This window comes from Neodiprion lecontei, chromosome 6 (genome assembly GCF_021901455.1).
Source record: "Neodiprion lecontei isolate iyNeoLeco1 chromosome 6, iyNeoLeco1.1, whole genome shotgun sequence".
NCBI lineage: Eukaryota > Metazoa > Arthropoda > Insecta > Hymenoptera > Diprionidae > Neodiprion > Neodiprion lecontei.
The window spans coordinates 26808122-26949883 of record NC_060265.1 but is presented as its reverse complement, the minus strand read 5'-3'; the positions used below and the strand labels follow the sequence as shown (position 1 = coordinate 26949883).

At 39.8% G+C, this 141762-nt stretch overlaps 11 protein-coding genes and 2 long non-coding RNA genes across 26 annotated transcripts; 7 read left to right on the top strand and 6 right to left on the bottom strand.

Annotated features, from left to right (window-relative positions):
- Nucleotides 1-12393: 12393 nt before the first annotated feature.
- On the bottom strand, nt 12394-25920 carry LOC107218893 (cytoplasmic aconitate hydratase). Of its 3 annotated transcripts, none has more exons than XM_015656927.2 (16): nt 25767-25920; nt 24715-24807; nt 24451-24617; nt 23450-23595; nt 23061-23130; nt 22565-22888; nt 22236-22407; nt 21923-22140; nt 15373-15532; nt 15051-15271; nt 14666-14822; nt 14225-14460; nt 14004-14140; nt 13750-13897; nt 13160-13326; nt 12394-12977 (listed from the first exon to the last, which is right to left on the bottom strand). In XM_015656927.2, the coding sequence occupies exons 1-16, from the start codon at nt 25771-25773 to the stop codon at nt 12725-12727; spliced, it is 2676 nt and encodes an 891-aa protein (XP_015512413.1). In that variant the 5' UTR covers nt 25774-25920; the 3' UTR covers nt 12394-12724. The 3 variants fall into 3 exon arrangements, with proteins under 3 accessions (XP_015512413.1, XP_046599312.1, XP_046599313.1); XM_046743356.1 differs by lacking the exon at nt 25767-25920 and adding an exon at nt 25697-25721; XM_046743357.1 differs by lacking the exon at nt 25767-25920 and having other exon boundaries at nt 24715-24817.
- A 541-nt stretch (nt 25921-26461) lies between these two features.
- On the bottom strand, nt 26462-30694 carry LOC107218902. Of its 2 annotated transcripts, XM_015656941.2 has the most exons (8): nt 30352-30694; nt 29862-30159; nt 29147-29300; nt 28867-29009; nt 28453-28652; nt 27836-28226; nt 27503-27754; nt 26462-27394 (listed from the first exon to the last, which is right to left on the bottom strand). In XM_015656941.2, exons 1-8 carry the CDS (start codon nt 30439-30441, stop codon nt 26907-26909), a joined length of 2016 nt encoding a protein of 671 aa, XP_015512427.2. In that variant the 5' UTR covers nt 30442-30694; the 3' UTR covers nt 26462-26906. The 2 variants fall into 2 exon arrangements, with proteins under 2 accessions (XP_015512427.2, XP_015512428.2); XM_015656942.2 differs by lacking the exons at nt 29862-30159; nt 30352-30694 and adding an exon at nt 29554-29580.
- A 177-nt stretch (nt 30695-30871) lies between these two features.
- On the top strand, nt 30872-39411 carry LOC107218895 (poly [ADP-ribose] polymerase tankyrase). 2 transcript variants are annotated; one of them, XM_046742869.1, is made up of 12 exons: nt 30872-31362; nt 32583-32785; nt 32878-33218; nt 33292-33545; nt 33720-34053; nt 34310-34431; nt 34652-34880; nt 34997-35382; nt 35465-35857; nt 35936-36474; nt 36554-36900; nt 37015-39411. In XM_046742869.1, the coding sequence occupies exons 1-12, from the start codon at nt 31170-31172 to the stop codon at nt 37253-37255; spliced, it is 3582 nt and encodes a 1193-aa protein (XP_046598825.1). In that variant the 5' UTR covers nt 30872-31169; the 3' UTR covers nt 37256-39411. The 2 variants fall into 2 exon arrangements, with proteins under 2 accessions (XP_046598825.1, XP_046598824.1); XM_046742868.1 differs by having other exon boundaries at nt 34301-34431.
- Nucleotides 39412-50063: 10652 nt separating this feature from the next.
- Nucleotides 50064-72400, top strand: LOC107218894 (protein phosphatase 1 regulatory subunit 3C). Of its 3 annotated transcripts, none has more exons than XM_015656929.2 (5): nt 50064-50217; nt 64325-64576; nt 66011-66505; nt 67840-68621; nt 71030-72400. In XM_015656929.2, exons 2-4 carry the CDS (start codon nt 64331-64333, stop codon nt 68071-68073), a joined length of 975 nt encoding a protein of 324 aa, XP_015512415.1. In that variant the 5' UTR covers nt 50064-50217; nt 64325-64330; the 3' UTR covers nt 68074-68621; nt 71030-72400. The 3 variants fall into 3 exon arrangements, with proteins under 3 accessions (XP_015512415.1, XP_015512416.1, XP_015512414.1); XM_015656930.2 differs by lacking the exon at nt 50064-50217 and adding an exon at nt 53125-53526 and having other exon boundaries at nt 64325-64564; XM_015656928.2 differs by lacking the exon at nt 50064-50217 and adding an exon at nt 53125-53526.
- Nucleotides 72401-85379: 12979 nt separating this feature from the next.
- LOC107218885 (serine protease snake) lies at nt 85380-88820 on the bottom strand. 3 transcript variants are annotated; one of them, XM_015656916.2, is made up of 6 exons: nt 87052-87194; nt 86806-86960; nt 86559-86665; nt 86179-86432; nt 85776-85945; nt 85380-85709 (listed from the first exon to the last, which is right to left on the bottom strand). In XM_015656916.2, exons 1-6 carry the CDS (start codon nt 87143-87145, stop codon nt 85542-85544), a joined length of 948 nt encoding a protein of 315 aa, XP_015512402.2. In that variant the 5' UTR covers nt 87146-87194; the 3' UTR covers nt 85380-85541. The 3 variants fall into 3 exon arrangements, with proteins under 3 accessions (XP_015512402.2, XP_015512401.2, XP_046600438.1); XM_015656915.2 differs by having other exon boundaries at nt 85380-85945; XM_046744482.1 differs by lacking the exons at nt 86806-86960; nt 87052-87194 and adding an exon at nt 88717-88820 and having other exon boundaries at nt 85380-85945.
- Nucleotides 88485-89710, top strand: LOC107218878. Its single transcript, XR_006905132.1, has 4 exons — nt 88485-88594; nt 88774-88983; nt 89080-89513; nt 89587-89710. It is a non-coding gene; the product is annotated as an uncharacterized LOC107218878 (long non-coding RNA).
- Nucleotides 89711-91954: 2244 nt separating this feature from the next.
- Nucleotides 91955-99556, top strand: LOC107218880 (venom protease-like). Its single transcript, XM_015656910.2, has 7 exons — nt 91955-92039; nt 92407-92637; nt 92740-93007; nt 93252-93511; nt 93610-93776; nt 93876-95695; nt 99399-99556. The coding sequence occupies exons 1-6, from the start codon at nt 91976-91978 to the stop codon at nt 94047-94049; spliced, it is 1164 nt and encodes a 387-aa protein (XP_015512396.2). The 5' UTR covers nt 91955-91975; the 3' UTR covers nt 94050-95695; nt 99399-99556.
- A 195-nt stretch (nt 99557-99751) lies between these two features.
- LOC107218899 (venom protease) lies at nt 99752-103460 on the top strand. Its single transcript, XM_015656937.2, has 6 exons — nt 99752-99896; nt 100920-101150; nt 101253-101520; nt 101765-102024; nt 102123-102289; nt 102389-103460. Exons 1-6 carry the CDS (start codon nt 99833-99835, stop codon nt 102560-102562), a joined length of 1164 nt encoding a protein of 387 aa, XP_015512423.2. The 5' UTR covers nt 99752-99832; the 3' UTR covers nt 102563-103460.
- On the bottom strand, nt 102960-110734 carry LOC107218903. 3 transcript variants are annotated; one of them, XM_015656944.2, is made up of 10 exons: nt 110406-110734; nt 108045-108255; nt 106837-107197; nt 106448-106744; nt 106113-106336; nt 105796-106032; nt 105181-105676; nt 105032-105118; nt 104753-104929; nt 102960-104679 (listed from the first exon to the last, which is right to left on the bottom strand). In XM_015656944.2, exons 1-10 carry the CDS (start codon nt 110421-110423, stop codon nt 104493-104495), a joined length of 2295 nt encoding a protein of 764 aa, XP_015512430.2. In that variant the 5' UTR covers nt 110424-110734; the 3' UTR covers nt 102960-104492. The 3 variants fall into 3 exon arrangements, with proteins under 3 accessions (XP_015512430.2, XP_046600434.1, XP_046600435.1); XM_046744478.1 differs by having other exon boundaries at nt 108045-108219; XM_046744479.1 differs by lacking the exon at nt 110406-110734 and having other exon boundaries at nt 106837-107192; nt 108045-108167.
- Nucleotides 110735-111790: 1056 nt separating this feature from the next.
- On the top strand, nt 111791-114366 carry LOC107218898. Of its 2 annotated transcripts, XM_015656936.2 has the most exons (4): nt 111791-112068; nt 112633-112879; nt 112957-113371; nt 113440-114366. In XM_015656936.2, exons 1-4 carry the CDS (start codon nt 111986-111988, stop codon nt 113472-113474), a joined length of 780 nt encoding a protein of 259 aa, XP_015512422.1. In that variant the 5' UTR covers nt 111791-111985; the 3' UTR covers nt 113475-114366. The 2 variants fall into 2 exon arrangements, with proteins under 2 accessions (XP_015512422.1, XP_015512421.1); XM_015656935.2 differs by having other exon boundaries at nt 112957-114366.
- LOC107218877 (interleukin enhancer-binding factor 2) lies at nt 114299-116814 on the bottom strand. 3 transcript variants are annotated; one of them, XM_046744480.1, is made up of 6 exons: nt 116678-116795; nt 116548-116571; nt 115830-116136; nt 115407-115713; nt 114977-115234; nt 114299-114900 (listed from the first exon to the last, which is right to left on the bottom strand). In XM_046744480.1, coding segments are annotated over exons 2-6 (1161 nt in total). In that variant the 5' UTR covers nt 116550-116571; nt 116678-116795; the 3' UTR covers nt 114299-114613. The 3 variants fall into 3 exon arrangements, with proteins under 3 accessions (XP_046600436.1, XP_015512392.1, XP_046600437.1); XM_015656906.2 differs by lacking the exon at nt 116548-116571 and having other exon boundaries at nt 116678-116814; XM_046744481.1 differs by lacking the exons at nt 116548-116571; nt 116678-116795 and adding an exon at nt 116420-116436.
- Nucleotides 116815-116826: 12 nt separating this feature from the next.
- LOC107218881 (proteasome subunit alpha type-2) lies at nt 116827-119033 on the top strand. Its single transcript, XM_015656911.2, has 3 exons — nt 116827-116962; nt 117377-117709; nt 118551-119033. The coding sequence occupies exons 1-3, from the start codon at nt 116922-116924 to the stop codon at nt 118879-118881; spliced, it is 705 nt and encodes a 234-aa protein (XP_015512397.1). The 5' UTR covers nt 116827-116921; the 3' UTR covers nt 118882-119033.
- Nucleotides 119034-127277: 8244 nt separating this feature from the next.
- Nucleotides 127278-129292, bottom strand: LOC124294941. Its single transcript, XR_006904832.1, has 5 exons — nt 129160-129292; nt 128842-129075; nt 127990-128265; nt 127764-127896; nt 127278-127381 (listed from the first exon to the last, which is right to left on the bottom strand). It is a non-coding gene; the product is annotated as an uncharacterized LOC124294941 (long non-coding RNA).
- Between the last annotated feature and the right edge of the window lie 12470 nt (nt 129293-141762).

The window sequence follows — 141762 nt, the reverse complement described above, 5'->3', positions numbered from 1 at the left end:
CACTATTCCGACGTAATTTTGCGAGAGAAATCGATTGGGCGCAGTCCCAATACGCTGCGATCAACGCATCGAAAGTTACAGCCAAAAAACGAAAACCTGATTTATCGTCATTTTTCAGCAGGTGCTTTTTCCTTCGTCATTTCTCTCCTGTTGGTCCCACGCTCTTTTTGCTGCGTTTTCTGAGTTCCTGGTGGTCCAATTAGTCGGGAAAAGGTCATACAAATCAATTCTGAGACGAAAAATTTTTTGGTGAAAAAAAAAGGAAGGTTAACCCCTTTGTATTTTTGGCGAAAATTTTCGCGATTTTGAAAAGTGCTGGAATCAAGTCTTTCTGGCACTATTCCGACGTAATTTTGCGAGAGAAATCGATTGGGCGCAGTCCCAATACGCTGCGATCAACGCATCGAAAGTTACAGCCAAAAAACGAAAACCTGATTTTTCGACATTTTTCAGCAGGTGCTTTTTCCTTCGTCATTTCGCTTCTGTTGATCCCACGGTCTTTTTGCTGCATTTTCTGAGTTCCTGGTGGTCCAATTAGTCGGAAAAAAGGTCATACAAATCAAATCTGAGACGTAAAATTTTTTGGTGAAAAAAAAAGGAAGGTTAACCCCTTTGTATTTTTGGCGAAAATTTTCGCGATTTTGAAAAGTGCTGGAATCAAGTCTTTCTGGCACTATTCCGACGTAATTTTGCGAGAGAAGTCGATTGGGCGCAGTCCCAATACGCTGCGATCAACGCATCGAAAGTTACAGCCAAAAAACGAAAACCTGATTTTTCGACATTTTTCAGCAGGTGCTTTTTCCTTCGTCATTTCGCTTCTGTTGATCCCACGCTCTTTTCGCTGCGTTTTCTGAGTTCCTTGGGGTCCAATTGGTCGGGAAAGAGTCATACTAATCAATTCTGAGACGAAAAATTTTTTGGTGAAAAAAAAAGGAAGGTTAACCCCTTTGTATTTTTGGCGAAAATTTTCGCGATTTTGAAAAGTGCTGGAATCAAGTCTTTCTGGCACTATTCCGACGTAATTTTGCGAGAGAAATCGATTGGGCGCAGTCCCAATACGCTGCGATCAACGCATCGAAAGTTACAGCCAAAAAACGAAAACCTGATTTTTCGTCATTTTTCAGCAGGTGCTTTTTCCTTCGTCATTTCTCTCCTGTTGGTCCCACGCTCTTTTTGCTGCGTTTTCTGAGTTCCTGGTGGTCCAATTAGTCGGGAAAAGGTCATACAAATCAAATCTGAGACGAAAAATTTTTTGGTGAAAAAAAAAGGAAGGTTAACCCCTTTGTATTTTTGGCGAAAATTTTCGCGATTTTGAAAAGTGCTGGAATCAAGTCTTTCTGGCACTATTCCGACGTAATTTTGCGAGAGAAATCGATTGGGCGCAGTCTCAATACGCTGCGATCAACGCATCGAATGTTACAGCCAAAAAACGAAAACCTGATTTTTCGACATTTTTCAGCAGGTGCTTTTTCCTTCGTCATTTCGCTTCTGTTGATCCCACGCTCTTTTCGCTGCGTTTTTTGAGTTCCTTGGGGTCCAATTGGTCGGGAAAGAGTCATATGAATCAATTCTGAGACGTAAAATTTTTTGGTGAAAAAAAAAGGAAGGTTTGTATTTTTGGCGAAAATTTTCGCGATTTTGAAAAGTGCTGGAATCAAGTCTTTCTGGCACTATTCCGACGTAATTTTGCGAGAGAAATCGATTGGGCGCAGTCCCAATACGCTGCGATCAACGCATCGAAAGTTACAGCCAAAAAACGAAAACCTGATTTTTCGACATTTTTCAGCAGGTGCTTTTTCCTTCGTCATTTCGCTTCTGTTGATCCCACGCTCTTTTTGCTGCGTTTTCTGAGTTCCTGGTGGTCCAATTAGTCGGGAAAAGGTCATACAAATCAAATCTGAGACGTAAAATTTTTTGGTGAAAAAAAAAGGAAGGTTAACCCCTTTGTATTTTTGGCGAAAATTTTCGCGATTTTGAAAAGTGCTGGAATCAAGTCTTTCTGGCACTATTCCGACGTAATTTTGCGGGAGAAATCGATTGGGCGCAGTCCCAATACGCTGCGATCAACGCATCGAAAGTTACAGCCAAAAAACGAAAACCTGATTTTTCGACATTTTTCAGCAGGTGCTTTTTCCTTCGTCATTTCTCTCCTGTTGGTCCCACGCTCTTTTTGCTGCGTTTTCTGAGTTCCTGGTGGTCCAATTAGTCGGGAAAAGGTCATACAAATCAAATCTGAGACGAAAAATTTTTTGGTGAAAAAAAAAGGAAGGTTAACCCCTTTGTATTTTTGGCGAAAATTTTCGCGATTTTGAAAAGTGCTGGAATCAAGTCTTTCTGGCACTATTCCGACGTAATTTTGCGAGAGAAATCGATTGGGCGCAGTCCCAATACGCTGCGATCAACGCATCGAATGTTACAGCCAAAAAACGAAAACCTGATTTTTCGACATTTTTCAGCAGGTGCTTTTTCCTTCGTCATTTCGCTTCTGTTGATCCCACGCTCTTTTCGCTGCGTTTTTTGAGTTCCTTGGGGTCCAATTGGTCGGGAAAGAGTCATATGAATCAATTCTGAGACGAAAAATTTTTTGGTGAAAAAAAAAGGAAGGTTAACCCCTTTGTATTTTTGGCGAAAATTTTCGCGATTTTGAAAAGTGCTGGAATCAAGTCTTTCTGGCACTATTCCGACGTAATTTTGCGGGAGAAATCGATTGGGCGCAGTCCCAATACGCTGCGATCAACGCATCGAAAGTTACAGCCAAAAAACGAAAACCTGATTTTTCGACATTTTTCAGCAGGTGCTTTTTCCTTCGTCATTTCGCTTCTGTTGATCCCACGCTCTTTTTGCTGCGTTTTCTGAGTTCCTGGTGGTCCAATTAGTCGGGAAAAGGTCATACAAATCAATTCTGAGACGAAAAATTTTTTGGTGAAAAAAAAAGGAAGGTTAACCCCTTTGTATTTTTGGCGAAAATTTTCGCGATTTTGAAAAGTGCTGGAATCAAGTCTTTCTGGCACTATTCCGACGTAATTTTGCGAGAGAAATCGATTGGGCGCAGTCCCAATACGCTGCGATCAACGCATCGAAAGTTACAGCCAAAAAACGAAAACCTGATTTTTCGACATTTTTCAGCAGGTGCTTTTTCCTTCGTCATTTCGCTTCTGTTGATCCCACGCTCTTTTTGCTGCGTTTTCTGAGTTCCTGGTGGTCCAATTAGTCGGGAAAAGGTCATACAAATCAAATCTGAGACGAAAAGTTTTTTGGTGAAAAAAAAAGGAAGGTTAACCCCTTTGTATTTTTGGCGAAAATTTTCGCGATTTTGAAAAGTGCTGGAATCAAGTCTTTCTGGCACTATTCCGACGTAATTTTGCGAGAGAAATCGATTGGGCGCAGTCCCAATACGCTGCGATCAACGCATCGAAAGTTACAGCCAAAAAATGAAAACCTGATATTTCGTCATTTTTCAGCAGGTGCTTTTTCCTTCGTCATTTCTCTCCTGTTGGTCCCACGCTCTTTTTGCTGCGTTTTCTGAGTTCCTGGTGGTCCAATTAGTCGGGAAAAGGTCATACAAATCAAATCTGAGACGAAAAATTTTTTGGTGAAAAAAAAAGGAAGGTTAACCCCCTTTGTATTTTTGGCGAAAATTTTCGCGATTTTGAAAAGTGCTGGAATCAAGTCTTTCTGGCACTATTCCGACGTAATTTTGCGGGAGAAATCGATTGGGCGCAGTCCCAATACGCTGCGATCAACGCATCGAAAGTTACAGCCAAAAAACGAAAACCTGATTTTTCGACATTTTTCAGCAGGTGCTTTTTCCTTCGTCATTTCGCTTCTGTTGATCCCACGCTCTTTTTGCTGCGTTTTCTGAGTTCCTTGGGGTCCAATTGGTCGGGAAAGAGTCATACTAATCAATTCTGAGACGAAAAATTTTTTGGTGAAAAAAAAAGGAAGGTTAACCCCTTTGTATTTTTGGCGAAAATTTTCGCGATTTTGAAAAGTGCTGGAATCAAGTCTTTCTGGCACTATTCCGACGTAATTTTGCGAGAGAAATCGATTGGGCGCAGTCCCAATACGCTGCGATCAACGCATCGAAAGTTACAGCCAAAAAAGGAAAACCTGATTTTTCGACATTTTTCAGCAGGTGCATTTTCCTTCGTCATTTCTCTCCTGTTGGTCCCACGCTCTTTTTGCTGCGTTTTCTGAGTTCGTGGTGGTCCAATTAGTCGGGAAAAGGTCATACAAATCAAATCTGAGACGTAAAATTTTTTGGTGAAAAAAAAAGGAAGGTTAACCCCTTTGTATTTTTGGCGAAAATTTTCGCGATTTTGAAAAGTGCTGGAATCAAGTCTTTCTGGCACTATTCCGACGTAATTTTGCGGGAGAAATCGATTGGGCGCAGTCCCAATACGCTGCGATCAACGCATCGAAAGTTACAGCCAAAAAACGAAAACCTGATTTTTCGACATTTTTCAGCAGGTGCTTTTTCCTTCGTCATTTCGCTTCTGTTGATCCCACGCTCTTTTTGCTGCGTTTTCTGAGTTCCTGGTGGTCCAATTAGTCGGGAAAAGGTCATACAAATCAAATCTGAGACGAAAAATTTTTTGGTGAAAAAAAAAGGAAGGTTAACCCCTTTGTATTTTTGGCGAAAATTTTCGCGATTTTGAAAAGTGCTGGAATCAAGTCTTTCTGGCACTATTCCGACGTAATTTTGCGAGAGAAATCGATTGGGCGCAGTCCCAATACGCTGCGATCAACGCATCGAAAGTTACAGCCAAAAAATGAAAACCTGATATTTCGTCATTTTTCAGCAGGTGCTTTTTCCTTCGTCATTTCTCTCCTGTTGGTCCCACGCTCTTTTTGCTGCGTTTTCTGAGTTCCTGGTGGTCCAATTAGTCGGGAAAAGGTCATACAAATCAAATCTGAGACGAAAAATTTTTTGGTGAAAAAAAAAGGAAGGTTAACCCCTTTGTATTTTTGGCGAAAATTTTCGCGATTTTGAAAAGTGCTGGAATCAAGTCTTTCTGGCACTATTCCGACGTAATTTTGCGAGAGAAATCGATTGGGCGCAGTCCCAATACGCTGCGATCAACGCATCGAAAGTTACAGCCAAAAAACGAAAACCTGATTTATCGTCATTTTTCAGCAGGTGCTTTTTCCTTCGTCATTTCTCTCCTGTTGGTCCCACGCTCTTTTTGCTGCGTTTTCTGAGTTCCTGGTGGTCCAATTAGTCGGGAAAAGGTCATACAAATCAATTCTGAGACGAAAAATTTTTTGGTGAAAAAAAAAGGAAGGTTAACCCCTTTGTATTTTTGGCGAAAATTTTCGCGATTTGGAAAAGTGCTGGAATCAAGTCTTTCTGGCACTATTCCGACGTAATTTTGCGAGAGAAGTCGATTGGGCGCAGTCCCAATACGCTGCGATCAACGCATCGAAAGTTACAGCCAAAAAACGAAAACCTGATTTTTCGACATTTTTCAGCAGGTGCTTCTTCCTTCGTCATTTCGCTTCTGTTGATCCCACGCTCTTTTCGCTGCGTTTTCTGAGTTCCTTGGGGTCCAATTGGTCGGGAAAGAGTCATACTAATCAATTCTGAGACGAAAAATTTTTTGGTGAAAAAAAAAGGAAGGTTAACCCCTTTGTATTTTTGGCGAAAATTTTCGCGATTTTGAAAAGTGCTGGAATCAAGTCTTTCTGGCACTATTCCGACGTAATTTTGCGAGAGAAATCGATTGGGCGCAGTCCCAATACGCTGCGATCAACGCATCGAAAGTTACAGCCAAAAAACGAAAACCTGATTTTTCGACATTTTTCAGCAGGTGCATTTTCCTTCGTCATTTCTCTCCTGTTGGTCCCACGCTCTTTTTGCTGCGTTTTCTGAGTTCGTGGTGGTCCAATTAGTCGGGAAAAGGTCATACAAATCAAATCTGAGACGTAAAATTTTTTGGTGAAAAAAAAAGGAAGGTTAACCCCTTTGTATTTTTGGCGAAAATTTTCGCGATTTTGAAAAGTGCTGGAATCAAGTCTTTCTGGCACTATTCCGACGTAATTTTGCGGGAGAAATCGATTGGGCGCAGTCCCAATACGCTGCGATCAACGCATCGAAAGTTACAGCCAAAAAACGAAAACCTGATTTATCGTCATTTTTCAGCAGGTGCTTTTTCCTTCGTCATTTCTCTCCTGTTGGTCCCACGCTCTTTTTGCTGCGTTTTCTGAGTTCCTGGTGGTCCAATTAGTCGGGAAAAGGTCATACAAATCAATTCTGAGACGAAAAATTTTTTGGTGAAAAAAAAAGGAAGGTTAACCCCTTTGTATTTTTGGCGAAAATTTTCGCGATTTTGAAAAGTGCTGGAATCAAGTCTTTCTGGCACTATTCCGACGTAATTTTGCGAGAGAAGTCGATTGGGCGCAGTCCCAATACGCTGCGATCAACGCATCGAAAGTTACAGCCAAAAAACGAAAACCTGATTTTTCGACATTTTTCAGCAGGTGCTTTTTCCTTCGTCATTTCGCTTCTGTTGATCCCACGCTCTTTTCGCTGCGTTTTCTGAGTTCCTTGGGGTCCAATTGGTCGGGAAAGAGTCATACTAATCAATTCTGAGACGAAAAATTTTTTGGTGAAAAAAAAAGGAAGGTTAACCCCTTTGTATTTTTGGCGAAAATTTTCGCGATTTTGAAAAGTGCTGGAATCAAGTCTTTCTGGCACTATTCCGACGTAATTTTGCGAGAGAAATCGATTGGGCGCAGTCCCAATACGCTGCGATCAACGCATCGAAAGTTACAGCCAAAAAACGAAAACCTGATTTTTCGTCATTTTTCAGCAGGTGCTTTTTCCTTCGTCATTTCTCTCCTGTTGGTCCCACGCTCTTTTTGCTGCGTTTTCTGAGTTCCTGGTGGTCCAATTAGTCGGGAAAAGGTCATACAAATCAAATCTGAGACGAAAAATTTTTTGGTGAAAAAAAAAGGAAGGTTAACCCCTTTGTATTTTTGGCGAAAATTTTCGCGATTTTGAAAAGTGCTGGAATCAAGTCTTTCTGGCACTATTCCGACGTAATTTTGCGAGAGAAATCGATTGGGCGCAGTCTCAATACGCTGCGATCAACGCATCGAATGTTACAGCCAAAAAACGAAAACCTGATTTTTCGACATTTTTCAGCAGGTGCTTTTTCCTTCGTCATTTCTCTCCTGTTGGTCCCACGCTCTTTTTGCTGCGTTTTCTGAGTTCCTGGTGGTCCAATTAGTCGGGAAAAGGTCATACAAATCAAATCTGAGACGAAAAATTTTTTGGTGAAAAAAAAAGGAAGGTTAACCCCTTTGTATTTTTGGCGAAAATTTTCGCGATTTTGAAAAGTGCTGGAATCAAGTCTTTCTGGCACTATTCCGACGTAATTTTGCGAGAGAAATCGATTGGGCGCAGTCCCAATACGCTGCGATCAACGCATCGAAAGTTACAGCCAAAAAACGAAAACCTGATTTTTCGACATTTTTCAGCAGGTGCTTTTTCCTTCGTCATTTCGCTTCTGTTGATCCCACGCTCTTTTTGCTGCGTTTTCTGAGTTCCTGGTGGTCCAATTAGTCGGGAAAAGGTCATACAAATCAAATCTGAGACGTAAAATTTTTTGGTGAAAAAAAAAGGAAGGTTAACCCCTTTGTATTTTTGGCGAAAATTTTCGCGATTTTGAAAAGTGCTGGAATCAAGTCTTTCTGGCACTATTCCGACGTAATTTTGCGGGAGAAATCGATTGGGCGCAGTCCCAATACGCTGCGATCAACGCATCGAAAGTTACAGCCAAAAAACGAAAACCTGATTTTTCGACATTTTTCAGCAGGTGCTTTTTCCTTCGTCATTTCGCTTCTGTTGATCCCACGCTCTTTTTGCTGCGTTTTCTGAGTTCCTGGTGGTCCAATTAGTCGGGAAAAGGTCATACAAATCAAATCTGAGACGAAAAATTTTTTGGTGAAAAAAAAAGGAAGGTTAACCCCTTTGTATTTTTGGCGAAAATTTTCGCGATTTTGAAAAGTGCTGGAATCAAGTCTTTCTGGCACTATTCCGACGTAATTTTGCGAGAGAAGTCGATTGGGCGCAGTCCCAATACGCTGCGATCAACGCATCGAAAGTTACAGCCAAAAAACGAAAACCTGATTTTTCGACATTTCTCAGCAGGTGCTTTTTCCTTCGTCATTTCGCTTCTGTTGATCCCACGCTCTTTTTGCTGCGTTTTCTGAGTTCCTTGGGGTCCAATTGGTCGGGAAAGAGTCATACTAATCAATTCTGAGACGAAAAATTTTTTGGTGAAAAAAAAAGGAAGGTTAACCCCTTTGTATTTTTGGCGAAAATTTTCGCGATTTTGAAAAGTGCTGGAATCAAGTCTTTCTGGCACTATTCCGACGTAATTTTGCGAGAGAAATCGATTGGGCGCAGTCCCAATACGCTGCGATCAACGCATCGAAAGTTACAGCCAAAAAACGAAAACCTGATTTTTCGTCATTTTTCAGCAGGTGCTTTTTCCTTCGTCATTTCTCTCCTGTTGGTCCCACGCTCTTTTTGCTGCGTTTTCTGAGTTCCTGGTGGTCCAATTAGTCGGGAAAAGGTCATACAAATCAAATCTGAGACGAAAAATTTTTTGGTGAAAAAAAAAGGAAGGTTAACCCCTTTGTATTTTTGGCGAAAATTTTCGCGATTTTGAAAAGTGCTGGAATCAAGTCTTTCTGGCACTATTCCGACGTAATTTTGCGAGAGAAATCGATTGGGCGCAGTCCCAATACGCTGCGATCAACGCATCGAAAGTTACAGCCAAAAAACGAAAACCTGATTTTTCGTCATTTTTCAGCAGGTGCTTTTTCCTTCGTCATTTCTCTCCTGTTGGTCCCACGCTCTTTTTGCTGCGTTTTTTGAGTTCCTTGGGGTCCAATTGGTCGGGAAAGAGTCATATGAATCAATTCTGAGACGAAAAATTTTTTGGTGAAAAAAAAAGGAAGGTTAACCCCTTTGTATTTTTGGCGAAAATTTTCGAGATTTTGAAAAGTGCTGGAATTAATTCTTTCATGGCCTATTCCGACGCGATTTTGCGAGAAAAATCGATTGGGCGCAGTCCCAATACGCTGCGATCAACGCATCGAAAGTTACAGCCAAAAAACGAAAACCCGAATTTTCGACATTTTTCAGCAGGTGCTTTTTCCTTCGTCATTTCGCTTCTGTTGATCCCACGCTCTTTTCGCTGCGTTTTCTGAGTTCCTTGGGGTCCAATTGGTCGGGAAAGAGTCATACTAATCAATTCTGAGACGAAAAATTTTTTGGTGAAAAAAAAAGGAAGGTTAACCCCTTTGTATTTTTGGCGAAAATTTTCGCGATTTTGAAAAGTGCTGGAATCAAGTCTTTCTGGCACTATTCCGACGTAATTTTGCGAGAGAAATCGATTGGGCGCAGTCCCAATACGCTGCGATCAACGCATCGAAAGTTACAGCCAAAAAACGAAAACCTGATTTTTCGTCATTTTTCAGCAGGTGCTTTTTCCTTCGTCATTTCTCTCCTGTTGGTCCCACGCTCTTTTTGCTGCGTTTTCTGAGTTCCTGGTGGTCCAATTAGTCGGGAAAAGGTCATACAAATCAAATCTGAGACGAAAAATTTTTTGGTGAAAAAAAAAGGAAGGTTAACCCCTTTGTATTTTTGGCGAAAATTTTCGCGATTTTGAAAAGTGCTGGAATCAAGTCTTTCTGGCACTATTCCGACGTAATTTTGCGAGAGAAATCGATTGGGCGCAGTCCCAATACGCTGCGATCAACGCATCGAAAGTTACAGCCAAAAAACGCAAACCTGATTTTTCGTCATTTTTCAGCAGGTGCTTTTTCCTTCGTCATTTCGCTTCTGTTGATCCCACGCTCTTTTCGCTGCGTTTTTTGAGTTCCTTGGGGTCCAATTGGTCGAGAAAGAGTCATATGAATCAATTCTGAGACGAAAAATTTTTTGGTGAAAAAAAAAGGAAGGTTAACCCCTTTGTATTTTTGGCGAAAATTTTCGCGATTTTGAAAAGTGCTGGAATCAAGTCTTTCTGGCACTATTCCGACGTGATTTTGCGAGAGAAATCGATTGGGCGCAGTCCCAATACGCTGCGATCAACGCATCGAAAGTGACAGCCAAAAAACGAAAACCTGATTTTTCGTCATTTTTCAGCAGGTGCTTTTTCCTTCGTCATTTCTCTCCTGTTGGTCCCACGCCCTTTTTGCTGCGTTTTCTGAGTTCCTGGTGGTCCAATTAGTCGGGAAAAGGTCATACAAATCAAATCTGAGACGAAAAATTTTTTGGTGAAAAAAAAAGGAAGGTTAACCCCTTTGTATTTTTGGCGAAAATTTTCGCGATTTTGAAAAGTGCTGGAATCAAGTCTTTCTGGCACTATTCCGACGTAATTTTGCGAGAGAAGTCGATTGGGCGCAGTCCCAATACGCTGCGATCAACGCATCGAAAGTTACAGCTAAAAAACGAAAACCTGATTTTTCGACATTTTTCAGCAGGTGCCTTTTTCCTCGCATCTTCTCTCCCGTTGATCCCACGCTCCTTTCGCTGCGTTTTCTGAGTTCCTTGGGGTCCAATTGGTCGGGAAAGAGTCATACGAATCAATTCTGAGACGAAAAATTTTTTGGTGAAAAAAAAAGGAAGGTTAACCCCTTTGTATTTTTGGGGGAAATTTTCGAGATTTTGAAAAGTGCTGGAATTAATTCTTTCATGGCCTATTCCGACGCGATTTTGCGAGAAAAATCGATTGGGCGCAGTCCCAATACGCTGCGATCAACGCATCGAAAGTTACAGCCAAAAAACGAAAACCCGAATTTTCGACATTTTTCAGCAGGTGCTTTTTCCTTCGTCATTTCGCTTCTGTTGATCCCACGCTCTTTTCGCTGCGTTTTCTGAGTTCCTTGGGGTCCAATTAGTCGGGAAAAGGTCATACAAATCAAATCTGAGACGAAAAATTTTTTGGTGAAAAAAAAGGAAGGTTAACCCCTTTGTATTTTTGGCGAAAATTTTCGCGATTTTGAAAAGTGCTGGAATCAAGTCTTTCTGGCACTATTCCGACGTAATTTTGCGAGAGAAATCGATTGGGCGCAGTCCCAATACGCTGCGATCAACGCATCGAAAGTTACAGCCAAAAAACGAAAACCTGATTTTTCGACATTTTTCAGCAGGTGCTTTTTCCTTCGTCATTTCGCTTCTGTTGATCCCACGCTCTTTTTGCTGCGTTTTCTGAGTTCCTGGTGGTCCAATTAGTCGGGAAAAGGTCATACAAATCGAATCCGAGACCAAAAATTTTCGGCCACAAAAATGAAAAAAAAGTAAGGCTAACCTCTTCGCATTTTTGGCGAAAATTTTCGGGATTTTGAAAAGCGCTGAAATTAATTCTTCCATGGCCTATTCCGACGCGATTTTGCGAGAGAAATCGTTTGGGCGCAGTCCCAATACGCTGCGATCAACGCATCGAAAGTTACAGCCAAAAAACGAAATCCTCAATTTTCGACATTTTTCAGCAGGTGCTTTTTCCTTCGCAATGTCACCCCTGTTGGTCCCACGCTCTTTTTGCTGCGTTTTCTGAGTTCCTGGCGGTCCAATTAGTCGATAAAAGGTCATACAAATCGATTCCGAGACCAAAAATTTTCGGCCCCAAAAATGAAAAAAAAGTAAGGCTAACCCCTTTGCATTTTTAGCAAAAATTTTCGGGATTTTGAAAAGTGCTGGAATAAGCACTCTAATGCTCTATTCTGTCCTAAGTTTGCGAGAGGAAACGATTGGGCGTATTTCCAATACGCTGCGATCAACGCATCAAAAGTTACATCCAAAAAACGAGAACCCGAGTTTCCGACATTGTTCAGCTGGTGCATTTTCCATCATAATTTCTCTCCTGTTGATCCCACACTCTTTTCGCTGCGTTTTCTGAGTTCTCGGGGCTCCAATTAGTCGGGAAAGGGACATACAAATCGAATCTGAGACCAAAAATTTTCTGGCAAACAAAATACCCTATAATACACTCAAGTCGCTGTGATCAACTGATTAGAGGTTACAGCTGAGAAACGTAGAAATGTTTCAACATTATTATTCGACAAGTGTTCAAGAGTTTGGCTACAAACAATAGACTCAATCTAGTTAGAACTTGTTTGAAATGGAAGCGAAATCAACGCTAACTTTGAGGCCATTGCTGGATATTCTAAGCAGCAAGAATCCGAAATCTTACTTACATACGTCATTGAGACAAAGCCGATCGAGACAGAAGAAGTCAAACCAAGGTGATTACTTCAGATTGCTCAGCTGTGAACTTTCTGTCACACCAGCGAAATGATTCAGCTAATGAATAAGAACCACATGGAATCCATACCTAAATTATCAGTCTTGAATTTTCATACAAATGAAAGATCTGATAAATTTCTCAATTTATTTTATTCACAAGTCCAACAGTAAAGATGTGTCAACATAATTCATTATTTTTATACAAACCAAATTGTTCGATTCACATGTCATGTTACGTTTCGTTTTATAAGTTCATACACTTCAACATTCGTAAATAAGAAAAATTTCAGTATTTAGCCGATTAAGCCACTTGTATTATACATTGTATATTGACCCAATTAATACCTTAATTCCTTACACACTTTTAATGCATGTATGCATGTTTCAATTCTTAAGTAAATATTATTCAGTAAATCATGGAATTAACATATTTCGATAAGATCCGATTACGCAATATCCACGTCAAACCATCGTTCTAATCATGTAGTTGAGTATTCCACCATGTTTGAAGTATGTCAAATCCACCTCGGTATCAAATCGTACGATAACGTCAAAGCGTTTCCCATCATCTGTAGTTACGGTTATTGTTTGCCCAGGACGACAATCCGTGGGAATAATTATGTCATATAACTCAAGTCCCGTTAATCCCAGGGAGTCCGCAGTCTGGCCAGGTAAATATTGCAGCGGAATTATACCCATCCCAACAAGATTGGACCTGCGAAAGTTGAATATTTTTACTAAGAAAGTCTACGTATATTTTAGAAGTTCTTAATCCTTTTTACTGGTGTACTACAGAAGTTTTCTTTATTTTTTGTAGAAGCTTTAAAAAAATTTTGAACGATTTTTCGTTTCGTGTCTTCAAGCAACAAGTTTTACGCGTCTGGTTGGCCAACGTACCTATGTATTCTCTCGTACGACTCTGCTATAACAGCTCGTATACCTTGGAGGAAAGGACCCTTGGCTGCCCAGTCCCTAGAGGAACCAGATCCATACTCCTTACCAACTAACGCTATAAGTGGTACACCGTCATTGACGTATTTTTCAGCCGCATCAAAAATGTCCATCTGTGAAATAAAAAATAAGAGGTGTAATCAATTGCCGCTAGAGTAAAACTTCGATTATCCGAACTTGGGGTTAAAAAATTAATTGATGGCGCGAAATATACATTGTTGCGCGTTTTTCATCTTCCATCGTTATCCTACTCATAGCGCCGCTTCTACCAATAAAATAAGCATTCGATGTTTAAAAGAGATTTAATAATTATTTAGATGTCTAATATAAACTGTTTGTCGATTAAAATTTACGTCATATGTATTGCTTTTCAGTTATTCGAACTTTCGATTATCCGAACTATGTTTGGACGCAATTAATTCGGATAATCGAGGTTCTGCTGTATGTTATTAAATTGCATAATGAATTCATCATTGTACACCATTGTAACAATTAGAATAATAAATAAACGTTACAAATACTAGACCATCACTCACCTCTTCATTAGTCGGAATGTATATAGTGCGAGGTCCAGCTTTGCCAATAAATTTATTAACTAAACGAATATTCGCAAATGTTCCACGTGCCATGACAGCGTCGTTACCACGTCGTGAACCATAAGAATTGAATTCTTTAGGTTTTAATCTGAAATAAAAAAAGATGGTGAACATCCGTCATGTTTGTATAAAGAATTGACGTCAGTAATTTTTGGTAAAACACGATTTTAGTGCCGATAGAAAGTAAAATGTACCCTCGCTTAGCAAGATATCTTGCTGCCGGTGAATTCCTTGCGATGCTTCCAGCTGGGCTGATGTGATCTGTTGTTACCGAGTCCCCAAGATTAAGTAGTACGCGAGCTCTTCGAATGGGCCTTGCAGGCGGAAGTTCCTACAAATAACAAACCGCCAAGAAAAAAATGACTGAAGCACTGATTTATGAGAAAATTTTGATTAATTTAATAATAATCCTCACTTTTGTTAGTCCCTCGAAGTACGGTGGATGTTTTATGTATGTTGATTCCGCATCCCAGGGATACAGTTTGCCTTCGGGTGCTTGAAGACTGGACCAGCTTCCGCTGCCCTTTTCGATTTTGCTATAAACCTCCGTGAACATTGCTGGAATCACGTGTTTCTGTTCAACGGTTTGAATCTCTGCTCGCGTTGGCCATATGTCTCGCAAGAATATTTCTTTCCCATCCGCTCTGCGTCCTGTGTACAGAAAAATAGTTGTTGACTTTTTGGCCTGATAATATTAACGAAAAGGTAGAAAGAAAGATGCTTTCAAAGGAGAGACGAACAACGAAATAATTATCCTTCAACGTTTAATCATTAAACATGCTCTGAATCACTTCTGCTTATTTCATTATAAATTTCAAATATTCGATAGCTGTTTGATTTAATAATCAATACTCACCAAGAGGCTCTGTGTCAAAGTCGATAATAACTGTCCCCGCAATTGCATAAGCAATTACTAACAGAGGCGAGGCCAAATAATTTGCTCTAGTATTTGGATGAATCCTGCCTTCGAAATTACGATTTCCAGATAGAACACCGCAACAGACAAGTTCGTTCTGAAAGGAAATAAAATTATCAACAAATAAAACTTCTACTTTACACTAAAATTGCAATATTTTTCAGTACGTAAAAATATACAAAGAGCGAATAATAAAAAATCCCCAATCGAACACTATTTCGTTTTCATGTTCGATAACGTAATTTTGTTCGACGCATAATATTGATTGATTAAACGGAAGAACGTGTAAATGAAAATCATGAAAAAAATCGAGTAACTCAATTACCTTCTCAATAGCGTCTACCATGGAGTCCGGAAGCGGGCCGCTGTTTCCGATACAAGTCATACATCCATAGCCGACTACATCAAACCCTAATTGCATCAGACTTGGAATCACGCCACTTTCTTTGAGATAATAAGTAACAACGCCAGAGCCGGGAGACAACGAGGTTTTTATGTACGGAGCTACGGTAAGGCCGGCTTCGACGGCTTTTTTGGCAAGAAGACCTGAAGAATGAAACGGACAAGATTGGATTAATCAGCCTATCGAGCTGATTTATTTATTTATATTATTTTCATCATGATTATAATATAGGCATATTACTTACCAGCGCCAAGCATGACGCTCGGATTACTCGTGTTTGTGCAGCTGGTGATGGCCGCGATTACGACCGACCCATGATTCAGTGTGTAATCTTTACCTTCGAATTGAAATTTACCCTCTGTCTTCAATTTCTCAGGCTTCAAACCGAAACCTTTGAACCCGATCTGAAAAGGACAAAACACAAACAAATTCAATAAACGGTTCAAGAAACCACGACTTTATCGTGTTGTACGTAATCTTTAGAATTTTCACGCAGTAAATCCTGACTGCATTATTTTAAATTTCTATTTTAAATTTCCATTTTAAAAAAATTTTTTTTTTTTCTTTGAATTACCAGCCACTGTGGAAGTCATGAAAATCCATGACAGGAGCAATGAGTTCACAGGAAATGATGACAAAACATTATTTATGTGTTATAAATTGCTAATGTTTAAATTTAGCGATGGAAAGTTGCGAACTGATTATTTACATGGAAGAATTTCGACTCGACAGAGCTGCAGAAAAAGTGGTTGACCTCATGAAATGACTGGATCATTGCACTGAAAAGCAAAATTTGCTGAATCGTACAAGTTCGCATGGTCAGCCTGATGTGCGTTGTGCGCAAACGTTGAAATAGACCATTCTTGAGCAAAGAGCCGAGGTGAACGTCCTGATGCAAAGCGCGAATTTAATGCAACAAATTCAGAATTCGATTCAACGTTATAGCATGTTCATATATTTAGAAATACTTCACACATGCATACCCTTACAGTAGAATATACATTGCGTCTTTTCTTCCTCCGATACAATGACTGAAAAATTTCAATCATCGTGAAGATAAGTCAATTTTCGGACGTACGTTGTGATTATATATTTTTAAAACTGTTCGATTCAAGGAAAAAAAAATCATCACATCGCTATCCAGCTAGGTGATCAAAATATTTGTTAACAATGGTTCTCAAAGTTAAAAATCTCACTAATTGCTAATATAATTGTTAAGGTTTAAAGAAAGGTGTTTAACGACTATACCTCACAGCTCATAAAATTAAGAAAATACAATATAATAATCAAGAAAAGACACAAAAGAAAATGTGACAGAGGAGTATAATAGCCTGGATGCATAAGTACGTGGATATATCTATATTTCTATAATGCCAGCAGGATATGAGCTAATTATTAGTTTCGTAGAAACGATTGCGGTCGAGCGACTAATGACTGAAGGAGAGACGTGCGGCGACGTCCAGAAATCAGCTTGAAAAATTTTCGATGCGATTAGCATATTATGTATCTGCTAATCACTATGTACATATATATGTATATATATATATATAGCGATATTACAAATATATATATATATATATATATATATATATATATAGGTATGCATGCATATTCCGCCGGAGAAGTGCATAACGTTATATTAAACGGAACTATTTTCGTCCATTCGAATTTTAGAACTAATGAAGTAATCGATATGATCTTCAAAGTCTTTAATCACCGTGCTAATTACATCAACTTCGCGCTTCAAAAATTTGCATTTATATTTCGTTGCGAAAACCGAAATTCAGTTTACAAGCGTAAGACGAGTTGTAAAATTCCTCGCAAGTATGTACACAGGGTAATACCGTACTTCCCGGAAGGTGCATGGAATTTTCGAATGCCTTGCAATTTCTAAGGTCCTTTCTATACTTAGGGTCTAATCGTAAGTAGACGATCAGCAATCCTCGTCGCCCATACTGTACTCAATTGTCTCGAAATTTCAGACGGTCTTACTTAAAGCCTTTATGGATGTACAGCACTCGTATACCTGTGTACAAAATTCGTCCTGTGGAAAATTCTAGGGTTTAAGAAGAAATAACAGTTACATTTGAGAACTGCCAAAAGATTTTTCGAAGACATTTGTCATACGTAAACCCTGTATTGTCTTTAAATATTACGTAATAATTTTTAGAAAGTCTGCGTGTCGAAAATTTTATTTTTTTCAAAAAATACGTAATCATGCCATGACTGAATCTGCATTTTCTTACAGTTTTTGAAAATTGCGTCAATCGATAGCAGATATACTGCAGAGTCCCTTAAATTTCAAAGTACTTATAGGCAGATACGACGAAAGAGAAAGAAATAACGAGAGAATGGCTGAACGTGCATATCCGTACAGTATGTGAGTATAACAATAGAAATTGCATAGGCAATGCAAAATAAGAAGGATGTCATATCAGCAATTTGCCAAGGCGCGTGTGAGAGCTCACGTATGATTCTCAGTTAATTATGCAGTTATTACTGCAGTTCTCGTTTGTCCGCGATCCCGAAGCATCGTGTCGGATTTTTACACTTAATAATCAACGACGAATTTTGTGAAGCGATAAATTTATCTTAAACATCGCGTATTTTCTCGTTTCTGCCGTTAGCCGCGTGTAGAATTTCAACAGTCTATGGTTATTTCAATTTTTGCAGGTAAGTGCTTTTGAAAATGAGGAAAGCGCACCATCAATTTACGACGCCCTTGCTCAAACTCCCAACTTACAGTTACGATGTAGGTATATAGCAGTACGGCTGCACTTTCTAGGAAAATATTTTTCAATGCCCCGGGCAAGAAGTTATATATTACCGAAAAACGTTTGACGCGGCGTGTAAATTGGATTTTCAACGCATTTAAAATCGCAGTATGAATACCCAGAAGCGGACAGTTCGCACAATTTTTCAAACATCCTCGAAATTTTCATTGCAAATCATTTGAAGGTACAAATTTATTGCAAAACCGAAAATCACCGATTGTGATACGCTCGAATTCCACCGTTTAACCATCTGCAGGCTTTCGACTTTCGACCTTGGTTTTCCCGGGTACGTAGAACAACACATTGTTCCTACAAGAATATTTACAACAAAGACGAGCGCATTTTACAAGTTTCACATTCCGGGGTTGCAAACCCGACAGCTGCTCCGGACCATCGGAAATTTACCAGACCTGCAGTACAGTTTTACGTACATTTTTTTCGGGGAATTTTCGAGACCCTCGTTTTTAGAAATCATGTTAGAAATATTAATTATACGATACAGGCAAAGCGTTGATTTTACAACCGGATTGTCGCGACCGTCCGGCCCCAAATATTTTCGTTAAATTTTACAGCTATTCCAAACAAACAGCAAGCATTGTGTCTGGGATTGCTGGTACAAATTATTCTACCTTTATGATTCGGGTAATATACTTCGATGTTTGCAAATCCAGTGACTAATGTTATTTTCGGAATTATTTCAAAGCAAGGATGATTCACCAAGGGCAATTGTTTCATCAAATGTTTGTCCCTTTTCATGACTCAAATTTACTGTTATATTCATTATTGGAAAATTTTTGTTCAAATCTTACGTTCGACGTGTGTGATTAATCGTGACGGGAAGTCGGTTAGAACTTGAGATAAAAACAACAGAAGCGGATACGTACGATATAAATTGGTTTAAAACCGGCATCAAACTTATCGCTTTTCTGCCAAGATCTTGAAGCGACGAGCCATACTAACCGCCTGCTGGGGGAGGGTACACGTCGAACGGTTCAAATATACATTTCCGGACGAAGAAAAGAAGTTCTTGCCGATTTCCAACCGCAGCTGTAATACCAAATTTACTGAACACGCAGAGGCAACGGTATTAAGGGGGTGGCTTATCGTTGGTAGATTTCGATGTTGACGTGGATATCTTCAAACATCAAAGTTCACATATTTCAATATTGGAATGTTGTTATTCGGAATTGCGTAAGGAATAAGGCCGTTCAGCCATTTTTTGCATTTGAGATACGTCAACGTCGAATTCGACCAGGTCACCCACTTAACGGATTTTCACCACCACAGCGTAACGAAACACGCATATTAAGGCGATGTGTTGTAAGAACAATTGAAAAATTACAAAATTCAAATGCCCGAGGCGACACAATTCCTGACGGCGATCGCATAATGAGTCCGTCCATTACCAGTTACTTTTAGTAAATCGAACGCGCTTTTGTATTATGAGTATAATATAACGAGTTCAAGATGTACGAAATGGAAACGTAAAGCTATAACGTGTCGTTCAACGCATAGGAAATATGTAAGCGATAGTTTTTTCGTTTCTTGTTCTTCTGAAAAAAGAAAATTTCTGATAGGACCGAGATAAAAGTTTCCAGCGTACACGGCATGACATTGTATTTAAGAATTGGATTTTATCTTGTTTTTCAATTATTTACGAACGATATTATCTCGCTACTCCAACGTTTTCTTTCCTCAATCGGCAGAATATATTTAGTGATACCGATAACACACAAGGCATACTTGCACGAAGCAGCGATAATCGCAGCTGAAGACGAACCGCGGATGAGTTAATGTTTAAACTCTTCGTCGGACGAAACAATCGCCGCTGTGTATACGTTTTTATTTTGTATAACGTTTTATGGTCATTGGTTGTAGGTATAACGTGTGTACATACATCCATCGATTTCTATTCAATCATTTTTTAACAAACATTAACAGCGTCGTATTGCGAGCTCTTACTATCGCTCGATTATATCAGATGAATGATGCACGTACTGACAAATCACCGCGAGGTTTTCTTCTAAACTATCAATAAATATATTGGCCTGTTTTTCTGATGCAGAAAACAAGCATGCATGCTTCGTTAATTATTACACATGATACGTGCGACGATTAAAAGACTTTTACGCTACTCAATACGAATTGAATTTACACTAGTTTAATTAATTAATAGGGAAATGTGAATAATCGTAATTGATTCGTGTTACGAGTATGAAAAAATTGAGGTGATTCGAGAATTGAAATAATTTAATCCCGATATAACTTTCACGCGACTTTTACATAAAAATTTATTTTTCGTGTACAAAATTAAAGCAGAGTACAGACAAATCATTTCTTGTACACTTTGCGAAGCCCGCTTAAGGGAAGGAGAAAATATGGCAAGGAGACTCGTGGTTGGCCGCAGCGTATACCTGGGTATACCTGGGCCAATGGTGTTGCCGATTTTTCAATATTTCTCGGAAAAGTTGCGACCGGGGGTGGTGACCGACGGTCAGTTTGGTGGTGGGGGGAGGGTGGACGTGTATAAATAAGGCCCGCCGGCCAAGCAAGGCTATTAGTTGCAAGTTCCTTGTTGCACTGTGAACTTCTAATCTCCTCGGCGTAAAATTTAACTTTGGTTTGCTGGCGCAGTGTTTCGGTTGCTTTAGGCATAAGGATTGGGCTGTGAATCTTCAATATTGAAATACCCACGAATTTTTCCATTATTCAAACACACATCGTCCTGCTACTAGAGGTAAGAAGACTACGATTTGACGAATATTTGCAAATTTTTCAACATCTCTAACGAGTTACTTTAGAATAATTCATTTTGAATATTTCCTCGATTTTCATTTCGTCCGATTCTAAACTTCGGCTAATATCGAGTACAGTAAAAATTTTGTCATTGTTTTAATTCGTACGATTACGCACAGCTTGAACGGCTGATGTCGGATGAATTCTCATCCGGTAGTGGATATAGTTGAAACCTCACCGGGTAGGATTCATCCTATGGCAGTCCATAATCAACAATATTTATTCATAAGTCGAAGAATCAGGATTAATGGTAAAGAATATTGCGCGGTTCAATTATTATGAATAATTTAAATAATCGTATCTCGCTGCTGGAGGCGCAGTATCGATCTAGTGACACGGATTGTTGAGCTCGTGACTAGATCAAAATACTCGTCTCCATCGACTAGAGAACGCATCGTCATCGGAATCTAATAAGGCAGCACTTAGGGAATCAACGGCAGAAGGCAAGAAATGATCGTCCCGTATATTTTTCTTTGGTGATCTAACTGTATGGTGAATGAAAGGATCATAAAGCTAGATCAGCAAGGCAAAACGTATGTGACATAACACCAAGAGATTGCAACGAACGAGCGAGAAACTGAAAATTAACACGTACGCGGAGTGATCAGGCTGAAGCACAATTCGCCGTCTGTAAGTAATTCGATCTTATACGGAAAATGACAATGTGACTAATAATGCTTGATCACGGAAATGCACGAAAATTTTATTACCATAGGATATTGTGATTCGAAGGGACTCTTGCGGTGATTTGTGTTGATAAAATTATCATATCACAGTAGTAGTTACCTGCGCATCCTCTGTCCAACAATCATCATCTCTACTTGTATGATAACAATAACAGAGAACTTTTGTTTCTGTATTAATCGCCCATTTATAAAATTTTCCACACCCGCTTTCTTTTTCTAGCTTTCAATTCAGTTAACAAAGTACGATATGGGACGAACATAACTCCGTTTGACGATATTTTTGATTCGTCACTGGGTTATGTTTGTCCCACGTAAGTGCTGCTTCATCATCGACGGCGCCTGAATTTCAGATACTCGAAATCTGCGACATATCTACTCGTTGTTCCCGTTTACCGAGTTCTACTGGTCACAAAATGTTTACATCATTTTTCCGAAGATTTGTACTTTGCTTTGTCGTTATTTGCTCGAGTTATCAACATGGCAAAAATTTATGCGTCACTCATTCCAGTTACACGCAATCCCTTAATCGCTATCTTACCTTAGCAGATAGACAGCTCAGAAAATCGTTTTTCATGTCGGAAACGGAAACGCGATCGTGCGGCCTTTTCGGTCCGCTTACGCTCGAGACGACTGTGGCTAAATCGAGAGTCACTACTTCCGAAAAGACTGGATCCTGGCTGGGATCGTTGTAATTTCTCAGCATCTTCACCGTCCTTAGATATTCTTCTATGTAAGTAACGTGTTTCTCCGAACGACCTGTAGGGTGCGGGGTATATTGAAGAATTAATCGTTAAATAACAATAGGGTTCTAACAGAACCAACACAACGATAAATTGAAAAATGTAGCTCACTTGTCTGTCTGAGATATGATAAACTTTGTTGATCGACGGCGAAAAATCCAACCGTGGCTCCATACTCTGGACACATGTTCGATATCGTAGCTCTGTCGGCAATGCTTAATTCCGCTACCCCGGGACCAAAGAATTCAACGAATTTCCCGACGACTCCAAGTTGACGTAAGTTCTAGTAGCCATAAATAGTCAGCAAAGTAAATATGGTTTTGACCGTAAATCACGTAACTTTGAAATTTGAGGATTAGAGTCAGAGAGAAATTCCGGTTACTGAGATTAGATAATGCTAAGAAGGAAAGCGCAGGCAAAATTTTACGTTCTAAACTTACCTTGGTAATTGTAAGTACAAGGTCTGTAGATGTGACATATTGGTTCAAGATCCCTTCGAGTTTATAGCCAACAACTTTTGGGAGGAGCATGGATATTGCTTGGCCAAGCATAACAGCCTCTGCTTCAATGCCGCCAACACCCCAACCCAGAACTCCAAGGCCGTTGATCATTGTTGTGTGAGAATCTGTTCCAACAACGCTGTCTGGGTAGAGAACACCGTCGTTGTTGAAAACAACTCTTGCCAAGTATTCAAGATTCACTTGATGTACAATTCCACTTCCAGGTGGAACTATCAGCATGTTCTTAAAAGCCTTCGCACCCCACTGGATTTTGGAAATTAAAAACTATTGTTAACAGTGCCAGATGATGTGGAGACTTTAAATTATTGACTACTTATAGGTACTGAGATTTAGATAATATTCAAAATCTGCAATTATCATTTATTTATTTTTTTTACTTGAATGAACCTGAAATTCATGGGTCTGTACAACTTACTTTTAAGAACATGAATCTCTCTTTGTTTCTCTCAAACTCGAGTTCTTCATTCTTCTTCAAAGAGTCATCACTGGAAATGAGAAATTTGTATATTCAAATTTGGATGGATAACTACAATTTTAATTAACACTAAATAAAAATTTTATTTTGGATATGTGAAAAAATAAATTAATCAATTCGTAACGAATACCAATTATTTTAATTATTCACAAATAAATAAAAAATTCTCTTGTTGATAAGCATACTGCATTTAAAAATTTTTGTATTACATTGAATAGAAAAATGCTGGTTCGTCTATAATTTTTAATGATAATTTTTTGTCATCAAGCCATCATTAACTTCTCAACTTTGTTTAAACCCAAAATCGTTAATTTTACAGTAACATTTACCCTCTGGTGAAATCAACTTGTACGGAATGGTCAATAACAAGATCTGACGGACAGATTGGATTTATTTTATCAGGATCACCTCCAAGGCTTTTCACCGCATCTCTCATTGCAGCAAAATCGACCACTGCCGGTACTCCAGTAAAATCCTGAAAAATTTTTAATTAAAAACCCTTGAAAATTGCAAATATTATTTCCTATTTTAAACACTGGTCAATATTAAAGCTGTCAGACTAAAGCTAGTTACCCATATTTAATTTCGTATGGTATCTTCTGTACCTCACTCCACTTAAAACTTAATCTTGTACAAACAAGTTTTGGTAATAGATTTCTGAACAGATAACATTCCTGAATCTGATATTAAGTACTTTTGTACTGTGCATATTATCGAGTTACAACTAAGGTGTAAAACTACAATAATTCACATACCCAGAAGAAAATGTATTAACTTATAAAATCAATTTCCTTGAATGAGAAATTAGATTTCAATAAAATTCCATTTTTATATAATAAATGTGATTTGTGCGACTGAACGCAAATTTCAATCAGATAAATATATTTAGCCTATGAAAATAGAGTATTTATAACTAGTTAAGCGATTAAAGATTGTAAGAACGAATTTTTAGCAATTGATGTAGCTATCATGGGAAATTACTCGAAAGATTTTACATGGTTCAAGAATTGAGCGGCAACTATGAAGCTGAAACAATATGACCTTTGGCCTGTGATAAAGCATTCACATTTTTTATCAGTAAACTTAGCCACGTTTTTCTGATTTATTACGTAATGATGCAATGATATTTTTCTCAAAGATAAGTGTTGAGGATGTATGTTTGTAGACGTGTTACTTAACCAATAATAATATACACAATAATACAAAGTATCAGAGAGTTTTAATTCATTTCTTGAATAAACTTTTATACCCAAAAACTGACACAACTATTTTAGAGTCTTTGAATTCATATTTGTGTAGTTAATGATTAAAGAAAAATGTACTTCATTACCTGTAGAATAACCCTGGCTGGTTTGAAGGCGACCTCGACCCCCTCTGGAACTTTTTGGTTTGTCTCCCATTTCAGAATTTTTTCTACGTCTGTCTTTTTTACTTGAAATTCATCACAGTTCCTAACTGCACTTTCCAGTAGAACCCTTATGGAAAAGGGTAACTTATCTGTTGATAATATTGAATGAAAATTATTACAAAAATTGTGATATTGCATGTTAAAAGGAAGTTTTATATTAAATATGATAACAAACAAAGGCCGTACCATATTTATCACCAAAGCTGGCGACATCATAATATTGGCAATCTATTCCTCCAATCTCAATCGTCTTCAATAAACGTTTGTACGGATTTTCCCCTAGAATCATAAATACATGAGTATAATGTTGACATACTTGTGGATTATGTAACAATTAAGTATTCATGACGCAGACTCGGTGTCTAGTTGTATTTGAATGTTGCGAAGGTACGATTCTTAAATACAATCTTATTCAACGATTCAGGCTTGACTTTTGGTCGAATGCAATTGACGATACATCTTGAATATTCGATGTAGTGAATTCACAAACCTTCAAGTATCTTACAAAAAAAAGTAATTTCAGAAAGTATTGAATTGAAGATTAAGAAGAGAAAATTACAGATTCAGTTGGAAAATAGAGATAATGTGATTCATTCCATATGTAGAAAGTAAGTTATTTACTAACGACAACACCATAGCTTGATGACGACTTAGGTACGTGACGTTTCTGCGATCTTAAAAACTCAACAGGTCGACGCTTCGCAAGTAAATGGAAATCTTTTGATAACTGGGTGAAAAATTGTATACACCTCAGCATAATACAGGAAAGAATTTCATTAACATTTTATTGACACATGTGACGCGGAAAAAGAATTTTCTGCAATATGTCGATGATGTGGCAATCGACAAACGACTAACATACCAGCCATGCAGCTCAAAGTTATTAACAAATGAAAGAGGCTAATTTATTTCGTTTAACTGTAATAACGATTAACATGAGCAACATGAGTGAAGATAAAGTACACCGAAATACGATAAACTATCCATTGTTGCAATGAAAGAAAATAGGAGTGGAGAGAAATATTTTTTCTTGATCACCATCAGCGATATCCATGAATATTAATTTTTATGCTCGTCGTTTCGTAAGAGATAAAAATGTTTCAACGTGAGCGAATATTTTCCCAAGGTTACTAGGCGTGTAGCAAATATTATACACCCGTGCCGTCACCTGTCAGCATATTTCTATGAAAATTAGGCCAACTGCAAAGCGGTAAACAAATTATCGTACTGCAACTCACCAGCCATGACTGGCAATCGAAAAGTCACGTTCACCAGGACTGCAGAGCGCAACACGACGGCAACCTGACGGCTGGACGTTGCGCTGGGACCGCCTAGCGTCGAACTGGCGACGTCGCGACGCTATCGTGAATCTTGATGTGTGTCATATCTACGCACCATTCGCGCGCACACCGCGAAGATAAATTACTACCGATGGAGGGATGATGACATTCCTAATTTTGAATATTCGAAAGCGTCGATTTCGATTTAAATGAGAATAAGGGTGAATCGTTATTGAAAATTTATTTATTTCTTGCATCTGTGGTTTCTCACATTCGAATATTTGTCAGCCGCAATGTTTTTAGTCGTTGACTTGAGATTAGAATGAGAAATTTGCAGAAAGTAGGAGAATTTCAAACGATGGTATAAGTAAATTAAACATGGCTGCCGTTGACGTGTGTAAGATATTATTTTTGTTTTACGATCGTCTTTAATATCTACACATGTATCATTTATTCAGCGCTATTTCATACTGAATAATATTTTATCAAGAATAGTTTACTCAGAGTTTTACCTCTGGCGAAAGCTTATAAATTGATTGTTAAAACTGGACGTTCTCGACGCACGTGTTCAGTGTGCATGTAGTAAATACATTTGTCTGCGGATCAGTCTTAACTATTGGCTATTACAAAGCACATACAACATCTAATGTGTGTAATTGATTACAAAACCAGTATATTTTACGACGCAATACAGGATATGCGGTTAACGTTATTACAATATCTGATCAGTAACAACCTTCAGTGGTAATTAATGTTTCGTTAGTAAAGATATTTGCCTTTTTGCATTTTATTGGTAAAGTTTATTTTATTTACAGTAACATGGTACTTTATTTTCGTTATAAATAATGGCAAGGTGTAAATGTATAAAAAATATTTTCGCGAATAATAAAATTATCGAAAAGCAGACATTTTCTTCACTGTATTTTTTTTTTTTTTTTTTAAATTAATAACTATTTCGCATAATTGCACTGTTTATTAACAATATTTCGGTTTTACACTAAATAATATTTCTCAGAGTGCTATCTATCTCGTTCATCTTATCCGAAATTTATAAATTACGATATTGTTCAAAATAATCATTCACTTGTTCATTATTTTTCATTTACTTTCATTACTCTGTTCACTTGTTTCTAGATGAGATGTAACCCTAGAGTTTTCCAAAACTTGTTTGTATCGTTCCACCAAATCACTTATCGATCTTCTCTTACGTTGCTTGGAACTTTCGGAGGTCGATGTACAATTGCTAGTTACCTCTACCTCATTGTCCTTCAACATTGGTTTTATAACTCTGTTTGACGACACTGGCGAACCCATATTGTTTTCTACTTTTTTTTCCGCAATGCCTCCTAGTTTTTCTTCTTGTACTAACTCTACTACTTGAGGTTTATTTTGCTTAAATGGCGAAAGATTATTTGGATTTGTCATAACTGAGACTGCGCTGATAATATCTTTGCTTAAATTAAATATACTCTTGGCTGTAAAGTCCAGACTGATTTCTGACAAACTGTTAGTTGCACTAATGGTATTCATTAGAGCAGTTGAATTAGCTTTCGGACTAGACGGAATAGACAGTATGCTGGAGTTGGCTGGAATTAATAAAAGTGGTTATAATTGGGTAAAAGTCACTTCTCTTTAAGGTTAAAGACTCAAGCGTTTCAACCTATTATCATCAATTGCAACAATTTTATACCAACCTCTACCGACATTCATTTTGTGATGTCCAGAAAATAATCTAGAATATTTGTCAGATTTTTTTGTCATCATTGAATTGATTCGAGTCACCGACTTGAATCTTCGGTTTTGCGGGGTCGATCGTTCGCTTACTATTGACGATAAAGTATTGTCAAGATTAATTCTCGATACTAAAAAATTAGCTGTTGACTTAGAAGACTGGGGTGTGACAGCTTCTTTACGTTGATGACGAGAAAACAAAGCTTTATGAGCTCCTGAAAAGTATAGACAATACAATTGTAGGTATAGTTGCAGACAATTTGTTGGTTTCAAATAATGATGACCTCATTAATTACCTTCTACAGGTGTTAACGCCAATCTATTTAGAACATCCACTTTTTCCGAATCTGCATTTGTATCGATACAGATTGTAGGAGAAGGCATAAAAAGAACACTGTCCAGTGCTCCGAATCTATGACTGTCTGGTACATATTTCATATTCCTGGTTCTCAAAGTGTTCTGAACTTCTGCTAGGAGATTTGTGATTCGATCAAGTAAGACTAGAAACAAGCTGCACATAGATTTTGCATCTTCGGTGCTTGCTTCTACTTGTAATTGACATTGGGATAGGTCTTGCAGCTTGTGAATTTGCAGCTGCAACCTCAACTGGCTCAACATCACTAGCACTATTCTGAACAAGTTTTGCAACACTAATTTCTCCTCTGTATACATACGAGAGAAGAGAACCTGTGAATGGAAGAATTTAACGTAAAAATCATATGTGCTCATTCGATTCTGACTGACTTTTGTACTTCCATCAGGTCCGAAGTAAGTTTTAGTTGCTTTTGATTGTACAAAAATAATACACAATGACGTGCGTTACTGAAAATCTAGGCATGTACTTAGAGCACTATTACGTTTCAACTTTTAATTAAATCCTTCAGTGCACTCATTAATACTTGATAATTCTGACCTGTGATTCTGGTGGAAGCATTGAATGCAAATCATTGTTTGCATCTATTTTTGGAAGCCTCGATACATCAAGAATGCTGTTATCATTAAGTATGCTTGTTGTTAGTTCAGCGACTTCTGTACTCAGATCCTCAACAGTTTTTAAAATCCCTGTCATTTCTTGTAAGTCGCTGATTTGTTTCGCTTGAGTTTCTTTCCACACTAAAAATAAGTGACATTCGTTAGAATAATGAATGTATAAAAAATTGACGTAGCAAGAGGTACATGCCGGAGAGTATAAAGTACATTTCCTTGTAAGTATGCCACAAGTATGCCACCTTCGTTTAGTTATAAAGAGCAAAAATGCAGAAACCACATAAAAAAAAAGGAAATAAATGACAACAGTTGAGTTTCACAAATTTAGGAAGGGTCTTACTTTTCATAATTTCAATATCCTGAATATCTGTCAACCTTTTTTTCACAGCTGGGGCTACTATTGCATTTGCAGCAAGTTCAGATATTGCTTGTCTTTTTTCGAATGTCTCATTCTGAAAGTCGTTTATATCATTGACCTGATCCCTGAAAATTTGTTGATTACATGTCAAGATCCAATACTAACAATTATGCAGACTATGATAAACTTGTACCGTCATTCACTAAAAACAACTTGTTTGAATCTAATTATTGAAACTGGGATTGAATGCAAACAGATTTACTCGACAAAGCTTCTAGCCCTTCGCTCAGTCTTAGAAAATCGGCTGTTCATCTCCTCAATGTTTTTATGTATATCTGAAGTGGTATTGATTAACAGCTTCTTAGTTACTTCGTCTGTAATCCCGGATTGTGGTGCCATGAGTACATTGCTATCCGCTGCAAATAAAAGAGTTACACATTAAAATTTTTTTACCAACATTTACCTGGGATTTATCATCTAGCCGTTGGTTCCCTTTAAAGGGTGCAAATTGTGAGCATAGCTTTTTACATGCCAAGCTTCTCAATATAACGTGAGTAAATATTGTAACTGTTAGAATGGTTGGGAAAAATGAGGCTCCAATAATTCTATTGGTATATTTATTATATAGAAATACGTTAAGAGTTAATATTTGAATATTCGGGACAACACCAGACATTCGTGGCGCTTTGCCTGTGATCTTCTTTTCGACTCTATTCAACTCTGTGTACAGAAAAACAACACTCTTGCTTCTCACACACTCACTCGGTATTAGAATACATACGTGTAGGTCAGATTCGGTTTCCTCAATGTCAGTATACAATACAGTGTAGATATATGTGTGTACAATATAAATGTATAGTACATACATCAACAGTACCGGCAACTGAATTCAACGGAGTAAATGGGATAGGAATCAAATTTAACATAACAAGGCCAAGTAAGTAAATTAAAAGAATTGAAATCAAAATATAACTTACATTCACGTTTGATATATACATAAAGGACAACCTGTGAGAGCTTCCACATGACGTTGATAAACTTTGTACCTCCAGCGTGCAACAAATACGTGCCCAATATTGAGGGAAGGCCAGCCTCGGGATGCTCGGTTGCAACGATGCCTATAAAATCTTTAACATCGCTTCTGTACTTGCTCTCACTCTTCTTACAAACTATTGGCCACTCCACCAATTTTCTAAACCGTTCCGAATCATATATCGTAAGGAGATAGTGAGATACGTGAATGAAGCCTGTAGTGTTCGGCTTGTCAAACATTCCCTGGAAAATAAAATTAACTAGATAGAAGTAACAGGTTAGTAAATTTTCACTAAATCAGCAGTTCACAGTAAGAACAATGTATCAGCTGAATTTTTTTGATAGTATCGAGACGGTAGACGGACAACAAACTAGAGAGGTTATATTCACAAAAACTGAAGGCTACATCACTTGGCAACAAATCAATTTCCATACCTCTCGAAAATGCCGTCTAAAAGCTTCGTTCGGGGACACAAGTTGCGTAAGAAGAGAGACATTTTTGTGGAAAGATACGCTGACTGCCATCGGTACTCCCTGTTGCCTAATATCAGTAATTATTGTATTTACACTTTACGTCAGAAACGCTATAAATCACAACTTAGCAACGAATTCATTCTAGTGTTCATTTCATTATGTTAATTAGGTGCAGAATTATTGATTAAATCGATTAAATCTAGTGATATTATCTGTATAATTAGTATCGGACGTGAGCCGCTTAAGATGCGTCATATGCGATCAAGCGCCGGGACTGATGGGGACTGACCATCTTTCTCTTTTTCAAAACGCTACGCTCGGCAAATCGAAAACGGCGATTGGTCCGCATTGCTAGCAACCGTTGACGGCAAGTCGGTGACGAATAACTTTCAATTCTGCGGGGCGTCGTGAGGTGTCGGCGAGGGGCGCGGGTGGGGGGGGGGGGCAGGGAGGGAGAGAGGGATTTGACATCAAACCGCGTGTATTCTTATTCATCGTAAGAAATTTCGAATATCAGTGTGACTTAAAAGACTCGCTGATATGCGATGCAAACAAGAAAGAAGAAAATAAGGGTAAATAAATTTGGTTCAAGGAAAAATTGAGCGGTCGAAATTACACCAGGGGCTCAAGAAACTCGCGTTGCGACCCTGCCAAACTCTTGTTGCTATGGTACAGCTGGCGCATTGGTCCTCGACTGCGATGACATACGTATACACGTATACATTGGTATACGGAGGTGTGTGCCTCAGACGACAGTAGCATGAAAATGGTGGTGTAAAATGACTGGACGACGGGCAGTGTTGACGAACTCTGAGCCCTTGCCAGGAAATGGGGGTGCTGATCCATTTCGCGAACTTTTCGAAGCGTGTAAAACCGGGGACTTGGTAAGGGTGAAACAAATCGTAACCCCGCAAACGGTTAACGCGCGTGATACCGCCGGACGAAAATCTACCCCCCTGCACTTCGCAGCTGGTGAGCGAATTTATATTTACATTTATCCTCTCGCGTTACCTTACAGCTGAACAATTCAATATCGGGACACCCTTTTACTCCTACGGAGTAAGGATAGTTCGTTATCTCGAACCAATTATTCTGTAAACTGTGCTGCATGTGTTATTTCCCCTTTTTAAAGTTATCATCAATTTTTTTGGTTAGGGTTTGCGCAACGAAAAACAAAAATTACGTGTGTATGTGTATCTATGTGCGTATATCTTACCCGTGTTTTGCCATCTCCTGTCATTATACAGGTTTTCCTGGTTTTGAGTGAGCTGAATGCAAACAGCAAATTAACATTGAGAAACGTATCTTTAGCCATTACCTGCTCATTTTAATTTCGAAACAAAATCCTCCATGTACTCCAAAACAGTTAAATAGCACGAATTGAATGACCCTGTTACTCGGCCATTTCTCCATTTATAATGATCCCTTCATTTTTATACCTTGCAATCATAGTCCGTGTTTAGTTTTATTATATAAAAAAAAATGCTTAAACGTGAAAAATTTTTAAAGTATTGTCAAATTGTGTAGTTGTTAAAACTAGACTATATAGCAATACTTATATTAGATCATAGGTCTCGTTAAAATGAGCTGTGAAATAACATTTTATTATTATCGTATCCAAGAGAAAGTGAAAGTATAATGTAGAAATTTTTAGAGCACCAAATTATTACTTGTTGTTATTCTGCTGCGCATATTTAATGTTCTTAATATGTAACAACCTGGAAAATATTAGTTTGCAACCTGCTTTGCGTGGATAGAAAGGTCGTGCTCCTGCTTACAAGGCAGAACCGAGTTCTAACTGTACTTATACTTGGTTGGCCACCTTCTTTCAATAGGTAAATAATGACATCTTCTTTGTCGTTATTTCACCTGAGGTTTTGCATTCAGACTGGAAACCTGAGTAAACTAGAAAGCCTGGATAAAAATTATCTCATACAAACTGTACAAACTGTAAAAATAAAGTTGAGGAAAGGGGAAGAAGCGAGCTTTCCAAAAATAAACTGTGTCTCAAGAAAGTGAGGAGAAAAAAAGGAGAAAAAAATTAATGTCTGCCTATTTACCAGATATGTGCGCATAACTTATAATCTGTTTGCTCGTTCTTTAAGAATCATTCAATAAAAATGGTGTATTAGTTTATCATCTTAACATGCTAATTTTCAAATTACAATTAACTGTAACGTTCCTGCCAATAGGATATGGTAGGAGAGACGTGGTGGAATTTTTACTTTCGGCTGGAGCCTCTATACAAGCCCGCGACGACGGAGGCCTCCATCCTCTCCACAACGCGTGTTCATTTGGTCATTTTGACGTTGTGCGATTGCTTTTGGAAGCAGGAGCTAATCCTAATACCAGAGATAACTGGAATTACACGCCATTGCACGAGGCTGCTATCAAGGTAGAATTGTACATGAGAAATGTCAGTCGGCAAGTTTTTTTTATCATCATTTAATGTTCTTATTATGAAACACTCGGTCTGTCATATTACAGGGTAAAATAGATGTCTGTATTGCTCTCCTCCAACATGGAGCTGACGCCAATATTCGAAACACCGAAGGAAAAATAGCACTCGAATTAGCTGACCCAGCAACAAAGCCTGTTCTTACGGGAGAATATAGGAAAGATGAACTGCTAGAGGCAGCTAGATCAGGCAATGAGGAGAGATTATTGCAATTATTGAATCCGTTGAATGTTAATTGCCACGCTAGTGACGGAAGACGATCCACTCCGCTGCACTTAGCTGCCGGTTACAACAGATCGCGGGTTGTACAAATATTGTTACAAAACGGAGCAGATGTCCATGCCAAGGACAAAGGGTATGCAGGATTTGGGTAACAATTCGGTTTGGGAAATTTTAGACTGTTAATTATGGACGTAACAATAACTGATGGACATTCTCTACAGGGGGTTGGTGCCACTGCATAACGCTTGTTCCTATGGTCACTTTGAAGTGACGGAAGCCCTTCTGAAACACGGAGCTGCTGTTAACGCAAGTGATCTCTGGGCCTTCACCCCGCTTCACGAAGCTGCCAGTAAATCTAGAGCTGAAGTGTGCTCGCTGCTGCTGAGCGAAGGCGCAGATCCGACTCAGCTCAATTGCCACAGTAAAAGTGCCATTGACGTGGCACCTACGCTGGAATTACAAGAAAGACTGGCATGTGAGTATAAATCTTATAAAACTCTCGTTTGTATGGGTGAAAATGGTAGATCCATAAAACATAATTTCTTACTCTCTCCAGTCGAGTACTGAAAACAGGCTTATTATTTTCAGCAAACCATTAATAGAACTCTAGAACAGAACAAAAGTCGCTCAATCTCCTCTTATATTTCAGATGAGTTCAAAGGACACTGTCTTCTAGATGCCTGCAGACAGGCAGATGCAACGAAATTGAAAAAGTATCTGTCTCAGGATGTTGTTAATTTTAAGCATCCCTACACTGGCGATACTCCTCTGCATAGCGCAGTGGCATCACCCTATCCGAAACGGAAACAAGTTATAGAAACTTTGATAAGAAAAAACGCAGCTCTGAATGAAAAAAATAAAGACTTTCTTACACCTCTTCATATAGCTACCGATCATTCCCACTACGACGCAATGGATGTCTTACTACGACACAATGCCAAAGTTAACGCCTTAGATGGACTAGGACAGACGGCTTTGCACAGGTAATTTTGTACTGTTATTCAAATTACTCCTGTCATTTTGAGTTACTTAGTAGGCCTTCGAAGATGATCAAATTTCGAAAAATGCTTACGGAAATAATGTTGAATAATATATGTATGATAATCTTTTGCATGCATATCTATGAAAAATTGTAATTTTATGTTTATCCTGTTGAATCGATATTTGGTGCACTGCAAAGGCCTAGTAATTAATGCAATATAAAATAAGAATATTAATAAATGTATTTAGGTGCGCCAGAGAGGACAACGTTCAGGCATGTAGGATACTTCTTTCCTATAACGTTGATCCTTCGATAGTCTCGTTGCAAGGATATACGGCAAGTCAAGTTGCTACGGAGAATGTCATAAAAATATTACAAGGTTAGTGTGATTAAACATCTAAGGATATTGCGCAAGAGGAAATTAGGCAACTGCAAAAAAAAAATTGCTTCTAACTCGAATCGGAAAAAACGTATTACGGATAATAAATTCGAAGGAAATTGAGTATTGAAATAGTATCTGCTAATTAAAAAATAATGCAACGTTAATCCTTTCTCAATTTATTCAATCAATTTTACTTGAGATGAAATTTATCTGGTAGATCCGCCCGGTGGAACGGAGGACATTGAAGCACAGCTTCTTGAAGCAAGCAAGGCTGGGGATTTGACCGCAGTGGAAAGAATTCTTCAAGCTAGCCCACATGCAGTCAACTGCCGAGATTTAGATGGGAGACATTCTACACCTCTGCATTTCGCTGCAGGGTACAACAGGGTCCCTGTTGTGGAATATCTCTTAGCACACGCTGCTGATGTTCACGCTAAGGATAAAGGGTAAGTATTAAATAGTACAAGATATGTTCCATACAATTCTTCAGGATTTGGATGATGGTCTTGAATTCTGTTCCGGAATTTATTGAACTAAGCCATTTTTTACGTAATATCTCCAGTGGTTTGGTTCCTCTGCACAATGCCTGTTCTTATGGACATTACGAAGTGACGGAATTACTCGTGAAACATGGGGCTTCTGTAAACGTGGCGGATCTCTGGAAATTTACCCCCCTACACGAAGCAGCAGCTAAAGGTAAATGCGAGATAGTACGTCTGCTGCTCAGACATGGTGCAGATGCAACAAAAAAGAACAGAGATGGAGCTACGCCCCTGGATTTAGTGAGAGAAGGCGATCAAGATGTTGCTGATTTATTACGAGGAAACAGCGCGCTTTTAGAAGCTGCCAAGAAAGGGAACTTGGCCAGGGTACAAAGGCTTGTTACTCAAGATAATATCAATTGCAGAGACGCTCAGGGCAGAAATAGCACGCCTTTACACCTAGCCGGTAATAATAATTGCGACTCGAATCGTAACTTCTATCGTAGATGAAGCATAATTTGTAACCAACTATTACATTTCTCTTCCAGCTGGTTACAATAACTTGGAAGTGGCTGAATTCCTCTTGGAACGCGGAGCAGATGTCAATGCACAGGATAAGGGTGGTCTCATACCGCTGCATAATGCCTCGAGTTACGGTCACTTGGACATAGCTGCACTACTGATAAAATATAACACAGTAGTGAACGCCACAGACAAATGGGGCTTCACTCCGTTACACGAGGCTGCACAGAAAGGTAGAACGCAACTTTGCGCTCTACTATTAGCACACGGCGCCGATCCTTTCTTAAAGAATCAAGAAGGACAGAGTCCTGTCGATTTAGCGAGTGCCGACGATGTCAAGTGCTTATTGCAAGATGCAATGGCGTCGCAACAGGTCGTACCCTTGGTACCCCCTAGTCGACCTCCTAGTATAATTGCTGGTAAGAATTATTCGGAGCGTCTCATGGAAATTTTTTTCCGCCTTTAACGTTTCCGTATTTCATGAATGTTATTCTCAGTTCCAGTCACTCCTCCACCGTCGCTCACTCAGGAAACTGTGATAATGCCATCCGGTGCGGCAATGACACTCTGCGTACCCTTGGCGCGACCGACTTCTTGCCTAAGTCCGATGCCGTCGATTGAGTCGTGCTCAGAGAGAGAAGTGAAAGAAATTTGCGAGGATCGTAACAGCAACGGGATCACGTCCGTTTCTGGATTCCTGCAAAGTCTGAGTCTCGAACATCTGCTCGAATTGTTTGAAAGAGAACAAATCACACTGGATATATTGGCAGAAATGGGACACGAAGACTTGAAGCAAGTAGGCGTCTCGGCTTATGGCTACAGGCACAAACTAATCAAGGGAATGGATAAACTGCTGACTTCTAGTGCCGGCGGCTCCATTTGGCAGCCATCCATAAACCCTGGAACCTTACTGGTGGACTTATTAACTGAGGACAAAGAGTTTTTGGCTGTTGAAGAGGAAATGCAGAGTACCATACGCGAACACAGGGACAACGGTCATTCGGGAGGTGTATTTTCTCGATACAACATCGTCAGAGTGAGTCAATTGCAATCTCGGATCTGAAGAAATTTTCTCAATAGAATATTCTTCCTCTAATACACTTCCCTGCTTTCAGATACAAAAAGTCCAAAATCGTAAACTCTGGGAGCGTTACGCTCACCGTAGACAAGAAGTTGCTGAGGAAGTTGGGGCAGCGCCCGCTTCCCCCAGTGCTACTCCCAGAGCTACGCCTAGTCCTGCTGCGCCACAAGCAAATGAAAGAATGTTGTTTCATGGGAGTCCTTTCATCAACGCAATCGTTCAAAAAGGATTTGACGAACGGCACGCTTACATCGGCGGGATGTTTGGCGCAGGGATTTACTTTGCCGAACACAGTAGTAAAAGTAATCAATATGTTTATGGGATTTGTGGCGGTACTGGATGCCCTGCACATAAGGATAGGAGTTGCTACATATGCCACAGGTGGGTAGCTTTTGGATTCTCTGTTGACTCGCCAACGTGAATTCTATTTTTCCCGTCTAAATACCATTTGTACCAACAAATTCTCACGTGCTTGCAATTTTTTCTCCATTACAGACATCTTCTTCTATGCCGAGTTACGTTGGGTAAATCGTTCCTACAATTTTCAGCCATGAAAATGGCCCACGCTCCCCCTGGGCATCACAGCGTGGTAGGAAGACCCTCGCAAGGTGGTCTTGTCTTCCCGGAATATGTAGTATATAGAGGTGAACAGGCTTATCCCGAGTACCTGATAACTTATCAGATTGTCAGGCCTCAACAGGAGGCGGGTGGCGGGGAAGGTAGTGAGGAACGGTGATCAGAAGAGGTGAGCCCTGCAGCCAGACTTTGTCGCCTCTGTTGCTGTCAGAGGCCTAGAACATGCGGTGTGTTGTCTTAGGTTGTGTCCGAACTTTTATTTTATCGACATTACATTTTTTTCATTATAGTTTATATTATACCCTATATTATAAGGATTGATTGATTAATTGATGGGAAAGAATCTGGTGTCAATGAATTAACAGCGAAGCTTAATCATTTTACATTCTTGTTTGTAATGGGTTTAGAATTTATTGGTTCTCAGTACACGTTACATCAGTAATTTTCACAAGAAGAGAAAGGGAAGTGAGAAAAAAAATAGACATGCAACAGTATTACGAACGTTTCGTTTTTTCATTCGTTTTTCTATACAAACCTGTGGTTTTTGCTCTTTCTGTTAACGTAGTATTTATTTGTATTATTATTATTGTTTAGTATTGATTGGTCTTGATCGATCGGTGGATTGAATATTCTCACTTCAAAGGAGACTTGACTAATTTTTATTATTACATTATTTTAGAACAATTTTTTACGACAGAATGTATGCATTTAAAGTTATTGAATCAATTTTTACTTTATTTTTGTAGAAATTTATTTGGATTATCAATCATTTTATAGGTCGTCATCCATGGCTGCGTAAATAGGTATATTATTCGTTCATACATATATGTGCATGAAATAAAATGTAGGCATGATCTATTCCGGGACACACACCTTACCGAATGCGTGTGTAAATGTGAAGAGAAGTAAATGAATTTTATACATTTTTCAGGGATAGACGCTATTCTTGGAGTAATGAAAAATGTAGCCACAAATTAAACTGATCTCAATAGATCTTTGAATTTTAGTTAGATCCGGTATAAATCAATTGATTCGTATAGTCTATATACCTTGAGTTATACTGTCACAAAGACATTAAAATAATTGAAATAAATGAAGTATAGTGATTGTACGTTTTGAGACGCTTACATATGACGATTAATTCACCCAAGATAAATCTAAGTTTATTCGTGGTAAAGCGGTATCATGGTAACAATGAAATCTTTTTTTTTTTTCTAACGAAAATATGAAGGAATTTGAAAAAAAAATAAAAAAAACGAATATTCAAAACATGAGTAACGTAATTACATTTGTTGAATTTAAATGACCGGGATAGCCTGGAGTTTAGATAACTCTTACAAGCACGTAATTTCGTCGTTATTATATTCCATCGTTACTTTCACATAGTACCGTACATCTTTATAAATAACCTGAATTATGAAAAGTGAGGTTTGCCAGGAGATATAATCTTTGTATCAAGCTATAGTCATCGGTACTTAAAATTCAATTCATTCAAACTGCCAGACATGATGAACACGATTTGTCCATTTTCACAGAATTCGTGTCATTCATTTATATTTTTTTTTTTCAAGACAGATACGAATCTTCATCATTACTGAATTAAGTTTTTGAGACAATTAACTCAGGGCTGTGAATATTATTTTTATTTCGGGTAAAATATAAACATCGAATATGATACCGTGCGACATAAGAAAAGGTGGGTGAAAAATTTGAAGATTCGATAGACTGAAAGAAAAAATTAATATCTACCCATGCTGGGTATTAATTTTTAACGCAACGAGATAATGAATGATTAATTATTACACAGTTGTTATTACTATAAATTAGCGTTCATTCCGAATTGAACATTGACCTTTCGACAAAGTAGGTAATTGTATTTCGCTACTGCATCGCGTCGGAACGATGGACCTTCACTGTAAGAATTAAGTTTTATTTTCATCAACCAAGTAAATTTCCACTGCAGAAACTGCGATTCTTGATTTGTTCCAGAACTTTACCAATAAGTCAATTGACTTTGGAAGGGAAAAACAACTTCCGAAGTCCGACGCGGAGCATGTCTCGTAGTATTTTTCAAAAATTATCTCGTCTGTGAAACAAATATTTGCCTTGCATTTTATGTATTCGGAATTGAATGATAATAATATTTGCGACGACTTCTATTCGTTTCTCAAGCCGTCTAAATGAAAATAAAAATAAAAGAAGAGAGCTTGTCTAACTACTCGCATTGCCTCTAAAAATATTGGAATTTTAATTATTTTGTACAGGGAAAAAAAAAAAAAAAAACAGAAAATAATAGTCCGTTCGATCAGACAAATACTCGATTTCAACGCGTGTGCCGGATATTCCGGTGAAAAAAAAATTACTTTTAGTTTTAATCATCCTCTTTGGAATTATATATTAATTTAATTTTATTATGAGGTGTGGGGTCAACCGAATTTTTCACGATTAGCTCTCTTCCCAATTTGCATTCAAGATAAGACGCGACCACAAAGGTCATCAAAGCGCCTCATTTCTTGGCAGTCTGAAATATTACGTTACTCGGACTCAATTTATTACGCGATAATCGTTATGCTTACGTTCGGTATAAATTTTCAATTCTTCTTGAATGGATATATTTTTCTTCCTTCCTCTATTGATACCTAGGACCGAATTCGTTGTGGCATCATAAAATTTGCTGTCGTACCATTTGAAGAGAAATTAATCAGTGTTAATTTCTCTTTGCAAAACTCTCTTATAAACGTTATTTAAAATTAATCGCATTTTACTTCGGCTGTTATATGATAATTTTTTTGCCACCTTTCGACTGACAGAACAAAGTTTCCTGGCAAATCTGACAAGTTTAACTGTGCAATCCGGTTTGCTCAATAGGAACGATCATATATTTACTTGCTACGAAACATGAAAGAAAATATTCCTAGGCTGGTCGGTTGTAATTGGAAAAAAAAAAAAAAAAAAAATTGAAAAAAAATGTATGCACAGACCAGGATAGGGAGTATTTTTTGAGCGTCAATTCCAATTCCACTATATTAGCTAAATATACAAAGGTGACGGTGGTTTTTATTTATGGGTATTTAGCTTGATTAAATATCTAATAAATAATTTTACGTGGGTGGAATAAATGAGTGAGTAAATGGATTAAAAAAAAAAAACTTATAGTATGTAATAATATAGGTGCAGCACGATTATTTTTAATAATTAAATATAGGCTATAAATCAGGACGAATATTTGGCTTGTATACATTTTTTCCCCGACATGTGGAAAAAAAAATTTAGGAATCGAAAAGAAGCTCTACGTGCGTCATTCTAGAACTCGTGCGTTTAAAATATACATCCGATACTTGCAGGTGTAGATATACAAGTAAATCTTGACGTCATGTTCCTTCGATCTCTACGAATGATTTCGAATTCTAAAAATATACAACACATGAAAATCTCCTTGTTACTTAGCTTCTGCAATATTCTGTTTCGTACGCGGCAGAGGGCGAATGATTGATTAGTGGAGTTCAATAAAACGGGGAGAAATAAATGAACGAATAACAAGATAACGTTTTCACCGTTAAGAAATTAATTACAGATAAATTCGGTATATCGAATCAATGGATGTATTTGTCACTCTTAAGTAACATTATCAAAAGGCACCTAGATCTTTTTTTCCAATATAAACAGATGCGTGGTCTTTGGAAGAATGTATCAAAGCCGAAAATGCCCTTGTATAATTGATGATTATGTGTGTTAATAACGTGCGTGGTGTCGCGTGCGCCAAGTATCTAAGTCATTTTACGCGACTGTGAAAATAAAATGAACGAATAATAATTAGCTCGAGGAGAAAAGAGGAGGAGAAGAAAATTGCGAAAATACGGAAGGAAAAAAATTATTGAAACGAAATGTAACTAAAATATTTACAGAAAATTATAAGCCCATGCGAGATTTTGAGAGTTAGCGTTATAGTGAATAATGACAATACCGATATTCCTGCATTTTTACAAGTTTTTAGCGTATACCTCGTACACGTCATGAGTTGATCAAATTGAATTGAATTATTACTATGAATGCGGCTGCCGAAACGGTCGAACGTAATTTAAATATTGTATTTACCAACCGATGTATTTCCATTAACTTATATTACATACTCTAATGTTATTATACATATATAACACATCATGAATATACATAGTAAAAATAAAATTAAAAAAACATGAAATATAAATAATAATCCCCAGTTATTATACATCTATTTTTCATTTATTGTTATATTCTAACCACGATTCTGACGGTAAAATCGAAATGTTGCGTTCTGCGATCTTCGACTGTTCTGCCGAACAAGATATAAATAAATAAATGACGAAAGAAAAACGAAAAGAATACTACAACCTCGAGTATGACTTTGTACTCCGACGAAATATCTTATTCATCGGAAATCAAAAGAACGATTAAAAAATTGGTACTGGTAACAAAATTTGCAACGTGATAAACCATCTTGTGCTAATTAGTATGTGAGCTGATATACTAAAGGGGGAACGGTTAAATGTCAAACAACTTTTACGAACGCCTTGTGATATCTTTCGCAGGGTAATAAAAGTGCAAAACGAATTTCGGTACACTATACGTCCCGTAATGTCGATAACGATTGTATAAATTGCGCGATCAAATCGCGTCCACAATGAAAAAATAAATCAACGATATAAAATTACGCAATTAAAATCGGACGATCGACGGCGCGTCATTTATTCATTACCATTATTAAATTGATCAGCTTTAAAATTCTATGAGAAAAACGGAACTTTCGAATAACCTACTCGATGCTCTTGCCCCGCTTAGGAGTTCAAACTATTAGGAAACGTACACACAATGTGGAACGTGTGCTGAACACGCGGTTATTGTCCCACACCCTGTTTATGGATCCGCGACGATGCGGGAAAGCTGGCGATGAACTTGATTCATTGCGAATCCTTAACTATATCCCTTACATCTTATACGCCGTTCACAGAGGACGGTTACAGCCAATCGTTAATTAAATTTTACGACGGGAACATACGCGTACAAGGTGGTAGTTTCAGCCGATATATCTTTCAGCCCCTGAGGTAGGTGCACTCGTGCTCGGTACTTGGACGATCCGGACTTTATACCTGCAGCTATATTCTCCGTTGTAAAGCGCAGCTTCTACGCCTAGAACTTTGCTCTTCGCGGTTAATGAGTTTTGCCCGGTAATTCTACCACCGTAAATACATCGTGTCTTACACCTACTCGGACCGCAATTCAACTCAAGTTATTACGCCCGCAAGCCCGCAAGTTTTTCTCTCCTCGGAGGTACTAATTACTCTCGACGAGTGGCTGCGGTCCTTGCATCGATTCTTATAAGGATATGACCGGATCGTTTGGCTCCCGCTGTTTGAGATGGCAAAAAATCTCAGACAGATCGGACCCTCGAGACTCCAGTGATATGTGCGTGCATGCACATGTATTTCTCTTATTGTTAGCACGATTCAAGTCTAATTGTTCTTGTATCGCATAATATTATATTGTATGCTTGCCTTTGTACTTACATCCAATTATATTCTTTCCTCGATATCTTATCTCTCTGCAACATACAGATGAATGTTACACGCCGGTCGTTCTCTCGTTCAAACTAGTTATTCGTGCCTGTAAATGAGGTTCAATTTATTTTAACATATATTTCACTCCTTCACAGTCCATGTCGTTAAGATTTATCTCCTATGGAATTAGACATATTTTTCCTGCCCTCATACTCACTGCGATAATGATTTATCGATGTACGAATTACAACGAACGATCGACGATACGTTCAAGAAACGATCTTCGAGCATGTGAGGTTCCTGAGTTTTTTAGAAGCATTACCGGCGATATCGCGCGTCGGTCGTTTTGATCCCTAGAAACGTTGCCTCTCCGATTTCTTAACATGACGCGTGTGTGCCTGTCTAAGTAAATTTGCAATCTGAGTTACAGGTAGGAGTTCCTCTCGAGATTTCCACTCACCGAGTGACGAGCCGTTATTAAAGTGTTTGCCGTGCTGGCTCTGGAGTTCTCTTAGCCACGATCGAATGGCCCGAATAAATTTGCACATATTCATGGTGTACTGCAGGTACGAAAAATTCTCATAGCCAGAGGCAACGAGTCGGTGCACTGATTTGTTTGCGTAATTCAACAAACATTATAACCAGACGCGCGAAATTCTGTTTGATCATCCGAGCAAGACTGCCGGTTTCGGAATAGTACAGGAGTACCTGAGTACATAGATAAATTCGGCATTCACGTGTGATATTTAAATTTCGTTAACCCATTTCTAAATTCTCGGACTTTCTTTTCCTCTCGATCACAATTCGTATAGAACGTATACACATCGATCAACCCACTAACTACCTCCACGCTCGAGATTACAACGAAATAACTCGCCATATGTGGTAGTTAATCAGTTGAGTGTTCAGTCGGTGGTTAATCAATTAATCCTAACCACGTCGACGTAGAGAAAGACAAGCAAAAGAATATCCAGCAGGTATCTAACATCTAACAGCGTTTCAAATAATCTAACACCCGAGTCAAAGTCGTTGGTTCTACACGCTGCAGTATTCGTTACAAAGGACTTATCAGAGCGTATCAGTGTCGCCTTACGTAGAATCTTACGGCTTTTCAACGCCGCGAACAAGTTCAAAACTAGTTTTTCAATATGTCCTCTGGGAAAGGAAGAAGTCTTTGTTACGCCTCGAGGATTACCACGCAAGCCTGGAAGCACTCTGCAGTATTCTGTTTGTTGGTGTCAAGACAATTGGATGCAAACAAAATTGTCACGAAGAAGAAGACGAAGAAAAAGATCAGATTCGTCTCGATTACAATGACGATTATACGCAGAGGAGAGGCACACCCTGCATCACACGCCGCACCAGGAAGAAGTTTAATTTCACGGGCAATTGCGTGATCGTTATCGCGTCTAGACTTTTCGCCCCCTCTGATTTACGTGATGTACGATAGAATTTTTCATCCAGTCAATAACCGCACGTATAGGTTTTGAGTGGGAGAAATAACGAAAATAAGTAAATAAATAAATAAATAAAATACTGTCAAGATAAACTCGCAATCCGAGAGGTTATTTACTTAGAGATAAGGTGACAAATGATTCTAAGATTCCGACGATTTCACGGGATTTCCAACAATTTTACTCGATTCCATATGCGATTACAAACGGTTTCATAGGTTTTTAATTCCCAAGATTTCGAGCACCTGTCACTGCGATTTCAAAGGGATTTTGAGCATTTTCAGGTGATTTTAAACCGATTTCTTTGGAATCGCTTAACGCAGAGTTGTTTTTCATTTGCATAATCGAATAGCTCCTCGAGGCAATGGCTTCTTCAAACGTATGTCCTGTCCTCGGGTGTACTGCGGCGACCTTCTCGTGATTGTCTAGAAATATTGCGGAACTAGGCCATGGTTTTTATTGTGAGGCCTGCACGACTTGAGATTTTTTAATTTCAAAGGCGAGACGCGATCTCTGTCGAGGTTCGCAGTGCAGACCTCAGAAGCATCGTTTTCTGTCGTTTTGGAAGATCGCCAAACGGTTATTTATCTACGTTCGCGCCTGTCAAGAATGATCGGTCCTATACGTACAGCTTTTTCAAGCTTCTACAGTCTCCTCGCATTCCCAGCGACTGCATTCGATCAGGTATTTGCGCGTTGGGAAACCACGTTTCGACAGACGTTGTCCGCAGACATGTAAAGATATAAATGCCGCTCTGAGAGATTCGTATTTCACTGAAAGCGTAGTTTTTTTTCTTGTAGTTTTTACCACGTTTACCTCAAACGCAACAAAATAAACGCCTCGGAGCTTGCGCGAGGTTTCGGTTTCGACAAATTCGCTTGGAACGATCAGCTGATCGGTGTGTTCGACGCCATATTGCCGTCGTCGTTCACGATTCCGCGATAAAATCTAACGGTAAGCGGTTGCTGAATAACCTAATTTTCCATGAGAAGTGTTTATTTTCGCACAATACATTTATAAGCGTTACACATGACAGATAAATAGACAAATAAACACACGGACAAAATAATATTGCTCCGTGTCTGATGCGAATGGAGTATATATGGTGTGTGCACTGGACGGTATGTAAACATAATTATCGCGTTGAACTAGACTAATGATGATCTCGGTAGTTGCGATTATAAATCGCTTCGTATTTTCGACTTGAAAAATACGAGATGTGTGGGGCTTGAGAACGAAAAATGGAATTAAAAATTAACGGTTATCTAGTGTCAATTGTGCCCGATTATCATTCGTATTCCAATTATAATACCCGCAGAAGCATTGTGATTTATGTAATTTGGTTGTGCGTTATTTATCTACTCGTATTCAAATAATACGATCAATTATAATTACACCGGGTGTCACAATCGGCCTGCAATCGTGTCTGTCTGACCTTTACAAATTTATTCCGTCTTATTCCTAGCTATAATACCTAAGGTCGCACGAAGAACGGGAACAGAAAAGACGTAGATACTTCTTCTTAGTAGATAACTGAATGCGAATCTAACGAATGTCGGACTTGCGGTTCGTAGGTATATATGGACGTGTAATTGAAGAGGAGGATTAAAAAGGTTGTGAGTGCAATATTTTTATGTATGTGCCAAGTTTAATGTTTTCCGAACAGAACATTACCCGAAAAAATGGAACCTACAGCCTTTTTAAATTCTTTGCTTAAAGTTTCACGACGTCGTTATTATGCGCGAAACTGATATCCGCTTACATACGTACTTTGCACCTACTCGGTTCGAATTCGTAAGTTGGGAAGACGAACGAATATGCGAAATTTAAGACGATATTGAAAGACGATACGAAAAATTGATATCCGTCCAACGTTATGTAAATCAAATCAAAAAGTGTCAATAATTTGGACTAATTTGATTAATTTATCGCGGTTTAATTAACGTTCGGTATTGCCGCACATATGATGATTCGAAAACAATTTCGACGTTCAATTTCTGTTTTATCGACAGTTATATATTTTCTCTAGATTATCGTACGTACGTATATTTTCCACAATCTCCGAGCGCGGAGCGGAGCTGTTACGAATTTTTACCTTCGTTACACGTTCGCTCGATTATAACAGTGCACGATTAAAGCGAACGAAAATTTTGACACTCTCGATAATCACGAAGCGGTAGGTGAAAAAATTGAACATTATTATGACTGCAGATGCGCTGAAAATGCAATTGTGGAAAATGCAGCGACAGCAGCAGCAGCAGCAAGGAGATCGCATTAATTGGCCTCGTAACATAATATGTTGTGTGGAAGGCGTGAATCAAGCATACGTAGCAACATTCGCGATAATATAAAATTTATATATCCCACTTATCGTCGACTAGTGCATAAAGTCACGTTACTCGTCGGGCGGCACTGATTTTCAGACTCGCGAGGCTTCTGCAGCCTTATCGAATCCATTCAAGGCTCGCACAGAGTTTATCCATCTTCCGTCTGCCGTATGAGCTGCATTATAATGTTCAGCCCCCTTTTGCCAGACGGTACGAGAATAAGATACAAACAGTCGTCAACTCTCGCTCTGCGCGATCGCGGAGAGGCCTGATTCTGAGTTAAGCTCGACTTGAAGCTTCCGCTGTGCAGAATTGGACTATATTCACCCGGATGCCTGGAGCGACGTTACAATTCGTTACCTTGCATTTTTCTTATTTCCTTTTTACGCACGGCACGCGTAGCTACGTAACGATCGTTGCTAACAATCGACAGGAGATAATTAGGGGGACTTTGATTATCACCATCCCAATGTCAACGAATGTCAGTATATTGCAGATTTCGCAACGATGCTACGTTATACGTACTTCGATTGTACGTGTAACCAGTCAGGGTATATTACGTGTACAACGTACATGTACCCAATGAAACAGTGCGAAAGAGAAAGATGGTGGAGAATTAGCGAGGATCCGATTTGCGACTTTGGAACGGTAATCAAAATTTCCTTACGATAAATGTAAATTTCATTATACACTGGTTCTGATTATTCAAGAAGATTAATCCAGCCTGTTCTTCGTCATTTTTTCCTTATTGTTTTTCAATTACTGCCTTGTTACTCTTACTTTGAGAGCTCATTTTTAATTCTTACTTTATCCTCTTGACCCCAGATTAACGTTTTATAGTAATGAATAAAATAAACGCCAGCGATTGCCGTTCGAGCGAATTAATGAAATAATATTGCCGATGAAACCGTGGCGGTGGAAAGAAGCGATCACGACTCGGAGAAGGGAGTAAAAGAATCGAAGAACAAATTCTGCAATCGGACCTCTTTTAAAACGTGGCTTGCAATCATCGGTGCACGGGTTTAACCCTGGTGGATAATATCGGCATCGCTGCAACAACACTGTTCTTCACGGAAAAAACCCTCAACTTGGATGTAAATTCCATACCCTCGACTTTTTGTTTTTATGGGAATTATCACGGGCAGTATTATTACGAGCATTATCTACGAGTTAAGGCGGTACGACTTTACACTTGGGTTGAGGGTTTTTTCCGTCGAGATTACGAGACAAAAATAAGGTCGCGTTTTTCTATTTTACAGCAAAATTAGGAAGAAAGATAAAAACTCGCGAACTTTTCTAGCTTAGCAAAAAAATCGACTTTTTATTTACGACGATGCGATTTAATATCCCATTTAACTTTTTACTTTTTTTTTTTTTTTGCTTCGCAGCTTACCAGTAATTTTTTTTTTTCAATTAGGAACTTTTAATAATAATAAATACTTTCTGTACGAGTCGTTGCTGCGTCATTCTTCAGCTTACCCCTTGTACTTCGGATTTCCCATCCACTCCGACATCGGCAACGTCGCGAATGTTATCTGAGCAAATATCCAAAGAGTAAACACCGAGTGTATTTTTACTCAGGTGCAACGTGATTCGTCCAGATAATTGTGCACATTTGTGTACTTGGAACTGGCTTTCAAAATATTTATAAATATCTAGTTTGTTCCTTCGTTACAGTCTGATGAGTCATTCGTTCAATTCATTTTCAAGAACTATTTGCCTGGCCATAAACTTATATCGCATATTCTATTATAAAACATACATTTGACGTATCTATAAACTTATTTGGATCCGTACGAAGTTACACTTAAATGATGATTAAATTGCCCAGTAAAAAGAGCCAACTTATATTCGCGATGGCAGATCTGTTACTGCATCTACAGGCTACAACGTATAAAAGTTTAAGAAAATGGCTCGCGCTTGTGCGAAAGCTGCGCACCTGTCGCAGTTTTTGGCCCGTCTATCCCTTATCTGCAGTCAGTCGGCTATGCGTCTATTATACCTGAGTGAACTTGGTTCATAGTTGAAAAGCAGCAGGTGGTTTCAGTTATTCATATCGCTCGATAAGGGAGCAACAGGTGCCACAATGGAGTTATCGGAAATAACGATATAATCCGAGGGCCCTCGATTACGGTGACGAAGCGGAGAAATTCCCTTGGAAAATTCAACGTTGCATGATATTTTACGAATATAAGTTAGACGCAGCAAAAATCGCATTATTTGTTGCGCGATGAATACGTAAGACGGGTCAAAAACACAGCCTTCATACGAATTGTGAACTATTTTTGCACATCAAATTGAGTGAGCCGATAAATGAGAAAATAATATCGTTTCAGGGTGTAATTTATTACAGGGAAATATCGACTTGTATACATATTTGTATAGAACAATTTACACCGGGATTCACTCGCGCATATTTGTAGATAAAACTGTGTCGTAGATATTCGTGTCGAATAATAAGCTGCAAATGGTAATAGCTGTTATTTGTATCCCATTACGCTATCGAATTGAACGGTATAAATACTGCCGGTTGACTAAACTTCGTTGAAGACGTTGTACTTTTTGTAACTTGTACGTATTCCATAAACAAGTTGAACATCGTATTTATTTACAATTTTCTTCAAGAACGGATTCAATAAAAGTACGCGAATAAATCGATGTTCGATCGGTAAGAAATTGCGATTGCGGCGTAAATTCGTTGCGCTACGATTGATTGATTGTAATTGTTATTAAATATATATGAAGCAATGGGAGGATAAAAATTTGTCAACTATAATACGTCATTATTAACACATCCAGGGCAGAGATAATACTCTCGAATATTTATTACAATAACTTTTTCTCACAGTCCGGGCTTCTTTTATTTAAATACACGCGACGATCCGCGGCTGCGACTGATTAACGGGCAATTATTAACGGTCATAGTGCGAATTACACACAATTATTGTTTATAATTGGTGCTGTAAAATAGTTGTACGCGGTGCAAGACGAGTTTTAAACTTTGAACAATATTTTTCATCGTTTGATACGGAGTCAGACTGCAGCCACGTTTCCTGGTCATAATACAGCTAGGACGGGATGCTGTTAAATAAGGCTTGGCTCAGGTTCAAGGGGCGAGATCTGCAAACCATCGGCGCCACGGTTCTGACCGAAGAAATCTGGCCTCTTATCCCGTACGCAGGGAATTCATACGCGCACAGATATATATATATATATATATATATACATACATATGTAAAATTGCAACTGCACGAGTAAATATTTACAATAAAATTGTAAAAATGTTTGTGGAATTATACCGGAGATTCTCACAACTCGTTCGATTCAACAGAAATATAATATGCGGGATTTTTACTATTTATACATGAAAAATTGCGCGTAAAAATGCGCGAAGTGTTATACGTATATCTTACAAAACACTTCGTTGTAGTAAAACAACGTGCCGCAGTTTAATCTTACTGTAAAATTTGCACTCCGGGGTCGCGAGCGTGTTAATCATACTTGTAAACAAATGTAATTTTCCTAGATATTCCTCGAGATGATTATGTATGTATTTTTTCGTCAGTTGCTGCACGTGGTTTGGATTCGAAAAAAATCCTATCCGGATTGACCAGCTTTTGCGAACTTAGCAGACGCCACAAGAATCGCGATAATTAACGTATTAATTACGCTCTCCGCAGACCGGCCGGCGATTCGCTTGACTTGTTAATTCGGTTCCAGTGCTAACAGTAACTAATTATTACTTATTATTACTTATACGAGTGCAACGACTAGTCGAACTGACGAGGTTAAATTATTCTCAAAAGGGTGAGTAGTAGAGTTTTTCCGTACGTCGAAAATCGACGAAAGTGATTCGCCCACGCGTTAATATTTCGTTAAAATTTCAAACAAAGCTAACAAATGAACAAACATTGATAACCCTTGCATGTGTTGTGTACATGTTGACGGAACCTTACCAGGAATTTTTTAATCGTATAATTATGCACGTTGATTATGTTCATAATTGAATTTACCCGGAGCTATAAAATTATCCAAATTTTCAATATTTTGTTTCTCCGCTCACGATTACGAATTTATTATTTTTCATCCTCATCACCCTGTACAGTAAATTCACCGGGATAAAAATGATAGCCTACATTCGAATCGACCTAATTTTTTCCAATGGTCAAGTTCATACTGTAAATGTTATATATACCTATATTATACAAATAACACGCGACAACTTCATTCGGAACAAACAACCCCGCTATAGACAACGGGTCTGGCATTCCTGTACAAATATATTGTTTACTTGCGACTGGTTCGAGTATTTTCACGTAATCGAACGATATTATATTATCTATTATTTTCTTCGGTAAACCGAAGTGACGGATGAATGAAAAGCAGAGAAAATACTGAATCGGAAAATTCATTCGACTCGTTAAGAAAATTGAAGAAGATCGAGTTCTCGTTTCTACGTTGTTTTACATATAAGCAAATGATTTTGAAACTGTATTTTTATAGATTAATTGCTCATTAAGGAATATTTTCCAATTCCCGTTATCCCTTTTTCACATACTCCTTTTCTTCAACACAGAACATCTTGTAAGGATCGTTTAAGATTAAAAAATCAATTTTTAAGACGCTGTCAGGCTCGACAAAAAAATTCACTATACCTACAAAAAATAAACAATAAACAAGCAAACCGGATAGATGAGAATATAAATAAAGAAAACATTACTCGATGAGAATAAATTGTCTGTATTAAAAGATTGTCGTCTAAAAATAGAAGCCACAAGGGGAGGCTGCAGTTGGTTAAGTTGGTCCATTATGCATATGCATGATTCCAAGTTAAGAAGCTGTCCGTGTCCCGTACCGCGTGTCCATCTTCACCTCGCCTGAAGATGCCTGCACCGCTGGGCAAACACGCGACGATTTAGAATTATGCGGGTAGACAGAAACGCGGTGAAACTCGTGAGCAAGAGCGACTTGAACAGGCCGTGCGGCATCTCGATCGAAGGACTCTAAAGTCGACGCATCTGCAACGTCCCTGTACCGAAATATCGAAGAGGAGAATTAAGTGTCATTTTATTGTTATTTATTTATTTTTTTTTTTTTTTTTTTTTTTTTATTTTTTTTTTTTTTCAAACATGCATCATTTTTGGTTCTCCTTTTCAATTGCATAACCGAGACGATGCAACGGTTGCACTTATATTACGCATACAGCAATCGCTGAACCGTCAGATTTATAGATCATCGAGCGTTATTCTTTCTATCTATAGACCATGTGCGGTGTTTGCAAACTACGAATATATGTAGGTATACAGGTATTTATGCGTATCTGTTGTACACACAATTCAACGTGGCATAATTGTACGGCTTCTTGACTATCACGATTATACGTAAATATATATATATATATATATATATATATATATATATATATATATATATATATATATATATATATACGCAGCGGATCGTGTTGCACGCGTATGCAGCAAGGCATACAGATATATGTATGTACGTACGTCCGATGCGTGCGTGCATCGTATACCTACATATGGTATGTATTTACACTCGAAGCATTCACGTGCATGGTATACAGACAGTTTTCGGGTCAAGGGTATTTCCTTTCGTCAAGTATTTGTAGAGCGTTCTAAACGCGAGATAATGCGTTTACATGCAGTATAGATCTCTATGTATGCATATATTACGCTCTGCCTTCGACGGAGATTGAACGAGGATTGGTCAGAAACCGGCTTAACGATAACGTGGCTTCCATATGTACGGACAGCTTATACGTGCGCAAATGCATTGGGAGTTACTAACATTTTTCGAGAAAATCAAATACACGTCGGTCTGATTAACAAAGTTCCGAGTCGACAAGGTGGACTTGATTTAAATTATCTTTGCGAAGCAGCGCCTGATACTTTGTATATATATACCTATCTACGATATGAGAAGAAGAAATTTTCGTTAACGATTGATTTTTTTTTTCTATTTTTCATCTTCAATCAATCTATTACTAAAGGGAATTTATTTTTATTCAACGAATGCTCGTAACATGTTTTTTCTTCTTTTCCGTTTTCTTTGAACGTTTATCAATAATACCGATAATTGAAATCGAGCAAAATATTATCTCGCTTCTCGTGTCAACCGAGTAATTATACCATAGAGTGAGACTTGTTAGTGATTTTGTCGGTACCGTAGAACCGTGCGATCAATCAGCAGCGGTGAAAAAGCTAACGATAAGACGGACCTTCCGAAACTCGGAGATTTCGTACTTATAATAAATTGTCGAAATATCGTATATTTCGAAAAATATTCACTACAACGCGACGGAGTCTTCACAATTTTTCCGCTTCGACAAAGTTTGCGTGGGAATCGAACGAATGCATCAAATACCGCGCCAGTTTATATAATAGGAGAATATAAGGCTGCACGGTAAGGCCAGGGTCTAGTCGATTCGAGGGTCGACCGAGAACTTGAATAATAGAAAAATATTGGATCCCTAATCCGAGCAACCCTCCGGCCCGTCGACAGGATGAATCTTTATTCTTTCGGTGGGAAGAATTTCTCCGGCGCGGCGTTTGGCCGCGATTGGAGGAATACTTGAGGTCACGCTGCCATTCGGGGGTCCGATTGGCCATCGAGTGCCGTGCACGTGAATACCACGAGTGGTCGGAACGCATGCGTGGCTCAAGTCGATCCGAGACAAGCCGGAGGAGCGGTATGAAAAAAACACAGTTGGCGCGGCCGGCTCGAAGGATGAGGTCTGCGGTACCTCGCGCGTTTTTTTTAAATACAAATTCGTACTTAACCGCGTTGCCGAAGTCGCGTAACAACACTGTTTCGTGAGGCACAAGTCAAATACAGGAATAACGGTTGAGGAGATAAATGTATAACATTATAATTAATCGTTCAATTTTATACATAGTTTATACATGCTGCAGAGATTAATGATAGACAGCGTGATACGCTGCCCCTAATAACGAAAATAAAAGTGTCAATGAAATGTAAATAAAATCGTTCGTTCATCTATAATATTTATCCGTAAACTATATACGTATACAAACAGTGTGGAAACTCTAGAGAAGATTCTTTCACCCGTCGGAATTCTTTCCTTTATAAACGGTGAGTAACTGACAAATCGAACACGAATTTGAAACCACTATATTTCACACGGTGTGCGTGTGATGCGTAACTTGTTGATATTTATTGCGCGAGAATGAGTTTAAATAACGCAGCTAACTTCAGACCGCGAACGTTGAGAAGGTCGTGTTTTTCACAAGAGAGTCCGCGACTCTACGTAATTCGCCCGCCCCTCGGATTATTATTTCCCATTCGATCTCTCGGAGAAACACCTCGACACTTGCGTATTGATACTTATTTCCGAAGATCGCGTTGGTGGTTTTAAAATGCGAAAACAACTCGCGTTACGAGTTCAGTCTTTTCTTCAGCAAATACAATTACAGAGCAATTAACGGTCGTATGAATTGGAAACTGATCTGTTTACCCTTGTCAAGTGGTTGGAAATCGATAGTGTGAAACGAAATTATGCTTGTGGCCTCTGTTTCCAATTCTTGTTTGTCGGATGACTCGCTAAGTATCCCGTGGCGTAGAGAAACAACGATGATCCAAACTTACCCCTGTAAAATGTGGCGCGATCGGCGGGCGAAGGTTTATTGGCTTTATTACCTACAAGAGAGTTTTTCCAACCAAGATGTAGCGTGGTACAACCGATAAATCCGACAATGTTTACCAACAAAGTTCAGGGTTCATCCAAGAGTTTTCCTTACGCTCGTCGTAACCTCGCGAGTTGGGTTTTGACATCTGTCCTCGATCTTGACACGCGCCGCGAGTAAATTCGTTGATGTCGCCTGACATTCAGAAATACTATACAAGAATAGGATACACGAGGTTACGTTGACGCGACGAAATTTACCGAAAGGTTATCAAGACTTTGGGGAAATTCTGATCATACGGAAGATAGTAACGTTATCTTATCGACTCACCGTGCCAGGAAGAAAGTGTCGTTTTGCGATTTTTGAATCGCTCGGAAATTCGGTAAACCGTAATGAAACAAAACACACTCATATTTCGAAATCTTGGTTCCTTGAAAAAACTAGTGATTATTTTTTCCCCCAAATGGTTCGTTAATGCGATAACGTTGCCAATTTCAAACTCTCAAATTCGAAAGCTGCGACGATTCAAGATGGACGCCAATCTAGCTATCCGTGTAACGCGTGATTGTCGAACGCTTCGGATGTGTAGAATAACTAATTGCAACCGTAAAATGGGAAAAAGGGTGTAGAATAAAAAGAAAACTGAAGTAGCGGTGGAAGTTTCGTATTCCGAAGGTCCGTAGCCGTAGCTACGTGGAACTACTTCGTATTCTAGTTACACGCGTAAGCGACAATTGCGTTAAAGAGAAACGTGAGAAGTTTGCGTCGCGAGGTTGGCAACAGCGGGACATCGGGTACTGTTTCTATTAAAGAAAACTGGTCTTTTCTTATATTTCATGCGAGAGCCTGCAGTTGAAGAATATTATATTATACCTGCAAGCCGAATGTAGCAACTGAGGGATGTTGAAGGGTGTCGGACGCAGACGTCAATTTATGACTAACGTAACAAGTAACAAGTTTCCCGTGTCTCCGAGTCAAGGAAGAACAATTATATCCACTTGTGATACAATAATCTGTACAGGAAAATATTATCATAGGAATTGAATGCGTATGAAACAATTGTATTGTAATGTGTTAATAAAAACGAGCCAATGTTTTTCGAATCAGTTGAAATGCTTCTCTTTACAATTATTCGTTTCCTTGGTAATATACGTATACAAACTGCAGTCAGCCAAGATTTTACTATAATTACAAACTGACTTTGAGAACAGTGATAATTAACCGTTAATTGACACTTAAAATTAGTGCGCTAATCGATAAATAATTCATCGTTTATACGTAGGGACGATACAGCTATTCGTTCAAGGCGATAAAATCATTTTTTTTAGGTCGTAAAACATCCGATAAGCTAAACTTTAACTTGTCGAAATTTGTACATTTACAAATCGACATTTCGTTAATATCTACGTTACAATAATTCCACGGGCAAATTGATCGTGTATAATTTATATTTCTTATTCCCGTTAGATGCTATAAACGAACAATATGGTATACCATTCATTGTTTTTACAAAAGTTCATTACAACGAATGCAACGGCAAACTGCATCGACGCGTTCAATATTTTTTCAAAAATAATTTGCCGCGAGTCTTCCGGTAATCGGCTTTCAGTAATTTCCTTTTCCCTCTCACGTGTCCGTAAATTAAACGCTATTATACGCACAACGCACTCACAATCAGCATTTTACAAGCGCGGAAGGTGAGATTTTACGCACTTCAGAGGTACTTAATGCAGAAGTCGCGAGAGTTGATTCGACGGTGCAGCAGGTAATAAAACAGCCGCCGCAATATTTCTCTTCTTCGAGTAATTAACAGTCGCCCGATAATTCGGAAACGAAAGGGAGACGTGCGCGCGTTAAACAATAAGTTAAACACACGAGCGCCGCAACGACGACTTCTCTGCAAATATAAAATTTACAACCATACGTACATACCGTTACAATTTTCCAGGCTTTATTTAACGCTACGAAATGTCTACGTTCGAACATGTGCGAGAAGTCTGGGCAAAACTTACGTTTAAAGTTATGTAGATATCGCGATAAAATTCCCACGTAATGTAATAGGTTCTAAAGGGCGTGATACTTAAACTACGAATCACGCGTGTATGTAAGAGATATAATATAATTTGGCTACTTACGAATCGCACTAATTCTATACACACATTATATACAATGCCAAGCTGTAGTGTAGCGGCTATTTATACGAACTGCATTTATGACACACATGCCGCGCATATAGACATTGTTATCTGAAAAGTATAATTCTAGATTAGGAAAATGGTAGGTCAATATCACGATCGTTGCTGCATACATATCTAGCGCTCGGAATTGGAGGCATGCATCTGTCTGTAGCAGCACATCCTCGATCACCGACTTTTATTTTACCAGATGCGGGGCGTTTGGATCGTACGACTTTTGAAAAGCGTTTATCACGCGAATATGAAATGTATGGAGGGCGACGAACTCTCTGTCGTCTTCGTTATGATATATATATATATACACACACTGTATACTTTCAAGGCATACTATATCATGTATATGTAATACAGTCGGCGGAAAATACTCCGTATAAATTGTTAAAATATATACGACCTCTGTCCCTCGTATATTCTCCACATGCACAGCGTACCTACGATTGTATAATCTTCATGCGCACGTATTACAGATACTTTATGCCAAAATAATCCCGACGGCATATAAATACGTCCAGACTCAACACGTTGGCAATTTATTTCGCAGTTTTGAAAGGCTGTCTCTCTCTCTCTCTCACTCTCTCTCTCTCTATATATATATATATATATATATATATATATATATATATACGCCTATGGCCGAATGCCTGCGGTTTGCTCGGTTGTAACCAACTGGATGACTGACTCTTGGCTACCGCGTGATAACCTCGTGGTCAAGCGCCAGTTTCGTCTGTCGAACAAGCCTGGCGCCGCGTGTATAATCGAGGAAAGTTCGAAGCACGAGACGGTGACGTGCCGAATTTGCTAATCGAACCTGGTACTTAATTACCTTATCGACATTTCGCTCACCTGAGCTGCAGGAATTCGATATTTGTATGCCGAAGAAACTCTTTTAATTTTTTTCTTCACTTTTTACTAATAGTTTTATTTTTTCCTTCAACATACTTTACAGAGTAACGGCATTGGGACATAAAGTCACGATTTTATAACAATATTCCAGCTGATTAAGCAACAGTAGACGTGGAGCTTAATTCGTCTATAAATCGAACACAGATTTGTTAAAAAAAAAAAATCAAATCTACCGTCGTGCGAAAATTCATAGATATAGCGTATTGGTCGCACTATTATGACTGAAATATTGATTGTTAATTGATTGTGAGGTATGATTTTTATTTAATTACTTATATTCTTTACCAATAAAGTGTACGTACACACATCGCATGCATACGTATAGGTATAAACTAAGTATCTAAAATCGCGAATGGGTGACGAATGCGAATTATTTCATACTTGGGAAATTCCTGAACCTTCTTGATCTATGCTACTAGCAAGTACCGCATATGTACATACTTATCTCGGCCTACCAAGAAATCGTTCGGATTTAAACTGAATGAAAATTTCCTGTGCGTGATTTCTCGCAACTTGAGCGGAATAACAGTGTATAACAACGTGGAGACCAGTTTTGAAACTTCCTGCTGATTTTCTATTTCTCTTCCAGTTTTTCCCTCTGCATTGACCTGCGAACGATTTTTCGTTCCATTCAAAACGAATTTTCACGAATAACCGATATCAATTGCAATAAACGTAACTATTTTTTGTCAAATTGCAGAATTTTGCCGTATATCTGAAGCTATAAAACTTTACCGTATACCATGTTATTGGTATATCTAACAACGAGTCAATCGCGTGAATGAAAATGAAAGATGATGTGGTCGGACGGTAATGATAATCATGCGACGATCACTTATCACCGGTGCAACGTATAACGTGTCAAAGTTTCTACCTTATTTTCTGCATAAACATATCGAATGCTGCGATTAAAATTATACATCTATACAACGTACGTTAGACACATGCATAAACGACATGCCTACACGCGAATTTCACTTTCCTTCGCGCGTTATATATATATACGACATTTATCCATCGCATTTCACGATAATAATTATAATGTCGATTCATTAACGCGGAAGAAGCTGAACCCTCTAATCACATTCGTGAGTCTACACCAACTTTCTAAGTAAAAAAGGTGGGAACAAGTTGCCTCATTTTTCACGGTCGCCTTTAATAATTGGAGGTCGCTCGAGTTATTATGTATCGCTGTTCTATATTTAGAAATATTTCTCTGTCTCTCTCTCTTTCTCTCTCTCTCTTTCTCTTTCCATAAACATATACCTATAAATAGATATAACATGTTTCCATGCGATGAGGAAATTACGAAAGGCCTGGGTGTCCTGCTATATTTGCCCCCGGGTGCAATTGCGATGTTAAAATCAACATCCGCGGGTCCCGCATCCATATTTGTTATAGATCGAGTGACGAGTTATGATTTCTAGTCGATTGAGACACTTTTAAACATTTTTCTTCAGAGTTCCTCTTCGACGAAGCTTCTTATAATACGTGAAAGCATTCATTTCTGATATGGGAAACGATAAAAGAAATTAAAAAAAAAATTTTTTCACCACACCCTAATGTATAGCATGTATACCAAATAGGTACTAGCTCTTTTTTTCGAATCTCAATATTCGCGTACTTTATCAACGGCTTGGTCCTTAGATACATGTACGCGTATCATGTGTGTACCATAATTATTATTATTATTATCATGACTTACGTTGTAGGTATTATTAACTCTACTAAACCGCGATACTGCACAATTTTTCCAAGCATAAAGATTCTTTTTATCCTTTCTGCTTCAACACTAGAAATATGTCGCGTGACGTATGTACGATGTGTACGGTAAGTACACGTGTAGGTATACAGTACAACCATAATCCTTGCCAAAGCTTGAAGAGTTTTGAATTCGAAACGCAGTTATAACTCATAGGTTGAATTTCTTTTTACCTACTTATCGTGCCTACATAATTTTAGCATTTAGATGTTATATGAAGAAGCGAAGGAAAAGGTTTTTTTTTTCTTTTTCTTATTTTATTTCAAAGATCACGGCAGACAGGTTTCTAAAAGTTTTCATGCACGTTTCTGTAATCCATACAGGAATGTAAAATGCTTTAAACTTGTCACACGTGCCTTTATATGTATGTGTAATGTACCCAACTGTGCTGAATTTTTATGCTAAATTACGATTATTCGCATGCAAATCGATATCGCTATATACATATGTATGTGTATATACGTATATACGTTTGCCAATGAATTAAATAACGATGCGAGATTCGGACGAATGTGTAATTGTGCAAAGTATTAAACAGTTCACCTCACGTCCGGTGCGGTTAAAATTATCTCCAATTATTATTATCATTATCATAAGTTTCTACGTTTGCTTTTCCATTTTTTTTTTTCTTTCTCTCACTCCGCTCGTTGCTCAGAATTTATGCAAGTATTAAGAGATCGTTGATCACGTAACACGGCTACCGATTCAGAGCCGCATCAATGATGGTATTTATACATGAATAATTGTTACACATATAATTATGGAGCCAGTATAAAAAAATTTGTATAAAAATAACCGCGCGATGATTCAATCGCGATAATTTAGTCATTTTCAAATTTAAAATCTCCTCCGCCAAATACACGCGTGTTATATTTAAACATCACGTAGGTATGCGTGTGGCAAAAAAGTCGCCTATCCCTCAACCGATTTATCTTAAAATTGCGAGAAAAGATTCTCGCTTTCGAAACTTATGGAGAGATTTATCTTTTTTTACATCGGTCTGTATCTATATACTCGTGCAGATTTTCTCTTGCGAATATCGTCGTGTTACGAATCACGTACGTAAACCACACGGTATATTCCATGCGTGCAGATGAGGTGATAAAATTCTCATCGGAATTATCACCGCGATAACGTGACGGGAGAATTGATCGAGGCTCGAGGCGATTCTCGCATATATTAATATAAGTATATCTATTAACAAGTGCAGAACGAGGTTAGATCTATAATTGAAGCGAACACAACGAATTCATTTTCAAGGCTTCGATGGCATCTGTTGAAGGATTTGGAACTGACCTCACGCATCCTTGTCCTCCTAACCGTTCGTCAAATTGCGATGATATCGTCATGTGTGAAAATTAGTATGCCGTGTGGTTACACACTTGTATTATTCCGATACCTTCTACCATATATCTCTCAAGTTCGAGAGTGTAAATTTGTTGCTTATATACGAGGTCGAAATATAAACCAAGGAGACGGAACATTAGGGCCAGCTGTTTTTAGACGTCGGTATTAATACTGAATTTTACAGCAGTTTTATATTGATTTGGTTTTTTTTTTCAAGCTTTACTCTTGGATTTTTTTAAAAATTAATAATAAATTAATTTTCCTTCTTGATAATTTTAACTTTGAACGTCGTTTCGGACGTTCGGAGAGTTAAGGAAAAGCTTCGCTCGTCACGTAAGCCGGGGATTCGTATCGCACATGTACGAGTATGTGTCTGCCTACACAGAGACAGTTGCGTGACACGCATGTTGTGCGTTTCGTTAGCGATACGAGAATAAGGATGATAAGTTTGCAGGAATTTTCGACGTCTCGAGACGAGTTCACCGACTGATTACAACCGTCACATATACATATACACGGCGTACGTGAAGAATTTTTGGCATGCTGGACTACATATCGGCTGGTACGAAGTCCAGAGACAATTTACCAAAATTATACAAATTCAACGTTTATTCTTTTTCTCTTCAGTATCCGAGCAAGAATATTCATTATTTACGCTCTAAACACGACAAAATTTACTAATTAGATACATATTATATATTGTTTATAATTCACTGTAATCATTTGACATACTTTCTAGGAAACTGTGACGGGGGATAATTACAAAATTTAAATATCAACTTTGATATCGCGCTTTGGATTATAATACATATATATATATATATATATATATATATATATATTCGATAAGAGAACAAAATTTCACAAGTTTATAAACCGTGTACACAAATTATTGCAATAAATTATTGAAACTAAAGTGTGATAACGTGTTGCGTACCTTGATATTTATTCAGAGGGATAATCTATGCGAGTTCTCCGATTTCGTGATGTGAGAAAAAATTCGTGATAACGAGATAACCTATTTCTATTCAGGCACACCGCACGTGTGTGAGAAATGACATAGTGTGTAAAATACCAGACACTCAAATCGGATATCGATACGTGTAATGTATAAGCCTTATCGAAAATTTCCACCTATCGTATATTATGTATTAATGTTCGATGCGTAAAAAATTCTCTCGTTGGAGTCAAGGATTTTAAGGTCTGGTATAAAGAGTCAGGGATAGCTAATTTAATATTTTCACGCGAAAATCTCAAGTACAATATCGGATTAAATATAAGAGTTCATTGAAAAATATAATATAAGATAATAAAATATAAGAATTGCATTAAAAAAAAAAAAAAACAATCTACCGCATTTCGATCAATGATACATATTATTTAGGTATAAAATTATAGAGAATAAGAATTTCATTTTTCAATTCTTAACATCACCTCTTTCATCGTTCTCAGAAAATACAATTTTTGTCGCAGCTGTTGAGCTTATACTATATACATACAATATATGCATATGTTATATATGTCACGTGACACGCGCAAATCAACGTGCCTACATACCGGGCACCGTATATGAACATACTATTCGCGAAAAACGCGAGTATGCCACATCGCGGAGTAAAAGAAGCATTTAACAATAAGTGGAACGAGCCGTCGAAGGCAGAGTTGCCGAAGCCGTGAACTTTTTTTTTATTTTACCGATCGTTTATCGATGTTCAGACAGAAACAAGATACCGATGTTGAGCAGGAGTCAACGCGTAATCGTGAGTGTTGACCTGTAATTAATCCGACCATACGCGGTTCGTTTCTACAATTAATTGAAATAGTCAAGTATCTTGTCTTGTAATTTTCCATTGATGAAAATTCGGGCCAGCTTCGATTGCTCGATATAGAACAGACGATAATAAAAAGAATGAGGCCAAGGGCGTCACATTATCTGTGCGTATATATGTGTTGTACAGGTTGAGATACTGCAGGTTCGATGATTATTCATAATATAGTCGTAAAAAAAAAAAAAAAAAAAAATTGCGGTCGCCTTAATCTTTGTTTTTTATTTCTGTACAATGCAATAAGAGACGCTTGCTTTCTGGTCATGAGCTGATCGACGATGATTGATCGATATCGTTATACCAAAATATCGAAAGAAAAATCTGTGTAAAAAATGCGAACAATATAAAGTTTGGAAATCTCTCAAGTTCTGAGCGGAAATTTTTGACACCGTCTTATATCTTTCGCACATGATCTCACTAGAGTAATAAACTATCGGTAATCAATCGCCTAGGTCTGCCATACAATCACACTTTCTAATATCTACAGTCAACGGCCTGGCGCTATCGCAAGTCTAGCAATTGGATTACGCATCTTTGTAATCGAAAAAAAAATAATATTAATAATGTCCAGACGGAATATGGATGATGATGGATTAAAGCGACGTTAATGCGAAAACAGAGATAAATTATACGTAATAAGTCTCACGCGTCAATGTGTATTAGACAATATCTTCTCTTATAAATTTTTATTGTTAAAAAGTTCCGAAGAATCGCAAAAGATTAAATAATTTTCTTCCAATATCCGTAAATCGATTATTGTCTTAATTGACGCGTAGGTAATACAAATACATCACGAAACGTTAATCCCGATATTCGATATTGAATTGAGTTCAATTACAATTAGCTTTGGTATCCTTGTAGGTATATATTCTTTACGCTTTATCGATAAGCGATGGGTAATAATCAATATGTTATTTTCACTCTCGTATAAGCGATCGTTGATCATACAAATTTTAGCTAGATAGTAAGTATCGATTTTTACTTTGTACTCACGTATAATAATCTTTTATCAATGAGAGAAATGTTTTTATCTTCCGAATCTCCGCCGTTACAGTTGGGGTGGAATACCACAACTTTCGCGTTTTTCGCGAGCGCGTTGCGAAAAGACGCTTCATTGCACAACTCGAAGGCGGTGGGCGATTGATCGTGGGAGTTGTAGCGTGTAGCAGATCTAGAAATGTGGGGGTTATCGTATATTTTCACCACCACCGCCACCGCCACCCTGGTCCCCAGTATCTCGTCGACGATCGAAAGAGAGCATGCGACAAAGGTCGTCGCTCCGTCTTTAATAATCTATATTTCATGTGCAAAAGCTGTCTACAAAGCTAATTCGGGTGATAAATTAAATGGTAAATTGACCAATATTTGCGGACATCAAGTGTACGTGTGAATTGTTCGTGATGTATCAGTGTCGAAAAGAGAAATAGAAACGTTGAATGAAAATACGATAAATTATTGAAAGAAAATTTTTTTTTTTTAACAAACTTGTGCCGTACATACCTACTGTGTACAGGATTTTTAACAGAGAAGATATCATTTTACCGCGTATCGTCGAGGTAATGTTTTAGTTTACGCTGATTTGTCGAAGCGTAAAATTAAAAAAAAAAAAAAAAATGGAAAGAGTGAAAAAAAAAATTATTGTTTTTTTTTGGTCGATTCGGCCAATTTATAAAACTACGAAATAAACTAAATAATTGCATTGCAATAGTTGTGAAATTTTATCTATTCTTGCGATGAGGGGGGGAAAAAACTTGCTTCGGGAGCACCCGTTATAAAATAATGAAAAAAAAAAAAAAATGATCGAGCGAAAGGAGAGTCGAATTTTGGTTGAAACATTGTAAAACAGCGAAATAACGGGTCGATCAGTGATCAGGGATATCTTGAATAACGATCCGCAACGCCTTCCGAAGAAAGAAAAAGGAAAACCGTTTGTTTGTTTTTTTTTTCCCCCTTTTCTTTCGAATTCTTTCAAATCTTCTTATCCGCTCACGCCACATGCGATATAACAAGACGGTGGATGCGAAGAGCCGGCTTATCTAGTCTCGGGGGTATCGCGGCTTGAGTCACGCGTAAATAAACTGGCGCCTTGCGGTATTTATTTTATTACAACACTTTGACGGCACACGCATACACAGGGAAATACCCGTAACGAGATCCAAAGATATCCAAGTCGCAACGTCGTTTATTAAATAACTTTCAATCCTCTTTTCGCAGATCTCGATGTGCTCGATTGCCATGCCCGCCGAGGTGATCCTGGGGCACAGTCCCCCGGTTTACAGCACGCTGCTTTATCGACCCCTGGTGGTGTCGCCCCAGGTAACGACGAGGACAGTGCCACCCAGGATACGCCCCTGCCTCTCGACCGGATCCCTACCCGTAGACAATATTCGCAACAACAACAAACAGAAGAAACGTGTCGTTTTCGCCGATGATCGTGGCCGGCCCCTTACCCAGGTAAAATATTTTGTAAGTGTCTGGTTTACTTTTGCTTTCTTTGGAAAGGGAGAAATTGATGGACGAAATAAAACAGGAAAAACTGATAACCCTGTATAGTCCGTAAGAATTCGTAAGGACGCTTTAACGATTGTGGTGCATAGTTTTTATCGAAATCTACACACCTGTACAATTGTTTGAATTAGTTGCAAATATTTCGCAAATATTCGTATTACTTGCAATCAATGTTTTGTTCTTTTTTTTTTTCGGCAATTGTTAAATATACTGTTTTGCTCCGATTTGTAAGAATTTCCAAATCGGAAATTGCAATAATCGAGAATTTGGTTGAGTGTTTTCTAGTGTAAAAAAAAAAAAAAACAAAAAAAAAAAAACAAAACAAAACGATCCAATCGTACAAGCTTATGCTTAGTTTTTCTTTTTCTCTGAAGTCGAAAGATCAATTCGAACCCACGCGAAACGGAGATTTATATTTACTAGTTACTATGTCAACGTATGTTGACAAATAATTAATCTTCATCGTCCTAAATCTCTATTGCATCATTCGCAATACTGTCGTAAAGCGATATTATCTGTCAGTTTTAATATATGCCTTACGCAATTAACATACAAATGTATTACTAATTACCGCTGAATTTTGACGCTAATTTTTTTCAAACTCGTATAATATTTGGAGGTCGACTACTCGATGATATTTGAATTTTGTATCGAAGTATGCGGTAACGAAAAATACAGGATGCCCAATGGTCGTTAAAAATTTTCATTGTACATTACTGAAATTTCTATGCCTGCGCTAAGATCGTCAGAATTTATTGTAGCAAAGAATCTAACGATACGACGTACTGGAAATTTTGCTCCTTGAAATTTCGCGACAGCGTCGTTTTTCATCGTGCAGCTGAAATTATCCTAATACACCAACAGCACGCATCAGCGGCAAAATACAGCAGCTTGGAATGCAGCTATGCAAATAAGACCTGAACGCGGTACAAAGATTTATCGCGAGAGTTGACCGGAGATTATTTTGCAATTCCTTTCACCGTGCGGCTTGAACCGCAGTCACTTATCCGCAGCATGTTGCAGATTAAACGAATTCTCCAAACTGCATCAAATCAGATTTAAATGGAATTTATATACTCTGCGTATCTGTGTAACATAATCGATACTTCGATAAACTTTCAGGATCGTTCAATTTCGAGGAGTAAGTGAAAGAGAATAGAATAAAACTTGATTACCAAGGGACAGTGTCACAAATAGACTATACGAAAAATTAAAAAGAAAAAAAAAACCAAAAAGCAAGACAATTCCAAATAATATTAGAATAAATACTTCAGGATTAATACGACAGTATGGGATATTCGAAAGAAACAAGAAAATAAATCATCGGCGCACAAGCGAGAACTTGTAGAAGAAAAAGCCAATCGTAAAGCCGAACATCCCTTGTTGTTTTAGGTCCGAGTGATGTCGGAACCCAGCAACGTGCCGCCTCTTTGGAGCAGCGCCTACCTCGCCGGAGTTACACGAGGTGTTAAGGTGGAGGCGACGCCGACGCCGTGGTCGCCGACGTTCCCCCAACCGGCGAGCGACTACCTGGCCTTCCGGCGTAAGCTGGACCAGGAGGCTGTCAGCCTGGAGAACGTGATAGTGCGAGAGGCGGAAGAGTGTCTGGTCGGTACGGTGAAGGTGAAGAACCTGGCCTACGACAAGGAAGTGATAGTCAGGGCGAGCAGCGACGACTGGACCTCCCACGAGGACGCCCACTGCAGCTACGTCTCGCAACCGGGCGCGGCGCAGGCCGCCCTCGTCCTCTACGACACCTTCCGTTTCCGGTTGACCCTACCGCCGCGCTCCGACAAGATTGAATTTTGCGTGTGCTATCGCGTTGCCGGCGACGAGTACTGGGACAACAACGAGGGGAAGAATTACGTCGTTAGAAAAAAGGCCGAGGTGAATATTGACAGGACGATGATGATGAGCATGTGAAGCATGTGAGATTGGAAATTGAATCACGCGCTCTCCGCACCTCCGCAAAACCGAGACCTACGTCCTTCCCGCTTAACCTCTGTTGGGTTTTCTTGTCTTTTTCTTTTTTTTTTTTTCTTTTCTAATCTTTTTTGCACTTTTCACACCCTCCCTGATCTCCCTCCATCTGTCATTTGCCTCTGGTTGATTATGTGTGAAATGTGTATAGGTTTGTGTCGTAGACTGTAGGCTATCCGGATCCAAGGTACGAAATGGCGTCGCCTACTAACAGGTGGCATACTGCACAGTCGTATTTGAAAATAAAAGAGTATTTTAGCCGCCAATTTTATATTCAATATTAATTCGATGTCAGAATATAAGTGACAAAGAGTCTTACACAAGGTTTTCCGTTCTCTTGATTGACCGAAAACGAAAACGGCTGATCAGTTAGCGCGACGCCATTATTACTATAGTACCGCATACACAGCATTGGATCCAGATAATATTTAGATACTTTAGTTGAATAGGAATAACATATTTTAGCATATTTTTTCCCCTTTTCTTTCACTCTGACAGTATATCCCGGGAAAAGATTTTTTTTTTCTCCACGACACGTGTGCTTTTAAATGCATTATACAACGGATGAAAAAGCATGACACGTACGATAAACATGTTTAAAAAAAATTGAGATTTAGACTTGATGGATGATTATGCAGACTCGTAACGCATACACGGATAGAAAGGAACTTCTTAATCCAACAAATTAGATTTGTATCAAATTCTATGTCTTCAATAAAACTATTTAGATTTAGTTAGTTTGACAAAACGATTTAACAATAAGTTGTCCAAAGCTCTCCGCACGACAAAAGTATTCCGTCGAATCAAATAAATATCGTGTTTCCCCGAAATTGACTACAGCATTCAGTTGAGTCAAACGAATATCACTTGACTTGACTAATTCTTTCCCTCCGTTTATACGTACATCGGTATACAGTAACACGCTGTATTACGATACAGAATTAATTTATTATTATAATTTTATTTTAAGTTGCACAAAATTCGTCGATTACAACCGTATAATAGATATTTGGACAAAGTTATACACTACATATAAATGTAGGTATGGTCGAAAGTGGAGGTTAAAAAAAAAAAAGATTTTTTTTTAAATTTAAAAAGAAAAAAAATTGCGTCAGAAAAGAAAAGGAAAAAAAGTAGTAGGGTTGATTAACGAAAGTGAGAGAGGGGAAGAAAAAAAAAAAAAAAATGATGCGAGAACCGTTTAACGGAACGAGAACGTCGTTTCGTGTGGATATTTGCAGCCGCTGCAGCAATCGACGAAGGCGTCCATGATCTGCAACGGCGGTGTGACGTCGATTAGCCAGACGACGTCGTCCTCGCTGAACACAAGAAGTGACCCGATACCGATCAGCAACGGGATAACGAACACGAGTCGGGAGGATTTGCGACTGAGGGACGCTACGAGGGCGAGCATGAGAGCCTGGAGCGAATTCGCATCGTGGAATCACCTCGTGAACGATTCGCCCTACTGGTGATGCCGACCCGTTCATCGACCTCGACTCGCTGTTCAGCCGAAACGATGAAACTTCATTCCCAATCACGCAACATCGAACAAACAATCAAAAATACAAGTCTAAGAGATAACGAAAAGAAAAAAAAAACAACAAAAAGAAAGAAATAAATAAATAAAATAAATAAGAAAATCGAGAAGAAATAAAAAAAAAAAAAAAAAAAAAACCAACAAACGCGACTCGGCATTGCAGATGTGCAGAGCGAATACGATGCGTGTTAAGAAGTCACGTGAAGAAAAATCGCGATCAGTGTGCACCGATTTCCCCAGCTGAGACGACTTGAGTATCCCGATCGACGGAAATCGAGAAATTAATTATCGATGCGACGAGGGCATGAACGACGTCTACCATGCATCGATCACCAAACGATCTTCGGTTAAAAAAGTATCCGGTCATATCCCTGATGGACGAATTTCTCGTGATGAAAAACTCATCGGGACTTGAACGATTACGTTCACGTTTAATACCAGGTCGCTATCGCGCAGGAAAAAGGGGCAGTTAATATTCTTATGGTGAGTTGCTTTTGTAAATTATACATTCTTAATCCGATTGCAATTTCTACTCCAGCAGGATATTTCATTGCGTAGGTTTGAAATTTTTTCTTCTCATTCGGTATAATCTCGGCACGTGTATAACGTAACGATTTTTTTTATTTTTTTTTTTTTTTTTTGCAAATACGGGAGGAACCAACGATACGTGTCAATTTGTCTCTCGGAATAAACGATTTTTGATGTGAAACATCTATAGCCGCACGTAAAACAGATTTCAGGCGTGGCGACCCAAGCCGTGGCGACGCGTCGCCGCGCGTGTTTTGTTTTTGTTTACTACAGTACACATAACCTGTGTTTAACTTGAAAACAAATTATTCTGATAATAAAATGTCTGACAGTAATAATTTAGAGAGTGAAAGTGATCAGCCTCCTGCAAAAAAAGCAAAATCACCCGATGACACACTATCAAGTCATCAGTAAGTTAATTATATTTTTATAATTAAAGTGTGCATTTATCTGTGCATTAAGCACGCGTATATTTGGTGTGTTTTAACGCCAGTAAATGTAAAATTATACTGATTTTTATTTTAATGGATTATTAATTTTAATTAATTTTAATTTTTTTGAATTGATTATTAATTATAATTAATTTTAACTTTACAAAATAATGTCGATGTTTCACATCTGCCAGGCGTCCCGTGATGGCTCATTTTTTTTTTGTTTATAGAGAAATTCGAGAGCATGGAAATATTATCCCAAAAGTAATTAAACTATATTACAGAAGAACGACGCGTTGGCAATTCTTTCTTTTCTTCGATCCACCGTCACTTTCAACCCTCGTCGATATCCTTCGATTTTTTCTTACAACCATTAGAAAAATTTACGCAAGACTTTTGAGCCAAGAGACGAGAATTCGTATATGGAGTAAAATACATTCGCAATTTGGATTTTTCTCATTTTTTCACCTAAATTTGGATCGTTCACCGAGTGTGATTGCCTCGGCTTGACGCGGCACAGCCTCAAGAGACGACGAGGCACGCGTGTTCGCTGCGAAACTTTCACTCTATAAATAGCCGTCTATATCGAGATGTCTAAAGGCTGAATGTACACGCGGCAGTTAGAAGTTACGCCGGTATCGTTGCTATTGATACAGTAAATTTGACAGCGTTCAGTTTCCCCCCCCGTTCTTCACACTTCGTTACATTTATGTTACGCGCGTGAAACCAAATTCCAAATTGTGTAAGTATACGAGAGAACGCGACGAGCAACGTTATCGTTTTCGAAACATCGGCTATTTTTACGTATATAGATTTTTTTATTATTATAATAACTATTTTTCAATCGATCGCCAATGATTCTCAAATTCATTTCTCGTTATGTAGATAATTGTAACGATTCTTATTTCATTTCCCTCCGTGCATTTAATAGTTTTTCATCAATCTCTCACATTACTCGCCAGATTTAAGAACGTTTAATCCATTTATCGCCAGTTCAGACGACTTTCTTTTCGATCTTGTCATTTCGAATCACTTTTTTTTTTTTTTATGTGAAATTTGAGCGTGCTTAAATTGATTTCCGGTAACCCTATACGACCACCTCCACAAAATTTCGCAAATGATTTTCAGTGATTTCCGATTGCCTTGTCAACGATCTAAAACAATAGTTCGCCACGTCAATCTCCGATAACCTTTAAATTGCTTCTGAACCCATAACATCTGAGCAATTTTAATCTCGATTTCCAGTAATTTTCCGTCATTATTTCACCCCGCATGTACAGAAAAAATAGAAATGTTACAAATAATCGCCGACGTTTGACTCGAGTTTATCGTACATTATAAACCGGTCATGCACTACGAGTCGCGTCAGCGGAATAATTATCTCCCGATATTCTTTAATCGTTCATCAACGACGACGAGCCGTCGAAGCCGCGGTTCTCCTTGAACGCCTTTAACGCATACCTACATTTCACGCGAGCGAGTATCTGCGGAATCGGAACGCTGGCTGCCACGCATTATATACTTACTTGCGATGCAGCAGCCGATTCGCAACACGTCTGCAGTTGCAGGGAATCCGAAAGCCGGTTTACCAAGGCGTGGCAGAGAACCGCACCATAAAATCCCTCGGGTCGTCTAGACGCGTGGGTCTCGACGCCGAGACGCCCCGGTTCTTCGATTTTTCTCAACCGGAAACTCCGCCCCTTCATCGAGAGCTCTTTTCACATCGTTCTCTATCTTTGATTTCAGACAAGTTTCATATATTCGTTACAGTTACTGTCGAAAATTTCAGCAAAACCAGTATCTTTGTACAAAAACGGATTCAATTTTATTGCAATTATTTGTCCGTGCATATTTCTTTTTTTTTTGTTAACAAATTTCGTCTTTTTCATTCTCTAAAGGAAATTTTTTTTTTCCCGCTTGTTTCTGTTTCAGGTTTTAACGAGCAACGTGAATTCGCTGTGCCAAACAAATTAAAAGGTCGCCCGTTCGCGTCCAAATTCTAAGTTTATCCTAACTTTACGCAACTATTTTAGTTAGTTTCTATCCTATAAATACTGCAAATATTACACATGTAGCCATGCCTTCATTGTACATACAAACACACAATTCGTCAAACATTGTACCACAAACATATTTTCCTATTCGTTGATATTCTTTTAAACCTTAATTAATATCGTTATTATCTATATGTCTATTTCTCTCTCTCTCTCTCTCTCTCTCTCTCTCTCTCTCTCTCAAGCTTTCCCTTGCTCTCTCTTCACGAATCAATCATTGTTAACTGTTTTTTTTTTCTTTTTTTACTTATTAGCGATGATCAGTTCGGTGTAAAGTTCACTATTAGCTGTATGCAGTACGTATTTTACGACTTGGGAAGGAAAGAAAAACAAAACAAAAAAAAAAAAAAGACAATAAATGGGGAAAACGAAAAATCATCGTATGCGAAACTCGACTTCTATCTGTATACCTATACCGATATACTATGAACTATTTCGGGCTGCGGGGTTTTAGTTTTCTATGAAAAAAAAAAATTGGAAAAAAACAATGATATACGTATATTTATAACGCGTACACAGTTGCACGCCGTTTCTTTTTTACGGCTTAGATGGACGTAGAGAATTTGCGAAGGAAGGGCGGGAGGAGTAATGATTTTACAATGAGAATGAATTATCGAGGCACGTATACCATACAAATATATGCGCACACACACATACGCAGATAATTTTATACATAAATTTAAAACTTTGAAATTAAGCCAAATTATTATCTGCATGTTGCGTTGATTCGATCGCGTCAATTTACTACATATTTTAACATATATTTATTTTGTTATCCTACATGTGTACTTGTGTTTTGTCTTTATACATTTACGTTGTTATATATTTATGTAGTATATACATTTGAAAGACAAGAAACTTTCAAAAATTTCTTAACGTTTTACTTATTACACTTTTATCAACATACGTGTTTGTGTGTGCGCGCATAATATTGCGAAAGCATCTGCGTGCAAAGAACTAAATGTGCCTTATAGGATGTAGCGCGAAATTTACAGCATATGTATATATATATATGTAAAACGGTGCTACGAGATTCTGATTTTTATTTAAACGTATTTTCATTTTCCAATGTCACAGCAATAACGTCAATATTCGTTCGAACATTGCGATATATTCTACGTATATTGTTTTGTATTTTCAATCGTGATATATGATGTTTGACATGTGAATATGAATTTTTTACGCAACGCGGTGATTCCAATTTTATTATATTGTGATGATGAATACGATATACTTGTAAATTATATAACAAAAAAAAAAAAAACAAACGACTCTATGAGCAAAAAGATGTATTAAATATCCATCGCAAAAAAAAGTGAAAGAAAAAAAAAAATGTGGAAATTTTAAAAATTGATGAACCTTCCTGTAATTAATTGTTGATGTGTTTTTATATACGTATATTTGTATTTTACTTGGTAAAACGATGAGGGAAACTGAGAGATTTTGATAAAAAGATATACATACGGATAGGATGTCGATCGTTGTTTAAAAAAAAAATGTTATATCTCCTCGTGGTAAATGTACTCAATCACACAAAGTCTTGCACACTGCAGATGAAATATCTTTCGCTTAACGGGGTACCCAAAAATTCGTGGAATTCATGCCATTACTTTGTTTCTGCGTTTGAGATAAGTGGGCATCGATTTTTGGAGGTATATATTCGCACGTCAAAATCGACTAGGGTTTATCATCCAACAAATGTATCGCATGTAAATCTTAAAATATGCATCTGCGGTTGGATTTCATACAAATGTCATTTGCTCCGAGTTAAATTCGACCAGGCACTCGACACTTTCAAGCCTTGCGCCGTGCGTAAATGCGCCATACACACATTCGCACTTGCGCACTCGCGCATACGTGCACAAATGTACTTATACCACATACATTTGTACCTACGTGAAAATTTTGTCAAACTTTCGTAAGCAGCGCTTAACTCGATTATATAACGAATATTATTTTTCAAAATTATATTATAATGAAAATCGGTTGAAAAGCTTTATCACACGTTTGTACGTGTGTGTATAAAAATAATATCGGTACCGTCCTGGCGCTGCTTAAGAAAGCTCTATCTGTAGAACATGTGTAGATATAAATATATACAATGTGTATATATCAATATCTATAAAGATGAAAAGTTTCTCCGCCACGTATGTATAATAGGATATAAAACATGATGTATAATGTGTGAACATAGCGAAAACAGATTATTCGTAGCGTTAATGGTAATTTTATCCGTTATGTTTTTATGTTTTTTTTTTTTTTTTGTTTTTCGTTTTTCTCCTTTTTTGTACGTCGAAAAATATTTTACAACCATTAATCTACGCGTATTCTCAAATCATCGATCATTAATCGTTTACTTCGTTACACACATGTGTACATATATATATATATTAATAATTATTAACTTCACTTTTTCATTTCGTCACCGCGATATATTTAGCATGTTATCAACGGCCATATACGTATACATATTTTATAAACGAGTGCTGAGCGAGTGTGCGAGAGAAAGAGGGGGAGAGAGCCCTTGTTATACCTGTGAAATGTGTATATCTGAATAATGTAATAGGAGTGAATATATATAACATACACGTGATACGGCCGCCCGGCCGCGGCATGAAAGTGTCGAAGGATAGATGCGGTATTCGAATTGTTCATCTTTTCATTCGTACTCTTTAACTTTTTTCTAACAAGAAAATTATGCAGATTTGTACATATAGAATTATTTGCATACAGTGCCAGGCTATCTCACTCATTTGATTACTATGCGGCCCCACCCATATATGTAATTTGTTCGCATATCCGATAAGAAATATTCACTTCATCCCTAATGTCGCAAGTTGAGGAAAAATTGGAAATCCGAAGCAGTTCGTCATATTTTTCGAAAAGGTTTTCTACTTTCTTTGAAGAAAAAAAAATATCACCTAACAGGAGTGAAAATATGTTTATAATTTTAATATCGCATCTGCTTAAAAATGCACAATTTTTTGTAATTTCTCGTTGTTATCATTATTATTATTATTATTATTATCATTATCATTATTATTATTGTGTTATCATTATTATTAGTATTTTATGAATAATTAAGCAAAGGTTAGTTTATGGGAAACGAATGGCAAATATTGTGAGTACTCTTGTCCTAGAGAGCCTAAAGACTGATCATATTATTATGTATATCTTTGAATAGTTAACTTACCTATCACCATATTATTTTTATTCTTTTTATTTTTAATCGTAAATAGATTTGTCATTATTATTATTATTATTATTATTATTGTTGTTGTTATTGTTGTTGTCACTATTAAATTGTTATTAGCAAGGCTATATACAATTAAAACTATTGAATCCTTGAATCACCTGTGACCTTATATCAATATTATATTACACACACACATATATATATATATATTTTTTATTTCAAATTGAATTAAAAATTGTAAATATTTCATACACGTATTACGTAACCCTCTGAGCCCTTTCTTCTCTCTCACCCATCCTATTGTCCTTTATTTTTAATTTTTTTCTGCAACTGTTTAATATTCAAAGTTGAGATACACGCATAAATATTTAACCACTTATAAATACAGTTGCTAGAGCCATTGTAATTTGCATCGAAGGAAATGTATAATCAATTATCCCCTGCACTCGTCCTCTATTATACAAATTACGATACATGATATTACTCGTAATTTAAAATGCAATTTAAAGGCACACGGATGCAACAGCGGCATGCCAATATGAGTTACACAGATTCACGTGAATATTTAATTTTTATCATTATGATTATTACTGCCATATTATTCATTACGTTTATACGTTATACAACTATTATTTTACGGTTATATAATTGTACGTATATGTGTCAATCAACGATATTTTAGGTTTCCTGCCTAGGCATATTACGTGTAGACAGTTCAATATACATATATATATATATATATGTATATATTAAAGTGAGGTGAAGAAAATAATAATAAGTACCATAAGGAATAATCACCGCTGTAGAAAATTTACTCTACTTTGCAATAAAATATATTATACACATATGAAAATATTCAATTTGTGTTCTTCAGTTTCTTTCTATTTCTATTTTTTTTTTTTTTTTTTTTTTGTACTGACCCATTTACCTTTAGAACGTATGCTTCGAAAATCGCCTTCAAATTAAACTAAATTCTGGCAATGGTGCCAATGACCTCAGCTATGAGATATAACACGATTTACGTATAATATTATATGTAACAGCTTTTATCTTAATTACATATTGCACACAGGGACAGAAACATCTGCGTCAGTTTTTTTCATGTTTTTTTTTCTTCTTTTAAATTGATGAGAAATATTATCGCAAGAAAAAAAAACTCTCTAATTGCCCGCGGTGTAACCAGTTGACAAATATTTAGCTATCTTTAGTGTTGATATTTGACCAATAGGTGTAACTCTGTACACATAGTTACGACATGTATACAATATCTTCGTAAAACTGCTGGATATCGGACGAAAAAAAAAATACTGTCAACGAGTGAAGATGACGATTATTTCGTGTACGCACGTATGAGCACAAATTTTTTCAAAATATTTCAGTACAAACCTGTAGATGATTAGTAATAATACGAACAACCATGTGTTATACAACAGTTACGTCAAATGTTTCAATCGCGTGAAATATGTTACAAGTTGACAAGGAATTGCTATCACTTACAGTTCTTTGGGATCGTAGATTCTTAGTTACAGCGAAAAATTATTGGTCGAGGAAGCTTCCAAAGTTAGACAATCGGAGAGGCTTCAGGTGAGTTGAAAAAAAAAAAAAGAAAAAAAAACGTGAATTTGCAATAGCATTACGTTGCGGAAGGCTTTTGGCCAAACTCGCTGTTAATTTTCCAATCGATAAGACAGGACTGGAGGGAATGGGAAGACGCGCCACGTGTTCGAATAAACAGTTACTACGAGGAGTTAAAGAGCGCGGGGGTGAAGAGGTAAGTCCATTGAATCCCGGAAAAAGATATTACGGTTTTCCATGAATGGAACGATCGCCGCGCTCAGAAAGCCGTCTGGAATCAATTGAGCGCTCGGCACGAGGCGTGTGTAATTATATATCTGTAGGTGTGTGTATATCTATGTACGTATGTATATCTATACATGTACGAATTCGTGTCTATGTATGCCCAGTTTTATCGTGTAAGCTGGTTTCACGTTTCGTTGACGTTTACTTACGGCTATTAAAACGAAATTTCGTCATTTCCTCTCCTAATTATTGCGTATACATCCGAATTTTTTGACAAAGTAATCATCGACCGATTTCCACGTGATTTGGCAGAAAATTGAGGAACTTTCACAGAATTTTGTACACGTAATTGTTGGGTTAGCCGCTCGGCGGTATAAATAATTATATTGTGCGAAGCCCGCGCTTTTTTGCGGCATAAATTACAGCGATTGTCGTGAGAATTACTTATCGCTGTGTTAAATTTACATTCACCAATTTTTTTTTTTTTTTCTCAACTCGTCAAATGCCAATATCGCTGTAAATTTTGCTGCAAAAAGTATCCTGTCCATATAATTACCGACACGCGCGTAAATCAAACAGATTACTTTTTTCCATGTGTACATAATTAAACTTTTCGCACGTAAGTTTGTTTTATTTTAAAAATATTTTACCGCACAAGTTCCTTCGTCCGCAGATTCAATTCGAAAATCATCGTCTCTTTGAATCTTCAAAGATTACGGTGACTTCTGCAGTATTGAGACTTGGACACGTTTGTAATGCGTATAACGTTTTTTTTTTTTCTTGCGATACATTTTTCTAAAATTAAACTCCGCCACCGATTTAGACGCCGTTACGACCGACAGAATTATCTAACGCCTCCGTGGCTCCAATTAATCGGTATATCACCAACATATGGCGGGCTGTTAGGTAACGAGAAAATGCCGGTTATATGCTTTCGCGAAATTATTTTGGCTTGCAGCGAGTCCGCAAGCCACGCGAAGACCGCAGGAAGGAAATTTCAGAGGGTTTGACAGCGGTTCAAAAATCCCAAACAGCTTATAGATCGCATTATACGTTCAATTCCAGAAGAATGTTGTTGAGTTGTTTGATAAAATTTTCATTGACGTTTGATTTTGTTTGAACAATTAATTGGATCCTACGCATCGTGGAAATACTTCATACACGATATATTATCATGTTTTCTCCGATAGTGAACATCATTTAGATTTTTATTAATTTAACAGTAAAATGAGCAACTTCAGCTTTAATATCTCGATAATCAATGCGCTATGTTTTTTTTTTTTTTTATTCTCCAAAAATTGGTGTGAATAGTAAACGAATAATCGAGCTGCAATTAGGATTTTCCTCTGATAACTTCGCATCTATTGCAAAGTTCAATAAGCGGGGATGAAACACCTTGAAGAGTAATCCGTCTCTGTCCTGGTTTTAAAACAGTGTTCTTGCCCTCATTGCTGCATCAGAGCTAATCAAAAATTCAGTAAAATAAACATATATGCAAGCGGCAAGATCTTTGCTCGGCAGTACGGCGCTAATGCTGTTGTATTGCGTTAAGTTGTTAGCGCGTTTATCTCGCGGTGAGATTTTTTTTTCGCACACTCTCGATTTTTTTTTTCGCACGTTTCACCACGACTAAAGGTGAAATGGCTTACGCCCGCAGTCGACGCGGTTTTAAAAAAAATGACAAAAACGCCAATCGTGGCAAACAATCGTTGCGGAAAATTTCGAAGGCCCGGTTCGCGATCAGCCAGGTGCGAATATCTTTTGAGGAAATTTAACAATGTTTGCGTATGGCATACGTAAATCTGGAGACGTAAGGAGCTCGACTCAGGCCACTTAATATTCAAGTACGCGAGCTACATACTTTGAATATCATTCATACGCATTCGCGTGGGCATCAACCGCGTCAAACTCTCTATATTAATAAATTTCTTCAATGTCACGTCTGCCTGGGGCCATGGACCGGCTCTACGAGACTTTGGTTTTCCACCAAGCTCGAGCAAGACGCGAAAAACTCTACATCGCAGGTAATAAGAAAATTTGAATTTTCCTGAAATATCGAGAGAAAAAATGGTTCTGAATTCATTCAGAGGTTTTTGTTAACCGAAAATCCCTGCTTGATCGACCGCGAGATTAATTAGCTATATTTAGCAGCTGGCAACGTTGGGACGGTAATCAAAATGGCCGCCTTCGACACGCTTCGAATTTTATTTCGAATTTGACGTCACCGCTGATTCCCGTGAGATTTCAGACTTTGTTTTAAACGAAATAAAACGACGGCAAGAATAGTTTAGCCACAGTTTGAACTTCGTTGGAAGCTTTAGAACCGAGAATTATCGACTCGAGAAATTCCCGCGTTGGGAAGCCATTAGCCATGATTTTCATTCGACTTAAGATTCGAACAAAACTACTCTGCGTCCTGTATCATCCAATAAAACTAAAACTAGTTTCCTTTGACAGGAAGCGATGCTCCATCAATCCCTGAACTTAAGCATGCATATATATATGGAAGAAGATCGACAGTATAAACGATGAGCGGGCTAACGACGTTGATAAAATCATCGATAAAGAGAGAGAAAAAAACGTCGGATTCCGCCTTCCAGCAAACGCGCGGTGTGAATATAAGTCGACGCTATACATGTAGAAGAAAAATGTGGCAATATACATGTAAAGGGTTAATTAAAAGTTATTTATAACCCGGCTCTCGTTGAGCGTCGAGTTTTCCACGCTCGAAATATCGGTTATATATACATTTATCACTCTTCCATCTGGATCCTCGACTCCGGGTTACTTGCACGTACGTGTAACCGGCACTCACACTATCGCGTATAGATGATATATTCATCGGTAACGAATGAATGAATTTTTTCAGTCTTGTCGGTTATAAATCACGCAGAGCGACCCTCGGGCGTATATTATACGTGAATGTCAGAACCGAGGTTCTGCGGCACCCGCGGGGCTAAATATCATTTTTTTCAAGGAGTCTTCCAGACTCTCAGCTCCAAGGACATGGACTCTCGGATTAAATCTTCGTCAATTTTCGATCGGGTAAGACTTGTATCGTTCGTTGATTATTGATTATAATCGTTTCGTGTTGCAAATGAATTTACGTATAATCGACGCCTCGCGCGATTTGACGATCGCAAAATTTTATTCAAAAAAACTCGTTGCTACCGCGGTAAAACCTGCAGGTCAGCCTGATTATCAGCTGCAGGTGAATATTAATAATATTATTTCCAATCGGTAATTCGAAATTTTATCGCTCCACCGATCATTGCTCGACTGACTCTGCAGCACCGCCTCTATAGCCGAGGCTCAAATACGTCGGTACAAGTCGTAAAGTTGTAATAATTAACACTCATGTTTATTCATAAACTGCGAACACGAAGCTCTACGGTATCTAAATATTTCATGCGAAGTAGCACGTACTTGTAATATTCTGCTTAGATTAGCGGCCAAAGAAATCGAAAATCCGAACCAATAATACATCATACCTGTTATTACACAAACAAGTTTACGGATGAATTCGTGATCCACTGACTTGGATTATATCCCGATGCATATAAAAAACTGTGCATGATTTTTATTAATAATTCAGGAAAAGTTTCATCCGACTGGAATGTTATTTGTATGAAAAAAAAAATGGAGAAAAAATTGTCAGCCGATGACATTCAAACTGGGATTGAGATGAGACGAGATTATTCGGTACCAACGTAAGTGAGAAGATTGCAGACCCGAAATCTGTGCTTAACCCTGTTTTTATTACATCAATATTTATAAAATTATATATGCGCAATATCCGTCGATAAACTTTACCAATTAATCAATGAATTCGTTCGAGTATCAAAATTTCGAGTTTAACGATTATCGACAACTCGGACCGACGAACGCAACAAGTAATATATGTAACAACATGACAAATCATTTTCCTAATTAGTTGTGAATAAAATTCTTGTCACGCTGTCACATCCAATCGGAAATAAACCAAGTCGTTGAGCGTTTGATACCCGAAACGTGTTCCGGTATAAAAAAAAAAAAAAAAAAAATGTGACAAAAACTGCGAACACCTTGAATAATCCAATATTTTCGATATCGTGTAGAATTACAAAACAAGAGAATCATGATTAGTTATACATATTCGTACAAATGTTATAAATAATAACGTACGCATGTTGGACACGGGAAAAAATTTGTAATAACGTTAATGTATACAGCGATTCCGAAAAACAATTTTCCCTGCAAAACATATTCCCGTCGCATATTAATTTTACGATGCGTGACTTTGAATTTGCAAAATTGTTTTCACTCAAGCGGGCGCGCTGACCCAGAAATAAAAATTAACTTTACGTATTTTATCGGGTTTACTTCATTCCGAGAAGTATTAAAGCGTGGGTTATAAAACAAGCTAATTTTGATTTTCGCACACTTCGGTGTTTGCTTGGATATTTTGCGCGGTGGCCCAAATAATTCGCGCGTTAGCTTTGTTCGCGAATTTTACCATACGTACAATTATATATCTACACATCGTGCACGCGTCGAGTCTAGTCGACGTTCGCTTGGTCGGCTCTCAAGAAGCTCGAGCTTTTTTTTTTTTTTTTTTGGCAAGTATTTAGCCGCGAGCCATTGATGTAAAAATGGTCCGACCGAAGAGCCGACCGATGCAAAAACTCAAGTGGCACTTCTACCTCTCGTGCTCGTTCATACAGCCGTAGAAAATTCGCAAAGCCAATTGCAAACGAATATAATACCGAGGCACGTACGAATTTGCACGGAGTAAATCGCAGAGCGGTTATTGGCAAACTGCACGCGGTGTTATAAATTTGGCAGGGTGAAACTATTTTCACTTTCCCTTGTGAATGCAACAGCGTATATCTGTGCGCAAAAATATTTAACCACGACGCAAAATAATACCTACACGTAATTAAACGTCACCCGTCGCCGTAAGACTCGCGTCAAATATTCTAACGAACGCGTTTTGCCATTATATCGCGAATTTATCGAATTACACGTTGTGAAAATTGTGGGCGTCGACGGGATTCGCCCGAAATTTTATCGCGAGCAAAGCGATAACATGCAACGTTCAGAGAAATTGCGGACAAGGACTATTCGCGAAAAATCGATTTCCGCGAGAGCTAATATTAGACGAATCAACTGCGCCTGATCTCCTTGCGGAATGTTCAACTCGTTTGTTGTAAGCACCTACAGGTATAATCTCGAGTGAATTTTTTGCACCGCACCTCGCGGTCTCTTCTTCTGTCTGGGCTCGCAGAGCCAGCATAGATCCATTATATACATATGAAAACTGTATACCGGCATAAAAGATACTCGCGGTGATTGAGTAATGAGGAAATTAATTGTTGGCAATTTCGAGCCGCGGTATGAAATTTTTTGGCAACGTAATCGAATCGCGGCCGCAACTTGTGATCGACGAGTAATAAATTCTACAACTATATAATCACCCGATGCTTGCTTCTGCCGCAGAATCGATTAGCGGAGAAAATAAGAAGATTTTTATTGATAAAAAAAAAAAAAAAATAAATAAGCAAATGGAAATTTCTAACCGCAGAATTATGCAGCTAGCGGTTTTCCGCCCGCGTCCTGAAGCTGATCGAAATCTGCTTTAAAAAATGAACGTGCAGCTAAGCCGTCTATTCGCCGGTGTTTCTATCTGATATTTACTCCCGGCTGCTAGAGAAGTCGGTAGTGATAAACTTGAAGGTGTTCCCGACCTACTCTACTACTTTGCGCGATATCGTAGGTAGGACGTTAAAACTAACGGGTCGTACGTGTGGACGGGAGAAATTTCAAGAGTAAAATCGTACACGTATGTGCGCCAAGGCTGATAAACACGTACGTGTGAACCGCACATCAAATATTACCTGATAACTTCGCTCTGGAGCGCATCGCTTATTACTGTGCGATAAAAAATTTCGACACGCACAGAGTGAGTGAAATTCACCGTTTTACACGTAAATTAATACAGGCATTTGCTTGTTTTCCCCGATTTGCTTAATTCGCTGAATATCTCTTTTGTCAATTCAAATTGTCTCTAACAACCGAGTAAGTATCGTTTAAGGATAGTTATTTGTCTAATTAAGGCTTTTTAAATTCCCAAAATATTCACAATTACTGCGAATAACATTTTCTCGATTCGCAGGTCAACATTTACGCACAAATTTGTTAAACTTTAATCAAATTTCTAGTCTCACCGTGATCGTATCTAGGAGGTAAAACAACGTGTAACGCTGTGCAGAAATTCGACATGTTTTTTTTTTTCTCACGAGCCCGAATGGCTCCGGAGAGGATTGATGAAACCACCCAGATAGAATGCAACTCGTGTATAATATCGCGTACATGTACGTTATATCCCGAGGTTGAAACCCCGCGAGCTTCGGCGCTCTTCAGAGCCGTCTGCAATCTTGGCGAATAAATAAAGGTGGAGAGAAAAAGCTGCACGCTTTATGGTGTCCGACTGCAGTGGCTCTCAGCTCTCTTAGAGACTTATCAAGACTTCGAGACTCGAGCTATGCAATCCTGAAGAATAATCAGCTTCGGTTCCAGGACGGAAACGCGAGCTCAAATTTAACGGCGCAGTCATTAATTGTTATCATCGAAATACGGTTCGCGAAATTAATACTTCTCTTTTTCTTTCTTTACAATTAGCTTTTCTTTTTCCTTCCGAGCGTTAATCGTGATACTTGATGCGTTTATCGTTCATTTTTTCACTTTCTCTTCTCATCAATTACACGCTGCATTTCTGCATGTTAAATGCAACTAGCCGCGTTTTATAATTATAATGACGTTTATTATCGGAACGCGTGTTGAAGCCGTGACCGTGAAATAATAAATTCATCGAGTGGAGACGAATTTTAGACAGTAATATCATTATTCCACGTCTATACTTGTACCCGTTGCAAATGCGGCAGAGAGAGTTACGGAAATAGATAGAGAGAGGGAGTGTGGATAATCTCTAGGAGCTTTTTGTACGACAATTGTAGAAAGACGTGGGTTTGACTACCCTGCAGAAACAACATTGCGATACATCTTATCCGCCCTGAGTTCTCGTAATATTAAATTTGAAACGAATCGTCGAGCTGGATTCCGGCCAAACCAAGTGCACGTCTTTCGTCTGACAATCTATTTTCAACGACGACGTTAATATATATAAAGTAAAGTGCGACGGGTTCGTATAACTCGCTACGGCGACTTGAGCGAGACGAGTCGCAAGGTTAGAGATAATTAGACGTTTGAAATTTTCATATTTATACTCTAACGTCTAATTGTAACCGTGATAAAGGTCTCTGATTGTATAGCGAAATAGTCATACTTCAATTCCTTAAAGTTAATCTGTCCACCAGAATACGAATTCGAAATTCATATCAATTAATTTAATGAGAGGCTTATTGATGCGACGAATAGTACCAATTAAGGCGGGATCATTATTTATTCCGTAATTTCGGAGTGCAGTGACCTAATTACTAATTCACACGTCTCGTGTAATTAATGAGACCAATCGTGTATATGACAAATCATCCGACTCTGAAACAGAGAGTGAGAAAGAGAGAGAGAGAGAAAGAGAGGATAAAAAAGAACGATCGAAGATAATAATATTAGAGAAAAAAAAATAAATAAATAAATAAATACCGGCAGACTAGACGACTTCCGGATAAAAATAAAATAGCTAACGTATATTATAATGATTCTGTTATCAGGCGTTCCGCAATTTCAGACTAGAGAATTCATTGCAACGTTTCGATCGACTCTGAACTTTGCGTAAGGTTGCGAACATTTATCGAAAAAAAAAAGTGGCGAAAGAATAATGTAATATTTAAGATGAAATTGAAGAAGTAAAGAGAAAAAAGAAAAAGAAAAACCCCGATGAAAAATAGCGTAAGCAAAAATATCGCGGGATCACGAGAGCTAAAAGCCTGTGACACATGATAAAACGAATGCCAGGCCGTGATATTTGTACATAATCATCGCCTATCACGTACACAGTATGTAACATATTTATCTTATAGGTTGCGAACTATATGACATAGAATCGTATTCTCATTGGATGAATTTCTGCACATGTTTTCATTCCAATTAGGTTCCTACTTTAATTTCAGCGATGAATATAAATTCGTATAGGTGCTTCAGTCGCAAATTCGTCCGATCGTACGTATTGGCAAAGCTTATTATTACATGTGATACGGTACACGTATAACTTACGTATTACGTTGCATTACGCTTCGTCAAAACATTTCACGAAATGGCCTCACCGTTACAGGTCGTTCATGTTACGTATTTAAATATGCTCATATACACTCGTGGGAACGTTACGAATATATATTTTACGATTTCTCGTTTTATTTTTTTCGTCACATTAAACAGGCAATTCGAATCTGGAGTGAAAAAAATAAAAATCAACTTGTTCTGCCATCATGTATTGTACGAAATGTCGTAAAATGTTATTGCAATAACTAATGGAAATTATTCTTGGAATAAATTTTCAAGAGCGAGTCACAGTTAGTTGTATATATTCGAGGAATAACTTTTGCGACGATTCCGATATGTTCCAGGGAAGTTTCACTCGTGATTGTTTTTGTAGACTGTAATAAACGCAAATATTATAATTTATATTCTCCGTACATCATTGAGAAAAAATAATAATCGATGAGTCGCGGGTTTCAATTACAATAGTTTGCGTTTAAAACAGAAAATCATTTAAACGCGGTAAATGATTCGAATTGCGAAAGAAAAATTACAACAATTACAACACGAAAAAACCTTTGGAATAATTTTCTGAGAAAAGGTGTTCAATTTTTCCGCAAATTGAATATCTATTTTTTTTTCATAATTTCACGCAGAGTTTCATAAATGATTTGACATAATTAAACGACAAAAACGAATTTCCATTCTCAGGATGGGATTTTACTCGCGATTAGTTGGTGAGATAAACTTATTCTCAGCCCGATGCTGCCATCTGCGAAACAGTTGGGATATTATTTAAGCTGTGTAGCCAACAGTTGGCGGGAGTAAATGAAAGGTATTCATCCGCAAGTTCATCGATAATTGCATTGCTCCTAACCGCCGCTGTGAAAACAGTCTCCATCTTTTGGAACGGACTGCGATTAATATTTTTTTATTAGTAAATCGATAATATAGATTTTTCTCAACCGACGATAATTAACGTAGGTTCATTGCCAGAGGTAATCGCTTTATTGTAAATAATAATAATGAGGGGGAAAAAAAAAGAAAAACAGTCAAATATATTTGACGAGCAAAAGAAATCTCCGAAAAACAAGATTTACAAGTATTTCTTTTTGTCTTCTCTTCGAGGTTGAAAATTTCGAAGAAAACCAAAATTATAAACAATTAAAGAGTGAGAATAACAATAAAAAGTCGGACTTATTCAAGGCCAAACGTTGCTTTCGATCCAGTCAATGTAGGAAGCAACTCTGCTGTATATGGCTGGTGAATTTTTGAACCCACAAAATTTTCCGAAACTTGTTACACCCACAATGCTGTACATGCAATAGGGATTGTTTAGGACCCTTTGAAGGGGCCCGCCGCTGTCACCCTGTAAAGATATCGGAAGTCGATAAGGAAACGCGGAAAACGATTTCATTTCGAATCCTCCAATCACCTGACAGGTGTCTTTACCACCGCCCAATTCACCGGCGCAGATTAAGCTCGGTATCAAACCATCGGGCAGTTGTCTTCCGCCAATATCCACCTTGAAAGTTTTCCTGCAATCGTTTTCCGGCACGTAAGTCAGCTGCACCTTCATGAGATCGTCGCTGCCATTTTCGCGCTCTGAAACAAGAGAGATCGGCGGTTCAATTAGTCGATTTCACCGCAATCGTCATGCACAATCAAGAGGTCCTTCGATTTAAGCACGCAGAACCGGTCGAAACTAATTTCCTGGACAACCGGATCGCCGATTCTGCAGACTTGACACCGAGGTACAAGAAACGACGGCTGTTCGAAACCTGGCAAAAGATTTACCGCAATTTTATTACTTTTTATTTGATTTGACACTGAAATACCGAAAGCTTGCTTTCCGAAGCCAGTTGCTATTCCTTTTGTGCCGGGAATATCGTTCTCCGTGTGAAGACAAGCCGGACGAATTTCTGCGTTCAGGTCAAACGGGTCATTGACTTTGATCAAACCTACGTCGTGGTAGCGGGCAGGCAGCTGATATTTCGGATGCTTGATCCTTTCCGCGATGTTTCTCTCCTGCATCCCGTCCTCTGGATTTTTCTGATTCGTTAATCCGGCTCTCACCTTCGTAGCCGGTCCTCTGAAATCAATCCGATCATTTTATGATTCGTCGAGACGAACCGGAAAATCAGAACGCATGAATTCAAACCGTATATACTGATTATTATTAAGCGATAAATTATTGTCAAGTTTGATTCACGCTTACGTGTTGGGAGATTCCAAGCAGTGGGCAGCAGTCAAGACGAAGCTTTCGGAGATCAGAGATCCTCCGCACTGCCACGAGATGGTGGAATTACCGAAACCGATCAGCGCCTGTAAACGACGTGCGATAGGGTTATTTTAAAATGATTCGAGTGCCTAATATTTTTTTTTTTTTGCTTTCAGATCGCGATAATTCGATTTTTCATTCCCACTTATCCGATATACCTGTAAAGAAACCTGTCGTTACAAACCATGTGTGGAAATTCTTTTCTAACAGCTTTTGATCCACCTATGATAAGCGGAACCTCGACGATACCGCAACGCGAGACCGAACTTTTACCGGCATTTATTCGCAGAACTGGAACTTCTTCATCCGCGTAGACAAAACTTGCGTATTCCTTACACTCTGCAGAGACAATGTATAATCGTAGAACGTAAGGAGTAATCGAAAATTCCATAATAATTTGTGTAAACTTGTTTAAAAACCGTCAACTCACTCTCCCGACTCTTATCACCGACTCCGAAAACCTGACTGTATCGTACGACGAGAAGCGGTATGAGAAAAGCGGTTCTCTTCAAGAATAACCGCATCTTGAAACGAAATGATTCCGACTAGTTCAGCGAGTTCGGTTGTACGTAGAGGCGAACCGATTCGTCAAAGTGTGATAAACCCCGAACGCGATTACGTCAACTGTGCTTATAAACTTTTATCAGCGGTCGCTGTACAGCGTATAATAATCCGCACTTGGTGCAGGTACGCATGTAGTAGTATAGCAGCAGGGATTCCAGCACACCGAAATTTTTCTAAGTCCCCGAAGGAGAAAAAAAAAAAAAAAAAAAAATGTTGGTTTAAAAAATTATTCAGACTCTTAGTCCATGCAAGGTCCGAGCGACTGCCCGCAGCTTCGGTGAGCTTCAAACATCAAGAGCAACGCAGGTACTCGTTACGAGGTAAAACATGTTTGCTATTAGCAAAATAAATCGAGGTTATTAATAAGGCACTTATGATGATAAGTAAGAGAAATACAACAAATATCTCAATACGATGCGAACGCACGTAATAGCTGTAGACGATGTACGCAGGCTTATCCGGTCTGGGAAAATCAGATTCTCCCAAAGCAACATGGGCGAGTTCACACGGCACGGCGTTTACATCGGAGACTTGGCCGCCTCTATGAGCGAGAAAGGCTGGCAAGGAGATTCGGTGATTGCGGTTCACCCAGCCCGATACGATTACTTCGTTATGTTGGACCACAGGCGAATCGGTGCCGCATTGATAAGTCGGAGTAAAACGTTGTCGGTTCCGATCGATGTGTACGAGGAAGATGAGGAACTCGACGAGGCTTTACATCCGTACCAGAGATTCAAGACGCGAAACGCCGGCGATGCCATGCGTAAGAGAATCGCGAGGCAAACGCCACAGCCAAGAGGATCTGGCGTTGGCTTCCGTTATCACGAAGTCAGCGTCAGGACGAAGCGGGAAGACCTGCCAAATAGATGTGAAACCGAACGTGCCTTACTAGATTTCGGATTCAAAGTTTCGGGCACCATGCACTGAAGTGCAAAGTTCTCCCGAAGTTTGTCCAAGGAATAGTACATGCGCAAAGTTTGACCACTATAATTATTTTGAATAAAACTGCCTTATTAATAACCTCGATTTATTTTGCTAATAGCAAACATGTTTTACCTCGTAACGAGTACCTGCGTTGCGCTTGATGTTTGAAGCTCACCGAAGCTGCGGGCAGTCGCTCGGACCTTGCATGGAGTAAGAGTCTGAATAATTTTTTAAACCAACATTTTTTTTTTTTTTCTCCTTCGGGGACTTAGAAAAATTTCGGTGTGCTGGAATCCCTGCTGCTATACTACTGATGCCTCGAACTATGAATCCGAAATCTCGTTACACACGTTCGGTTTTATTTCCATTTGGCAGGTCTTTCCTCGTTCTCCTGACGCTGACTTCGTCATAACGGAAGCCGACGCCAGGTTCTCTTGGCTGCGATTGGAAAAATTTGGGTTGGCTAGAAGTCCTGCAGCATCATGGTGAATGCATAACATTTATCCCAAGTTTGTCACCCCCCTTTTATCCTGGTGATGGCCGTCCGGGCCCGGCCGAAACGTTGTATTGAATAAACAAAGTTTAACCATATCCTACGAAACCTTACCTCATTCATAGTTGAAGGGATTCGGATAAAAGTTCCTTACTCTGGACAATGTTTCAGGCGAGGCATGCAAGTCGACGAATGGTGAGGCCGGGATTTGCGCTTTATTGAAGAACTGCCAGGTCGTGTTCCAGGAATTGGAGAACGGCAACGAGCCCGATTCGCTCTGCGGATATGCCGGTTATGAGCTAATCGTTTGCTGTCCAACTTCGGGTCCACGAGTAACCCGAAACCCGATCGACGATGAACCAGGTGCAATAGCAAGACAGAGTGAGTCTTCTGCGCCTGAAAATTATCTCGAATTTTGCGAGCGTGAATTATAGCTGTGCCATTGGTTCACATATTGAATTTCATTTACTTTTATAGAATGCGCTGAATAGGCTGGGTACGTTTACGTCTAGAGGTTGCCAGTGATTACCTCAGGCACAGAACAGAAAGTTAACGTTTCCCAGTACGCGTTCAGGTCCCAGAAGTTCGTTCTGGGAGGAACAAGGGCCGAGCATATGGAGTTTCCCCACATGGTAGCGGTTGGCTACGATTTGCCAAACGGTGAAGTCGGCTGGTACCACAGCGGCGCTCTGATATCCGAGAACTTCGTCCTGACGGCAGCCCACTGCATCGTTTCATTGTATTGGCAAGCCTTGCCACCGCATCGTTGTTCTGGGATTTCACTGCAGGACTGCGAGTAAAACCATGCAAGAAAAGTTGCTGGTCAATCAAACTGCAAACGTGGTCGACGCGGTGTAACAAGGTTATCGCGAATCGCTGTTGAATCACTTGGAATTCCATCATCGACACTGGTTTGCACATTTTGCTGGTCCTTGGTATTGTTCTTTACCTTTACACCTTACCAGATGCCTGTTCAATTCCTAGGGGCCCTGCGAAATGGGTCCGCGTTGGCGATTTGAACCTCCAGCGTTCCGACGACGGGGCGAAACCGGAGGATCGTCGCATCGCCGAGCGGATCAGATACTCTCGATACAAGCCTTCTTCTTCGTACCACGACATCGCGCTTCTTCGCCTCGAGTCCAGGGTGCCTTTCGACGGCTGGATCAGACCGGCTTGTCTCCGCACATCATCCACGACTGGAACAACGAAAGCCGTAGCATCAAGATGTATCCTATATCACACCGAACTGCACTTGTATGGTATGCGTTCATGCGAAGCTGCATCCTTATATCCTTCCCATCATGCCGGTATAACATAAAATTATACCTATAAATCGAAAAAAAAAAAAAAAAAAAAATTAACCATTTTCAAATGTCAGTCGCTTCTAGAATATACTCATATTATCGCACGATCCTGAAAGATATTCAATAAAGGTGGTTTCAATCCTTGTAAGTCAAACTTTTTTACACGTTTTGTGAGTTGTGAACGAGCATTGCAGTGTCTTCGGCCTGGAGACTGTCTGCAAGAATCTGTAAATAATAATTGACTTTTTCGCTAGCACCGTAAACGAGTTATATATTTTTGATAAATAACAAGTTTCAATTTGACTAATAAAGAGCTCGGTATGGAAGCTCTAGTTTCTAATAGTAGGGGAGCTCAAGAGGGGACTTTGGGTTTTATTCAAGCCCGACAGAACAATATAAGGGAGGAAACCTTGCACCCTGTTATGAACGACCACCATATATGAACCCTTAATATACAAGGGTGCGTCTAGGGTAGCCAATCAGATTAGTAAAAAAAAAATCGATCCTCAAATTAATTCGAGCTCGTCAGATTAATAGAAGGTAAGTTAATTACATGGAAAAAAGCGTCAATTTCCATATTCTGACGATTTGATCATGATATAAGAGCATAAGCGAGTAATTAGTTTGCAAAAAAAAAAAACGTCACCTGGAAGTATTCGAGCGCGGTTATTTTTTTTTTAATTTGAAGGAAATCATGTAAAAATTACGGATATAATATAATCTGACGGTTTCTACAACGTAAAAAAGCTAAAATTATTGATAAAGTGAGGTACGTGCAAGTGCTGAGAACTATGTATTTCCCACTCCGCGCCTCTCTACCCTTCTCGCTCTTTCTCTAGTTCTCACTCTCTCGCACCGTACAGAAACGCAAGATGATCAAATTGATTCGAACTCCGAATATGAGGATGATTCATCTGATGATGAAGATTAAAAAAATCTTTATTAACACTTCCTTTACCATAAAACCATTTGAAATATTACCATTTGAAATATAAGCAATCGAAAGTCGTACATTTAACATTTATTCCCTATTCGTAGTTAGAGTAGTTAGAGTGAGCATTTTATTTAATAGCAGCCATATTTTTCTTAGGATTATTTTTAAAAACTGAGAATTATTAATTGAGGATATAACAAGTAATTTTTAAAAAAAAAAAAAAAAAAAAGTGGAGTAAATGTAAACGTAGAATGATACCACGATTATTTCTGACGATAAGACGAGTTCGCTTCTTTTCCTCTCCATTTTTCTGGGAACACGAGATACGAGATATGATGACGTTATTCACGAAGCGAGATGCAACCTGCTGGAATTTCACACACGTTTTGGAAACTAAGCTTTGATTTCTGGGTGTGAAAACTGGTTTTTTTGCTGTTGATGAAAATCAAAGAAAAGAATAAAATAAAATAAAATAAAAGAAAAGAAAGAGCAAAATATTGTACGATCTATTTTGTCGACGGATGATGATAAGCAGGTGCTGTTTGTGTACTGCAACGCGATTGGAATTCTACAGTGCAGATATTTCTTAATGCCACTGTCACTGTACTAAGTTTTGCCATTTATATCGAGCAGCTATCGTACAGCAGCGGATTGCCGAATATGTTAAAAATGAAAGAACGATCGGACGTAATTACTGCAATCTTGACGTTACGAGATATTGAAAAAATACAACCGGCGAACTATGACGTAGGGGCTTCGCAATATGCGGAGCTAATTGTTTCTGCGTGCAATTTACGCACTCGACCAAACGCACGGATATGATAAGGGTTGAATAATTGTTACAGAATGTTAAAAAGACTTCTGTCTCGAGCCGCATCCTCCTCATTCTTCTGATTGTTTTCGTGTTCGTAGCGTTTTATCAGACGGTGGATGAAGCGGAAATCGGTGATCGCCTTGTTTTGCATAAAAATGAGGTTTTTTTCTGATAAAAATATAAATATGCAAATAACGGAACCAGCATTTCGGCGAAGCCCGGATCGGTTTCGCTTGGTGGGGATTTTCAGTTGCTATACCTCGGTATTTAACGTTCCACAATCACTGTTCAACGGACCAGTGGAGTTACTTGTCGTCGAAGATGATTCTCCCGGTTATCGTGTTTATCCTTTACGCGACGCACCGCGTCGAGTCGGCGGAAGAAGGTGAGTTCGATCGTGGAATTGTATGATTATACGATTTCTGTTCTCATGATGAACTATTGTCTTTGGTACGTAATGAGAGCAAGGTTCAAGTAAAAAAAAAAAAAATAAAAATAAATTGGAAGGAATTTGAAAATTTGAATCACGCGGTGTTATGATTAATGTCTACAATTTTTTCCGATGGTTAAAAATTCCAATACGCATCTAAAACCGATGTAATTAACACTTTACAAATTCTTAATTTCTCAATTTTCGATTTTAGATCGAAAGCCAAATGGCAACTCGTGGCCCTTTCACGAGTTTCCGAAAGCATTCGATCTTGTCGATCGGCTTGTGATTAGAACTAACATTTCTCGCCCACACACTCCAGGTGATTCATGCGAATTGACGAGCGGCGCTACCGGGGTTTGTGCCTTGCTGAAAAACTGCGAGATCGTATTCTCGGAATTGGTGGCTGGTAATGAACCGGATTCGATTTGCGGGTATGTCGGATTTGAACCAGTCGTTTGCTGTCCAAACAGCCGACCGCAAACCACGCAGCCGAGTCCGACTGTCACTAGAAGTCCGGTTGGTGAGGGACGAGGTGAAATTGCTAGACAGAGTGAGTTTCATCTGCTTAAAATTATCCTGCAACTTTTATCGCCAGTCCAGGTACACGACTGCCTCGAAGAACCGTCGACGTAAATTGCGATTATATTTTCAGAATGCGCTGAATATGCCCGGTACACTTATGAACAAGTAGACTCACCGGTTTTGACCCTGAATCGACAGAAAGTGAACAGATCCGTGTGCGCGATCAAGTCCCAAAAGTTGATTGTGGGAGGAACAAGGGCCGCGCGTAGGGAGTTTCCCCACATGGCAGCGGTTGGCTACGATTTGCCAAACGGTGGAGTCGGCTGGTACTGCGGAGGCAGTTTGATATCTGAGAACTTTGTTCTGACGGCAGCTCACTGCACCTTTTCGTCGAATTGGTAAGCCTTTCGAGCACGTCATTGTTCTGGGTTTTCACTCCAGGATTGCGTATGAAACCATGCAAGAAAAGTTGCTGGTCAATCATACCGCAAACGTAGTCGACGCGCTGTAACAAAGTGATCGTGAATCGCTGTTAAATCACTTGGAATTCCACCATCGACACCAGATTGCACGTTTTGCTGGTCGTTGGTTTTTGTCTTCGCTAAATCTTGCAATTAGACCCAATGCCTCTTCAATTCCCAGGGGCACCGCGAACTGGGTGCGCGTCGGCGATTTGAACCTGCAGCGTTCCGACGACGGGGCGAGACCTGTGGATCGTCGTATCACCCAGAGGATCAGACACCCTCAGTACGAGCTTCCTTCGCAATATCACGACATCGCGCTTCTTCGCCTCGAGTCCAGGGTGCCTTTCAACGCCTGGATCAGACCGGCTTGTCTCCACACATCACCCACCACTGGGACTCAGAAGGCCATAGCGACAGGATGGGGTCGCGTTGAATGGGGTAAGGTTCTCACACGTGATAACGAATGCATGTGCAAACAGGCCGGTAATATTCCTCGTCAATGACTTCTACCTCCGTCCTCGTGGTTATTTTCACAGAGGGCGAAACAGGCTCGATTGATCTTCTGAAAGTTACGCTTCCCCTCGTCGATCAGCAAACTTGTAACGCGAGCTACTTAGCTGGCGGGTCTGTAGTTCAGCTACGCGATGGAGTAGTTGAAGAATGGACGATATGTGCTGGGAAAGATGGCAGCGACACGTGCCAGGTATGCGGACAGATGAAAGAGTATCTTCAATCGTAATTTCGCGAAATATCACGACGTGTAAAATTGTTCGCGAACTGAGGGTGGCATTTTTTGTTTCAGGGTGACAGTGGAGGCCCTCTCCAGATCTACAGTAAAAAGGAGTACTACTGCATGTACGATGTGGTCGGAGTCACAAGTTTAGGAAGATTCTGCGGAAGTTCAGTTCCCGGGGTTTACACACGCGTTTATCACTATGTTTCATGGATAGAGTCCATCGTTTGGGGGCAAGGATAAACCCGAATAATCGCCTGGATTTGATGAAACATCAAATATCATAATCTCTCTCTTCATTTTTGGACAATACAGCCGGAAGGTACGATCCTGAGCAGCTGCGCAGAGCAATCCATCTGATTAAGAAGTTGATTCGTTTCAAGGAAAGTAAACTTCAAAAACTTTTTCTCGATTTTATCTACTGTCGTTTCCGGTTCTAATCTCGATAGACTTGCAAGAATTTGAATGGAGAATTACAAAAAAAAAAAAAAAAGTATTAAGTAAGATGAATTAACACTATTTTTATAGGGTCAAAACCTGGCGCATAGAAATGTTCAATATATAAATAGTAAATATAAAGACAAAAAAAAAAAAGCGAGAGAGAGAGAGAGAAAATTTCTCCACACGAAAAAGTTACGATTTTTGATAACTTTATTTTCCCGACAGACAGGCATATCGAGTTTGGTTCAAGTGAATAATTTTAATGTATTTTATGTATTTCACGGATGTTGTTGACCATTTTACTGTGGCTCAGTCGAAGATGCTGGGCATTTTTCGAAAAGGCGAACAACGACGTTGTACGCAATCTTGAATACCTCAAATATCGTGAGATTAAAAATTTTCTACGACGCGCCGATCCAAAGAAAACACACAAGTTGTCAAATGGTACCGTACAGAGTTCTGTCCCTTGTATAGAAAAATTATCATGTCCCACCGAGTGTCAGAATTGGATTTCTTACGTGTAAATTTAATGGCGAATATAAAATCTCTTTGCGATACCGCTTATGAAAATCGCACGGCGATTAGAGTACAAACGATTTCACAAGCGATCAGCCCCTCGTTCCGTATGCTATTCACACAGAAAATTGGAACAAAAGAGTCTAAACACAATGTAAATGGTCAACAAATTTCAAGATTAAATTTGCTACTCGCAGGTCAAGAACAAAAAAAAAAATTAATAAAAAAAAAAAAAAATACTAGAAAACGCAGAGGAAAATTACTCGTGAGCAAAAGGTACTGAGCTTTTCAGCTTACAGATCAAAGTAACTTACACGAAAAAATTTTATTTCATCGTGCGTAATCGCTTCGACTGAACAAAGAACAGAAACTTCGCGTTATTGAAGGCAAGCACTAGTCAGAATTTTATTGGGACAACTTACAATTAACTGCGTTAGCCGCGGGAATAAAAAAAAAAACAAACGAACAAAAAAAAAAAAAAATAACAATACTGTAAAGACGATACTGTAGTAATTCTACGATCAAATTCCAACTGAAAGAAATTCGACGGTTATAAGCTTATCTAATGGTTTCGATGTGATATCGCATTTTTTTCCCCGATAGTATAAAACAGAACCGTTTTTGAAGCGCTATTTTTTCAAGGACAGCAGGAAAAGGGCTGGGCTCAAATTTCCTAATTATTGGTTATTATTGAAACTGTGGGTAAAGCATACAGATATTGTCTCTGCAGCTGGTTTTTTAGAAGTCGACAGTGAAAAAAAGAAAAAAAGAAAGTGATCTGGGTACGATACCAGCTAAGTGGTGACTACTTACGATCGGGCAGCTTGTCACTCCAGTTTTTCATTAGAATACGACAAAAAGTCAGTGCACCCAATTGGAGAATTCGAGAGTGGATAATATGCGCCGGAAGAGTTGAAAGTGGTCCTTACCAGGTGTGTAAACTGCAACTCCGTAAAGTACAGCGGAGTAAAGTATTACTGCACGTACGACGTCATCGGAGTCACGAGCTTAGAACTTGTCGGTGCCCGTATTTTCACTCGCGTTTATCACCACGTTCCATGGATAGAGTCGATCGTTTGAGAAAAAGAATAAATCGGAAACTAGGATCGACTTGACTAATTAAACGACGGTCATAATGCAACGAAAAATAATTTAATGAATGTTATAATATGTGATAAATACGTGCACGTTTCATAATTATTACAGTACCGTCACTTGTGTCTTCAAAATACACGATATGAAATTCCGGTCACTTTTTTTCAAGAGTGAAAAAATCGCTGTGAACTTGAAATTGTTCAATCACATTCACTGCAGAACATTGCACACGTTGCACCTCACTATAACAACGAAACATCCAGAAAATGTAGGGAAATTGAACGTCGTCGACCGACTCGTTCCGAAGTTTCACTCAGACTGACGAGGAAATTTCGCAGACTCGCAGTAAGCGTTCGATTTTGCGACAAGGGGCGGAGCGTCGGCCCTACGAATCGAATATCGTTATCTAGGTTCAAATCCGGACGAAAACAACTTTAACCGATTGCGAGAGGGTATCGTGTTTACAAGTGTCGATGTCTATAGGTGCGTTTCTACAAGTGCAATGGCGATCTTACAAGTTCGCTTCGAAAGGTTCGTTTCTACAATTGGCGACCCTACACATTTGTTTCTCATGCATTCACTTGTAGAAACGAACTTGTAGAAACGATCCTCACCCCTTCAACCCACTGATTGAAACATCAAATCTGCACGACCGACTGCTGCACGAAACGTTGAGAAAAAAAAAATAGAAAAATTAAAAAAAAATTCGTTTCTAAGGACAACAGTTTCTGTGGAAAAGTGGAGTAAGAGGAAACGTTGAACGATACCATTTTTCTGGGAACACGAGATACGAGATGTATCGGAGAAATTGCAATGCGTGAGATTTCGGATACGATACAGAAGATTTTTGGGGAAGTTCACAAGGTGCATTGGTTCAAATTGTCTCTATTCGTTTCTGAGATGAAAGCGCAAAATTTTCACAAGGCGGCTGATTTTCGCAATGATCTGCAGCTGCCGTGCAAAACATCGTATCGCGACTAAACAATTAAGAATCCGTATAAACTTGATTTTTCAGTAATGAATTATTCAAGCTGTGAATTTGTATCGTTGGAGCGTTGTTGCTGGCACGATACCGTCGTGCGTGGAAACCAAATGTGATGTTATTCACGAAGCGAGATGCAACCTGCTGGCATTTCACACACGCTTTGGAAACGATGCTTCCATCTCTTGGTATAAATTCCGAATTATCTTCGTTGGTGAAAGCAAAAAAATAAATAAATAACAGAAACTCTGCAGCACTAGAGACAGATGTCACGCACAGTGGCACTTGAAATTGGTAACGTGCGTTATTTCAACAGAATGTGAATAATAAGTGAACCAAGCTAAGCGGTCCAATTATTGGGGCGTACATTCAACGTGATAACACCAAATCGTTATACGTCTGTTTTGAATCGTTGGGATATCGTAAATGTGAAACGTTATTTGATACACATATCAGGCATGTTTTTCTAAACACATTCGGAAAAAAACTTTAGCTGAAACACAACTGTATTTACATCTTCCAATGTCGTAGACGCGCAACTTAATTTCCTTCGCGTGAACATACTAAAGTATGCTACGTAGTTCGTGGGAGGATAAATCGAGATTATTCTTGTTGAAGGATGAAAATACCTCCGAGATGAATAAAGCCGATTTCACGTAATTTCGATTTCACGTGTCACGTAATTTGAACTATCCGCATCAAAAGAAAATTTACGCTCGAAAGAATAAAAATAATGTGCTCTCCGAATGGGTGAATATCAATTCCGCAGACTTGTCTAATTTGCAATTGAATACCGAGTACTTCTCTATCACGTATGAGACGTATATATTTATTACGTTTGACAAGTAGGAATCATGTATTTTAATATTGCGTTTTCAATAGTTTCATTAGAAATTAATTAGTCGGCATACAACACCGATTGCACATTCGTTGTTTATACAATCTGAGTATAGATTTACATGCTTGAAATAACCTAAAGCAAACAATACATACATTAATTTTGTACTTTCTCAGTATAGATTAACATACTTAAGATAACGTACAAGATGAAAGAAATTGAACCGATAATCCCCAAGGACGATGTCAATTAATGTTACATCACCTTTGTGGTCAAATGAAAAGCGTGACGAACAATTGAAAAAGCTCAACTTGGATCTTACGAAGGCAAGTCACAGCCCACTTAATGTCAAAAAAAAAAAAAAAAAAAAAAAATGAAACTGTGCGATCAATTATTTTCGAATCTTCAGCGTATGCTTATTGATATTTTATCTTTACTTCAGGTAGTTTGAAAAAAATTAAAAAAAAAAAATCAAGCAACAATTTAGTTCTCACACGTAAAAACTATTTGTTTACTTGCTGGGTCATTGAACGATAGCTACATGTGTACGAACTGACGTATGACGTGAAAAAGTAAGCTACTATAATACAGCATTCAACGATTATTCAGAATTGATGCAGGACTGAACGGAACATTTTATCGTGATTATTCATAAATGAGGAAAAATCTGTTTCAGGAATAAATTTTCGGGCCTAGAATTAATATCTTCTGACTTTATTTCATATGGGATATGTAACGCTGTGATGATCATTTTTAACGCATGTGTTTACGATAATTTTTCGCGGAAATCAATTATAATACAATATTTTTATCCGAAACGAAGGTGATAAACTACGTTTGAAAGAAACTGATAATAATATTAATTCAGTCGTAAGAAAAATATTTCTAATTTGAAGTTGAATGCGAGGTGTTTAGAAGCGGCTACTCTACAGCGGCTAATCGGCTTGTCCACGGCTGAACCATTGATGTAAAAACATTTCACCTACCAAACATAAGTTATTTCTTGGAACAAGTTAACTGCCGTGTTTGCTTATTACCTTCTTTGTCATCGTTGGGAAACACGCCGCTATATATAAAACCACGTTAGTCTACGGACCGTAAATCTGGCTAATTAGTCGTGTATATGCAATCGCAATTGCGCATCATAAATATCACGTTAACTTTTGGCGAAATACAAATCGCGTAGGCATTATTGGATGCTTTGCAAACGAACGGTGATGTTTGACAACGGGTAAAAAAAAAAAAATCGGTGTATCCAATCGGATAATTACTGATAAGAAGAATCAGTATTGTTAACGTTGTTTTTGGTCATCGAGTGAATGATACGGAAGCTGCTGCTGCGGACGCGTCGATTAGAGCGTGTAACAATTATTAATTACATCAGGAGGGGGGGGGGGGGGGGGGGGGGGCGTCGTCGATGACGTCATAGCACGGTTTGATATTCGCTTAACGGTTGAAAAATTATTACAATTTATGTAAGCGGTTGATAAACGTCGCTGCCGGTCGCGGAGCTTAATTTTTCTATTTGGAAACGGAAAAGCAACGGTTTTAAATTGAAGAACTGCAATAATAACACGATATACATGTGTCTATGTATTATATATATATATATATCAAAGATGAATAACGTCAAGGTTTAATAAGCGCATCCGAGCACTGTGCGATACGATCCAAGGAATCGTTTAATTGTAATTTACGGAATGATCTATATTTGTCGCAGGATTCTGGATACTGTGTAAAGGCGAGAAGGAAATTTTAGCAAATAATTGCAGGAGAGTGTCGTGAAATGAGGCGTGGAGGAGATGAGGAAGAACGAGAATGTGAGATTTAAAAAAAAAAAAAAAAAAAAAAACAATTCTGTGGTTAACATTCTTGACTCATCCAACAAGTAACTATCCTAGAACCACGGTTTAATCAGTACCGGTGATCCAAACTTTTGACGTCACGAGCGACCTTACCAAGAGAAGGAAGAGTGAGAGAGAGAGAGAGATAGAGAGAGCTATGGATACACCTACCGCTACACGATACACGTATTAACTCATGTCGAAAGCCCGGAACGGTTTTGCTTGGTGGGGATTTCGAGTTGTTATACCTCGGTAGTTTACGTTCCACGATCACTGTTGGACGGAACCGCGGAGTCACTTGTCCTCGAAGATGATTCTCCCTGTTATTTTGTTCCTCTTTTACGCAACGCACCGCGTCGAGTCGGCGGAAGAAGGTGAGTTCGATCGTGAAATTTTATGGATTATACGATTTCCGTTCTCATTTGCCAATTGGAGTATTGTGATCAGTACGTGATGGACGTACGTTCGGATGAAAAGAAAAAAAAAATGTGGAAGGACTTTGAAAATTTTAATTACGTGAATAGTGACTGTACCAGTGTCTGTGATTGTATGCGGCTATTTTTCCAAACAATGAAATTAGTTTCTCGACAACGCCATTTTGAATCACCGCGACATTGTGAAAGATCGTTGTTTGCAAATATCGCATGCGAGTGGTAGAAATGGAGGTATTAGGATCGTAGAAAAGAGTTATAAATGGAAATGGAAGGTCAGCGTTAGATGAAAATTCGCAGACTCTGTAAACGACGGTTATAGCAGTTAATGTCATTAGTTTAAGGTACTCAGTTCTGAAACCGGTTTCTGGCGATAAATCTGATAATAATTTCATTTATAATTTTGATTGTATCAACTTACAACGCTTCGCGGGTTCATCGCTGAAATTAAAATTTTACGATCACGCTTGTTTATTATTATAGCTTATGGAAGACGGTCAAGTATAGAAAAATAACAAAAAAATAAAAAAAAATGTGCAGCATGACGTAATGTTATTGATTAATGTCTACGATACCTTTCCGATGGTTAAAAATTCCAATACACATTTAAAACTGATGTAATTAACGTTTTACAAATTCTTAATTTCGGTAATATGATAGGTTGTTTGGTTCATAGTTTCTTCTTGAAATAATCGCATCTCGTTTCGTTGGAAAATCAAATTACACCCGGTATATCGATTTTTTTTCGTCTTATATGAGCGGAGGTATGTTGATAAACCAGATCCATGGAAAAAAAAAAAAAAATACAAAAAACACGTTTATCGAAACGGGTCTGAGGTTCGAGCATTGCCAATTTTAGATCGGAAGCAAAATTGCAACTTCTGTTCCATCTACGAGTGTCTAAAGCATTTCAACTTGTCGATCGGCTTGTGAGAAGGACTAATATTTCTCACCCACATACTCCAGGTGATTCATGCAGATTGAGAAGCGGCGCTTCCGGGGTCTGTGCCTTGCTGAACAATTGCAACATCGTATTCCAGGAATTGGTGGCTGGAAATGCGCCGGATTCAATCTGCGGGTATGCCGGATTTGAACCAGTCGTTTGCTGTCCAAACAGCCGACCGCAAACCACGCAGTCAACTCCGACTGTCACTAGAAATCCAGTCAGTGACGGACGAGGTGAAATTTCGAGACAGAGTGAGTTTCATCTGCTTAAAATTATCCTGCAACTTTTATCGCCAGTCCAGGTACACGACTGCCTCGAAGAACCGTCGACGTAAATTGCGATTATATTTCCAGAATGCGCTGAATATGCCCGGTACACTTATGAACAAGTAGACTCACCGGTTTTGACCCTGAATCGACAGAAAGTGAACAGATCCGTGTGCGCGATCAAGTCCCAAAAGTTGATTGTGGGAGGAACAAGGGCCGAACGTATGGAGTTTCCCCACATGGCAGCGGTTGGCTACGATTTGCCAACCGCCGGAGTCGGCTGGTACTGCGGAGGCACTTTGATATCTGAGAACTTTGTTCTGACGGCAGCCCACTGCACCTTTTCGTCGAATTGGTAAGCCTTTCGAGCACGTCATTGTTCTGGGTTTTCACTCCAGGATTGCGTATGAAACCATGCAAGAAAAGTTGCTGGTCAATCATACCGCAAACGTAGTCGACGCGCTGTAACAAAGTGATCGTGAATCGCTGTTAAATCACTTGGAATTCCACCATCGACACTAGATTGCACGTTTTGCTGGTCGTTGGTTTTTGTCTTCGCTAAATCTTGCAATTAGACCCAATGACTCTACAATTCCCAGGGGCACCGCGAACTGGGTGCGCGTCGGCGATTTGAACCTGCAGCGTTCCGACGACGGGGCGAGACCTGTGGATCGTCGTATCACCCAGAGGATCAGACACCCTCAGTACGAGCTTCCTTCGCAATATCACGACATCGCGCTTCTTCGCCTCGAGTCCAGGGTGCCTTTCAACGCCTGGATCAGACCGGCTTGTCTCCACACATCACCCACCACTGGGACTCAGAAAGCCATAGCGACAGGATGGGGTCGCGTTGAATGGGGTAAGGTTCTCACACGTGATAACGAATGTATGTGCAAACAGGCCGGTAATATTCCTCGTCAATGATTTCTACCTCCGTCCTCACGGTTATTTTCACAGCCGACGATGAAGGCTCGAGTGATCTTCTGAAAGTTACGCTTCCCCTCGTCGATCAGCGAACTTGTAACGCGAGCTACTTGGCTGGCGGGTCTGTAGTTCAGCTACGCGATGGAGTAGTTGGAGAATGGACGATATGTGCTGGGAAAGATGGCAGCGACACGTGCCAGGTATGCGGACAGATGAAAGAGTATCTTTAATCATTATTTCTCTGAATGTCGTGACGTGTAAAATATTTCTCGTACCGAGCGTAACATTTTTTGTTTCAGGGTGACAGCGGAGGCCCTCTCGTGATATACAGTAAAAAGGAGTACTACTGCATGTACGATGTGGTCGGAGTCACAAGTTTAGGAAGATTCTGCGGAAGTTCAGTTCCCGGGATTTACACACGCGTTTATCACTACGTTCCGTGGATAGAGTCCGTTGTGTGGGGACGAGGATAAATCCCAATACTGGGCTGGATTCGAAGAGATAGTAAATTTAACAATATCGCTCATCATTTTTGGACAGTGCAGCCGGGAGTTACGATCTCGAGCAGCTCGAAAGAATAATTTGTCGGATAAAAAAGTTTAATATTTAGAGCTAGCTCACACGACAGTCGATTTATTTCAAAGAAAATAATCTTGAAGAAGTGTTTTCCATTTTATCCACAGTCGTTTGCGGTTTTACTCTCGATATAAGGTGATGCATGTATGTAAGGGACATGCGGAGAGGAATCGTTGTAAAAATGAATTAATTAAGTTGACAAGCAATTTATATTGCATTGAATAATCAACCGGTCATCAGAATTTCTTCGTCCGCTGAATCTCAAAATATAAAAAGTCATTTTTTGAAACATTCTATTACCGCGATTTGCCGATGATACGTTACAATGACGACATACAAGGAAAAAACAAAAAAAAAAGTGGAAAAAGATGACTGTGTTATGCAACGAAAATTGGTCTAACAATAAGTTTTGACGTGAGTTTGTTGTGCAGATTTGTGTGTCACACGGAACAACATTTGTATAGTCAACACTGTAATTGTTCGACGGGATTAAAAATTCGAAATACTCGACGGTGTATCGCCGTATTTTGTAGTGAAAATGACGCAACGGATTTCGTCCTGAAAACAATTTCGAAGCTCTTTAGTTTTTTTAGGATCATACGCGTACGTATACGCACAATCATATACCTTATTTTGTGTATCCACTTAGAAAAATGTATGTCGTACTTGGTCGTACTATACTACTTAGTTCTATAGATATAGTAAAATTTACCTTCTAAAAATGACACGGATACGCATTCAAATATGAAACAGAATCGGCTGTGTTACATTTCAATAAATAAATTTTATACATGACTCAGTTGTGACTGCAATTCAATTACACGTCCACGGTGATAGATACGGCGAAAATAGTAATAATTCGGGGTTAGGTGGTGGGGGAAATTTATTTTTAACATTTTAATTAATAACTTCTATTGATTTAGCTGACTAAAATCTTGAATCGCGAATATCTCGAGAACGGTGATAGATACGGCAAAACTAACGAAATTCGGGAGGTTTCCTAAAGGGGAAATTACATCGGGCGGGTAATTGGGCCATCATAAGAACTCCCCAGTGTTTGTACAGTTCCATTTTTGATTATGTGCGTTAAAGTCTCCTAGCAGATTGTGTTGTTATATGATCTGTAAACTCAGCTATGTTGTTCCATTCATCTTGTGTGAGTATTTCTCCCTCTTTCACTCAGACTCTTTCAACTTTGATCTAGATGTAAACATAGGCACGGTAATGAACAATTTTTTTCAGAAATAGACGAGGTGGTGACAAAGATCGGGGTAGACTATGGTCGAAAAAATTAAGAGTGCTTTTGTCAGATGTTTCAACTTCCGCTACAGTCCTGAAAAGTATGAAACCAATCAGTTGTATAACGGGAGGGCGTGTAATCCCTTTGCAAAGACAAGCAGCAGTGCAACAACATGTATACAAATAGATATAATGTATAAAAGTAAATATGTGACAGGTTATAAGATTATTCTCTACGAATGGCTGACGGCCAGGGTTTGACTACAACCGACATTAGGAAATAATAAGAAAACAATCATTGCGGTATTATACTGACAGCTGGAATTGTTGTCGCTTGAATAACGAATGTATGAAAGAGGCAATGATCGGAGGTCAGCGTCAAATCTGAAGAGAATGAGGGATGAGGATGAAGAGCGCGAAGAGCGCTTTCTGCTCCAGCGCGATAACTGCGAGTGTAGTTAACGCCAAAGGAATCCATCCGAGACGGACGAGGATGAATCTCTCGGAACAGCTCGCGACGATCAGAGCAGAATCAGGGTGAAGCGTCACGTTGCGTGTGCCTTTGGCGAGGCCGGAAACCTCCGGGAGTCAGGGATCCGGATAAACCTGGTCCGGAGGATCGAGAGGAATGTCGCCGAGGTTGCGAGGGCGAACCATCATCCTGGTCGTCTTGAGGCTGTAATCACCGTGCCAGTGTTCCCAAATAACACCGCGGAACGGATCGTGCTTAGAGTTTTCCGGATAATAGTCGCCGTTCAGATTCGCCTCGAAACAGCTGCGGGAAATCGGGAACGATAGAAACACGGAGTATACCGAAAGGATCAAAGGACCCTATCCGAGTATCTCACCTGTAGAACCACCAGCCACCACCGTAAGCCGGTGCGCAAGGACAACACGGCGGTGCGCTGTCGTTATCCCGGTCGATGGTGGAAAATGGAGTTCCATCGTGAGCGCTGAAAGCGTCCGTGGCGTTGCCCTCGTAATCGCCTATCCATATTCTGTAATTGTCCACCTCAGCGTCGACCCTGTCGATCATGTAAGTGAGGAAGAAGAACGCCGATGTCGTATCTCATTTCACGAAAGGAGTAAGGACAATAAAGGTCCTGGTCTGAAGATTATAGTTATACCTGAAGGTGGAATACTCGGCCCAGGCCGTGACGGCCTTCCAGTCCTCGAGCTCGACCCTCAGGACGACGTCGGCTTCGTACGTGAGCCTGCGGAGCCGACACATTCATCCAAATCTGCAAATTCTATTTAATTTGACCGATCGACTCACCTGTGAATGTACTCGTTACCGAGCCAAAACTCTCCCCAAAGACTTCCGAAACCGAGACTGTAGTCCTCCCAGTTTCTCGTGAAGTTCTCGACGCCCCCCCAGCCGCCGCCCCTCTGTTGAATCACGGTCCACCCGCCCCCGGCGGTTTCGAGATCGCAGTTCCTCGTGTAGAAGTCGCGACCAGCATCGTTAAGGTCTCTGTTTTGCCCGAGCATGTAAACGCCCGAATTCCTCCCAGTGTTCACCAGACTTTCGCACTTCTTTGCATCCGCGTAAAGTAGTTGATCACCTGGTACCTCCGTCGTCGATAACGTTTCGACACTTGCCGTGGTGACAGGCGGCGGTAACGTGGTGGTGTTGGGCACCGCTGCCACTGGACTCCAGGTTTGTGGAACCGGATATCCGGGAGTCGACGTCGCGTCCTCGCCCTTGTTAGGCGTCCATCCCTCCGCCCCAGTCTCGAGCGGTATCACCGTGACTTCTCCGTCAGCGCTGCCTGCAATAAGTATATTTCAGGTTTTTCGTTGGTGTTTACGAACGGTGTGAAAGTGGGGAAATAAAACGTGAATGGAACTGCGATTCCAGAATCGCGTGATTCCATGACGTAGTCCTCACCCTCACCCTGAGGAGTGTCCTCGTCGTCTCCACTGCCGGTATCGTCGGTAGCGTCGCCTGAACCGTCGTAGACAAGGACAGGAAACTGTTTCGAGGAAGGTGATTCGCCCTTGGTACGAGAACAGGTCTCGCTGATTTTTCCGAAGACATCTTCCATGTGATTCCTCTGCTTTGAGAAGCCGCGCTCAAGAGCCTCCAGACCGATGGATGACTGGGAATTAACGTGGTTGACAACTCCTGACGATCATAAACGCGGAGTAATTCTATGAATATTGTCACTGTTTATCGGAGTCTCTTAAAGTTCCGAAGTCACCCACCTTCGACCCGCTTCATAAGGGTCTCTGCATTTTCGACGAAGGAACTGACCCGATGACTGCTTGCTCGGCAGCAGCTCGACAATTCTTCAATATCGCGGTTAAGGTTTTCGTCCAAGTCACCGTGACAGGAAACGCCTGTGGCATTTGATCCGCGCAGTAGATCCTCTATGGCGTCCAACGATTTGATCATCTTTCGTTGCGGCACCATCAACCTCTTCCACAGTCTGCACAGTGAAAATTTGTCCTCGTCGAGTTTCTCCGAATCATAAAGAGAAAAAAAAAAAACAATCCCTCCACTGGGATTATGGGAAGAAAAACAAACCGACACAGCCTACCGATTGAGCAGCTTAGCCTCGGCTTGCGGAAGATCTGAGGACTCTGGCTGATCGTTCAACTCGTTACTGTCCGTTTCGGACAACAGCTTGTCGTAGACGAGATCAACCTTGGCCTGCACATCCTGAAGAGCTTCTTCCACCGCCGGTGGCGTGTTGCATCGAATTACCAATTTTCCGGAAGCCTCCTCCGTTTCGTTCCGTTTCTTCTTCTGTTTCAGGGTCGTTCCAATGCCCTGAATACCGGTCTGCACTCGGTCCACTTTGCGCTCGACGTTCTTTAGCGTCGAAAGAACGCCCCTGAAAGTTGAACGATCCAGAGTAAGTGGTGCTTGTGGTCTCCTGAGGAAAGAAGTAAAGTTCTTTGTCGACTTTGTATCGCGATTACTAACCTGACGGCGAATTCTCCCATCAGGGGATCCTTGGGCGCCTCCAATTGATGAATCCTCCGCGAAGTCTCCTGGAGGTTCGCAGCGACTCTTTCCAATTTGTACTCGAGGTTCATGAGCTGCGAGACTTTCGTGTCGAGAACGATCATCTTCTCCTGGCCCCTGGAGAGGTGGTCCACCTTGCTGTCGAGACTCTTTATCTGCTCGTTCCAGGCGGCCACGTGCAGTTGAAACGTGTCCCAGACGTGGCTTCTCTCTTGTAAACCATGAATATTGCTGTCGATGCTCGCCAACAGCGTTGACGTCGTCAACATTCTGTGCTCCAGTTTACCCAGGTACAGACTGTTGAACTTGTCCAACTGACCTGACGGGATTTTTATCAACAAATTTTTACAGGATTCCAGTTTCTTCCCGAAATATTCAGTTGTCAAGTTCATCGATAAATGAGTCTTAATCGTCGGTGCTTTCAATTTTAGAGTAGGTACAAAACGATTGTGGGAAAGTGTCGAGTGCTCGGGTCACGTGCAAAATGAATTCAAATTGTCTGCTCAGCAATAAGTTGAGCGACCTTGTCTGTCAAACTAATGAATCTGCGCCCAAAGTGGCAGACTTTACAAACCTACACATGTTGCCAAGTAACTGATCCACTGAAAAATATCGTACCGCTTTCTGTTTAGACTCTCTGCGTGCGAAATTAACTTTTTTCAATCTCAAGGGTAAAATCACACTAACGCGTAATAAAAATATAAGGAAAAAAAAAAATACGCAGACACAAATCTGAACTCTGACTTTTAAACAACGATCGTCTGCGCAAAAGTTGTTTTCTCCGTCAGCTGCACCGGCTTCAGTCACAAAAAAAAAAAGAAGATAAGAAAAGAAAATAAACTTCAATTGTTTTCATTTCTTCAATAATTCAACGAACTTTAACATCGTACCCTCCTCAATTAAGGAGGGGATAAAAAATTTGGCTGCTCGTTATTTGCTTTGCTTCGTGTGTATTATTACTATTATTTATTTTTTTTTTTTTTTGTTGTTTTGTTTTTTCTCTTTTTTATATTTAACGCCAGATCGCGCGCTTCTCATGCGCTTCACAGATGCTCTCCTCATGATCTCGGAGGCACATATTTGACACAAGCACAGCTTACAGAGTGTGTATAAGTATGGCGTGGGAAGCGGTTCAGTGTGTAATGTTAATGTGTCTTTTCTCTCACCAGCTATGTTGCTCATCATTGCTTTAACGCCACCGATCTCCTCCCAAAGACGGTCAACCTGCGACCTCTGTATCTCCGGTTGCCTCTGCTCGATTTCCGGCTGACCGATCGTCTGGACTTCCGGTACAACGAAGGGCTGCTGCGTCGTCGTCGACGTCGTCAAGGGACCGACGCTCTGTGCCGACGAGATCACCGAGATCACCCATAAAATCTTGATACGAAAAAGAAAGTAAAAGACATTCGGTTTACAGCCATATTAAGTGTCTTGACCATGAAATATGTAAATCCGCGAGGCGCTGTTACTCTATTTTTAACCGCAGTGAACAGAGAAACTTATTTTCCTTAGGCTGTATAATTTGTCGATCATTTCCACCGTGGGACCCAGGCTTTGGTTAATTCCATTTAGATTTCAGGCTCCTATACCGGGGCACCATTGATGGGGGGGAGGGTGAACAATATACGACAGCCTAAACGTGATCTACAGCTAACCGAACGTGACCAAATTATCAACAATTGGACTCTCCCATAGGAATAAACGTGTGTAATTAACCAGAGTTCCGGTCCATTCTATCTCCTTTGGAACGTAAAGACGACTTCCATATTCGAAAATTCAAAGCTACCAGAGCAGTTCCAAGTACATGCTCTTTATCAGCTCTATTCAATCACCTACACAGTTCTCCAAATATACGAATACCATTTCATACTGGATAACAAAAGTGTCAAAGAGGAAAGAGCAATACGTAGATCCATAATGGAGATACGGAAATAAGAAACAGTAATTTGCACTGCAGGAAAAAAAAACAATTCGTTGGTCTTGACACCGGGTTTGAATAGCACATACTAATAATTAACGTTCCTTGCGACGGCTGATTGTGAGACTCGTAGACGCCAGGGCAAAGGTATTTACTGTGTTTCACAACGATGTGTGTGTATGTACGTTATAGGCATCACATGTGGGTCGCGAACCGCACAAACACGTGCCTTGAAGGCGAAGAACGGTGGTCCATCGCTGGTTTGTTTTGCGTTCTTATCACGGCGCCGCGTGTACGCAAGATGCGCGCTGAATTAGGAGTTGGAACATTTGCGCAGAATTACCACATAATTAAGTTACACCTTGTACTTGCCGATGGGATAACAAGCTGTGGAGGCCGGATAAGGAGTCTGCCGGTGAAAGGATGAGAAACGGGTATCGCGGATTGTATGACAATTAGCGAGCTGTAATAACCACGTGGAAAAAACATATCCTTTTGAATTTCAATTTGCCAAAAATGTGCCGTGTGTAAAATACTTACTTTTTAGATCGTTAAAATAAACGTGCATGTGTTTGCTTTGAAAAGAAGATGCGGAACCGCGATGGTTTATATCATGTAACGTTACTACTAGAAGACTAAAAAAAAAAAAATGAAACGAATGAAAAAACGTTTACTCCGTGTAACCGATGAGATAAGCAGAATGGATATATAGGTATGTGTACACTTATGATACACGCGGTGTTAACATAACGCGGGTGATTCGGGCCGCTTTTCACGTTTGCAGTGACTTTTTTCACTTTCACGGATCAAACCGATTTCTAAGTCGGTAGATGTAGTACCGATTCGCGTACAAAGAATCCACTTTGCATCGTTCCATTCAGCACTGACAACGATTCCTTGGAATTATTTACTGTTATATACACGATGTGCAAATCGTACCGGCTATTTTGCGTATCGGTCAAAGTGTCTGAAACACGAAAGAAAATTATTTTCAATGATTCTTCAGCCGGAGTAAGAAGGAAATTTCAATACTACAGAATCCGATTGCGAAACAGGTTTTGGTTGGCTTGGATGACACGTATGGTGTTTGTTTCGGGACCAAAGAAAGGCGGGCCAAGATCGAGTACGGATGATAATTGACGAAGGTACATAATATAACATGGACATGGAACCTCCTTGTACTTGATAAACTGCCTGTGTCTCGATAGAAATCTGAAAGGAGCCAGACCACAGCATGTCGTGTTGGTCAGCGTTCCGAAGCCTTGACTAAAGTTGACTAAAAAAAAAAAAAACAAGTTCAACACAGAACAGCGAATGATTGACGTTTGACCGGTGACAATATATGCCTCCGTAATTAAAATCATTCTCTCCGCTGCAACCGGAAGATCCTTCAATACATTCGCCGATTCTACTCTGATCGCTCTTCAACTCGTTCGATGAACGTCTAATGACGCTTCTACAAAATATACGTTATTTCCGTGTAAGAGAATAGAGAAATACGCACAGTTCGCATCTAGGTATTTTGAAAATTTTTACTCTCGTGAATTTGCGAAGAAACAACGATTCGATAGCTCAGATCTTACTCAAGACTTTTAGTAATCGTGCTCACCTGATGATAAGACCGCATCTTTTTTCAGGCCTCGAGCGGCTAATCGTAGATTAAACTCGGAGAGCCAAGCCGGCAACGAACGTCTTGAAAGTCGCGGGTTGAGCACGCGCGAATTGAGACGCGGGATTATTTGACAGTCGCAAAATAATCGGCACACTCGCACACAGAGAACTTTGTCGGGTCATTAATCTCGAAACGTTCGCTCGTAGCAAAGTCGCTCCGCGGACTGACAGACTCACGATCAGCGCGAAGTTACGAACTCGCTGCGACTCGAGCTGTAAGCGAATGACAGACGGGAAATCACTGACTCAGTCGCTGCTGTCGGGGTTCGTCGCCGAGTGAATAACGCTCCTGATTTGTTCCCTTTTTTTCTGTCCTCTCCTCATGTTTAACCCTTTAAGTCATAGTGGTAAGTATTCTTACCACCTATTTTATACCAATTTTTTTTTTTTTTTTTATTTAGAGAACTTCGATAGCATATTTCTCTGCGGTTTTATGCTATTTCTGATAGTATACTAACAGGTTTTCAATACTCTAGAGTAATTGTTGCGATATAATGTGAATTATTATTGTCAGAAACAAATTGATTGAAAAGAATCGTGCAAATTGAAGGAATAATTCATTTCCGAGAAAGTTACCCCTCTACGCGTTTACGTGTTTTACATAAATTATAAGTTTTTGGGGTCGCTGATCATGAATCTGAAATTGGATACAAAAAGTTCAAGATGGCGGGTCTAGTATGAGGAACGAAAATTTAAAATTCGATCGAATCCGAAGAAGAACTCTGCCCAGGGGTTGTTGGGTCGCTGATATTGAATCTGAAATCAAATTTTGAAACTTCAGTATGGCGAATACAATCAGCGACCCCAAATACCCCTGAATAGCTTTTTTTTGACCGTATTCGATCAAATTTGAAATTTTCATCCACCATTTTGAATTTTCGGAATCTGATTTCAGATTCGTAATCACACCACTGTCTTGCTATTGACGCAGCACAATAATGTGTGACTCAAAGGGTTAACTCCTGCTTTCGCAACGCGTCCAGACGGCGCGGGATTAATTATTATCCCCTTGGAAATACAGCTGGAACAATTCAGCGCTTGGTACAAAGCCAAATCCCGAAAAAGATACACTGTGCACGAGCTTTTGTGGTCGAATAAGTTAGAGCGAAGCTCTGCTCTGATTTTGCCCGTCCGGAATGCTGAGAAGGAAAAACAGTCCGTCAATTTAATTTCTTTCGGCGATTCCGGGCGGTCCGGACTCGGGTTTTGGAATTGTTTGAAATTCGGATCGCGCCGACGCTCCTCGAGGGCGAAACATCGATCTTCGTTAGAGCGACGAAAGGCGAGCGCAAGCGCCGAGATCAGTTTTATTTTCAGCTTTGTAGAAAAGCCGACGGAACCGACGCGCCGTGCTTCGGGAAATCTTAAGCCGAAATAATGTTCGTCTATTCTTAGTAAACGCTCAATAAGATCGCTTCGTCGTTTTTTCTCGCTGAGACGGGCTTTGGCTATAATTCCTCGCTTATTTTCCCTTTTTTTTCTAATCCGCAAGCTGGGAGGCAGCCGTTCGTTTCGACGATGTCTAAACTCGACGACGATTTGTCAAACAGCGACAAACCGCTAATCACTCAGAATTTTAACCAGAATAACAACGTCGTCAGGTACGTAATTATCACGTTATTTATCCATCGCGAAGCTTCAACTCTCAAACTGCAAGAACTGGAGTTCGAACTTATGAAATTATTATTTTTTTTGTTAAAAAATCATTCATATTTCCGAAGTTTTCGAATCAAAGAGCTGCCCTAATTTCCAGCCTCGGAGAACTCTTCACGTACGGATAAGTCGCAATCGTGTAAAAAAAAAAAAGGTCAATTTTCATGAGCAAAGTTTCCTATAACGTCGAGACAATACAGTGACATCTTTTCTGAAAATTTGAAATCAAAACTGTGATTAAAGTGTGATCTCGAATCACCATCAAGTCATTCTGCAGAAAAATAACATTTTATCCGACATAAAATACATTGAAGAAAAACAGAAACTTTGCTTATATATCCGGATTTTTCTAAGCCAAATAATATTTCTTTACCGTAAGTTCATCTCATGCCGGTCCCATTATAATTTTCCTGGAACCAAGACGATCACTATCATTTTTATTTCTATTTTCTCCCAAACGATTCAACCATGAACCCGGTATTAGTAATTGTTTTTCTCCAAAATTCCAACAGCCTAGGAAAGGCGAGGGGCACGATGAAAGATGGTTCAAGTCGTTCGAGCACAACAGACGTTAGTTCGGAGAGGAAAAGGTACTGCCTATGGATGTTGATATTTTTGCTGGGTGTGATGGGGCTGTGCAATCTGTTCCTAAGCATAACGATATTCGCTGTGCTACGGATGAATCAGAGGATGGAGAGCATGGAGGTGATACCAGAAGAGAACCTGATAACATTTTTTGGGAAAACTGATTTAGACCGAGTAGGTATTTGAGAAAAGGGGTGATAAAATGGCGAAAACGAAATACCAAAACTAACCGAATTCCTTCCAAAACGCAGCTCTGTATATGGCGCGGAATTTGCCAGGGATACGGCGACGAACCAATGGCGATATCCGGGGACGACAGCGGCGTCCAAATAAACGTGAGAAACCTCAGAGACCAAAACCATTCGAGCGTCCAGGTGTACTGGAACGGGACGACGGTGTCGAGGGTAAAGGTACTCGAGGCAAAAGATCCGCGAACGGGAACCACATACTTCTCAACAAATTCCCCAAACTTCGAGCTCCCTTCGGGGGTGGAGAAAATCGGCGTGAAGATAGCCGAGACCCACAGAGTTACATCGCCGATAAACTCGAGTTTGAAGTTCGAGGCCGACAGGCGGGTGACCGTCCACGGAACCGAGGGAGTTCGTATGGAGGCAAAGGACATCCTCTGGAAGGCTCGTACGGACCTCTTCCTCAAAAGCGACAACGGTAGCATAACTCTGAGCGGTAAGGAGGGGATTTTGATCGACCTTAACGGCGTTCGTGTCGTTCCTCAGGACTCCAGAAGCCAGAGCGGTCGAAACCAGTATAAAGTCTGCGTTTGCATGCCTCAGGGAAAATTGTTCCGGGTTCAAGTGCCGCCTGGTAATAAGCAGGTGAGCTGTGCCCACGTGAGTATGACGCCAGAAAACAGTCCTTGCAAGTGATCGAAGGAAGTTTGAGGTCTTGTTTTGTAATATTTTCGCACGACGAGCGATCCGCATCGTATCTGGAAAGATGAAATATCACTTATTTTATTTTAAAGTGTTTTTTAGACCAGTACATTGAATCTTAGGCGAGTCTCCAATTCAAAGCAATGATGATCGTCAACTTCCTCAGAAATTTAGTCTAACGATTTTCCAAGAAAGTTGGTCAAACTGTTTTGTAGCTTGAGGCTGCACTTTTCAATGGTTGAATTTCACTCGCCGATTCTTTTTGTGTATATAGAATAAAATAGAGGTTTAGTTAGTTAGACCACTTACGCGGCGGGCTCGTATGTATAAAGACCGAATATTTATTGATCAAAAGAACTTCGTCGCATTCTCGAAGTGACGTTGTTGATTTGACCTATTACCGTGATACAATTACTCATCATTTATCGTTGACGAGTAAGAAAACGTACTTCAAAATTCATACGAAGACTGCACATACACGCACACGAGACGTTCTACTAATATAATAATAATAATATTATTATTCATAGGAATTATATTAATATTAAGCTAGCCATTTATGAATGTATCCGTATATAAGTAATTACAATATTAATCGCATTGTATATCAAATGTTTGTCAAAATAAGATATTTGGTGATTTAAACTGAAAAATAATGAATCATCATCTATGTTTTAAGCAGGATCAATTTTTTTTACGATCGATCGGCAACGACAAACATAGACATACATGTAATGTGTACGTCACGGGTTGCCGACAAAAATGAAAGAATATACATTGAAAAAATTCATTATCGAGTCTGAAAATGGACGATTTCTCTTTACCCATCCCCGCTCTATTGATACCGATCCGTGTACAAATTCGTAATTATATGATTTTCAATAAATCCAGCGTTATACCATGTATAGAGTCGTTCCAAATCTCACGTGAAATTGTATCAAATGTACAGACAGAGATACAAACACGCCTTATAACAATCTGGAACAAGCTGAGTTTGTTAATTTCATTAAAATATTTCTTATGTGTCTTGAGTCACCATTTCTTCATTTCCTTCTTCCATTTCTTCCTGCTGTTCCTGCTCCGTTGGAGGTTCGTATGCCTTGTCCAAAGGACTGGCAACCACACCGCCAGCCCATACACTCATTTCTACCGCTAATTTATTACCGCCTTCGAGCAATGGCCTGTAACCACCGTGCGCCAAAACTCGTAGCAATGTTTGTGCCGTTAGACACACTTGGTCCTGTTGTTCCAACGTCATAGCGGTGTGTACACGGATGTTTCCACCCTCGCAGGGATCGGAAATTCCTTGAGATAAAATAATCAGTTAAAATTTAACTTTCAGTCGTTGCGGTCAACATTTTGTCGATTAGAAACAACTCACCGGCTGACCCAGGCAAAAATAACCCTGAAGCGAGGAGCTGGAGCACTCGCTTGTAGGCTTGATTTATCGGCAGTGCTTGTCTGCTGGGATTATTCATGATTGCATTATGTGCCAGAAGATCTAGCATCCATGGTGACAGGGGTTCGAAACCCTCGAATCTGGTCCTCAAGTCTCTCAGCAATCTGATCAGTACTTTGATACTCGAGTGATGGGCATTTTCTTCGAACCATCGAGAGTGTCTGATAGCTGCTAGGTGCCCTGTAAAAAAAAAAAAAAAATTGAAACATGTTGAAACAAGGTTGATACTATTTTGCGAATTGAAAATAAAACTTGAATAGGTTTTTAAGCTTTGGTAACTATCTGAATTTTTTCTTGTGAAATTTTATCAAAAAGTCAAACGATCCGGGTGCAACACAATGTCGGTAAATACCTTGGCAGATTTTAACGTCAAGATGCTGCTCAGATTCCAATTTACGTAAGTTTTGATGCAAAGTAGTGATGAGGACACGAACAGTGGCCTCATTAGTTGAAAGATCAAATCCACGTTCCGTTTGAGTCAGCTTAAACGCCTCTTTAGGATTGCCCGCCTTCAAGTCTGTGTTTACTTTCGTGCCCAGCGCTTCAACCGCTGTTTTTGTAGGTAATGTTTTGAGGATAACAACGATGTCTGCTACATTGTGACCCTTGATCATTGTCCCTTTTTTGAAGCTCCCCACTTGTCTGACTTCCTCGAGTTGCTGTAAATGAAACGAATCCATCAATGTTCCTTCTCATTTTCGTTTCACTCGAAAAAAAAAAGAAAAACATAGCTTTAACTGTATTTACAGCCATTTTAAATTTGCTGTATACCCACACAAGCTTCGAAGGTTCCAGGTGCAACGATTAGATTATCCAGAACTCCTTGTAGCTTCGTAACGAGGTTCAAGATGGAATTCTGCTCTTTCGCTGTCGGACACATATCTGAATTTTTCTTCAGAAGTGCCGTAGTAAAGTCAGCCTCATCCGCAGCTGCCTTGACACGAGGAAACGCAGCCTCGCAAAGGGTGTAATCAAAGGGATGTCTGGGCAGGAACTGTTTCCTAGGAAATCCCATTCCACGCCCCATTCCTCCTCGACCACCTCTTATCATGCCGCCGCGAGCACCTCGAACCATATTAAGCCTGCAATGTCAGAACAAATCGAATGCATCGTTTAATCATTTCTGGAGTCGATGCATAGTTCACAAGATATTAAAAATTGGTGGGACGTGATTTCTGGCTCGATTGATGCTTGACGGCAATACGAGAGATAGATGAAATAAAAGAAATGTGCTGATGTGCTCTTTTAAGGTTTAATTTCACAATCGTTCAGAGCTCGCACGATTCTAATCAGGGTAATGTTTGGACTACGTATTGGCCAATCGCGTGTTGAGCGAGAGAGAAACCAATTATAACGAAAATATACCTCTCGTTTTCTCTCTCACTCACTCCTCGGCTAGACTTTCTGTACACGCAAAGCTACCTCCAGTAGTATATGCTCTAAGGTGCGAATGAACATTGAACGAAGAACCTAACCAAGCATAGCAGACTTACATTGCTGGAAGATCCAGGATCACCCTGAAAACAAATCGTATTCCGGTATTTCGTTACTCGGAGTGAGATGAGCTGTTATTTATTCTTCTAATCGAGTATTTATCGCGGTATTTATTCAATAATAACTTACCCTGGATAATTTATTTGAGCAATAGCCGACCTTAGTCCTCAGCGTGTGCTTAGCCGTGCTTAGCCGGTTTAACGATCCTGATGGCGTTTCATCTGAAGTCAACCGCGAGAGGCGCGAGAGCGCGAGTGTGCCGCGATTCGTGTCGCCATCTTGGATTCTACGTTCGAGATCGTTAACTTGAAAGTCGAAACTCTCCAGTTTCAGCCGTTCGAGCTTCAGGTTAGTGTATTGTTGCAAGGTAATCATGGCTTCGGAGCGGTACAGTTTTTCGCTGACTACGTTCAGGTAAGAACAGGGAATTTAACGTATTTCCTGTATTCTTGCGACCTTCAATCAATCAGTCTAACCGTTTCTGGAAAAATATTCAAAATTTTATCTTAGCCAGCAGTTTGAAAGTCCGTCAACTCGGTCCTAACCTAAAAACCACGTCAAGAATCGAAAAAGTTTCGTGTCAAACGAGTCTGAAACTTTATTCTCACCTAAGCAATATCAAACTTGTTTCAAATTTCTGTCTCAATCTCCATGGAAACTTGGAGTGAGCTTTATTGCATCCCATGTTTTGATCAAAGAATCTCCACTTTTTGTCCTGTCATTGTTACTCTACATCGTTTAAGGCTCAAATTTGATTGCGTCGACTATAAAACCTCATTATTCTTCACCATCATTTCAAAATTTTACATTTTTATTTTATACTTACAGCCCGTCGGGCAAGCTGGTGCAGATCGAGTATGCATTGGCTGCAGTATCAGCTGGGGCGCCTTCGGTTGGCATCAAGGCATCCAACGGAGTTGTTCTTGCCACTGAAAACAAGCACAAATCGATACTCTATGACGAACACAGTGTTAACAAGGTTGAAATGGTTACCAAGCATATTGGGATGATATATAGTGGAATGGGGCCTGACTATCGTCTACTTGTGAAGCAAGCTCGCAAAATCGCCCAGCAGTACTTGCTAGTGTACCAGGAACCAATTCCAACTGCGCAACTCGTTCAACGAGTAGCGATGCTCATGCAGGAGTACACGCAGTCAGGGTAAGATCAGAGTTTTCATGATTTCATATAATTAGCCGAAACTTGACTATAATTTCCAGCTGATATTTACTATGACCTCATGCAATTTAAACGGTTTTGAATGAATTTTATATGCTGTTTTTGACTTGATGTTTGGTATCAACGTTATAAACCATGAAAAGTAGACATTACCAAATTTAGATACAAGGTTTTAGCAAGCAGATGTGTGAGAAAAGTATATTTATGGAAAGAATTGTTGAAATCTGAAAGAGTTTGTCGTAAAATGGTTCTCGTTGGAAATTTCCATAATAGATTCATTGTTTGACATTTGTCAATCGAAGGGCATAAGACAAGTCGAAGAAAATTGCTTCACAAAGATTTAAAAGGAACCACGTGTAATGATTTACGCGTTATCTATTTTCGAGTAGCACAGAATAGACGAGGTTCCGCTTCACTTTTATGATTAAGAACAACCGGAAAGTTTAGGTGAGGGATTTAAATGAACGAGTCTGGTGTGCTGATGTTGGAATATGCCTTATGATTTATCGAACATGTGTCCGATTCGAAAGGTAAAGTCAGAATATCGTATGAAAGACGGACCAGGATTGCATCGAGAAATGAATAAAACAAAGTATGGGTGTGTGCAAAAAGCGGGGTGTGTAGGATCAAGGTTCCGGGAATAAGAAGCGGTAATCGGGTGTGTACAGGGTGTGCAAGGCTTGTATTGTTTGGCAAAATGGAGCGACTATTAGGTAGGAGGGATGAAAGTCGATGTATGAGTGAAATAGAACTGTGAAATAGTGCGGAGTACGTAACACATGCATAGTCACATTTTGGAACTGATTAAATAATGTCTGTGCAGAGGTGTACGTCCGTTCGGTGTTTCTCTGCTGATCTGCGGCTGGGACAACGACAAGCCGTACCTGTTCCAGTGCGATCCGTCGGGTGCTTATTACGCCTGGAAGGCAACCGCGATGGGAAAGAATCACATCAACGGTAAAACATTCCTGGAGAAGAGATACAGCGAAGATCTGGAGCTCGACGACGCCGTTCATACCGCTATTCTGACTTTGAAGGAAGGATTTGAGGGGCAAATGACCGCGGACAATATTGAAGTCGGCATTTGTGACGCCAATGGATTCAGGAGACTCCATCCGTCCAATGTCAAGGACTACCTTGCGAACATCCCCTAATTTTTTATTCTATCTACGTTTACTTTTTTTTTTTGTTTGTATTGTAATATCCATTAATTGAGTCGGCAATACGAATGTGCTCGCGAATAAAAAAATTTCTTGAAATAAACAAAAAAAAAAAAATGAATAAAAAATCGCTAGTGGATTTCTTACGTATGCCTTTTATATTAATTTGATTGAACAGTGTATATATCTTTTAATGTTTTAGGCATCTTACCACGAAGCAGATTTGTTTGAAATGATGTGTTCTTCCTATTTTCAGCCTCTTCTTTTTTCAAACCGACGACACTCTGTTATCGAATTTGCAATTAACGAAGTTGAATAAATACAGTCAAATTTAGTGTAAAAATTTAAGTTGTGGCATTTCGCCACGCGTGTTAGACGATTGCTATCTCTGACGCTCTCGCGTTTAATTTCGCGTGAGATTAGGTAAAGACCTGTTGGTTTCGTTTCCGTGTTTCTTTTTCATTTTTTTATTCAGTCATTTAAATTCTGGAATACCTGATTCGTAAGTGGCGGTCAAAGAACTCGTGTGAACTGCGGCAAAAATTAACAAGGCAATGACGCTCTGCGTGTGCACTTCGCTGTTCAATATTGAATCGGAATATCTAAGAGCTCTCCTCGAAACGTAATATTCGCGAGATGAAGTTTCGCCGCGAGGGGAGTGTAAAGTTGACAAGGCTCAGTTAATATTGAACGTTATACAACAACGGTACCGATCTAAGAGAAGAGAACGCGAAAGCCGTAACAGTTTCTATACATAATAGAGAGGGTGGTTGTAGATTAGGATTAGAACGTTAAATTCAAGTTTCCAAAGTTGAAGTTAATCGATAATCAATTGAATTTGCGGTATATTATGCCATGAGAGCGAGTTCTCGCTTAGAGATTACAAAGTTTAAACAAGCACGGTACGGATCAAACTCTTCTTACAAAGAAAGATGGATAGCTTGCGAACGGCAAAGTGAATATTTAATTCGATTTAGTCGCTAATTCGCTGATTGATTAAAAAGCGTCGCGGTTCAGGTAGCGGAACACAATTTATTGTAGGGACAAAAATAAACGAGTATCGACGATTATACAACGGTGACGATGAAGGGGAAATTTTTTGACACGGAGCTTAAACACGCACGAGGCTATTCGACCGCATTTTCGGGCCAACGAACCATAAATCTATCGGCCTCTGGCCACCCCCGCATATCGTGTTTTCAAAGTTCGCCCGGGTATTACTTATATCCCATTTTCGCGTAAGGCCATTCTGTCCCAGAATATATTGGAGGAAATTATTAAATTTCACCCGGAACCGCGCTGAGAGCAAACGGTAAAAAGCCGTGCGGGGTGCCCCCAAGTTACCTTCTCCCCACCGATTTCCACGATGAATTATTCCCCGAATATTTCTCCCCCTTCCCAAAAAAAATATTTTCCACCACTAATGTGAATTTTTTTTTTTTTTTTTGCAACAGTCATGAAAAGTGCGAAATTTGACATGCCAGTCCATATTGTATAAACGAGCTTTTCGAATTTTTGGAACGCTAATTGTAGCAGACCTTGATCCAAAAGACACATCAAATTTTTTGATTTTGTTTCAAACCGCAGAGATCTAAATGGCGTGATCAAATTGAATATACCTGTAACCAAAGTAGAACTGTTCGAAGCTTCGGTGTTGTTTTTGAGGTTTACAACGGGTCGGGGTAAAAATAGAAATAGAAATATCACAAATTAAAATGTTCACAATGTCGAATTTTCAAAGACGCGAAAATCTAGTTTAACCGTAGAATTTCAATACGTAGATGATCGGTGTACTAGAAAGGTCAAAGTTTCGAAACAGTCAAAATACAGATTCGTCGAAAGAAACAAGAACATGTATACGTAGTACGAGTAAAAACGTAGAATAGTGATAATTTTTTACAATTATTCTGTACATCGGTTTCGTCGTCCATTTCTAAATTCTATAGAATGGATTTCCGCGTTTTTGCCAATTCGATATTGCGACCTTTCCATCTTCCAATCCTTTTACATTCTCACCCTCGTCGTTCACACTTTGAAGTTCAGATTGAAAACTTGTAATTCAAAAATGCGAGTTATCAAACTAATTTTCATTAAAATTGTAACCACCCCCGTATCGTCAGGTGCGCTAAAACGTAATCGCGAGCAGGGTGCCGATCTCTCCTGAAAATAACTCTGCTTTCACTCAATTTTTGCCCCTGAGCCGTGATGCGCGAATGGAAATCGTAGTTTGCGCCTAATTGTAGGGCTCGCTCGTGCAGGATTCGCGGAGAAGTGGGCGAATTGGCACGGGGTGTATCGAACCGGAAATGGACAATGGGCTGCAAAGAGGGTGATGGGCTGAGAATCGAGACACCCAACGCCCGCTCTCGAGCATACTCGATGTTTATTGTGCGGCGTGTATACCGGCCTCTCCATTCAGGGGCTGAGCAGTTTTGGGTTGATCGAACGAGCCTCGCAATCGGTTATTATAATATACACTTGAGATGAAAGGAATTTTAATTAACTCTAATCGAGTCATCGATTAGACGACGCTGCAGGTTTTACTGCAGGGCAGAAAGCGAAGAGGAGGCCATTAAAAGTTCTCTCGTTAAAATGCGATTGTACCATCCCGATATTATCCATACAGATATAATTATTACGCAGCATGAAACGAACAATGACATAATTTGCCGCCTTTCTCTCTCTCTCTCTCTCTCGTGTATCCTTTACGCTTCGTTCTTCGTTCTCCACCCGCAGCTATCTCCACCGCGATATTTTATTTTCTCGATTTCCGGTTAACTCCGGGCGCTTCGGCTCCGCCTTCCATTTCAAGAGCTTCCTCATTGTCGGAGACAATGGTCAAGCATCGCTGTATCAGTCATACCCCGTAGCGAATAATACGGCATATAATAAAAACGCGTATCGTAGCCCATGAACCACCGTCATTTTACCTCTACTCTTCCTTCTCTTTCCTCAGGTCCAGCTGTCCATCCTTCAACGTTCTTTTTTCCAAGCTTGCAGCTTTTCAGTCTGCAGAAGTTGACGATCTAGTCGCAGGGTGAAATTTCCTCGCTGCTTCGGTATACAATGTAAAAGTTTTTCCTTCTTTCGAAGAAGGGTCCATCGGTTTGGCAGATGAGGAGACAACAACAAATCTTCCTCGTCTTCTACGTACGACACAACTGTTCCGAATGACAAGTATCGTTACATCTTCCCCACCTACGATTGTATACTTCTTCCAAACATCGATCGTTCGAGTTGGTCTTGGAAGTAATTTTTTATTTTATTTCGATTAATTATCGCCGTGAAAAAGTCACCTCTTCGAGCTAGTCGTTACTTTGGACAAGAGTCGAACCTCATTTATCCCTCTACGATGTCCAGGAATGAAAGTTGGAAAAAGTGCTTTAAAGGAGAGGCACGTTAACGCGCGTTCGTTTCTTAGGGGTTGAAGTGGACCATTTGGGCTGGTCATTGCGGAGGACGACGTGACTATGGACATTTGGCGAGATTTGTTGAGACGGGGAAAACGTGGAACGGTGCTCCGTTCCGCAATATCATCCGTCTAGTTAATTGGTAGGAAAAAGTCGCCGAGTCACCTCGGAGGTCCCGCTCAGAGACGGGACGTAGTCCGATAACGAAAAGAGGGAAAAGAAGAGCTGCTGCAGGAGGCGGGCAGCGGCGGGCCAATCTGCGCCAATGTTCTCGGTGACACGTCATTTACTTGAGCTTTTCCCTCCCCCGCACCTCATCGCTGTCCATCTTTTTTCCCACGCCGAAGGTAACCCCAGACTGGGAGAATAGGAGAAAGAAGGAGAAAAAAGAAAAAGAAAAAAAAATTACGGATAAGAAAAACGCGAGGACGTGTGCAGAAGAAGGAAATCTACCCTCGGCAAATTTCTGCATTACCTTTTCGCAAAACCGCGAGAATTTACTTCGTTAGTTTCTAATCGCCCGCGTCTATAAGAAAATCTGCAACGAATTGCTGACCTTGTCCCGGTCGGAGCTGTCAAGGAGCAGGACGAATCTCCCGATTTCACGGTATCACTTCCCTCGGGGCTTTCAAATTGGCTCGAGTGGTTCTATTCAAAGTCCAGGACAGTTGACAGGATTCCGGTGATGAAATAGAGTAACTCGATGATCCCTCAGCTCCCCCGCTTCTTCTTTCCTCCCTCTTGCAATATTCCATGCAAGCTAAAATTCGTCGGTATCCATCCTCGGCTTGCGGATACGCGTCCTAAACCTGTTACTCGAATCGCGCCTCCGCGAATTTAAGATCGAATGATATTCTCCCCGAAGGGGGGGGGGGGGGGGGGGGGGGGGGTGAAATTCGCGAGTACGAAACGAGTCGACTTTTTCTCCCTCTCTGGTTTTCCCCGATTTATCGTTGACGGATCGTTTATTGCCCACAGGATAAGCGAGTAACCCGTCCTCCTCAATTCGAACAAGACCTCGTCCATAACTCGCCGACGAGGAATATAACGAGCAGTAAACATCGGTGAAACTCAGCTACGGAATGTAATTAAGCTGACATTCGGATGTAAGACAGAACCCGTCACGTAACGTCGCGAGAAGAAGGAGAGTCGGCGGTCTGCGAAGGACGGGTTCGTCGCTACTCTCGTTTGTCATACTGATTAATTTGCGACCAATGAGAGAGACCCGACGCCGCTTTCGCCTCTATAAGGGTATTACATACACCCCGGCCGTTAGTATTATAGGCTGAGGTATATACGCCATATCCTTCCTGACATTTACTAAGTTGTCCCCGGGGAATTCCGCACGTCCTTCGCTCGCTTAATCATTAATTTTCCTTTCGTAAACAGGTGCTCGCCCGCTCACTCGCTTCGAGCACGTCGCAATTTGAATAAACGTTTCCGTACGTACGATATTCAAGCATATTTTCCTCATTTTTTCGCAAAAAAGAAAAGAAAAAAAAAAAAAAAACGAAAAAGGAATCAACCGAAACGGTTATCGCTTTTCATTCCCGACTGAGCTTGGACAACCGAAAACAAGCAAAGAGTTTAAAAGAAATAGAAAAGCAGCCTGAAATTGAACAAGATATCCGAAAAACTTGACTCAAAAATATGGCAGCAAAAACTCAACACAATTTTCCAAAACATCGATTCCTACCGGCTTTATTTAGCCGGCGTGACTGCTGAGCTGTAACAGGATTCGCGTATGGTGTATTTCTGGCACCTAGAGTGGCGTGCATGGCGTGTGTACTTACGGGGATATTTTGTTACGCCTTACTGCCGCTGGTCAAAGCCGCTAAAGCGAGCCAGCTTTAACTCGCCGCAGCCAACTATCGCGGATTTTTCCGCAAGCTCGAGTGAACTTCGCATCTCTCTCTCTCTCTCTCTCTCGCGAAATACCGGCTTCTCGACACGCTAACCCCTTCGATGAGGTCACCTTTGTTCTACCGATTTTCTCTGGACCTTTATGTGATACGTGTGTCGTAAAGCTGTTTTAGCGTAAAAACAAATCACTGGATTCTTTCGCTGTTCAAAATCTGAACATTTTGTTTCGCACGAAGAAAAAATGTCGGTATCGTAATCAGAAAAAATTACGCCTAATTATTTATAATTCTTCGCAAACAGTCTGTGGTTCAGATCACATGAAGTATGTGAAAAGACGCTTCTGCTCTTAAACACATTCTGTAACCTTCTGTTTTAGCAACGGTTTTCACAAACTTCGTTTTATATTTTATACGTACACCGTTTCCATAAAAAAAAAAATAAAAAAAAAAAAACATTTCATTCATCCGAGAATAGTCCAAAGGTCAGTCTCAACCTTCTGAATTGCGATATCATTCCGCTGATCTCTTTCTTACTGTGAGCGTGGGTGCGGTATTCTTCGAATACTTTTGAATTGAAAAATATTTTCAACGATACGAAGCTTGGCGCAAGAAGAGATAGAATATATGTATATTATGTAGATTTGTGTCTGGACACGTTTCGCGAATCGAGTCTTCAGGCGGATATTCTAAAGGCTGCGAGGGAAACTGTACGTCCATCTGCAAGAGTCCCGGAAAAAGTTCAAAAAGCTCTGGATGAAAGAAATTTTATTACAGAAATTGCGAATTCTCAATTCGCAATCTCATGAATCGTTTCATCCCGCGCGTATAAATTATTAAACGAAATACTGCGGCATAACTTCAGAATAATTCCGAACCTACGCGAATTTCATTCGGGAAAATAGGAAACGTTTACTTTTGTTCGCCTTATTTTCGACAGTAATAATGGACGGTTTCGGGTATACAATGTACATCGTACGTGTGCACAATACCTGCCACGTGGATTTGTTCGCGACTTACCCTGATTCATATCTCGTAAAAAAGACGAGGGTCAGAAATGGATGGAAAAATTCTGAACCGTTTGGCGAAAAAATATGCGAGGATTTCGCATTACGTATTGACATTTTTTCGAACAATGGCTTTTATCACGATTACAAATCTGGGATACGGGATATCACCGGCCAGAATCAGGGACTAAGTTTTGCAAAAAAGCTTACATTATTACGATGCCATTATACATACATATAGGTATAATTACTCAATCGCGTGTAAGTCGACGTTTTTAATCGAGGATTACATAATTTTTAACGAAATTAATTTAAACAGTGGGATAAGTACGAAAATGAATCTTAGTTTTTAAATCTTTGATGAAGAACGTAGAACGTTTTTCAAATTTTTCCAGAATTCCGTTTCAATTCTAATAATAATGTAAGTCATCTGAGATTTGTATAAAATAGTGAAAATTGTGATTTTCACGCGTTGAAAATCTTATACCGCGTAACGCGAAAAAAATTATATAAATTGGAATTTGCAAAGTAGCTGCTTTTTCGTTTCCACGTCGACGTTTTGCACGCGATCACACCAGTCGCGCTTTTCGCGTCATCGGCGCAGAATCTCCGGGTTTATCTCCGAGCCGCGGTCGACGAGCTGATTTTATAACGTTGAATTACGCCGCCTGACCGTACGGCTGCAGTGTAAGTGGATTTTCCACGAGAACAACGACGCGGCAAAGTACAGAAAATTGCGCGTCGCGACGGTACTTAACCGAAACTTTACCTCCGATACAGAGAACCTTGGATTAATCCTCTGTGTTGCGGAGCGCTAATCGTACAGAGATGCGTAGCAAAAACGTGCTCATTTCCGTAAAAAATATACGTACCTATATTTTCTAAATTTTCAATATTGAGCTTATTTTTCTATTATCAATTTTTTGTTAGAAACATTTTTACCACTTTTGTGCATATTTTTCTCTACTATCTTCTTATATTTCCACCCACGTGCAGATATTGTACGCATATATTTTTGTGGGATACATCAAGCTGACGTGTATTTTGGTCAATAAATTCGATTCGATTCAATTCGATATATTCTTCGCGTGATTTCCGATGTAATTAAAATTTCCATCACCGCAGTAAATATATCAATCGCTAATTAATTTCGTCATTGCTCGGCTACAGGTTTTCATATTCGTAAACGTTGTAGGAACGAAGGTATGCGTGTTGTACATTGCATTACAAAGTATAGGTTATACCCCAGGGTGCAAATAAATACGTCTGACATGGGTAAATGAAACAGGGAGGATTGCAATTAATTTGCCCGCAAAGGAAAACTTTGACGACTGTACCACTCCCCGAGCTGTGGATGCAGCATGGTGCAATTGCAAACTGCAATCAATACAGATCTGCAATGCCCGTCCACCTGAACCTCATTCGCAGCTTTCGCGTTACGATCTGCACTCGGCTGCTGTAATGATAATTGCGACAAACTGACACCGGCAGATGAAAAGTCGGTGGAAAAGCGCGGATCGATCGTTTCCACGCGTATTTATTATCTCAGTACTGATTGGCCCCGTAGAACAGCCTGCGATATTCACTCCGTGGCGTCGTTAGTTTGAATCGTTGAAAATGATGTGCGGAATCATTGATCGGATCGTTCTTCTCCCTGCGATGATCTCAATCGCTGACGAGTGAAAATCCGTGTGATTTTAAAACCCTGGCATAATCGTATATTCGAGAAGTCGCAAGATCGTTGAAACGAAAATCCTCGAAAGTCGTACCTAACACGTTTCGTTCTCCTAAATCGAGGCGAAGTTATATTATACGCGTCGTTAAACGAATCACATAGAAGGAAATTGCGCGCAATTAAGGGCGAAGAACAAGCCAGAGGAGCAGTCGCTTTAGAGAGCGACTAAGTGTCTCTTGTGCCGAGTTCATTTTGGTAACAAGAATTCGTGATTATATACGTCGCTCGTCGGGAAAATAAAGCCTCCGTAAGGTAACTTGAGGGGGGAAATAGGTTTAGGACTACGTTTCTTTGAGTGATTTTCACGAATTTTATTCTTGGCAAGAAAGAAATGTGCATAATTTATCGAAACTTTGAAGTCAAATCTTATACATATATTCAAATGAACATCGTCATTTTTCGAAGTATCTACTTGGAAAATATAGAAGGTATCAGCTGCCACCCATCGGAGGTCACCATCACACTGGAGGCCATAATTTTCACCTGAAATCAATAGTTACAAATTTACTTCAAGGGCGTGTCTTTCTTCTATATCAACCTAAATTTCAAATAATATCATTGTTTAAACTGATTTTTTATTGGAAAAAAAAGTTTTCAAAGAATGGCAAAAAATTATGCTCTTTTGTTCAAACACCTCTAAAAAATGGAGTGTTTAATTTTTTTGGGTCAAATTAGGTTCATATAGAAGACAAACACGTCATCAAAGTAAATTTGAAACTCTATTAATTTCAGATGAAAACTGTTGGCCTCCAGAATGTACACAAACAGCTACGTCTGACGGAGACCTCTGACATCATCCATATTCTCCAAGGAAATACTTTCAAACAATTACGATAGTTACTTGAATATATGTATAAAATGTTACCACAAAATTGCAATAAATTATGTACACTCCATTCTTGCCAGAAGAGAAATTGACGATGTAGCCCGTTGTCGAACTTGCCCAGCAATGGTCTTCTTTTCCTCGGATCGCAGGTGCGGATCGAACGAAACGCCAGCTGAGTGAAAGAGGTACGATTATCTCCAGTAACGCCGTCTATTTACTCCGTTCGTGCACATCCCACCTGTTAACTGTTCGGTATAATACCTACTTCCTGGTTCTTATACTACCCGGAAAACCAGGCGCAGGACCTGGACTCAATTCCGCCAAGGTGTTCCGATGGTTATTCCTGACTTCTCTGGGATTTCCATCGCAGCGCCGAACCCTCCACACGTTGCATATGCACTCGAGTGGCTATGCCGGCACCTGCAGCTGCTCCACTTCGATTATTGACGCTCCCAAGTCACGTCATTCCACCACTGCTCTACTTTTTCTATTCAGCTTCGACTTCGTTCCCTGCTCAAGACGGCCTGCAGTCGATAGTCGGCTGCGGAAGGACACCGTCGTATTTATTACAATCGCGTTCCCGAAATGCTTGAACAAAAAAAAAAAATGCCAAGAGGATTGTAAGCCCTCGTGGATTCCGAAAGCATCGTTATCCGATGATCCTCTCTAACGAAGGTGAACCATAAAGGATATTAAAAACGAATGTTGCGATTAGAGCGACGAGAATACCGAGCGTTGCTGAATGGGGTGACATTTTTCTGGATCATCCGTCCGTCACGGCTTTAACTGAGGGTCACGTTGCGGAGAAAGGGCGAAAAAACAAGGTCAAACGTGTCCGCTGGTGAAATTTCAAGCTCTCCTTTTTATTTATCCTCTTGATTACTCTCCGGGGATGAGAGGGAGAGAGAGAGAGAGAGAGAGAGGGAGAGTGAGGTAGCAGGCGACTATCAACGCGACGGCACGCGGTTCGAGCTCCGCGAATGCGTAGGAGCTGCAGAGGTGGCTCAGGAAGAACGTCGCCCTCTTGGAATGAGAGACGGCGGGTCGATTAGGACGAAGCAAAGTTTTATTTAATCGCCTGGTACCCATAGAAAAGCCTCGCACGTGTCTCGCCTACCTTACGTCCGGGGCAATTAGACCGACTCTAACGGTTATTCAGCTGCTCCTCGAGTCATCCCGGAGATAAAAAGCCCGTTACGCAGCTCCGGGCGTCGCGTCGTTGCTGCTCTTCGACTCTTTTGTGATCCGGAATAGGATCCGTTAGGCACGGAATGCGGTACTGCGGTGCATTACCAGCTGGTCGCATTTCCATCCTAGGCTCAATGTTGGAGTCACTCTTCGGCGAAGTCATCTAAAAATTAAATCATTGGACTCGTAACGTTCATCGTATAACAAACCGCGAATTGGGGGCTTTAAAACGAACGCAACGTTGTACCTTTTGGTTGATGGCACTTGACGTGGATTCGTCCGGCATTCTCTTCCCCCCATACTTGACTGGCAACCCATAACGCATGTCGAAACCAGAGTTGGCGGTCGAGTGACGGTTTTACGGAGTGTGAGAGAAGAGCGGAACCTCGTCCATTAGCTTTATTGCGTTACATTTAAATCATGGAAATCGTAACAAAGTGAGAGATGAGAGTGGAGGTCTTTGCGAACTCCTGGCCTGTTTTGCAATGCTGGACAATGTTGTGCAGGAGGGGTTTTAACTGTACGGGTAAATTAGCCACAGTGGATTCTAGTCCTACACCCAGGACCCGAATCGCGCGAATTGATCGCAGTCTCTGACCCAAACTGTAGGTCTGTATCTGTGGTACACAAATGCGGCTGGAGGAAACTTTGCACGTTCTCTGTGACGAGACTTTTCCCTTTGGTCGCTTCTCTGGCCGTATGCTTTTCCATTGTCCTCATCGGGAACAAAGCGGAGCTGGAAATAGTTGAGCAAAAGCGAGCCCCTTTAGCTGTTTCGCATTGCTGAGGAAAAGTAGCTGCAGTCGGCGAATCAGTGACACTTGGAAAATCGTCATCATGACCGAGACTCGACTTCGTTCCGGTTTTTATCGGGGTCAGTATTGCAGATGGTCCATAATCCACAGCGTTATCTCGACTCTCCGTAAAAACACGTCAATGTCGGAATCAAAATTGTCCGGCGAGATGTTTTGCCACAGTGTCAATTCATCCGGGAACTGTGGCGGTCATTGCGACCGAAGCCTCGTGCTGTGTGGTTGAACACCAGAGGCTCCATTAGGTAATTGAGGGACTACCTCGTCGTCTGTTCTTCTAGATACGCGGAACATTCCGTACCCAATTAAACATTCATACACGAGAACCTAGAGGTTTGAGGTTTCAAGGATTTCAATAAGTACCTGAACATATTAGGATCTCGCGCTAATTTGGGATCCATCAAATCATCGTGAGTGGATTATGCATTTCGCATAGGTCGAATTCTATCGCAAGTACGGTCGATACGGAACCTCCGATGAAACGACTAATTGGAATTGGTTTCGAGAAGATTCATATCCATCTTTCGACTCAGGCTGTGAACGGTCGCCATTCTCAACCCCCGGCAGAGACTCGACTAGAAGTGTAGGTATACCGGGTACGTGATAAGAATGGCAAAGAAATATAAAAAGCCCATATCTCGGGGGGGTACGGAGGGCAGGATTGGTGCGGATTTAATTACACGACTCAGTGACAAAGTGCGGGAGGTGTAAGGTGGACAGATATGTTATTATACCTACGCGATGGGGCGGGCCTCGCCACTAAAGTACATCTGCCTCGTGGGAATTCCATAAAAAATGTGGCCCGGTGGAAATTTAGATGGAATGTAAAAAGGGAAATTATAACGTACAACGCCGGGCCGGTTTAAATGTTCAACTGCCGGAGCCGAGGTTTTTGCACAGGCAGCTCGCCGGAGGAATCGCTTATTACGGCTGACCAGCCGGGGTCGGGAGGACGATCCGGACTTTTAATCAGAATCGGGTGTCGGCACTTTGACTTTGCGTAACGCTGCAAGCTTAACACCGGGAGCTTGTTTCCCTGATTCGAAGGGCGAGGCGAGCGACGGAGAAGCGCGGGATAAACCGATCGGCCAAATTGGCTTCCGCGGCTCGAGACCGTCGACCGTGATAAAGTCGTAAATCCTCTTCGTGGTGTGGGGAATTTTCTTGTGTACTGATGAAAAAGCTCAATCTAAGATACAATTTGGCCCGCTCGAAGTCGAGACAACTGCAACGAATCACGCCTACGAGACACCCGAACGTCTGACCCTCCAAATTGCCCGGGAAAATCACCGAGCTTTGATTCCTCGGGAAAAGAGGGACGATTCGAAAGGTCCGGAACCCGGCTCAAGGGTCCGCAGAATTCGTGCCCCTGCACGACTCCGAGGCGTTGCAGTACGCCGAAGCACCCCAGAGACCTCCGGGAATTACGAGCACTCGGAAATTCTTTCCTTCGCTTACCTGCACAGCGCCCTGGAATTCTTTACCAGATGCCGCCGTTAAATCTGTGACCCCATTGTGTGGCGCACCTACAGAAACAGTCTGGAGGTATAGGCCGCGGTGATGGAGGTGAGGAGGAGAAGGAGGAAAAGGAGCGTCTCCTGCTCCTTATTCGAGTCTGGATCTACACCTCGGATCGGGGAATCGAACCCTGCGGGATCACCGCGCCGTGTTGCTCATATGCATCCATATGCATGCGGGACCATCGATGTTATCAAAACCGTTTAATTATGAAGCCGAGACATGGTATCCGATGGTTACCACACGTGACCTGCTTCTATACCGCCTGCCTTTGCGTCCAAGAACTCCGGACCTCCACTAACTTTGGCCAACATCGTGGACACCTGTTACTGCCTTCGGGGTGACCGTAATGTCACCCTGGTATTTCCGCCCAAAGCCCGTGATGTCTTTTCGATTTTTTTATTTCTTCTTTATCATCGATTCGACTTCCGTGGGAAAAATGAGGCAAGGACGTTCGGGTCATTGGCTTCTTGGTTGCATTGGTGTTGTGCAACCATGCACCAAATTGATACAAAACTGCGGATTCGGTGAAATTTGATCAGGGAAAATTCCACATCCATAGAAAATGAATCGGGTTCTATCGAAATTTCGGATTTACAATTTTCAACTATGCGTTCACGTTTGAATCATCGAATTTATAGATGGATATGTAAAGTTGGAAAGTTAAGAAGTCGAATTTGGAATTGAAATTTTTTTATTCGGAAAGACGAAGTCGAAAAATAGAAAAGTCAGTACAATCAGATTCTCGAGAATTTTCACGTTCTTCTATTTTTATATTATGTATTCAGGCTCTCTTTATTCTTACCTTTACGCATAGTCTTTTTTATACACCGTCTTTCTACATTCCGAAATTCTGTGAATTAAACTTTTGCATTATTGTAAAAAAATTCAATACCTTACCTCTTCTACTGTGCGACAATTATAGCTTTTCACCCTGACCCCCGAAATTCCCGTCAACAATTCGTAATCCCTCCAATTTCCAACCGTCGACTTCTACGAACGATTTTGCTCCTGAGCTTTACTGCCTGAGTCGATAATCTATCATCCGAATTTCAAAAATCCAGATACAAATTCTGGCGTCTCCTCACGTCTTACAATTCGGGGCATACATTGAGGGTTGAAACGATGTCGTTCGGTTAACTTCCCGACCCGGAGACCGGGAATCATCCCCCATGGATAGGCGTATGGGAGGCGTAGGGGTGCAATTACGGCGTAGGACATACACGACGTGCGATCTTGTGGGGAGGAACACAGGGAGGAAAGGGGAAGGGGGGTGGTTGGGGGGGGGGGGCGATATTGGGATTCTCGATATATCGATTTAGTCCGTGTCCACGAAGCACGTATTACATACCTCTTCGCGGATCGCGAATTGAATATCAAACAGAGGCACGCTGCTGCATCGGACTAAAACTCGGCACTTCCTGCCCGCCTGCCCCCGCTTTCCTTCCTTCCTTCCTTCCTTCCTTTTGAGATACCGAATGCCGACGAGATGTCTGCTGGCGACGCGAAGGGACGACGACGTTCGCCGTCGAGTTACTGCCCGATTGTTCTTTTATTTTTTACCTCAAGAACCAATCGTGATCCGCAGAAATAAGATCTCGCAATTGTACGAGCGAATCGCTACCGCGTGAGAATAACTTACAGTTGTCGTTTTTACTCGATGGTCTTCGGGGTGGCCACACTCCTGAAAAATCGGGAATACCTGAAATTTTCAACGGATTTTTAATTTCTTTATCGAAAAAACTGAAAGTACGAAATGTTACAAAATGAGTGCAAGTTTTCTTCCTGTAATCAGAATATTCAGTATACAATGTGGTTAATTTATTGTGAATATTGCATAGAAAAAATAATTCCAGTCATGTCAAAACCCTGAGTGACGTAGAAAAATGGAGTAAACTAGACGAACAGACGTTGACGTTACGGTGAGCAGAAAATTTGATCATTGACACGAATGATTAGATTCTGTACTACATTTTCCTAATGACTGTATAACGAAATAAAATTTCTCTCCCAGTGACATTACGAGGTGGATATACATGATATAAATGAAAATTCGATTAGTGGCCAACTCTTTGACACGTGTTCCAATTTTGCATTATTATACTTGCATCCATTTGTCGCACGCGGTACATTAGCGGAATTGCTTCATGGTGCGGTGTAGTTGTTAGATATAATGTATTAAGCCAGCTGATGATAAATAATAAATAATATCCGGCAAGTTGTTGTTTATACATGTGAAATAGATACCCACTCGGTGAGATAATGGAAAATTTAGTTCCTTCGTTCTCTTCTCGCGAGCTTTTTATTCCAAGCCACACGGGAAAGAGAAAACTCTCTCCCGGGGAATATAAGAATATAACCACGGCAATCCAGAACCGCCCAGGCGTCCCGGGCGTAGTTTCCCTCTTTGTCCGACAAGGTAAAGAATTTCTGAACATTGCGTATACAATAGGATTTATCAAAGGTCGTATTTCAAGCGGGAGTTGCGTAGTGGGGTGGGGGGAGGGGGGGGGGGGGGGGGGGAGGAGAAAGCCTTTTGCGAAACGAGAAGAACAACAACAACAACAAAAAAATAAAAAAAATTAAAAAAAAAAAAGCAAGGAAAGGAAAGGAAAAAATAATCACACCGAAAAATGAAAAACATGACCTAACTAAAAATTATACCGGCATACCTGCGGTTCGTTTATTATACACAGTATACGGTACGATACGTATGTGTAGGTACGTATAACGTACGTTATATGAAAAGTTTGCCAATTGCCTCGCCGCCACGCGTATTCCTCAGCGTCAAAATGGGGGGATAATAATTTTCCGGGGACTTTGTCGATCCGGCATTCACCCAATTGTTGCCGGTAGGTACCTTAAGACCCCGGCTCGCGAAACGCCGGGTAGGTATACACGTATTTACGTAAGCATGCGTGTAGGTGCGACACACGATGCCCCGTGCATTCGTAAGTACGTATGCGTGTGTATGAAACACGCATACCCATAGACGCAAACCCTCCTCTCGTAATACAAGAATGAACGCCGCCGCGTCGAGTATTTGCTTCGATTTTGCAAATCCCCGCATCCATGCAGCGTAAGCTATACTAAAACCTACACAATACGTTATACGTTATACGTTGTACGTATTACATACGGTAGGTATACATACAAGACTGCGCGGATTTCCTTGAGAATTGAAATCTCCCGCGTGGGTTGAGAACGTGTCTGTGTCGGATAGCGTTTACACGCGAATATCGTAACGCTGCCGGGTTTGCGCCCGGTGCAGTGTCGTGAAGTTTTCACAGCTGGTAATTGACTGTCGCAAATTTAACTCGCGGCAATTAACCTCAGATTTATTATAACCGCCTCAGGTATTTACCTGTGCAATAACCCGGCACCGCGTGAGGTATAATCCCAACATCTGGACCCGCGAAACTTATCCCAATGTTACGAAACTCCAATGGATTTTGTCGCATAGCTATATCACCCACTTCCAACGCGATTGATAAATTATTACTTTTACGCCGATGCGAAATGGCGCGCAGTCACCTGCAATTAGGTATCCTACCTGCTTGCACCTCGCAAATGTACACGGTGATATACATATTGTGCAGATATTCCCACGCGTTGCTACAATGTGCAACGCAATTCGCGTTCCACGACCGAATGAGGATTGCATTATACATGTTATACCTGCATGCAATTCGTAGTACACCGCGTCAACGGCACGCGTAATTAGACTTGGGCCAATTTAGTCGCCGAAGTTTTTACCCCGGTGCGCCATTTTCAGCGTTTTCTAGCCCCTCTGCGATTCATTGGATCTTGCGATAATTGATGGAGATTTGGAATTGCGAAAGGAAATAATACACCGCGCGTATTTAGGAACTTTGGTACATTTCTGATTCTAACGTCAACTCCCAAATCAAAATAAATGATGTATCAAATTAGTACGAACGTATTTAAAATCGGGCATGGTCCGATTCTCAATATTACAATACATATGCACAATATTTTCACAATGATTCCTGCGTAAAAAATTTTCTTCCCCTTTTCTGCACCGCAATGAGATTGTTCGTTTCCCAAATTGAAACGAAAATTTGCCTCCCTCTGTCGTTCTGGATAAGTTTTTCTGTTTTAGTTGGTTCGATTTTGTGAACTATTGTTTCGCAAACGGTTCAAAATTTCGTACACGGACCCAGCAGGTTCACTAAAATTTTTAGCTTGATTTAACCATTTTTTACTAGAACCAATATATTACTACAAGTGAAGAAAAGTAAAATTTACCGATCAAATGTTGATCTGACAATTTGAATGTGAATACTAAAAAAAAAAAAATGGCAAAATGTCTTATTCACCAACAGAAATCTAACAAATAACACAAACATAAGGTGGACATGCTAGGCTATTATGTTTAGACAAATTTTTTTACCAGAGTACGTCGCGTTTATTCGTTATTTGCCGAGGGTCAGTCGGTCGATTGTTTGTAAAGTCGAGACAGGCGGATCGGGAGGAACACATAGCCGGGATTCCCGATCCGTGATGACGTCGATGCCTCTTCGCGTCTCGTTCCGCGACTCGAACAATGAGAAGAACAATTCGCAAACACTGCTCGGTTTTAATATGGCATGCAACAGCAGCGGATGCGTGAATAGGGATGCTGCGAACGGCAGTTTTCATTCTCGAAGCTTTTCCTCCTTCCGTCTTTCACTACGTTTTATTTGTCATCGTTTTTTTTTTTTTTGCTTTTTTCCTCTTTTTGCCAATTCTCTCTCTCTCTCTCCTATCCTTCTCTTTATTTCAGCTGTGACGGACTGCCCAGAGAGAAAGAGACGGAGAGAAAGGTTTTTTCTCTCGACGTAGACTCGCCTCGGCCTCGGGGAAAAGCCGCAAATTAGTCATTTTGCCTTTTTTGCAATTTTAATACGGGAATTATAAGGTTTGCTCGGCCGTTTGTGTCTGCGTTGCAAAAGCATTGAATTTGCATCCCCGCGTCCTTTCGATCCTCCCCCTTTTTCTTTTCGCCACCGTTCTCCGGCTGTATGACAGCTGCAGGATACCGACGTCGCGTTCAAGGATCAGCGAGGAATGCGAATATCGCAATTCTTTTGTCCCAGCATAAAAATAAAAAATCTCGATCACTTTCCCCTTACTCGATCCATTTTATATTACCGACCCATTCGCTTCCCCTTCATCGGTTTCAAATACTTAAACGTGCGTCGGCATGTTTTATTCAAAAGTGAATTTTTTCACCTAAAAATTGTAATCGAAAAATATGATCAACTTAAATATCTAGCTGAGGATAATTAATTTCCACGAATGGCGTTTGATCGTTTGACATTTATGTATCTCTTTCGCACCGCTAAGAATCGTGTATTTAAATCGTAGCTACAAACCTTTAATAAAATCTTTTATAGCAAAATCTTTCACGATGAATTGGTAAATTAATTTGAACCTCATTAAACGATACTTTCACATCCGCAGTTAATGTTTCAATAAAATCGATTAATATCCAACAAGCTGGAACGTATATTTCTCCAAGCTATGTACCGACATGAGGAATAGAGGCTGCAAAACAGGAAGAAGAAAAAGAAAAAAACGAGGCTACAAGTATTATGATATTTCGTATACATAGGGCCGATAATAAATGGCTCTATTAAAATGGAAGAAATCTTGAAAACCTGAGGTAATCCCTGAAAAAGATCCCTGAGGATCTTTGGAATCCCCATATAAATCTCCGCTATTCCTCTCCTCGCGTTGGAGTACAAACACAACCCCGGGTCTCCCGATCTACGTACCTTACGAGTCTTCCGCGTTTACCAGTCGATGAATTAAACGGCGTCCGGGGCGGTTTTGTGCGCCTCGCCTCCGCTCCGTAATATAATAACGCGTCTCGATTATTTTTGCGAAACTTGTACAATCTAGCAGAAACCGTTTGCAGAGCCGCTCTTCATCGTCTCTCGCGTATACCGGAGGTCTCAGGTGCTTCGGCAACCCGCCTGCGTCTTCTTGTAAGCCTCGCAGATTGAAAATTTCTAACTTTTCTACAGCGCAACGCGTCTCCATTTTTTATTTATTTATTTTTTTCGGTTTACTTCCCCCTATTGTCTCGTCTCATCGTCATCCTTACGATACGTCGAAACTCTGACGTAAAATTTCTGTGTAAATATATCATAAATATTATAAATAAGTGTGTATACGTACGTCCGTAGGTATACAGGTACGTTGAATACGCTCACGAAATGTAAATGCATGTTAATTAAAAATCAATTCACTTTGCGCGGACCGCCGCGGCGTAAGTTTCTCGATTTTAATATCCGGGTGCAAGGGTAGAATATGCGGTAATTGGTATTATTCGCAATTATTACTATCGAACTCGGATGTACGATCGTGGAGTCCTGCAGAGACCGTTCAACTTGATTGGCAATTAGCGATTATACGAAATTCCGTGGGGTGGAGTAATTTTCTACCCGTTATTATTATGACGTGTACCTTGGGCGTGCGATATTATACGACAAAACTAATATCTCCGCTTATTTGTCAATTTCCGGCTGACAGGACGGCGAGTGAAATCTAAACACGCGGAAACGCTACGCGTGAAGATTGATTCCCACGAATCGCAAGCCTCGAACGATATCGGCTATCAGCGAGACTCGAAAAGCAGCTTGCAGTGGGTAGTTAAACAAACTAAAAATCCATTTATCCCTTTTTCTCACCAACTTTGTTACAATACCTATTTTTTGCAATCCTAAAATGCATACAATTTATCAGTTCGATCGTCCTGCAATTGCTGTAGCGATGCGTGGTAAAAGCAATTTAGAAAATGAATTTTAACCACCCTCGGAAACAGTGCGGTTATATTTTATCGCCATTTTACGGGAAACAAAGCGCCACGTTAGTTTTCCGCTAATATTTTGTCAGACTATTGAATATTGTTAACGATTTACCAGTCGACTATTGCATCTCTCGTTTTCACGTTTAGACAATTACAGAAATAAACTTGATCGATCAATTTTACAACAGATTCTGACCTCACGTCACAAGTTTAGTAAATGCAGCTACACTTAGTTATTTGAAATGAAATTGCACTGCCGTAGACTAGCTGAGTAAAAATTTCTAGTTATTATATCTTCTCGTGAATGTATAATACATACACACATATATATATATATATATATATATCGTACCTTAAATATGTATAATAAATACCAGCGAAGGTTTCGCAAACTCGGTTGACTGCAATTCCGCCGCGATGCTTTTACGTTTAATATGCAAAATATTTGTCGAGGTGAGCGAGAGCGGCTGATATTGTAGAGCATAGATTGGCAAGAAATATTCTCTTCAATGGCAACAAAGTATAAAAAAGAGACAAAAAAAGACAGTTTTTATTACATAAACGGGAATACGAAGCGATGTTGCGCAAAAGCGAGGTACTGCGAAATTACAAAAAGGGAAAGGTAAAAAAATTGTTTCAAACTATTGCCTAAACTGGAAGAAAAAGAAAAAACAGAAAAAAAAGAAAAGAAAAAAACAACAAAAATGGTAACTAAAAGATGAAAAATTGTGAGAAGGAAACGACGGTGCCAAGCGGGATATTTCATAATTAATTAACGCTATACATTTTATCGTTGGGCGGTGCTGAACCTGCAGCATGGCGGCGTAGCGATCGGAGTTACTTTCATAAAAATTCCAAAGCCTCGTTTAAAAATGTGAGGGAAAAAAAGTTATGTTATTAAAAGTACTCAAGCTGTATAGAAAAAAAATTCTTCCCCTCTCCATCGTCCTCATCCCTCCCTCGCCTCTTACAGTCGCGCAACGCTCTCGACCTGCACCGCGGATCAAAGGTGAGAAATTTTTAGGGACGTTTAATTGGAAATATCGTTGCAAATTCGCGAAACATGAAACGAGACAGAGAGAGAGGGAAAGAGAAATAAAAAAATAAAATAAAAAATTGTCTCTCCGACGTTTACCGCCTTTTTATTATACGTATACATTACCGTTTTCTCTGTGACTGTATAAAAACTTTCTCCTCTTTTTTCCTTTTTTCCGTTTTTTTTTTTTGTTTTTTATTTAATTTATTTTCGTTTTTTCTTCTCAAAAAAAATAATGATAAATTCAAAGTCCCGCGGTATCCAAACACCGAGGCACACGCGTGATTAAAATATCCATCATGCTTGGTTATCCTGTACCTACACACACGCACACACACACACACTGCATATCTTTCGTCCGTGTGCCTGTTACGCTCGGATTCCTCTTCTGTTCCAGCGAGAATTAATTTATTTTTAGACAGGATCGTAATTACAATGCATCACGGGAATTTCAGTGCTTGTACAGGCTGATGTACTTAGCTTATATAATATACATATACGCACCTAACCGTCCGTATTACGTACATACAGCTCTTTACTCCCCCATTTTTTAAATTTGTCTATTTATTTTTTTAACCCCCCCTCATTTCTCTTCGCGTATTGTTTCTGTAGTTGGTAAAATCCTTTCCTACGTCGCAACTGATCCTTGCGCAGAAAATATTCGCCGCGGTTAATCAGGAGAGAGAAAGGAAGAGAGAGAGAGAGAGAGAGAGGGGGAATGAAAAAAAATGAATAAAATAAAAATAACCACGCGTACTCGAAAGCCTCGCGAGGCGGCGAATCGTGGAAAATCAAGCTGCGCCTCGAGGTGTCAATTTCAGTGTGTTCCACAGCTGTTTGATACAGCGCGTGTGCCTTTGCGCTGAGCTTAAAGCCCAATGGGTATATGTATTATATATATACCTATTCGTTACATGCACACATTGTATCGGGCACAACGCTCTAGCTAACCAGGTTATATGTACGATCATACTCACACATTGTGAATTAACGAGCAAGGTATAATAGAGAGGAAACGTAACGTTGCTTACCTCGAATTATACCTGCCATTATCAGCCTCTGCTCCCATCATCGAAACCTGCATTTGTATACCTATGTATACCCATCTAGGTATGTACGGAGCCCAGCATTCAGTCGATTGCGATCACGTTGTATCTGCTGCAAGCCTATCGAAGATAAACGCTTGTTCGGATATCTCTGCCGCTATAATACAGTAGCAAATAGAAGCACTTGTTCTTGATAATTTGCTTGATTCGACGTCGAATAATTTGACGATTGGTTTGAATACGACGTACCCTACTAGAATCTAACAAATTGTTTCGTACTTATTCGTAATACTGATCCGGATCTTTGAACTGAAGATTCTTTTATCCTTACCAGACAAGTGCAGTGAGCTTTTTTGAGCAAATTGAAAGCTTGCGAGATGAGCGAATCAGTTTACCGGATTAAAACAGGTATAAATTAGTCGTTTGTATATTTTCCCGACTTGTCGAGGTTCGCTACCTTGAGCTTTATACTTGTACTCACGATCCTTGATCACCGTTTGCCGTGATTATTTCACAAATGCCGAGAGAGAGAGAGAGATAGATAAGAGGTAGCTTGGGTATTAATTATGTTAGGAGAAAGCTTAGCATACGTCCTAATGCGGGTATATAGCGGTTAGTCGTTGGATTGTTTAAGTAGAAATGTGGCGGGTTCGGAGTATAGGGTGTAACAAAGTCGAGTAAATCCTCAAGACAACGGATTTAGCCACTCTAGGAATAAGAGGGTTTCGTTATAATCTCGAAACTTGACTCGTCCCGAGATTACTTCGCGAGAATGGAAGCTGCCGGTGCTTCTGCGGCGTCGTCGACGAAGGTGGATGAGGAGGAGGACGAGGAGGATGAGGAGGTGGATGAGGAGGAGGTGAAACAAAAGCGGCTGCTTCGCGGCAATAACGCGAAACTTGTGAGTGAATAAATAATTTATAACGTGTATAATTTACACAGCAAACTATACCGCTGGGGTCAGTTGCTCACCGTCGCCGCGTCGCTCTCTCGCTATTCTCGGGCTTTTCTGCAGTTTCTCCGTTTTATAGTTACCAGTTATATCCGTGGCCATATAATACACAGCGGCAAAACTCCTTCTACCTGTATTGGTACATACTCCTCGAGTACACGTCGTTAAACTTCAATGCCGATTAATAAACGAGCAACGCTCAACTCTGAAACGAGTGCAAATAATGCACTTTTCTCAAGTACGTCTAATCGAGGGAAAAAAAAGAGAAGCTGCTGCTCTTTATGCACTTTCTTTTACTAACACTGGTCAACGAAATTTTATAACAAGGAAGGTGCTTGCTAATTTTTTAAATACCTATTTACCCTTGTTGTAATACCATATTTATTTTGATTCAACCAGGTATAGTTTTTGCGTTACAACTACTACCGGTAAAATTGAACGTTTATCGGTTTGACTTACTTTTTTTGATTCAGGATGTTTTTTATTCATCGTAACTAACCGACTGGTATTTATTGTAAATAATGAAATACCCCGACTCAAAAAAAAAAAAAGCTGTAACATAAAAACTAGACCTGATCGAATCAAAATAAATGTGGTTTTATAACGAGGGTAGATAAATATTTCCAAATTAGTAAACACCTTCCGTATTAGAAAATTTTATTCACCAGT

Coding starts and splice junctions, on each gene's coding strand:
- LOC107218899 (XM_015656937.2), top strand. CDS start 99,833: ATGATTCTCCCTGTTATTTTGTTCCTCTTTTACGCAACGCACCGCGTC. Junction 99,897..100,919: donor CGTCGAGTCGGCGGAAGAAG/GTGAGTTCGATC, acceptor CACATACTCCAG/GTGATTCATGCAGATTGAGA. Junction 101,521..101,764: donor TGCACCTTTTCGTCGAATTG/GTAAGCCTTTCG, acceptor TACAATTCCCAG/GGGCACCGCGAACTGGGTGC.
- LOC107218903 (XM_015656944.2), bottom strand. Junction 106,337..106,447: donor GAGGCTAAGCTGCTCAATCG/GTAGGCTGTGTC, acceptor TTCACTGTGCAG/ACTGTGGAAGAGGTTGATGG. Junction 105,119..105,180: donor GGTAACGAGTACATTCACAG/GTGAGTCGATCG, acceptor TCGGCTCCGCAG/GCTCACGTACGAAGCCGACG.
- LOC107218893 (XM_046743356.1), bottom strand. Junction 15,272..15,372: donor GAGCGTCATGCTTGGCGCTG/GTAAGTAATATG, acceptor TTCATTCTTCAG/GTCTTCTTGCCAAAAAAGCC. Junction 14,141..14,224: donor ACTTCGAGGGACTAACAAAA/GTGAGGATTATT, acceptor TGTTATTTGTAG/GAACTTCCGCCTGCAAGGCC.
- LOC107218902 (XM_015656941.2), bottom strand. CDS start 30,441: ATGGCAGTCAGCGTATCTTTCCACAAAAATGTCTCTCTTCTTACGCAA. Junction 27,755..27,835: donor GGCGTTAACACCTGTAGAAG/GTAATTAATGAG, acceptor TATACTTTTCAG/GAGCTCATAAAGCTTTGTTT. Junction 27,395..27,502: donor CAAAATGAATGTCGGTAGAG/GTTGGTATAAAA, acceptor TATTAATTCCAG/CCAACTCCAGCATACTGTCT.
- LOC107218885 (XM_015656915.2), bottom strand. CDS start 87,145: ATGCGGTTATTCTTGAAGAGAACCGCTTTTCTCATACCGCTTCTCGTC. Junction 86,961..87,051: donor CGGTGATAAGAGTCGGGAGA/GTGAGTTGACGG, acceptor TTGTCTCTGCAG/AGTGTAAGGAATACGCAAGT. Junction 86,666..86,805: donor GAAAAGAATTTCCACACATG/GTTTGTAACGAC, acceptor CGTCGTTTACAG/GCGCTGATCGGTTTCGGTAA.
- LOC107218881 (XM_015656911.2), top strand. CDS start 116,922: ATGGCTTCGGAGCGGTACAGTTTTTCGCTGACTACGTTCAG. Junction 116,963..117,376: donor TTTTCGCTGACTACGTTCAG/GTAAGAACAGGG, acceptor TTATACTTACAG/CCCGTCGGGCAAGCTGGTGC. Junction 117,710..118,550: donor CAGGAGTACACGCAGTCAGG/GTAAGATCAGAG, acceptor ATGTCTGTGCAG/AGGTGTACGTCCGTTCGGTG.
- LOC107218894 (XM_015656929.2), top strand. CDS start 64,331: ATGTGCTCGATTGCCATGCCCGCCGAGGTGATCCTGGGGCACAGTCCC. Junction 64,577..66,010: donor TTACCCAGGTAAAATATTTT/GTAAGTGTCTGG, acceptor TTGTTGTTTTAG/GTCCGAGTGATGTCGGAACC. Junction 66,506..67,839: donor TCGTTAGAAAAAAGGCCGAG/GTGAATATTGAC, acceptor GGATATTTGCAG/CCGCTGCAGCAATCGACGAA.
- LOC107218877 (XM_046744480.1), bottom strand. Junction 115,235..115,406: donor TGACGTTAAAATCTGCCAAG/GTATTTACCGAC, acceptor TTTTTTTTACAG/GGCACCTAGCAGCTATCAGA. Junction 114,901..114,976: donor ATTTTTGCCTGGGTCAGCCG/GTGAGTTGTTTC, acceptor TTTTATCTCAAG/GAATTTCCGATCCCTGCGAG.
- LOC107218895 (XM_046742868.1), top strand. CDS start 31,170: ATGACTGGACGACGGGCAGTGTTGACGAACTCTGAGCCCTTGCCAGGA. Junction 34,881..34,996: donor GTTCACGCTAAGGATAAAGG/GTAAGTATTAAA, acceptor TAATATCTCCAG/TGGTTTGGTTCCTCTGCACA. Junction 35,858..35,935: donor ACCTCCTAGTATAATTGCTG/GTAAGAATTATT, acceptor TGTTATTCTCAG/TTCCAGTCACTCCTCCACCG.
- LOC107218880 (XM_015656910.2), top strand. CDS start 91,976: ATGATTCTCCCGGTTATCGTGTTTATCCTTTACGCGACGCACCGCGTC. Junction 93,008..93,251: donor TGCACCTTTTCGTCGAATTG/GTAAGCCTTTCG, acceptor TTCAATTCCCAG/GGGCACCGCGAACTGGGTGC. Junction 93,512..93,609: donor ATGGGGTCGCGTTGAATGGG/GTAAGGTTCTCA, acceptor TTATTTTCACAG/AGGGCGAAACAGGCTCGATT.
- LOC107218898 (XM_015656935.2), top strand. CDS start 111,986: ATGTCTAAACTCGACGACGATTTGTCAAACAGCGACAAACCGCTAATC. Junction 112,069..112,632: donor CAGAATAACAACGTCGTCAG/GTACGTAATTAT, acceptor AAATTCCAACAG/CCTAGGAAAGGCGAGGGGCA. Junction 112,880..112,956: donor GGAAAACTGATTTAGACCGA/GTAGGTATTTGA, acceptor TCCAAAACGCAG/CTCTGTATATGGCGCGGAAT.